The sequence below is a fragment of the Thamnophis sirtalis genome, unplaced genomic scaffold (genome assembly GCF_051295495.1).
Source record: "Thamnophis sirtalis isolate CommonGarterSnake01/CBP01778 unplaced genomic scaffold, rThaSir2_p1.2 scaffold_2, whole genome shotgun sequence".
Lineage (NCBI taxonomy): Eukaryota > Metazoa > Chordata > Lepidosauria > Squamata > Natricidae > Thamnophis > Thamnophis sirtalis.
In genome coordinates this window covers 87,966,347-88,069,278 of record NW_028261382.1, presented here as the reverse complement: position 1 = coordinate 88,069,278, position 102,932 = coordinate 87,966,347, and the positions used below count along the sequence as shown (strand labels likewise).

Here is a 102,932-nt window from a genome sequence, read left to right as displayed (position 1 = left end):
TGGCAGCTCCAATGACTCCTGCTGGGCCACAACAGGGTTCCAAATAACATTCAAAAGGAAATCAGAATCCAAAGCAAAGTATTGCTCAAAGTTCCAATTTATTAACAGAGCCATGTTGGCACATCTGGGAAAATCCGAATCTGAAAGCTTCCAGGTTTTCCTCACCTACATGAAAGTTCAAGATCTTGCCCCCCCCCCCCACTCACAACTCCATCACATGGTCCAATCTCCCATTGCCATGCTGGCAGTTCCACCCATCCAGTTCCAGTCAGGTGCAGAAGTGTAAAGACAAAGGATGACCTTGGCTTTCTAGAAAGAATTTTGTTTTGGCTACACAGTAGGTAATTTCATACAATCCCCCCTTCTATTTTTCCCACAATAGAAAAAGGAATAGTAGAATAATAGAAAGTGTAGCAGGCCAAAGATCCAAAAGAAAACTGCAGGCCTGACAAACAGCCTGTTTCCTTCTCTTCTCCAGCACCTTCAAATCCACAGATTCCCAAGGGATGGGCAGCTGTCACGTAAATTGGAGAAGATAATTTATGGATGCGACTTGTGATCTTGAGGAGCTACCAGGCGAAGAGGGCATCTACAGATCTACATTTTAGAACTGTTCACAGCCCAGAGTCATGTTGGTTGAGACGTACTGCTATAAAAGCGAAGCGAAGCGAAGCAAAGTTTCATTCCCAAAGCCCACGACCTGTTATTGCTGGGAATTTGGGAGGGGTGGATGAAGCTGATATAGCAGTATATGGGAAATGACATGGGGGAATCAGGGGAAGACGTGTTTCCTAGCTTAGGGTCAAATAAAAGCAAGGGGAAGCCCGTAGCTGAATAACAGAGAAAGAAACTTACAGGAGATTTTGCCCTAAATTATCAGCTGGTTAAAATGAGCCAGTGGAAGATTTGTACTTTTAGACTTGCAAGATTCTCTTAATGTAGCTTTAGAAAAAAAAAAAGTAGAATAAACTCTCTTATCTGATTTACTTGGGGGTATCAGCCCAGAATCAAAGTCACAAGATTTCAAGGCAGGGGGCAAGCCACATAGAATCTTCTTAAATAGAAGCAGCCCTGGTTTTGCTTATTTGGAAGAATGAGGTTCCTTTTTTGCAAGGAGCCTTGCGAAATGATCCTGCTCTGCTCTGCTCTGCCACCGATGAGCCCTTGCTCCAACTCCTCATCTTCAGAGAGCAACACTAGCACCAGCTGAGTCTCCTGGTTGTTGGGCAGCATAACCTACTCCTCCTGCAGCAGCTCATGCAGCCTTTCACCCAGCTACTCTGGAACGGGGCACATTGTTAGTTCTCCTCATAAGAGGTTGGGCTGGCTATGAGACTTGGTAAAACATGTATTAAATATGGGATGATGCATGTTTAAAAATTAACCCTATTGAAATGCTGGTAGAAAGATGGATGGTAGTTTGTCCTTGACTGTATGGCACGAAGTAAGGAAAAAAATGGTTGTATAAGAGCGGCAGCTGGTGCAGAATCAGGCTAGCTCTGTCCTTTCATATCTTTCCTCGTTCCTTCAATTTAATTCGGGTACAATTTGTTACTCATTTGCTACACTCTATATGGATGATTGGGGGAACTGTACTCAGGGTCCCTAGGTATGACCTCCTTGTTCCAACTACATGAATGCCCACGTCTACTTCCCTACTGGACACTATAAAATGGCTCAACTCAAAATTGGATTATTCCTTTCGGGACATTGAAGAATTCGAAAAGCATGCTCCTCACTTTTGGATTGCTCATGTTCTACTTTCAGGATGTCTCTTCTAAAGGTAGGTGGATAAGACCTGTCTTTTCTCTCCAAACATGACAGGAATATTTGCTTGACCTTCCTCTCTCACACGCAACTCTTTTGAGATAGCTATTGTTGAAGGATAGTGGGTTGTGAGTAGAGGTGACTGAGCAAACAATTGGAACGAGAGGTCCAGAGATGCTACATCAGTGGCTGTGAGTCAAAAGACGACAAGCACTCAAGGGGAAAGGGACAGAGGAAGCTAAACTCTTGCAGTCCTTCTGGGGGTAGCATTACAAGTGGGGGCTCATCCAGGATAGATGTGACTGTCTCTGGTGAGGTCCTTTGTTCTGCAGTTCTGGCTGTTGCATGGAATGCTTACTGGTCTACCTTACTGGTTCCCTGAGGGTGTTTTCTACAGGAATGGAGTTTTAGCTGTTTGGCCAGTGCTTGTGCAGCCTGGTTCTCAATGGTTGGGGACTCCTACTATAGTGTGTATAAAAAGTGGCTTGACTGAGCACCAGACCCTTGTTTTCAACACCAGTATTTTACTGCATGCTCATTTGGAGTTCTTCACTTTATGATTTTAGGTTGCCTCCAAACAAAATTTGGGTACCTTTTCCAACCAGTTGTGCATAGGTAGTCCGCTACTTACAACAGTTTGCTTAGTGACCGTCCAAAGTTACAATGGCACTGAAAAAAGTGACTCATGACATCCTTTCAGACTTACGATCTCATGGTCACGACTTACACTCGGATGCTTGACCACTGACTCACATTTATGACCATTGCAGTTTTCCAGGGTCATGGGATCACCTTTTGTAACCTTCTGACAAGCAAAGTCAATGGGGAAAGCAGATTCATTAACAACTTGGTTGTTAATTTAACCGCAGGGATTCACTTAACAAACGTGGCAAGAAAAGTCATAAAATGGGGCAAATTCACTTAACAAATTTCTCACTTAGCAACATAAATTTGGGGCTCAATTGTAGGTTGTGGATACCTGTGTATCCACAATCTTGCCTCCCTCCACACCAACGAATGATGACATTGAACAGAATAGATGGTGGAAAGTTCCCTTCCCATATGTTAGATTGACTTTAGAAAACTATTCACCGGAATGGATACCCAGAGATGCATTATTCCCAGTCATCTCTTACTTTGGGATAAGCATAAAGGACAGTATGAACAATGCTTGTATGATTGTTCCATTTTCAAGGAAGGCGTTTAGTAAGATGAGGAGGGAGACGTTGGGGATGATGGCATAACTCAGACCAAATCTATGGACAAACCCACCCTCCCTCCCTCCCACATTATTATAACAGAAGGGACAGGTAATGTTCAACCTGCAGATCCACTGTAATTCTACTTTCTTATTTCTAACTGAAATAAAGATGTTTCTCAAATTAGTTCAAAAATCAAACATTTAAGAACAACTTAAAAACTGAAATTTTTTAAAGGAATAAAATTACATGGCGAAATGGTAGAGGTGGGATAAGTACATAAAAGACATAAAAACAAAGGGAACACATCTTTGGGAATGTCCTTGCAGATCTTTTCAACAAATGTGTGACATGTAATGCTCGGGGAAGCAGGAATAGATGTGAACACTCCATAATTGGTGTGATGTTTCCAAGGCCTAGTAAGGGAGAGTGCATCTGCTCCTTCCACAGCAGGCATAAAAGATGTGAGTGTGAACCAGATTCCCGAGGGAGGGGCAGCTTTCACGTAAATGGGAGGAGATAATTGAGGGACGCCACTAGTTATCTTGAGAATTTATGGTGGGGGAGGAGGAGAGGACAGTTCATACGGGTTTTCTGGAATGCTCATTGTTGGTCTCTTTATCAGAGGGCAAGCTGGACGTGGCACATTGTAAAATGTGTATGAAAGATGGGATAACAAATTTTAACACATTCAAATGCTGGTAGAAAGTTGGACAGAAGTTTGGGCTTGCCGGTCTGTCACAAAATAAGAAAAAATAACTGTAATAAGAGTTTGCCATATCCTATATAGAGCTGCTTATGGATGATAGGTAGAACTGTACTCAGGATTGCTACTTATGACCTCTTTGTTCCAGCTACATGAACAATCAATAAACTTCTAAAAAGTCAACTCCTCGTTCTAATAAAACTTATCGACTCCTAATAAAACTATCTGTTCTGTGGCATTCCAAATCGGTCCTTGGAGTAACTATTTTCAACTGTGAAATATTATTCAGATTTTGGGGAACTGGACCTTGGTGTTCCAACCCCATGAATGCCCAGGTGTACTTCACTGTTGCATAATTAATAAAATGGCTCAACTCCGCATCAGACACTTGTTTTCATCACCACGGTTCATTTGAACTGCACGCTGCTGACTTTTGGACTGCTAATTTTCTGCTTTCAGGATGCCTGTTCTGTAGGTAGGTAAATAAAGACTTTTTTCCCCCTCCATACCTACATGCAATCTGCATGAAAATGTCCCTTTTTCTTCCAACATTAACAAAAGAGTTGGATGTTGGAAGGACTCTTAACAAATGGGATTTATTTTACGAAGCCAGTTTCTGGACTGGATCATCTGAAACAAACAGAATAAAAGTTCCTTTTCTGCAGTATTTCAGTCGGTCCTTAATTGAGGGGTAACCAGCCAAGGTGGCGCAGTGGTTAAATGCAGCACTGCAGGCTACTGCTAGATCAGCAGTTCAGCGGTTCAAATCTCACCGGCTCAGGGTTGACTCAGCCTTCCATCCTTCCGAGGTGGGTAAAATGAGGACCCAGATTGTTGGGGGCAATATGCTGACTCTCTGTAAACCGCTTAGAGAGGGCTGAAAGCCCTATGAAGCGGTATATAAGTCTACTGCTATTGCTATTGCTATTGCTATTGTGGGATGTCACCATTATTCAAATTTTGGGGAAATGGACATTCTGACAAAGTTTTAAAAAGTTAAAATATTTTTTTGTTTTATTTCCTTTCATTAGCTTTCCTATGAATAATACATTCTTTGGAAAACCTACACCTACTGTTTTTTTATACATCAACAAGGAACAATGTATTTGGGAGCTGATATATAAACAACAAATGATTTTTTCAACCCTAAGCAATCTGGTTGAAGAGAAAGTATATGTGAAGTCTTTGGAAGAGGAGAAAAGAGAATGGCCCCACTAACTCTCCACTTCCAGATGCCCTTCCTTCCAGTGTTGAATGCTCAGCTCCAGAAAGGGTTTCTCCTCTATCTGCCGAAATACCGGTCCTAACCTTCAAGGAAAAGGGATGAAAGTGCTCCCTAATGACTTCAATCCTTCCCAGAAGTCTGGGGTCTCAGAAATGGAGGAGGAAGGGGGGGGGGTCTGGTGATTCTACTTAGGGGTAGATGAGCTTGTGTCTGCCAGGCTGAACTTCAGTTCCTTGCAGGGCTTCTAATGGCAATTGGGAATGACTCATCTTTGAGTGTTCTCACTATGTTAGGGGACACAAAGTGTTTTCACTTTTTCTGATATTTGGAGCAGATTGCTCAGGATTTACTTTTCCAGCAAATGCTCAAATATTCACGTTGCCCTGGACTCTGGAGTTAGAATACAGTATATTTTCATGAGACGATATTCTGGATTTCCTTAAAAGGGACAGTCTGTCTTATTTTCTTGTTTTCACTTTCAGATGTATATCCCAGGAAATGTACACATACCCCTAAAATAGGACTATGTGTAGACCAGCTACCTCGCTACTTTTTCAACACAAGAATCAAGACTTGTATGATGTTCCTTTATAGCGGATGTGGAGGCAATGACAACAACTTCATATCTTTAAACGAATGCATAACAGAATGTCAAAGTCATGGTAAGGAAGAAAGTGAAATCTTTCCAATGGTCCGCTAATATGCAAAAAAAAAAAAAAGCTTTCCTATTAATAATATAGTCTTCCTAAAACCTTCGCTACTCTTTTTTGTACATCAATAAGCAGCAGATGAATCAGAACCAGAATAGATCTGTAAGGGACCTAGGAGGTCTTCTAGTCCAGCCCCCCTGCTCAAGCAGGATACTTTATACCATTTCAAACAAGTGACTGTCTAGTCTCTTCTTAACAACCTACAGTGATGAAGCACCCAGAACCTATGAAGGCAAGCTGCTCCACTGGTTAATTGACATCACTGCTAGGAAGTTTCTCCTTAATTTCAGGTTCTTTCTCTCCTTGAATGTTTGCTTCTTGTCCTGCCGTCTGGTGCTTTGGAAAATAAATTGACCCCCTCCTCTTTATGGCAGCCTCTCAAATACTGAAATACTGCCACCCCTAGTCCTTCTTTTCTCTAGACTATCCAAACCCAAATCTTTCTTTGTATCTTTTCCAAAGTCTCAGTATATTTTTTGTAATGTGGTGGTCAAAGATTCCTCTCACTATCGTTGAGTCCCTATGGTTTTTGAGCCATACCAACATGCAGAGCAATGTATTTGGGAACTGGAAAGTGAACAATATATGAATTTTCCACAAGTACTTAAACCTAGTTGAAGAGAAGGTCCATGTGATATCTTTACAAGATGAGGAAAGGGAATGGACGCCTACCTACCAATTCCAGATGCCCCTCCTTCAAGTGTTGAATGCCAGCTCTGGAAGAGGTTTGTCCCTCTGTCTATTGCAATACAAGCCCTAACCTTCAAGTAAATGGGAGGAAACCTCTCTTTGATGACCCTTTCAGTTCATGCCAAAAGTCTAGAATTTCAGGATTTGGGACCTGGTTCCTCCTTAGGGGTACAGCAGCTTCAGTACAAGCTGGTCTTCTGTTATTTGAGGGATTCTAATGGCAATTGGCAATGACTCAAATTTGAGTATTATCACTATATTAGGTTTAACTTTTTCTGACCTTTGGAGCTGATTGCTTAGGATCTACTTTTCCAGTAAATGCTCAAATATTCATTTTGCCCCGTAGTCTGGAGTCAGAATACAATATATATTCATGCAATGATCTTCCGGGTTTTCTTAAGGGGGACAGTCCATCTTATTTTCCTCTTTACATTTTCAGGTACATATCCACAGCTATGTAATCTTCCTGCAAAAGTAGGACGGTGCAAAGCTCGGTTTCCTAGTTTTTATTTTAATGCAGCAACTGGGCACTGTGAGGCATTCACTTATGGCGGATGTCGAGGAAATAAAAACAACTTTGTATATTGGTATCAATGCAGAGCTACATGTCAAAATTCTGGTAAGGTAGAAACGTTCATCTTTGCCTTGTCATAACCATTAAAACAAATAACATATCACTCTTGTCTACAATCATTGATCTCAAATCTCTTCAATATCTTTATAAATGACCAAGATGAGGGAAAAGAAGGAGAACTCATCAAATTTTCAGATGATACTAAATTGGTGGGAATAGCCAATACCCCAGAAGATAAATTCCAGTTCCAAAAAGATATTGACAGACTGGAACAATGGGCCCCATGCAACAAAATGAATTTTAATATGGAGAAAAGCAAAGCTTTACATTTAGGCAGGAAAAATCAAAGGTATAAGTATAGATTAAGTGAGACATGACTCAAAAACAGAGGGACCTTGGAGTCCTAGCGGATGACCATTTGAATATGAGCTAGCAATGTGCAGCAGCAGCCAAAAAAAAGCTAATATAATCCTGAGTTATATAAACAGAGGCATAGAATCAAGATCACGTAAATTATTAGTGATGCTTTACAAACCCTAGTAAGACCACACCTTGCATACTACAACCAATACTACATTATTGGTCACCATACTACAAAAAGATGTTGAGACTTTGGGAAAAAAAGATGATCAAAATCCTGGAGACTAAAACATCTGAAAAACTGTTGAAGGTTTTGGGTCTGGCTAGTCTAAAGAAAAGAATAATTAGGGGTGACATGCAGAAATAAAAAATAGTAATTCCTAAAGAACTACCAGAAAGGCGGCTTTCTTGTTTTTTCTTGCAGCATTCTGTGAGGATTTCTGCACTTAATTAATAAAGCAAAATACTGGAAAATGAAAGGAAGTTATATATATCCTTCACAGGAAATGTCAGTTCTAACATGTGATATAATGCCTGGAAATGCTTTTATCCATATTGCTTTGCAATGCTTCATGAAGGAAAATGTATTATATTCTATTTAAAGCATGAAAATGTTTTCTGCCAATATCCTGCTATTCTGCATTCAAGTGCCAATGAATTTTCTTGCAGCATTTGGAGTGAGACTTCTATCTCTGCGGACCTACCCATAGACTGGGCCTTTTTTTCTATAGTTATTCACTTTTGAGAATTTGTCTGGCTCACTCTCTCTCATAGACCTGGCATTTTTTGACTATACTGGCATTTGTCCTATCTCATCCTATTTCCTCCACCACCGCTGTCCCCCTTTGTATGCGAGGGTTCATAATTCCTGCTATTGAGCAAAATTATAGAGACCTACTTGGTTTAAATTGTTGGAAAAAATGTCCATCTGAGTTCAGTTCCAAGTGGGGAGAAAGACACTGGAAACATGGAGGCTGTTTGGAAAGATGGTTTAATGGTGGATGGGACCACATGGTTTGAGGTCCTGGCACTTGAGGAGGGAGGGAGGGAGGGAGGGAGAGAGGGGGGAGGGAGGACCTTGCCTTGCAGCTTCCTGTTCCTGTGTAAGGGCAGGTATTCTGATTGGTTGTCAGACTCCCATGGAACCATGCAGGGGTAACTTTACAGATTGACTTGAGTCCCAGGCTTTGTTGAATCTTGCTGGGTGATGATGTAATGAAGAGGGCTGTGCTCTGAAAGGGTGTTGGGCAATTAATATTGGGCTTAATGGCTTTGTCCCAGTTTGGATCTTGAGTGAGGGCTAATCCTAGCATGTCCTGAGGGTGAAGGTCTTTTGTCTTGTAGATAAGCTGGCCCAGCCTTTTGTCTTGTAGATAGGTTGGCACCAGTCTTTCTGGGGCTATCAACAAAGGCGGGGACTGCTTTCCAAGAGCATGTTTCTCCTTTTCTCATCCAGGGAGGTATAATATTCTGCCTTTTTAACATTTCCTATAATATTTCATTCTTCTAGGAGAAGGGTGAGTGCTAATTTTTTACACAATCTTTATAGAAAGACAATAAAAATTCAGTTTTGGAAACCCACCCTAAGTAGACTGTATAAATACTTAAATCTGGGCGAAGGGAAGGTCCATGTGAAGTGGTTGGAAGAGGGGGAAAGGGAATGGACACTCCCCCCCTTCCAGGTGCCCCCTCCAAGCGTTGAATGCCCAGCTCCAGAAAGGCTTACTCCTTCTGTCTCTTGGAATACAAGCTCTAACCTTCAAGCCAATGGGAGGAAACCTCTCCCTGATGATATTCTCAGTCCATCCCAGCAGGCTGATTTCAGGAATGGGGGCCTGCTGCCTCTTCTTAGGGGTACAGAAACTTGTGTCTGCCCAGCTGGTCTTCAGTTGTTTGAGGGCTATCTGCCAGGCTGCACTTACATGGCTTCTAATGGCAATTGGCAATGACGCAAATTTGGGTGTTCTCACTATGTTAAGGCAGGGAAATTGTTTTCGCTTTTTCTGACATTTGGAGCAGATTTCACAGGATCTAGTTTCCCAGTAGATCACGGGTGTCAAATTCCTGCATCACATTGTCATTATGTGATGTATTGTGACGTCTTCCCTTTGCGAAGCTGTGATGGGCATGGCCTGCACATGATGTATCTGGCCCGTGGGCCGCCAATTTGACACCCTTGAAGATAAACACGTTACCCTGTACTCTGGAGTCTGAACACAATATATTTTTATGTGATGATCTTCTAGACTTCCTTAAAAAGGACAGTCTGTCTTATTTACCTCTTTTCAATTTCAGTACTATTTCCCGAGAAATGCACATTTCTCCCCAAACTAGGATCATGCGCAACACCTACTATTCGCTTTTTTTTCGACACAGTAACTGGGACCTGTACAATGTTTCTTTATAGTGGATGTGGAGGGAATGAAAACAACTTCTTAACTAAAGAAGAATGCCTAAAAGAATGTAAAATCACTGGTAAGTACTTTGCAATCTAGGTTCTGTACTAGCAATAGGAGAAACTGGAGCTCGTTATTGGGATCAATCAGTAAACATTTAGAATGTTAAAAACACTCAAAAAGAACTTTCATAAAGACGTGCCCTAAAAGTTGTTTTTTGTTTTTAGAGTTGTTCTTGAAAATGGTTATGTGAGCATTGCCACACTCAATTGTCAAAGAAGATCACATAGCGATTACACACACTACTGAAAAATCTACTGTTGATAACTTCTTTTCATTGTTTCCTTTCCAGGGCAACACTGACTCCAATTCCTGATTGGGTTGATAGATGGAGTGGATTCAGCAGCTGGGGAAGGAATCCAAATTTCCATGGACTTTCCCACTGAAACACTTTGCATACATGGAATTCTAAGCATTCTGTTAAATAAACATACAAATGATTTGAACCCTAATAGTCTGTCTCTAAAATACTGTTTCTATTGCTCTCTTTATTCTGTCAGACCATCAACAACATTGCAAACAGGACACCACAATTTATTTAGCACTTAACCAGTATGGAGGTAGGTAGTTAAAGCAGAACTGTACTTTAGATCCTTACATATCAACTCATGATTCCAACTCCATGAAAGTTCAGCTGCATTTCATATTGTGCATATAAAAAGTGGCTTGAGAGAGCACCAGACATTTGTTTGAACACCAGGATGTATTTCACTTTGTGATTATTCCGGCTGGTTTACTTTTTGGTTTTAGGTTGCCAGTAACCCAAATTTAGGTTTTTAGGTTGAAATATCAACCGAAGGCAGAATTTTATATGTCCACATACAAGATGGCCTCCCTCCACACTAAACAATGACTTAAATAGATGGTGGAAAGCTCTCCCCATTTTAGATTGACTTTAGAAAACTGTTCCCTTACCAGAGACACATGAAATAAGACTCTCTTTTCTTCATTATTCCCTGTCACCCCTTAGTTTTAGAATAACCATATGAACAATGTTTGGGGGACTGTTCCATTTTCATAAAAGGTACACGAGGACAGGCACATTTTGGGATGAGGGCAGAATTCAAATTTTGGGGGAGATGGTGTTTCTGAAAGAAAATGTCTAAACGAAATCTATGGACTAACCCTTCCTTCCTTCCCACCTGACGTTATTATAATGGGAAGGACTAGTTATCTAGAGAATTTATGGGAGTGGGGGTGGGTGGGAAGGGCAACAACACACATATGTTTTAGAAGATTCACAGCCCAGAATCAATTAGAGATGGATTGCTATAGATATTAAACAAATAAATTAAAAAATAATAATAAAATTTTATGTTTTCGGCCTACAGCCTGTTTCCCCTTAGAATTTGGGGAAAGAGTTATGTAATGGTAAATGGGAGATTCAGGTGACGAAAATGAGATGGTGGGAGACTTGTACTTTCAGACTTGCCTGTTTCTCTCAATGCAGCCTTACAACAGAAGCAGCAGCTGTCAGCCTTTGACAGCTCCTTATGTACTGGTGCTGGTTTCTCCTCAGCCAATTAGAGCTCAGCGACTTCTATGTCAGGCACAGACCAGAGAGAAACCAGGACACAGTAGACAGGCAATGTTCAACCTGCAGATCCACTGTAATCCTACTTTCTTATTTCTAACTGAAATAAAGATGTTACTTAAATTAATTAAAAAAACATTTAAGAACAACTTAAACACTGAAATTTTCAAAGGAACAAAATTGCATGCAGAAATGGTAGAAGGTGGGATAAGTACATAAAAGACATAAAAACAAAGGGAACACATCTTTGGGAAGGTCCTTGCAGATCATTTCAACAAATTTGGGACATGTAATGCTCTGGGAAGCAGGAATAGATGTGAACACTCCATAATCCGTGTGATGTTTCCAATATATATGAATCCATATGACTTTGGCAACTGCCGGCCTTGCAGGAGTTAGGTGACAATCAAGATGAGCAGGAAGAGTTCATCTCTGGGATGGAGGGAGCCTTACGAGGAGAAAGAGGCCGAGTAAAGGGAAATGCATCTGCTCCTTCCACACCAGGCATAGAAGATGTGAGTGTGAACCAGATTCTCGAGGGAGGGGCAGCTTTCATGTAAATGGGAGGAGATAATTGAGGGAAGCCACTAGTCACTAGTTATCTTGAGAATTTATGATGGGGGTGGTGGTGGAGGGGAACAACACACATGCATTTTAGAAGAGTTCTCTGCCCAGAATCAATTAGCTGAGACGGACTGCTATAGAAATTAAACAAACAAATAAAGAAAAATGAAATTTCATGCTCGCAGCCCACAACCTGTTTCCCTTTAGAACTTGGGAAAAGCTGATGAAAGTTATGTAATTGTAAGTGGGAATGAGATTGGCCCTAACTTATCAGGTGGTGAAAATGAGATGGTGGGAGACTTGTACTTTTAGACAGAAGCAGCCCCAGTGGTGCTTATTTGGGAGAATGAGGCTTCTTTCTTGAGAAGAGCCTTTCAGAATGTCCTTGCTCAGGCTCCTTAGAGTACCAGCACCAGCTTGGATCTCTTATTTTCTGGGCATCACAACATCCTAATCCTTCAGCAACTCAGGCAGCAGTTCAACCGGGTTTTCTGGGATGTTCATTCTTGGTCTCCTTATCAGAGGCCGAGCTGGCCATGGCACCTGGTAAAATGTACAAAAGACGGGATGACACATTTTAACATATTCAAATGCTGATAGAAAGTTAGACAAGAAGTTTGGGCTCCCTTATATGTCATGAAAAGAGAAAGTGAGTGTAATAAGAGTAGGATTTTGCCTATTTTGCTCTACGGAACTGAAAGTTGGGACACCTGGCTGGGACACCCCAGGAAGCTAAACAGATGGGAAAGGCGTGGGTAAACTCTTTGTGTGATAGAACAACAAGGGATAAGGTCAAGAGTTTGTATTGTGGAATGAATACAGAAGTAAATTAAGGCGATTCAGTGAAGTAGAGGAAATAAATTGCAAAAGAAGTAAATGATAAAAAAGCAAATGGTTCATGAGAAAGGCATAGAGTTAAGAGTCATGGTTGGATTAGACAAAACCATGGAAAGAAAAAGATGAGAACTTTTGTTGTGTAAATGTACAGAAGAGTATAGAGCTGATAAAAACAAATGTGGTTTGCAAGGACAGAAAGATATCTCTTTCCTTTGCATCCCTTTCCTCATGACTTCATTTAATTAGGGTACAATTGCTTACTTATTTGCCATGCTCTATGTAGACCTGTTTATGGATGACAAGTGGAACTGTACTCATGATTGCTACGTATGACCTCTTTGTTCCAGCTACATCAACAGTCAACAAACTTATAAAAAGTCGATCTCTCATTCTAAAGACGTTTATCGACTCCTAATAAAATCATTGTTCTGTAGCATTCCCAGTCGGTCCTGGGAAGCAGCCCCAGTGGTGCTTATTTGGGAGAATGAGGCTTCTTTCTTGAGAAGAGCCTTTCAGAATGTCCTTGCTCAGACTCCTTACAGTACTCATTCATTCTCTTGCCAAGACAGAATTGCTCCGAGTATTATGTTTAAAATAATGTTTGAAATGCAACCGAAATCATGTTTCAGTTTAGAGGTACTATGCCACTTTCTAGAAAATGTTTATTTTAACTTTACTGAAACCCTGTCATAAATGCCGGTGTTATTGCCCCAATTCCCAGAATAGAAGTATCTGGTTCTGAGAAAAATCATATATTAACTAAATTTACTGCACAACCTTGTAGGTGCAGCTAAGCCTGAAAAAATAACTTCATGACTGATAGTTTCTAGTAGGCTTCTAAACAATGTACTAGACTCCTTTTGATAAGATTAACTCAGATTATTCTTTGATGTGCTGCAACAGACCATCTCTCTGGCATCTGAACTACTTGCTAATAGTGTCTATTTGCTTGCTGAAGGAGAAGGAAACTTCTTCAAATGGGAGTGCCTTAAAATGTTATAAACAAACATTTCTCTACAGGGTGGGGAGAGATTCAAAGTAATGGACGAAACAGAAAAAAGAGAAGGGAAAAGCTTCAACTCCAAAAAGTTTTGGGGTGCAGCAGTGCGAGATTGCAAAGCAGTGCAGCTCAAATTTAAGGATTTGGGTGTAATATGAAGAAGGGAGGAAAAGGGCATGGGTAGAAGAAATGGAGACTCCAATACAGGTAATCCTTGACTTATGACCACAATTGAGCCCAACATACCTGTTGCTAAGTGAGACATTTGTTAAGTGAGTTTAGCCCCAAGCTTTCTTGCCACACTTCTTAAGCGAATCACTGCAGTTGTTAAGTTTGGCTCACAGTTGTTAAGTGAATCTGACTTCCCCATTGACTTTGCTTGTTAGAAGGTCGCAAAGGGAGATCACAGGACCCCATGACACCGCAACGGTCGTAAATACGAATCAGTGGCCATGCGTCAGAATTTTGATCTACAATGGTTGTGAGAAAAATGGTCATAACTCATTTTTTTCAGTGCCATTGTAACTTCTAACCGCCACTAAACGAACTGTTGTAAGTCAAGGATTACCTGCAGCAGAGAGTCTCAATAACTAAGGGCTGAACTGCAGACAATGTTGTTGTTGTTACCTAGTTGAGTAATGAAATATCTTCAAGTAAACAACCAAGCTGAGAGCTTGAGAGAGCACCAAGGAAATAGAAAGACTGTGGGTGATGTTGTTATTATTAATCAGAAGGTGGAAGTCTGTGAGGCCGCTGCTTTCTTTTAGCCCAACCTACCTCACAGGGTTGTTGTTGTTGTGGGGGAAACAGGAAGCAGGAGCATTAAATAACACTGCCTTGAATTGCACAAAATAAAAACGAGATATTGTTATTGTTATTCCCTCCAAACACAGCCTTAGACCTAAGCATCGATGAAAAGTGTTTAAGGCGGGGTGGAGGGTCCCCGTCCAGGTGGCTCAAAAGGACTACAACCCCCATCATCCCCATGCACTACACCTTGCTGGCCAAGGATCGAGAAAGATGCGGCCCGGTTTCCCCGGACAAGGACCCGCCTCAGACCCGGCAATGGCAGAAAGGGAAGATACACTCGGCCGGAGAGACCACGGCAACCGCGGGGAACGACTGGAAAGGCGGGCAAGCAGTGGGAGATGGGCTTTGTAGTCAGGCCCGCCGGGGACGACGCGAAGTAACCAAAAAAAAGGGGGGGGGAGGAAGCGAAGCGGGAAAACCCGCAATCCGGGGAAGCCCGAGACAGATCCCACAGGAGAAAAGCGGGAGGCCGCCTCCCTCCTCCAGCCAGCCAGCCCAGACGGCCGTCGATACTTGCCAGCCCAGGCCTCCCGGGGTCCGCGACGGACAGGCCGCCGCGGCCGTCAGCCTTTCACTCCTCGGGCAGCACTGGGCGGGACGCCACTGCGCACGCGCGACTCACCTCACACCATTCTTCCCCCACCCCCCTCCTTCCTCCTCAAGCCTCGCCAGGAGGCATTGGCCGCGCCAGGGAGCATCCCGGGCTTCGACCGCGGTGATGCGCATGCGCCCCCCCCTCGCCAGGAAAGACATGCGCAGTTCAGAAGCCTCGAGGCGGCCGCACGGGCTAACCCTTATTCTCCTCACCACAGTAATTTGCGCGTGAGGGAGTTTCGTGTATTTATTTATTTTTTTATCTATCCCAGTTCCCGTGTACAAGCAGTCCTCAACTTACCACCACACTTCAGCTCAAAATGTAAGAGAGAAATTTTTTAAGTGAGTTTGCCCCGTTTTACGGCTTTTTTTGGCCACGTTTGTTAAGTGAATCCTGGCGTTTGTTAAATTAATAACACGGTTATTAAGCGAATCTGGCTTCCCCGTTGACTTTGCTTGTCAGAAGGTTGTAAAATGTGACAAGGGCACTGTAACAGTCATAAACGTGAGTCAGTGGTCAAGCATCCAAATGTAAATCACAGTGACCGTGAGGATGCTGCATTGGTCATAAGTCTGAATAATGGTCCTAAATCACTTTTTTCAGTGCCCTTGTAACTTTGAATGGTCACTAAGTGAACTGTTGTAAGTCGACGGCTACCTGTACATTGCTCTGCATCTGTTCCTCTTTGCGGACGTACAAAAAACAGTGGCTGTAGGTTTTAGGAAGAATATATTCATAGGAAAGCTTATACCCGAAATTGTATGAAAGATTCTACTCGGATTTAGTTTTATACTGTGTCAGAATCTCCCGTTTCCCCCAACATTCGAATAATGCTCCCATCCCAAAATGGTTCCCTCAGAACTAAGGACTAACTGGGAATACTGCAGAAAAGGAAGTTTCATTCTGTGTGTTTTGGATGATTCATTCCGGAAAATGGCAAAAATAGTGAATGACATATTCTGGTGGCCTCTCCAACACCAAGAGTGTTGTTAAGGTGATCATATCTTGGAAGGGGAAGGGTGCATTTGCAAGCAGATTGCACATAGGTATGGAGCAGTGGTGGGTTCCGGATCCCGGTGAAACCTGGACGGTGTAACGGGGCCGGGCGTCCACCACATGAACATGCACACACATGCGCAGCGTACACATGCATATTTACCACCCACGACACTCTGCGACGCCTCCGCGATGCTCAAGCTGCTCGGCGGAGCGTCGCACAGGTGCCATACACGCCGTGTGCGGAAGCCCCGAAAACCTCAAATACTGGTAAAGAGCATGGGCAGGCGGGTGGGCCCTCCGGAACACCATACCGGAACAGTACCTGGTGCTCCCGGCAGGTACCGGTATGCCCATACTGGGGCGTACCGGTCGTAACCCACCACTGGTGTGGAGGAAAAAGAAAGGTCTTATCTCCCTATCTCTAGAAGAGACATCCTGAAAGCAGCAAATGTCCAAAAGTGAGGAGCATGCAGTTTGAGTGCTCAAAGCAAGAATCTGATTTCGAGTTCAGCCATATTATAGATTGCACATGTTGACAGAAATATCCATCTGGTTCAGTTTCAGGCCAGGAGAAAGACACTGGAAACATGGAGGCTGATTGGAAAGATGGTTTAATAATGAAGCGGAACGATCAACCACATGGTCCTGGTGCAGCTGACCACCTGGAGTTGAGAGAGCGGGGTATGTATGCCCTCTCTTGGGCTTTGAACTTGAACTTCCTGTTCTTGTGCAAGAACGTGTGTCCTATTGGTTGTTGTAGGGGTCATAGCTAACTGTAACTTGGCTGAGTCGCAGGTTTGGTTGAAGTTTGCTGGTTGATGCAATGTTCCCAGGTGATTGTGTCATGTGGTGAGCTCTGCTGCTAGATGGGTTAATCCTATTATGTCCTTGAGGGTCATATCTTAATCCCATCACCTTGGAGTTGGAGGTCTTTTGTCTTGTAGATAGGCTGCTCCAGTCTTTCTTAATGGTCACCAAGTACCTGCTGGGGCCAGGGAGTTGCTTTCTGTCTTTAAAACATGTTTCTCCTTTAGGGAAATATAATATTCTGCCTTTTTAATATTTCTCAAAATATTATATTCTTCTAGGAGAGGAGTTCTTCCCTCACGCAATAGGGAAGTAGACCTGGGCAGTCATGTAATTGAAACAAGGAAGTCATACCTAGTAGGGACCCTGAGTACAAGTCCATCAATCATACATAAACAGTGCTATATAGAGTGTAGCAAATGAGTTAGGAATTGTACCTGAATTAAATTGAAGGAATGAGGAAAGTGATAAAAAGGAAAGAGCTAGAATGACTCTTCACCACCTCCCCTCACGGTCTGTATCTTTCTATTCCTGCAAACCAATGTTCTTTTTACCACCTCCATATTCCGATCTCATCTTTCTTTCCAGAGTCTCATGTAACCATAACTAACTCTTTGCCTGCCTCATTATTAACAATTCGCTTTTTCTTCATGCATTTGCTTAACAATGTGTTTGCCATAAATTAACTCTACTAGACTTTTGGTATTTTGTATTCATTATGCCCTACGCATTCTCCCCACTATGTCTTTTCTTGGTTTACCATACAAATGATTTAGCCACCTCTTTTCCAATTGTTGGAAGAAATAACTACCTTGTTAAGTTCCAAGCTGGGAGAAAGACAGGAAACATGGAGGCTGATTGGAAAGATGGTTTATTCATGAAGCAGAACCACATGTGATTCTGGGCAGCTGACAAAATGGAGTTGAGAGTGGGTAGGTTTTTATACCTTCTTTGGGCTTTGTATTTGAGCTTCCTGTTTCTGTGCAAGAACACATCTTTTAATATTCTATTGGCCATTGTCAGATTCCTATGGGGTCATGTAGGGGTGATATAGGGGTCATAGCTGGCTCAATAGGCAAAAGAGGAAAAAGAAATCCTAGGTGCTTGTCTGAGCGAATCTGGTCAACCTCTGGCTAATTGTTCATCTGAGTTACCAGGTGAAGTTTGGACTGCTCTGGGGGTGGTGCAAACAAGTGGTTGTGTTCTGAAAGCGTGTTGGATAATTTCTATTGTGCCTAATGGTTTTCATCCTTTATTGAATCTTGGGTGAGGGGCTGCTTCTAATCCTATCATTTTGTTTTGCTGAAGGAGTTTCAAAATTTCCTGAACTTTTCCCCTCCATTCACAGTGGAGCTGCTTCTGCCTGTCCCTTTAAGGTAATCCCTGGGAGTGAAGGGCCAGAAGGGATGATAAAGAGAGCAGCAGCTCCACTGTGATGGAATGAGAAACGTTTGGATTCTGTCTGCTTCATATGACCGTTGAATTCTGTGGCAGAGAGAATCCAAATGTTTCTCCCTCCATTCACAGTGGAGCTACTGGTACTCATCCCAAAATGTGCCTGTCCTCATGTACCTATATACCTTTTATGAAAATAGAACAGTCCTCCAAGCATTGTTCATATGGTTATCCCAAAATTAAGGGGTGACAGGGAATAATGCAGAAAAGAGAGTCTTATTTCATGTGTCTCTGGTAAGGGAACAGTTTTCTAAAGTCAATCTAAAATGGGGAGAGCTTTCCACCATCTATTTAAGTCATTGTTTAGTGTGGAGGGAGACTATCTTGTATGTGGATGTACAAAACTCTGCCTTCAGTTGGAAAAGGTACCTAAATTTGGGTTAGAGGCAACCCAAAAGTGAACCAGTCCGAATAACCACGAAGTGATGTTGAAAACAAATGTCTGGTGCTCAGTCAAGCCACTTTTTATATGCACAATATGAAATGGAGCTGAACTTTTATGCAATTACAATCATGAGTTGATATGTAGGGATTTAAATTAAAGTTCTGCTATAATTACATACCTCCATACTGGTTAAATAGTGCTAAATAAAACAAGGACTAAGAAATGTTGCATTTACTAAATTGAAGGCATAGGGAAAAAGTTAGAAACTCTTCTACATCCTTTGCAACCTTAGACATACGCCAACCATTCTCACTATCCTTCAACCATAGGATAGAGTTCCTGACTGACATATCTCAAAAGGGCTGACTGAGAGAGGAAGGCCAACCAAATATTCCTACCGGATCAGACGGTCAACATTCTCTGTAATCAAGATGAATGTCTTGCCAAAAATACTCTATTTATTTCAAACGGCACCAGTCAAATTAGGAGAAAAATGTTATAACGATTTGGATAAAATGGTACGAAATTTTGTGTGGAATGGCAAAAAGCCTAGAATAAAATATAAGCATCTTCAAGATAAAAGAGCGCAAGGTGGAATGGGCCTACCGGAATGGAAAGCATATCATCAAGCAGCAACAACAATGTGGATAAAAGAGTGGGTAATGTTAACCAACAAAAGAATCCTAACGATAGAGGGCCACGACTTGCAATGGGGGTGGCACAATTACTTATGGTGTGAGGGAAATAAAGTCCACAATTATTTTAGAAGACACCATTTAAGAGGGGTACTGATTAAGGATTGGCTGGAAATTAGAAGGAAATTCTATATCCAACTACCCAAATGGATATCCCCGACGGAAGCCCTGATATACCCAAATTTGATAAATTTTGATAAAAATGTTATTTACAAACAGCTGTTAGATGAGCAAAATAGACTAAATTCCAGGGAAAATTTGGCTGAAATGGGAATAAATATTGATTGGTGGCCATACTTTCAAATACAAAATAAATACAAATCAGATCTAGCACAATTTGGCTTTCAGGACAAGGACCAGGAATTGGATAAAATCTTAACAGGACCAGACGAGAAATTAATCTCGAAAATATATAACTGCTTGCTGATCCGAAAAATGGAAGCAGAAAGAGTAAAAGAAGTCATGGTAACCTGGGCCCAGAATATCGGCCACACAATTGACCTGGATGACTGGGAAAGGGTATGGGAGTGGAACCTGAAATTAACGAAATCGCCGGCCGATAAAGAAAATATATACAAAATGTTCTACCGCTGGCATCTCCCTCCGACAAGACTGGCAAAAATTTCCTCAAAATTATCGGCCAAATGCTGGAAATGCAAAACAACACTGGGCACGTACTACCACATGTGGTGGACGTGTCCGGTGGCTAAGACATATTGGAAGCGAACGCTAAGATGGCTGAATGAAATCATGTCAATTAAATTAAGTCTTAAGCCGGAAATGTTTCTTTTAGGGATAACAGATCAAAAAATATGTAAAACCAATCAATACCTTCTCGTCCACATCTTGACGGCGGCAAGGATTGCTTACGTGCCGTGCTGGAAGAGTGAAAATGCCCCCACTAGCACAATGGTGATGAACAAAATCTTAGAATTAGCAGAAATGAACAGATTGACAATGCGGATTAACGATAAAGAAGACACAGACTTTTACAAAGTCTGGGAGAAATTGTACAAATGGCTTGATGAGACAGTGAGGATTCAGATATAAAAGGAGATAGCTGACTAACTTAAAATGATCTAAGCAACAACTCAAATAAACAATACACAAAGACAGAGGGACAAATGAGAGTAGAAATGTATTAGAGGTGAGAATTCACCGTTGAGTAATACCATTAGACCACAACGTTGGAAAAACTTGAAAAGCTGATAGGTAATCCGTTATAACTACCTGCATGGAATTAGCAACCTAGTCTCATACTAGGTACGGCGAGATGAGCTATGGGAGATGAGAATATGTAAAGAGCTTTATCTATTTTTGTATCTTGTATTTTGTAAATCTTGCCTTTTTTTTATATAACTTTCAAATAAGGGGGAAAAAAAGAGAGAGAACCAGGTCATCCCCTGAAGAGGAGAATATGTAAACACAACAACAGATAGAGTGGATGGAGGGAGGAGTAGAAGGAAAGATAGGAAGGAGAGGAGAAAGGAGAGGAATAGGAGAAAGGGAAAGGCAGAGGAAGAATGGGAGGGAATGTAAGAGTAGGAAAGAGGGGAGGAATGGGAAGAAGAGGGGAAGGGTAAAGGGGAGGAAGGGGAAGGAGAGAAGGGAAAGGAGAGGAGGAAGGAAGGAAGGAGAGAAGAAAGAGAAGAAAGGGGGGTAGGAAGGAGGGAGAGAAGAAAGGAGGGAAGGAAGGAGAGAAGGAAGGAGGGAATGTAGGAGAGAAGGAAGGGGGGAAGGAAGGAGGAAAGGAAGGGGGAAGGAAGAGAAGGAGAAAAGAAAGGAGGGAAGGAGAGAAGGAGGGAAGGGGGAGGAGGGAGGGAAGGAAGGGGAGTAGGAGAGAAGAAACGAGGGAAGGAAAGAGGGAGGGAGGGAAGAAGAAGTAGGACCGCTGTAAGATAAGATGGATCTATAGGATGTTAAAAAAGCAATCTTCAAGTATATTGTCAACAGTAGGGAAAAATTGTTATAAATACATATTATTAATAACAGTTATGAGATCATATAATTGTGAATGTATATATGAAATTGATAAAATTAAAATAATAAAACAAAAAAAAACATTCTCTGTTACTGCAAAATGTATTTTAATATTCCCCGGTATCTCATAAATTCACTGAATATTCTGTATTTGGGTGTCCTGATTGCAATCTTGTCAATGGCCTAAAAGAGTGAAAGGAGCAATGGAAACAGTACTTTAGAGACAGACTATTGTGGGGGTCAAAGCATTTGTATGTTTATTTAAGAGAATGCTTAGAATTTAATGCATGCAAAGTGTTTCAGTGGGAGAGTCCATGGAAGTTTAGATTCCTTCCCCAGCTGTTGAATCCACTCCATCTATCAATCCAATTAGGAATTGGGGTAGGGGATGACCTGGAAAGGAGACAATGAAAAGAAGTTGTCAACAGTAGATTTTTCAGTAGTGTGTGTAATCGCTATATGATCCTCTTTGACAATTGAGTGTGGAAATGCTCACATAACCATTTTCAAGGAAAATTGTAAAAACAAAAAGCTACTTTTAGGGCATTTCTTTATGAAAGTTCTTTTCATGTTTTTAACTTTCTAAATGTTTACTGATTGAGCCCAATAATGTGCTCCAGTTTCACCTATTACTAGTAGAGAACCTAGATTGCAAAACTTCCTTACCTTCCTTTTACAATCTTTTAGGCATTCTTCTTCAGTTAAATAGTTGTTTTCATTCCCTCCACATCCACTAAAAACGAAATCCATGCATTTCCCAGTTATGATGTTAAAAAAAAAGCGTGTAGTAGGGGTTGAACATCCTCCTATTTGGGGGTGAAGTTTACATTTCGCAGGAAGGTGAACTGAAAGTGGAAAGAAGAAAATAAGGCATACTGTCTATTTTAAGGAAATCCAGAATATCATTGCATAAAAATATATTATGTTCTGACTCCAGAGTACAGGGCAATGTGAATATTTGACCATTTATTGGAAAGATAGACCCTGAGCAATCTGCTCCAACCATCAGAAAAAATGAAAACAATTTGCCTGCCATTACATATTGAAAACACCCAAATTTCTATCATCACCAATTTCCATTAGAAGCCCTGCAAGTAATTGAAGTACAGCCTGGCAGATACAAGCCGCTGTACACCTAAGAAGAGGCAGCACCCTACTCCTGATATCAGCCTGCTCAGTCGGACTGAGAAGATCATCAGGGAGATGTTTCCTGTCATTTGCTTGAAGGTTGGGGCTTGTACTCCAGCAGACAGGAGGAGAAACCCCTTCTGGAGCTGGGCATTCAACACTTGGAGGAGGGGCACCTGGAAGTTGGGGAATGGGTGTCCATTTCCTTTCCTCCTTTTCAAACACTTCACTTGGACCTTCTCTTCAACCAGGTTTAAGGATTTGCAGAGTCTAGGGTGGGTTTCCAAAACCGACTTTTTATTTATTTATTTATTATAATTTGTCAAGCAAAAACAAGAACAAGAATAAAATGAATAAAAATACAATGACAAGGACGATAGGCACATTTTATTGTCTTTCTATAAAGATTGGAACCAGTTTAACTAATTTAACTCATTAGTTATTATGGACCCCTCACAAACAAAGGGTAATAGCAGACGCTGTGGAAATAGGATAATTAAGGAGAGTTGCCAGGATAGTCAAAAAATGCCAGGCCTATTAGAGACAGTGAGCCAGACAAATTCTCAAAAGTGAATAATTAGGGGGGGTGGGTGGGTTGTCCCAGTCTATGACCAGATCCACAGACATGGAAGTCTCATTCCCACACTGTAAGAAAATTCATTGGCACTTGAATGCAGAATAGCAGGATCTTGACAAAAAACATTTTCATGCTTTAATAGTATTTAATTCATTTTCTTTCATGAAGCATTGCAAAGCAATATGGACAAACAAAAACATCTCCAGTCATTACATTACATGTTAGAGCTGACATTTCCTGTGAGGAATATATAATTTCCTTTCATTTTCCAGTATTTAGCTTAATCCTCTTTATCAATTGAGTGCAGAAATCATCACGGAACTCTTTGCAAGAAAAAACAAGGAAGCTGCTTTTATGTATTAATTTATTTTTTAGCATTTTAAAATATCTTACAATTTTGTTGAATGTGTTCCCTAATAAGCTCCTGTCCCCAGTCCAGAGCCTGGATTGCATTACTGAGATCAAAGTAACTTTAGGACTAAAAAAAATTCAGATCAACGATTGACGGACAAGACTAAAATGCACTTTGTTTTAATGTTGTGCCAAGGAAAAGATTAAAATTTCTTCCTTACTAGAATTTTGACATGTAGCTCTGCAATCATACCAATTTGCAAAGTTGTTTTGATTTGCTCCACATCCACGAAAAGTGAATTGTTCACAGTCCTCATTTGCTGTGTTGTAATAAAAACGAGGAATTGAAGATGTGCACCGTCCTAGTTCTATGGGAAGTTTACAAAACTCTGGAGTGTCACCTTAAAATGGAAAGAAAAAAAGAAAACAGACAAGGAAACCCATAAGATCACTGCGTGAAAATACTGAAAAACTAGATCCTGAGCAATCTGCTTCAAATGTCAGAAAAAGTGAAAACTAACATGCTGAGAACACTAAAATTTGAGTCATTGCCAATTGCCATTAGAAGCCCACAAATAACTGAAGCTTGACAGCGCGGCTATTGTAACCCTAAAAAGAGGCATCAGGCTCCCAATCCTGAAATTCCAGGCTTCTGGGGTGGACTGAGAGGTTTCCTCCCATTTGCTTGAAGGTTAGGGCTTGTATTCCAGACAGAACGACAAAACCATTCTGGAGCTGGCATTCAACACTTGAAGGAGGGGCATCTGAAAGAGGAGGGGTGGATGTCCATTTCCTTTCCTCCTCTTCCAAAGACATCACATGGACCTTCTCTTCATCCAGGTTTAAATATTTATGGCATCCGCTTAGTTTTTGAAAATTCATATATTATTCATTTTCCAGTTCCCAAGTACATTGCGCTGCATGTTAGTATGGGACCTTGGAGTCTTAGTGGACGATCACTTAAGCATGAGCCAGCAGTGTTTGGCAGCAGCCAAAAAAGCTAATACAATCCTTGGTTGTATAAACAGAGGCATAGAATCAAAATCATGTGAAGTATTAGTATCGCTTTATATAAGCCTTAGTAAGACCACATCTGGAATACTGCAGCCAGTTTTGGTCACCACATTACAAAAAAGATGTTGAGACTTTGGAAAAAAAAGTACTAAGAAGAGCAACTAAGATGATAAAAGGCCTGGAGACTGAAAACATATGAAGAATGGTTGCAGGATTTGGGTTTGGCTAGTTACAGAAAAGAAGGACTAGGGGTAGCAGTATACCAGTATTTGAGAAGCCGCCAAAAAGAGAAGGGGGTCAATTTATTTTCAAAAGCACCAGAGGGCAGGACAAGGATGGAAAGTAATCAAGGAGAGAAGCAACCTCGAATTAAAGAGAAACTTCCTAACAGTGAGGACAATTAACCAGTGGCACAGAAGTTCAGAATGTTGCAGGGGCTTCATCACCAGAGGTTTTTAAGAAGAGACTGGACAGTCACTTTTCTGAAATTGTATAAGATCTCCTGCTTGAACAGGGGGCTGGACTAGAAGACCACCAAGGTCCCTTACAGCTCTATTGTGATTGTGACTCATGTGTTACTCCTTATTGATGTAGAAAAAATAGTAGCTGCAGGTTTTAGAAAGACTATATTTTTATATACTTGTGCACCAAGGGAAAGATTTTAATTTCTTCCTTACCATAACTTTGACATTCTCTTACACATTCTTCAAAAGTTAAGAAGTTATTGCCATTGCCCATACATCCACTATAAGTGAACATCATACAGTGACCACGTACGTGGTGGAAAAAGTAGCGAAGAACAGGACTGAAGCACCATCCTATTTTAGGTTCATAGTAACATTTCGTAGGATAATTACCTGAAAGTGAAAACAAGAAAATAAGACAGATTGTCTCTTTTAAGGAAATCCAGAAATTCATATCATAAAAATGTACTGTATTCTGACTCCAGACCCCAGGCAACATGGATATTTGAACATCTACTGGAAAAGTAGATCCTGAGCAATCCACTCCAAACCTCAGAAAAAGTGAAAACACTTTGTCTGTCTAACATAGTGAGAACACTCAAATATGAATCATTGTCAACTGCCATTAGAAGCCCTGCAAGGAACTGAAGTTCAGCGTAATAGATGAAAGCTCATCTACCCCTAAGAAGAGTCATCAGACCCTCCCCTCCCGCCCCCCATTTCTGAGATTCCAGACTTCTGGAAAGGATTGAGAAAGTGATTAGGGAGAGCTTTCATCCCACTTGCTTGAAAGTTAGGGCTTGTATTCCGGCAGATAGAGGAGAAACCCTTTCTGGAGCTGAGCATTCATCACTGGAAAGAGGGGCATCTGGAAATGGAGAGTTGGTGGGGCCATTCTTTTTTCTCCTCTTCCAAAGACTTCTCATGTACCTTCTCTTCAACCAGATTTAAGCATTTTTGATGCCTGCTTAGAATTGGAAAATTAATATGCTGTTTGTTAACTCCTAAAGTTGTCAAGGTGAGGGAAGGGGGTACAGTGCATTTCACACATACGTTCGATTAGAGTCAGGTCTCAGATTACTGCAGCAGGCTTGGGATGGGTGCATCACATTGGGGAATGTGATTTATGACACAGACTGAGGGGAGTGGAGGAACAGTAGTAAAGTTCAGCTATAATTCAAACAAAACTCAGGTCTGACTGCAAAAAGGCCTTGCCTAACGGTGCTCCTAATAAATGAGTGCTCCTAGTTTTGTATTGAAACTTGTCTCGATACTCATGAGTCAATTAGGGCATTTTTAGGAAAACTGACAGTCAGCTTTTAAAATCTATTAAGATCACCAGGTCTCCTGAATCCTGGACTCTCCAATTGCTCCCCGATATGGGGGCTGCCTGGAGGGAAACTCAGGCAACCATGGCAGAGGGCAGCTATCCAAAGAGAGCCTGATTGCAGCTGGAGTGCAGCCTGACCTCAGACATCAAAGCAGAGATCGCGCACGAATGACATGAAAAAGCCACTGGACACGAAAGAGAGAAGTCAACCCGGCCTGAAACCACCGAGCCAATGGGGACCCACAGCAACACAGCGGGCCCTGAAACCACCCCCCCCTCAAAGTCCACTGAAACTGGTGGTTTAAATCAATTGGTTCACATTACAAGCAGGAAAGTTAAGAGATCTCAGTGGCTGAGCTGTCAGGCAGCCCCCCCTTTAAAAGAGAGAGCTGCCAGACAGCCAAAAAACTCCTTATACAGGTCTACCAAATAAAGAGCTGTTGTATTAGCAGAGTGTCCTGCCTCTTCACTCGACCCACATCTAATATTATTCCTTGTTGACGTATAAAAAAAGAGCAGCTGTACGTTTTAGGAATAACATATTATTCATAGGAAAACTTATAAAAGGAAATGAAACAAAAATTCTACTCAGATTTAGTTTAACCTTTTTAAACTTTGTAGAATGTCCATTTCCCCAAAATTTGAATAATCCTGACATCCCACAATGGTTACTAAGGACTGACCAAAATACTGCAGAAAAGGGACTTTTATTCTTTTTGTTTCGGATGATCCAGTCCAGAAACTGGCTTCCTAAAGTAAATCCCGTATATTAGGGGTCCCTCCAATATCAACTCTTGTTAATGTGATTGTATCTTGGAAGAGAAAGGAGCATTTTCAAACAGATTGCATGTAGGTATGAAGGGAAAAGAAACGTTTTATTTACCTACCTACAGAACAGGCATCCTGAAAGCAGAAAATGAGCAGTCCAAGAGCCAGCAGCATGCAGTTCGAATGTATCATAGTGGTGAAAGCAAATATCTGATGCAGAGTAGAGCCGTTTTATAAATTATCCAACAGTGAAGTACACGTAGTCATATGATTGGAACACCAAGGTGCACTTCCCTAAAATCTGAATAATGTTCAGATACGAAAATGGTTACTCCGAGGACCGACTGGGAATGCTACAGAACAAGTGGTTCCGCCCCAAGCGACTTATGGACCCCTTGAGGTTCCAGACGGAGCTTGGGGTTATTCCTGACACACTCGCCCACAATCCGGTAGAAACTCTGGTTGCTGCCTGGCACTCGGCAGCATCGGAGTCCCTTGACCGGATTGCGCCACTACGGCCACTCCGAGGTGGTGGATCCCGGAGGCCTCCTTGGTTCACCGAGGAGCTCCGGGAGAGGAAACGCCGAAGGAGACGCCTAGAGCACCTGTGGAGGTCCGATAGATCCGAATCGAACCGAGCACTTTTAACAACCTGCACCAAGGAATACATCAGGGCACTTAGGGCAACAAAAAGAACATACATTGCCTCCTTGGTTGCCTCCGCCGAGTCCCGTCCAGCCGCCCTGTTTAGGGTAACCCGTTCCCTCTTAAATAAGAGGGATACGGGGGACCCCTTGCAGGGTAGGGCTGAAGACTATGCCCAGTTCTTGGCGGACAAAGTTGCTCGGTTTCGGTCGGATCTGGACTCCACCCTTGCAGACCCAGCTGAGGCACGAGTGGACGACTTGGTAGACCAGCGCTGGGTTGAGTTTCAGGACGTTACCCCCGGGGACGTGGACAAGGCCATGAGGGCTGTGAGTGCCTCCACCTGTGTACTGGACCCGTGTCCCTCCTGGCTGGTAGCTAACAGCAGGGAGGTGACACGGAGCTGGATCCAAGCGGTTATTACCGCCTCGCTTCGGGAGGGGCACTTCCCCGCTGCACTTAAAACGGCGGTGGTGAGACCCCTCCTGAAGAAACCATCCCTGGATCCAGCTGTACTTAACAACTATCGTCCAGTCTCCAACCTCCCCTTTATTGGGAAGGTTGTTGAGAAGGTGGTGGCCTACCAGCTTCAGCGGTCCTTGGAGGAAGCCGATTACCTGGACCCCTTCCAGTCCGGCTTCAGACCTGGTTGCAGCACAGAAACCGCTTTGGTCGCATTGACCGATGATCTCTGGAGAGCCAGGGATGGAGGTCATCACTCCATCTTGGTTCTTCTTGACCTCTCAGCGGCTTTCGATACCATCGACCATGGTATCCTTCTGCGACGACTGCGGGAGGTGGGGGTGGGAGGCACTGTTCTGCAGTGGTTCTCCTCCTACCTCTCGGACAGGTCGCAGTCGGTGTTGGTCGGGGGACAGAGATCGACCATGAGGCCCCTAACATATGGGGTGCCTCAGGGGTCGGTCCTGTCCCCCGTACTATTTAACATCTACATGAAACCGCTGGGCGAGATCATTCGGAGGCACGGGATAAGATACCATCAATATGCGGACGATACACAGCTGTATCTGTCCGCCCCGTGCCAACTCAATGAAGCGGTGGACGTGATGAACCAGGGTCTCGAGGCCGTTAGAGACTGGATGCGGGCTAACAAGCTTGTACTCAACCCAGAAAAGACCAAGTGGCTGTTGTGTTTCCCTCCCAATAATTTGGCTAGCATTCCATCACTCAGGCTGGGGGACCAAATTTTACACCCCTCAGACAGGGTTCGCAACTTGGGAGTCCTCCTGGATCCACAGCTGACCTTTGATCACCACCTGTCGGCTGTGACCAGGGGGGCATTCGCCCAGGTTCGCCTGGTGCGCCAGTTGCGACCCTACCTGAATCGGGAGGCCCTCACAACAGTCACTCGCGCCCTCGTGACCTCTAGGCTGGAATACTGCAACGTGCTCTACATGGGGCTGCCCTTGAAGAGCATCCGGCGTCTTCAGCTAGTCCAGAACGCGGCCGCGCGAGTGATTGTGGGTGCACCTCGGTTCACCCACATAACACCTATCCTCCGCGAGCTGCACTGGCTACCTGTTGATCTCCGTGTGCGCTTCAAGGTGCTTCTTACCACCTATAAAGCCCTCCATGGTAGTGGATCTGGGTACTTGGGAGACCGCCTCCTGCCGATTACCTCCTCGAGACCGATTAGATCTCATAGATTGGGCCTCCTCCGAGTGCCATCTGCCAGCCAGTGCCGGCTGGTCACTACGCGGAGGAGAGCCTTTTCAGTGGCAGCTCCGACCCTCTGGAACGAGCTCCCCGTGGGGATCCGTACCCTCACCACCCTTCAGACCTTCCGCGCAGCCCTTAAGAACTGGCTATCCTGCCAGGCCTGGGGGTAGAGATTGATCTTCCCCCACCCGAATGTTGGATGAATGTTGTTTACTTTTTAATTATATGTAATGTTATATGTTATTGTCTGTATCCCCCTCCCTATGAGTTGTTAGCCGCCCTGAGTCCCCTCAGGGAAAAGGGCAGCCTATAAATAAACCAATTCAATTCAATTCAACAATGATTTTATTAGGAGTCGATAAACGTCCAAGAGCCAGCAGCATGCAGTTCGAATGTATCATAGTGGTGAAAGCAAATATCTGATGCAGAGTAGAGCCGTTTTATAAATTATCCAACAGTGAAGTACACGTAGTCATATGATTGGAACACCAAGGTGCACTTCCCTAAAATCTGAATAATGTTCAGATACGAAAATGGTTACTCCGAGGACCGACTGGGAATGCTACAGAACAATGATTTTATTAGGAGTCGATAAACGTCTTTAGAATGAGAGATCGACTTTTTATAAGTTTGTTGACTGTTGATGTAGCTGGAACAAAGAGGTCATACGTAGCAATCATGAGTACAGTTCCACTTGTCATCCATAAACAGGTCTACATAGAGCATGGCAAATAAGTAAGCAATTGTACCCTAATTAAATGAAGTCATGAGGAAAGGGATGCAAAGGAAAGAGATATCTTTCTGTCCTTGCAAACCACATTTGTTTTTATCAGCTCTATACTCTTCTGTACATTTACACAACAAAAGTTCTCATCTTTTTCTTTCCATGGTTTTGTCTAATCCAACCATGACTCTTAACTCTATGCCTTTCTCATGAACCATTTGCTTTTTTATCATTTACTTCTTTTGCAATTTATTTCCTCTACTTCACTGAATCGCCTTAATTTACTTCTGTATTCATTCCACAATACAAACTCTTGACCTTATCCCTTGTTGTTCTATCACACAAAGAGTTTACCCACGCCTTTCCCATCTGTTTAGCTTCCTGGGGTGTCCCAGCCAGGTGTCCCAACTTTCAGTTCCGTAGAGCAAAAGAGGCAAAATCCTACTCTTATTACACTCACTTTCTCTTTTCATGACATATAAGGGAGCCCAAACTTCTTGTCTAACTTTCTATCAGCATTTGAATATGTTAAAATGTGTCATCCCGTCTTTTGTACATTTTACCAGGTGCCATGGCCAGCTCGGCCTCTGATAAGGAGACCAAGAATGAACATCCCAGAAAACCCGGTTGAACTGCTGCCTGAGTTGCTGAAGGATTAGGATGTTGTGATGCCCAGAAAATAAGAGATCCAAGCTGGTGCTGGTACTCTAAGGAGCCTGAGCAAGGACATTCTGAAAGGCTCTTCTCAAGAAAGAAGCCTCATTCTCCCAAATAAGCACCACTGGGGCTGCTTCTGTCTAAAAGTACAAGTCTCCCACCATCTCATTTTCACCACCTGATAAGTTAGGGCCAATCTCATTCCCACTTACAATTACATAACTTTCATCAGCTTTTCCCAAGTTCTAAAGGGAAACAGGTTGTGGGCTGCGAGCATGAAATTTCATTTTTCTTTATTTGTTTGTTTAATTTCTATAGCAGTCCGTCTCAGCTAATTGATTCTGGGCAGAGAACTCTTCTAAAATGCATGTGTGTTGTTCCCCTCCACCACCACCCCCATCATAAATTCTCAAGATAACTAGTGACTAGTGGCTTCCCTCAATTATCTCCTCCCATTTACATGAAAGCTGCCCCTCCCTCGAGAATCTGGTTCACACTCACATCTTCTATGCCTGGTGTGGAAGGAGCAGATGCATTTCCCTTTACTCGGCCTCTTTCTCCTCGTAAGGCTCCCTCCATCCCAGAGATGAACTCTTCCTGCTCATCTTGATTGTCACCTAACTCCTGCAAGGCCGGCAGTTGCCAAAGTCATATGGATTCATATATATTGGAAACATCACACGGATTATGGAGTGTTCACATCTATTCCTGCTTCCCAGAGCATTACATGTCCCAAATTTGTTGAAATGATCTGCAAGGACCTTCCCAAAGATGTGTTCCCTTTGTTTTTATGTCTTTTATGTACTTATCCCACCTTCTACCATTTCTGCATGCAATTTTGTTCCTTTGAAAATTTCAGTGTTTAAGTTGTTCTTAAATGTTTTTTTAATTAATTTAAGTAACATCTTTATTTCAGTTAGAAATAAGAAAGTAGGATTACAGTGGATCTGCAGGTTGAACATTACCTGTCTACTGTGTCCTGGTTTCTCTCTGGTCTGTGCCTGACATAGAAGTCGCTGAGCTCTAATTGGCTGAGGAGAAACCAGCACCAGTACATAAGGAGCTGTCAAAGGCTGACAGCTGCTGCTTCTGTTGTAAGGCTGCATTGAGAGAAACAGGCAAGTCTGAAAGTACAAGTCTCCCACCATCTCATTTTCGTCACCTGAATCTCCCATTTACCATTACATAACTCTTTCCCCAAATTCTAAGGGGAAACAGGCTGTAGGCCGAAAACATAAAATTTTATTATTATTTTTTAATTTATTTGTTTAATATCTATAGCAATCCATCTCTAATTGATTCTGGGCTGTGAATCTTCTAAAACATATGTGTGTTGTTGCCCTTCCCACCCACCCCCACTCCCATAAATTCTCTAGATAACTAGTCCTTCCCATTATAATAACGTCAGGTGGGAAGGAAGGAAGGGTTTGTCCATAGATTTTGTTTAGACATTTTCTTTCAGAAACACCATCTCCCCCAAAATTTGAATTCTGCCCTCATCCCAAAATGTGCCTGTCCTCATGTACCTTTTATGAAAATGGAACAGTCCCCCAAACATTGTTCATATGGTTATTCTAAAACTAAGGGGTGACAGGGAATAATGAAGAAAAGAGAGTCTTATTTCATGTGTCTCTGGTAAGGGAACAGTTTTCTAAAGTCAATCTAAAATGGGGAGAGCTTTCCACCATCTATTTAAGTCATTGTTTAGTGTGGAGGGAGGCCATCTTGTATGTGGACATATAAAATTCTGCCTTCGGTTGATATTTCAACCTAAAAACCTAAATTTGGGTTACTGGCAACCTAAAACCAAAAAGTAAACCAGCCGGAATAATCACAAAGTGAAATACATCCTGGTGTTCAAACAAATGTCTGGTGCTCTCTCAAGCCACTTTTTATATGCACAATATGAAATGCAGCTGAACTTTCATGGAGTTGGAATCATGAGTTGATATGTAAGGATCTGAAGTACAGTTCTGCTTTAACTACCTACCTCCATACTGGTTAAGTGCTAAATAAATTGTGGTGTCCTGTTTGCAATGTTGTTGATGGTCTGACAGAATAAAGAGAGCAATAGAAACAGTATTTTAGAGACAGACTATTAGGGTTCAAATCATTTGTATGTTTATTTAACAGAATGCTTAGAATTCCATGTATGCAAAGTGTTTCAGTGGGAAAGTCCATGGAAATTTGGATTCCTTCCCCAGCTGCTGAATCCACTCCATCTATCAACCCAATCAGGAATTGGAGTCAGTGTTGCCCTGGAAAGGAAACAATGAAAAGAAGTTATCAACAGTAGATTTTTCAGTAGTGTGTGTAATCGCTATGTGATCTTCTTTGACAATTGAGTGTGGCAATGCTCACATAACCATTTTCAAGAACAACTCTAAAAACAAAAAACAACTTTTAGGGCACGTCTTTATGAAAGTTCTTTTTGAGTGTTTTTAACATTCTAAATGTTTACTGATTGATCCCAATAACGAGCTCCAGTTTCTCCTATTGCTAGTACAGAACCTAGATTGCAAAGTACTTACCAGTGATTTTACATTCTTTTAGGCATTCTTCTTCAGTTAAGAAGTTGTTTTCATTCCCTCCACATCCACTATAAACAAACATTGTACAGGTCCCAGTTACTGTGTCGAAAAAAAAGCGAATAGTAGGTGTTGCGCATGATCCTAGTTGGGGGCGAAATGTGCATTTCTCGGGAAATAGTACTGAAATTGAAAAGAGGTAAATAAGACAGACTGTCCTTTTTAAGGAAGTCTAGAAGATCATCACATAAAAATATATTGTGTTCAGACGCCAGAGTACAGGGTAACATGTTTATCTTCAAGGGTGTCAAATTGGCGGCCCACGGGCCAGATACATCATGTACAGGCCATGCCCATCACAGCTTCGCAAAGGGAAGATGTCACAATACATCACATAATGACAATGTGATGCAGGAATTTGACACCCGTGATCTACTGGGAAACTAGATCCTGTGAAATCTGCTCCAAATGTCAGAAAAAGCGAAAACAATTTGCCTGCCTTAACATAGTGAGAACACCCAAATTTGCGTCATTGCCAATTGCCATTAGAAGCCATGTAAGTGCAGCCTGGCAGATAGCCCTCAAACAACTGAAGACCAGCTTGGCAGACACAAGTTTCTGTACCCCTAAGAAGAGGCAGCAGGCCCCCATTCCTGAAATCAGCCTGCTGGGATAGACTGAGAATATCATCAGGGAGAGGTTTCCTCCCATTGGCTTGAAGGTTAGAGCTTGTATTCCAAGAGACAGAAGGAGTAAGCCTTTCTGGAGCTGGGCATTCAACGCTTGGAGGGGGCACCTGGAAGGGGGGGAGTGTCCATTCCCTTTCCCCCTCTTCCAACCACTTCACATGGACCTTCCCTTCGCCCAGATTTAAGTATTTATACAGTCTACTTAGGGTGGGTTTCCAAAACTGAATTTTTATTGTCTTTCTATAGTGTAAAAAATTAGCACTCACCCTTCTCCTAGAAGAATGAAATATAGGAAATGTTAAAAAGGCAGAATATTATACCTCCCTGGATGAGAAAAGGAGAAACATGCTCTTGGAAAGCAGTCCCCGCCTTTGTTGATAGCCCCAGAAAGACTGGCGCCAACCTATCTACAAGACAAAAGGCTGGGCCAACTTATCTACAAGACAAAAGACCTTCACCCTCAGGACATGCTAGGATTAGCCCTCACTCAAGATCCAAACTGGGACAAAGCCATTAAGCCCAATATTAATTGCCCAACACCCTTTCAGAGCACAGCCCTCTTCATTACATCATCACCCAGCAAGATTCAACAAAGCCTGGGACTCAAGTCAATCTGTAAAGTTACCCCTGCATGGTTCCATGGGAGTCTGACAACCAATCAGAATACCTGCCCTTACACAGGAACAGGAAGCTGCAAGGCAAGGTCCTCCCTCCCCCCTCTCTCCCTCCCTCCCTCCCTCCCTCCTCAAGTGCCAGGACCTCAAACCATGTGGTCCCATCCACCATTAAGCCATCTTTCCAAACAGCCTCCATGTTTCCAGTGTCTTTCTCCCCACTTGGAACTGGAACTGAACTCAGATGGACATTTCTTCCAACAATTTAAACCAAGTAGGTCTCTATAATTTTGCTCAATAGCAGGAATTATGAACCCTCGCATACAAAGGGGGACAGCGGTGGTGGAGGAAATAGGATGAGATAGGACAGATGCCAGTATAGTCAAAAAATGCCAGGTCTATGAGAGAGAGTGAGCCAGACAAATTCTCAAAAGTGAATAACTATAGAAAAAAAGGCCCAGTCTATGGGTAGGTCCGCAGAGATAGAAGTTTCACTCCAAATACTGCAAGAAAATTCATTGGCACTTGAATGCAGAATAGCAGGATATTGGCAGAAAACATTTTCATGCTTTAAATAGAATATAATACATTTTCCTTCATGAAGCATTGCAAAGCAATATGGATAAAAGCATTTCCAGGCATTATATCACATGTTAGAACTGACATTTCCTGTGAGGGATATATATAACTTCCTTTCATTTTCCAGTATTTTGCTTTATTAATTAAGTGCAGAAATCCTCACAGAATGCTGCAAGAAAAAACAAGAAAGCCGCCTTTCTGGTAGTTCTTTAGGAATTACTATTTTTTATTTCTGCATGTCACCCCTAATTATTCTTTTCTTTAGACTAGCCAGACCCAAAACCTTCAACAGTTTTTCATATGTTTTAGTCTCCAGGCATTTTGATCATCTTTTTTTCCCAAAGTCTCAACATCTTTTTGTAGTATGGTGACCAATAATGTAGTATTGGTTGTAGTATGCAAGGTGTGGTCTTACTAGGGTTTGTAAAGCATCACTAATAATTTACGTGATCTTGATTCTATGCCTCTGTTTATATAACTCAGGATTATATTAGCTTTTTTTTGGCTGCTGCTGCACATTGCTAGCTCATATTCAAATGGTCATCCGCTAGGACTCCAAGGTCCCTCTGTTTTTGAGTCATGTCTCACTTAATCTATACTTATACCTTTGATTTTTCCTGCCTAAATGTAAAGCTTTGCTTTTCTCCATATTAAAATTCATTTTGTTGCATGGGGCCCATTGTTCCAGTCTGTCAATATCTTTTTGGAACTGGAATTTATCTTCTGGGGTATTGGCTATTCCCACCAATTTAGAATCATCTGAAAACTTGATGAGTTCCCCTTCTTTTCCCTCATCTTGGTCATTTATAAAGATATTGAAGAGATTTGAGATCAATGATTGTAGACAAGAGTGATATGTTATTTGTTTTAATGGTTATGACAAGGCAAAGATGAACGTTTCTACCTTACCAGAATTTTGACATGTAGCTCTGCATTGAGGCCAATATACAAAGTTGTTTTCATTTCCTCGACATCCACCATAAGTGAATGCCTCACAGTTCCCAGTTGCTGCATTAAAATAAAAACGAGGAAACGCAGCTTTGCACCGTCCTACTTTTGCAGGAAGATTACATAGCTGTGGATATGTACCTGAAAATGTAAAGAGGAAAATAAGATGGACTGTCCCCCTTAGAAAACCCGGAAGATCATTGCATGAATATATATTGTATTCTGACTCCAGACTACGGGGCAAAATGAATATTTGAGCATTTACTGGAAAAGTAGATCCTAAGCAATCAGCTCCAAAGGTCAGAAAAAGTTAAACCTAATATAGTGATAATACTCAAATTTGAGTCATTGCCAATTGCCATTAGAATCCCTCAAATAACAGAAGACCAGCTTGTACTGAAGCTGCTGTACCCCTAAGGAGGAACCAAGTCCCAAATCCTGAAATTCTAGACTTCTGGCATGAACTGAGAGGGTCATCAAAGAGAGGTTTCCTCCCATTTACTTGAAGGTTAGGGCTTGTATTCCAATAGACAGAGGGACAAACCTCTTCCAGAGCTGGCATTCAACACTTGAAGGAGGGGCATCTGGAATTGGTAGGTAGGCGTCCATTCCCTTTCCTCATCTTGTAAAGATATCACATGGACCTTCTCTTCAACTAGGTTTAAGTACTTGTGGTGTCTGCTTAGTGTTGGAAAATTCATATATTGTTCACTTTCCAGTTCCCAAATACATTGCTCTGCATGTTGGTATGGCTCAAAAACCATAGGGACTCAACGATAGTGAGAGGAATCTTTGACCACCACATTACAAAAAATATACTGAGACTTTGGAAAAGATACAAAGAAAGATTTGGGTTTGGATAGTCTAGAGAAAAGAAGGACTAGGGGTGGCAGTATTTCAGTATTTGAGAGGCTGCCATAAAGAGGAGGGGGTCAATTTATTTTCCAAAGCACCAGACGGCAGGACAAGAAGCAAACATTCAAGGAGAGAAAGAACCTGAAATTAAGGAGAAACTTCCTAGCAGTGATGTCAATTAACCAGTGGAGCAGCTTGCCTTCATAGGTTCTGGGTGCTTTATCACTGTAGGTTGTTAAGAAGAGACTAGACAGTCACTTGTTTGAAATGGTATAAAGTATCCTGCTTGAGCAGGGGGGCTGGACTAGAAGACCTCCTAGGTCCCTTACAGATCTATTCTGGTTCTGATTCATCTGCTGCTTATTAATGTACAAAAAAGAGTAGCGAAGGTTTTAGGAAGACTATATTATTAATAGGAAAGCTTTTTTTTTTTTTTTGCATATTAGCGGACCATTGGAAAGATTTCACTTTCTTCCTTACCATGACTTTGACATTCTGTTATGCATTCGTTTAAAGAGTTGAAGTTGTTGTCATTGCCTCCACATCCGCTATAAAGGAACATCATACAAATCTTCATTTTTGTGTTGAAAAAGTAGCGAGGTAGCTGCAGTACACATAGTCCTATTGTAGGGGTATGTGTACATTTCCTGGGATATACATCTGAAAGTGAAAACAAGAAAATAAGACAGACTGTCCCTTTTAAGGAAATCCAGAATATCGTCTCATGAAAATATACTGTATTCTAACTCCAGAGTCCAGGGCAACGTGAATATTTGAGCATTTGCTGGAAAAGTAAATCCTGAGCAATCTGCTCCAAATATCAGAAAAAGTGAAAACACTTTGTGTCCCCTAACATAGTGAGAACACTCAAAGATGAGTCATTCCCAATTGCCATTAGAAGCCCTGCAAGGAACTGAAGTTCAGCCTGGCAGACACAAGCTCATCTACCCCTAAGTAGAATCACCAGACCCCCCCCCCTTCCTCCTCCATTTCTGAGACCCCAGACTTCTGGGAAGGATTGAAGTCATTAGGGAGCACTTTCATCCCTTTTCCTTGAAGGTTAGGACCGGTATTTCGGCAGATAGAGGAGAAACCCTTTCTGGAGCTGAGCATTCAACACTGGAAGGAAGGGCATCTGGAAGTGGAGAGTTAGTGGGGCCATTCTCTTTTCTCCTCTTCCAAAGACTTCACATATACTTTCTCTTCAACCAGATTGCTTAGGGTTGAAAAAATCATTTGTTGTTTATATATCAGCTCCCAAATACATTGTTCCTTGTTGATGTATAAAAAAACAGTAGGTGTAGGTTTTCCAAAGAATGTATTATTCATAGGAAAGCTAATGAAAGGAAATAAAACAAAAAAATATTTTAATTTTTTAAAACTTTGTCAGAATGTCCATTTCCCCAAAATTTGAATAATGGTGACATCCCACAATAGCAATAGCAGTAGACTTATATAGCGCTTCATAGGGCTTTCAGCCCTCTCTAAGCGGTTTACAGAGAGTCAGCATATTGCCCCCAACAATCTGGGTCCTCATTTTACCCACCTCGGAAGGATGGAAGGCTGAGTCAACCCTGAGCCGGTGAGATTTGAACCGCTGACCTGCTGATCTAGCAGTAGCCTGCAGTGCTGCATTTAACCACTGCGCCACCTTGGCTGGTTACCCCTCAATTAAGGACCGACTGAAATACTGCAGAAAAGGAACTTTTATTCTGTTTGTTTCAGATGATCCAGTCCAGAAACTGGCTTCGTAAAATAAATCCCATTTGTTAAGAGTCCTTCCAACATCCAACTCTTTTGTTAATGTTGGAAGAAAAAGGGACATTTTCATGCAGATTGCATGTAGGTATGGAGGGGGAAAAAGTCTTTATTTACCTACCTACAGAACAGGCATCCTGAAAGCAGAAAATTAGCAGTCCAAAAGTCAGCAGCGTGCAGTTCAAATGAACCGTGGTGATGAAAACAAGTGTCTGATGCGGAGTTGAGCCATTTTATTAATTATGCAACAGTGAAGTACACCTGGGCATTCATGGGGTTGGAACACCAAGGTCCAGTTCCCCAAAATCTGAATAATATTTCACAGTTGAAAATAGTTACTCCAAGGACCGATTTGGAATGCCACAGAACAGATAGTTTTATTAGGAGTCGATAAGTTTTATTAGAACGAGGAGTTGACTTTTTAGAAGTTTATTGATTGTTCATGTAGCTGGAACAAAGAGGTCATAAGTAGCAATCCTGAGTACAGTTCTACCTATCATCCATAAGCAGCTCTATATAGGATATGGCAAACTCTTATTACAGTTATTTTTTCTTATTTTGTGACAGACCGGCAAGCCCAAACTTCTGTCCAACTTTCTACCAGCATTTGAATGTGTTAAAATTTGTTATCCCATCTTTCATACACATTTTACAATGTGCCACGTCCAGCTTGCCCTCTGATAAAGAGACCAACAATGAGCATTCCAGAAACCCCGTATGAACTGTCCTCTCCCCCTCCCCCACCATAAATTCTCAAGATAACTAGTGGCGTCCCTCAATTATCTCCTCCCATTTACGTGAAAGCTGCCCCTCCCTCGGGAATCTGGTTCACACTCACATCTTTTATGCCTGCTGTGGAAGGAGCAGATGCACTCTCCCTTACTAGGCCTTGGAAACATCACACCAATTATGGAGTGTTCACATCTATTCCTGCTTCCCCGAGCATTACATGTCACACATTTGTTGAAAAGATCTGCAAGGACATTCCCAAAGATGTGTTCCCTTTGTTTTTATGTCTTTTATGTACTTATCCCACCTCTACCATTTCGCCATGTAATTTTATTCCTTTAAAAAATTTCAGTTTTTAAGTTGTTCTTAAATGTTTGATTTTTGAACTAATTTGAGAAACATCTTTATTTCAGTTAGAAATAAGAAAGTAGAATTACAGTGGATCTGCAGGTTGAACATTACCTGTCCCTTCTGTTATAATAATGTGGGAGGGAGGGAGGGTGGGTTTGTCCATAGATTTGGTCTGAGTTATGCCATCATCCCCAACGTCTCCCTCCTCATCTTACTAAACGCCTTCCTTGAAAATGGAACAATCATACAAGCATTGTTCATACTGTCCTTTATGCTTATCCCAAAGTAAGAGATGACTGGGAATAATGCATCTCTGGGTATCCATTCCGGTGAATAGTTTTCTAAAGTCAATCTAACATATGGGAAGGGAACTTTCCACCATCTATTCTGTTCAATGTCATCATTCGTTGGTGTGGAGGGAGGCAAGATTGTGGATACACAGGTATCCACAACCTACAATTGAGCCCCAAATTTATGTTGCTAAGTGAGAAATTTGTTAAGTGAATTTGCCCCATTTTATGACTTTTCTTGCCACGTTTGTTAAGTGAATCCCTGCGGTTAAATTAACAACCAAGTTGTTAATGAATCTGCTTTCCCCATTGACTTTGCTTGTCAGAAGGTTACAAAAGGTGATCCCATGACCCTGGAAAACTGCAATGGTCATAAATGTGAGTCAGTGGTCAAGCATCCGAGTGTAAGTCGTGACCATGAGATCGTAAGTCTGAAAGGATGTCATGAGTCACTTTTTTCAGTGCCATTGTAACTTTGGACGGTCACTAAGCAAACTGTTGTAAGTAGCGGACTACCTATGCACAACTGGTTGGAAAAGGTACCCAAATTTTGTTTGGAGGCAACCTAAAATCATAAAGTGAAGAACTCCAAATGAGCATGCAGTAAAATACTGGTGTTGAAAACAAGGGTCTGGTGCTCAGTCAAGCCACTTTTTATACACACTATAGTAGGAGTCCCCAACCATTGAGAACCAGGCTGCACAAGCACTGGCCAAACAGCTAAAACTCCATTCCTGTAGAAAACACCCTCAGGGAACCAGTAAGGTAGACCAGTAAGCATTCCATGCAACAGCCAGAACTGCAGAACAAAGGACCTCACCAGAGACAGTCACATCTATCCTGGATGAGCCCCCACTTGTAATGCTACCCCCAGAAGGACTGCAAGAGTTTAGCTTCCTCTGTCCCTTTCCCCTTGAGTGCTTGTCGTCTTTTGACTCACAGCCACTGATGTAGCATCTCTGGACCTCTCGTTCCAATTGTTTGCTCAGTCACCTCTACTCACAACCCACTATCCTTCAACAATAGCTATCTCAAAAGAGTTGCGTGTGAGAGAGGAAGGTCAAGCAAATATTCCTGTCATGTTTGGAGAGAAAAGACAGGTCTTATCCACCTACCTTTAGAAGAGACATCCTGAAAGTAGAACATGAGCAATCCAAAAGTGAGGAGCATGCTTTTCGAATTCTTCAATGTCCCGAAAGGAATAATCCAATTTTGAGTTGAGCCATTTTATAGTGTCCAGTAGGGAAGTAGACGTGGGCATTCATGTAGTTGGAACAAGGAGGTCATACCTAGGGACCCTGAGTACAGTTCCCCCAATCATCCATATAGAGTGTAGCAAATGAGTAACAAATTGTACCCGAATTAAATTGAAGGAACGAGGAAAGATATGAAAGGACAGAGCTAGCCTGATTCTGCACCAGCTGCCGCTCTTATACAACCATTTTTTTCCTTACTTCGTGCCATACAGTCAAGGACAAACTACCATCCATCTTTCTACCAGCATTTCAATAGGGTTAATTTTTAAACATGCATCATCCCATATTTAATACATGTTTTACCAAGTCTCATAGCCAGCCCAACCTCTTATGAGGAGAACTAACAATGTGCCCCGTTCCAGAGTAGCTGGGTGAAAGGCGGCATGAGCTGCTGCAGGAGGAGTAGGTTATGCTGCCCAACAACCAGGAGACTCAGCTGGTGCTAGTGTTGCTCTCTGAAGATGAGGAGTTGGAGCAAGGGCTCATCGGTGGCAGAGCAGAGCAGAGCAAGATCATTTCGCAAGGCTCCTTGCAAAAAAGGAACCTCATTCTTCCAAATAAGCAAAACCAGGGCTGCTTCTATTTAAGAAGATTCTATGTGGCTTGCCCCCTGCCTTGAAATCTTGTGACTTTGATTCTGGGCTGATACCCCCAAGTAAATCAGATAAGAGAGTTTATTCTACTTTTTTTTTTCTAAAGCTACATTAAGAGAATCTTGCAAGTCTAAAAGTACAAATCTTCCACTGGCTCATTTTAACCAGCTGATAATTTAGGGCAAAATCTCCTGTAAGTTTCTTTCTCTGTTATTCAGCTACGGGCTTCCCCTTGCTTTTATTTGACCCTAAGCTAGGAAACACGTCTTCCCCTGATTCCCCCATGTCATTTCCCATATACTGCTATATCAGCTTCATCCACCCCTCCCAAATTCCCAGCAATAACAGGTCGTGGGCTTTGGGAATGAAACTTTGCTTCGCTTCGCTTCGCTTTTATAGCAGTACGTCTCAACCAACATGACTCTGGGCTGTGAACAGTTCTAAAATGTAGATCTGTAGATGCCCTCTTCGCCTGGTAGCTCCTCAAGATCACAAGTCGCATCCATAAATTATCTTCTCCAATTTACGTGACAGCTGCCCATCCCTTGGGAATCTGTGGATTTGAAGGTGCTGGAGAAGAGAAGGAAACAGGCTGTTTGTCAGGCCTGCAGTTTTCTTTTGGATCTTTGGCCTGCTACACTTTCTATTATTCTACTATTCCTTTTTCTATTGTGGGAAAAATAGAAGGGGGGATTGTATGGAATTACCTACTGTGTAGCCAAAACAAAATTCTTTCTAGAAAGCCAAGGTCATCCTTTGTCTTTACACCTCTGCACCTGACTGGAACTGGATGGGTGGAACTGCCAGCATGGCAATGGGAGATTGGACCATGTGATGGAGTTGTGAGTGGGGGGGCAAGATCTTGAACTTTCATGTAGGTGAGGAAAACCTGGAAGCTTTCAGATTCGGATTTTCCCAGATGTGCCAACATGGCTCTGTTAATAAATTGGAACTTTGAGCAATACTTTGCTTTGGATTCTGATTTACTTTTGAATGTTATTTGGAACCCTGTTGTGGCCCAGCAGGAGTCATTGGAGCTGCCACCAGACTCCGACAGCGAGGGGCCCTATGAGTCAGCTTTGGAGGGTGTGGAGGACCCTGGACAAGGTTCCGACTCTGAGCAGGACGCAGAGAGGCTGGTTGGCCACCAGGAGGCGCCTGAACCTTGGACCAGTGGGGAGGAGACAAGGGAGTGTGATCCAGACATCAGCAATGGGGAGGAGCCAAGGGAATTGTTCCTAGATGCCTGGCATCGGAGAGCTAATAGGCATAAGGAACAGTTGCGCAGTTACAGGAGGTAATTGCACTCAGCTGGTGGTCATTAGGCTCCTCTCCAGACTATAAAAGCAATGCTTGTGCACACGCCCCTTTTGCAGAAGTCAACGCATTAACTAATGTTGGAGAACAGTATTGTGAGCTTGGCAGGCTGGATTGCTGCCAAGGCTGATCTGTGCTTGGATTGCTGCCAAGGTTTGTCTGTGCCGGTTTGCTGCCAAGGACTTTTCTGTCTATTAATAAATTCCGTAAAGTATCTTTGGCTTGGAGTGCTTTGGTGTGGAATGAGGGGGGTCAGAACAAACCCTGACACTGTTATTCTTAAGATAACCAAGAAGAAGAATCCCAGCATTAAAATATAGTGTGCTTTGGCTCCAAACTGCAAAGCAAGAGGAATATCTGAGCATTTATTGAAAAAGTAGATCCTGAGAAATCCTCCCCAAGTATCAGAGAAAGTGAAAACACTTTCCCTGCTCTGCCATGTTGAGAGTGCCCCACTGGAAGCCCTCCAAGGAACAAGTTCAGTCTGGCCAATGCAAGCTGTTCCACTAATAACAAGAGCCCAGGGCTTCCAGACACCCCCAGTCCTCATTTCTGAGATCCCAGACTTCTGGGGACTGGCTGAGAAAGTCATCAGGGAGAGCTTTCCTCCCATTTGCTTGAGGTTTAGGGATTGTATTCCAGTAGACTGAAGGAGAAACCCCTTCTGGAGCTGGGCATTCAAAAGTGGCAGGAGGGACGCCTGGAAGTGCGTCCCTCACCACCCTTCAGACCTTCCGCGCAGCCCTCAAGAGCTGGCTATCCCGTCAGGCCTGGGGGTAAAGATTTGATCTGCCCCCACCCGAATATTGAATGAATGTTGTTTATTTTTAATTATGTGTTATGTTATATGTTACTGTTTGTATCCCCTCCCTATAAGTTGTTAGCCGCCCTGAGTCCCCTCAGGGAAAAGGGCGGCCTATAAATAAACTTATATCCAATTATATCCAATATCCAAGTGTCCCTTTTCTATTCTCTTCCTTTCTCTTCCAAAGACTTTACACGTACCTTTTCTCCATCCATGTTTAAATATTTGTGGCATCTGTTTGGTTGGGAAATTCATATGTTATTTATATCCCAGTTCCGAAATGCATTGCTTTGCATCTGTTGTCCTTATTGATTCACCAGTGATGGTGAACCTTTTTTTGGCTCAGGTGCCAAAAACACACATTCACATGCTATTGCGAGCACTCGCATACCCACCCTCATAACTTAATGCACCTCCCCTGCGCCATGGCCCCTGTGCATGTGCATCTGACCCACCCACCCAGCAGCCCTGTGCATGCGTGCATGGCTTTTTTGGAGCCTGGGGAGGGCAAAAATGGCCTTCCTTCCCCCCCCCAAGGCCCTCTGGAGGCCAGAAACAGCCCATTTTCTGACAGTAGGTCCGTTTTTTCCCCTCCCCAGGCTCCAGAGGCTTTCTAGGCACCTGGAGAGGGTGAATAACAGCCCAAACCGGAAGTTAGGGAATGGACTTCCAGGTTGCCCGTTGGGCCGTTTTGCTCCCTCCGGAGGCTTCGGGAGGCTTCCCTGAAACCTCCAGAGAGCAAAAAACAGCCCAACACCCAAACCAGAAGTCCGTTCCCGAACTTCCGGTTTGCACATTGGGCAGTTTTTCACTGGAAGTTTGGGAATGGACTTCCGGGTCACCGTTGGGCCATTTTGCTTCAGGGAAGCCTCCAGAGGGCAAAAATCATCCCAACACCCAAACTGGAAGTCCGTTCCCAAAACTTCTGGTTTGGACATTGGTCAGGTTTTCACTGGAAGTTTGGGAACGAACTTCCGGTTTGCGTGTTGGGCGGTTTTCCACCCTTCAGAGGCTTTAGGGAAGCCTACAGAGGGCAAAAAATGGCAGAAAATCAGCTGGCCAGTATGCGCATGCACGCTGGAGCTGACAGGGCAACGCCTCACGTGCCCTCAGAAATGGTTCATCGTGCCACCTGTGGCACATGTGCCATAGATTTGCCATCACAGCCTTAGGCAGTTCTTTCGCTTTCTCGGGTGTTCCTGCCAGACTTCCCAAGTTTTAGTTCCTATAAGAAAACACACTCTAACAGTCATTTCCTCTAATTTTGTGACATACAGTCCAGCACAAACGACCGTCCTTCTTTCTCCCAGCCTCCGAAGCTGTTAAAATTTCAACATGTGTTATCCCATCTTTAGTACGCATTTTACCCAGTTTTCATAGCCAGCTCGGCCTCTTTGGAGGAAATCAATAAGGAGCACCATTTCTAGAGTGCCTGGATGAGCTGCTGCCCGAGTTGCTGCAGGATGAGGAAGTTGTGCTGTCCAGCAACCAGGAGACCCAGCTGGTGCTGGTGCTGCTCTCTGAAGATGAGGAGTCTCAGCAAGGACTCACCACTGGGACAGCAGAGCAAATACATTCTGCAAGGCTCCTTGCAAATAAGCAAACCTGGAGTTGCTTCTATTTAAATGTGCGCATTTTTCCGCTCTTATCGCATCCGCAGAATTGCGCCCAGCCGCCCTGTTTAGGATAGCCCGTTCCCTCTTGAAAGGGAGGGATGTGGACGAACCTCTACAGGGTAGAGGTGAGGAATTTTCCCAGTTTCTATCAGATAAAATCACTCAGATTCGGACGGACCTGGACTCCACTTGGACGGTACCAGCCGAGGTGCCGGGGGAAGGTCCTGATCGGATTTTATGGAGCAAGTTTCAACTTGTCACCCCTGAGGAAGTGGACAAGGCCATGGGAGCGGTGAGTGCCTCCACCTGTTTACTGGATCCGTGTTTCTCCTGGCTGGTCTCGACCAGCAGGGAGGTGACGTGTGGTTGGCTCCAGGGGATTATTAACACCTCTCTTCGGGAGGGATCCTTCCTGCACCCCTTAAAGGATGCGGTGGTGAGACCCCTCCTCAAGAAACCTTCCCTGGATCCAGCCATTTTGAACAACTATCGTCCAGTCTCCAACCTCCCATTCGTGGGGAAGGTTGTTGAGAAGGTGGTGGCCTTTCAACTCCGACAGACCTTGGATGAAACGGATTATCTAGATCCCTTTCAGTCGGGTTTCAGGCCTGGTTACGGCACCAAAACTGCTTTGGTCGCCCTGACCGATGATCTCTGGCAGGCCAGGGATAGAGGTCATTCCCCTATCCTAGTGCTTCTTGACCTCTTAGCAGCCTTTGATACCATCGACCATGGTATCCTTCTGTGATGGTTACAGGAGGTGGGAGTGGGAGGCACTGTTCTACGGTGGTTCTCCTCCTACCTCTCAGACAGATCACAGTCGGTGTTGGTCGGGGGACAGAGATTGACCCCTAGGCCCCTCAAATATGGGGTGCCGCAGGGCTCGGTCCTGTCCCCGCTCCTGTTCAATATCTACATGAAGCCGCTGGGTGAGATCATACGGCAGCATGGGATTAAATATCAATATGCGGACGATACACAATTGTATCTGTCTGCCCCATGCCAACTCAGTGAAGCAGTTGAAGTGATGTGCCAGTGCCTGGAGGCTGTCAGGGTCTGGATGGGAGCGAACAAGCTTGCACTCAACCCAGACAAGACCGAGTGGCTATTGATGTTGCCTCCCAAGGACGGTCCTGATATTCCACCTCTGAGTCTGGGGGATGAAATTATCTACCCCTCGGAGAGGGCTCGCAATCTGGGTGTCCTCCTGGACCCACAGCTGATGTTAGAACACCATTTGTCGGCTGTGACCAGGGGGGGCCTGTGCCCAGGTTCGCCTGGTGCACCAGTTGCAACCCTATCTGCACCGGGAGGCACTTCGAATGGTCACTCACGTCCTCGTCACCTCAAGATTGGATTACTGTAACGCGGTCTACATGGGGCTGCCCCTGAAGAGTGTCTGAAGACTACAGCTGGTCCAGAATGCAGCTGCGTGAGCGATAATGGGTGTACCGAGGTACACCCATGTTACACCTATCCTCTGTGAGCTGCACTGGCTTCCTATCGGTCTCCGGACTCGCTTCAAGGTACTAGTCGTTACTTTTAAAGCCCTACATGGTATCGGACATGGCTACCTGAGAGACCGCCTCCTGCCATCTACCTCCCAACGACCAATAAGATCACACAGGTTGGGCCTCCACTGGGTGCCGTCGACAATGCCGTTGGCAGCTCCCCGAGGGAGGGCCTTCTCTGTAGCTGCACCAGCCTTGTGGAACAAGCTTCCTGCTGAGATCCGGACCCTCACCACCTTCCCGGCCTTCTGTAAAGTGACTAAGACCTAGCTATTCCAGCAGGCCTGGGGCTGTTGAGTATTCCAGCCCCATTTGATGAAATGGATGTTGTGTTGATTTTAATTTTGTAATTTTAAATGTTTAAATGTTTTTATTTGCTCTTTTTATTTGCTGTGAGCCGCCCAGAGTCTCTAGGAAGTGGGCGGCATACAAATACCATTAAAGTTTGAAAGTTTGAAAGTTTAAGAAGAGACAGCCTGGATGCATTTCAGGAAGTGGCTGAAAGGAAGCACTTTATACCTATAAACCGTACCTTTCCGCAAAGAGCCAGGTATGTTAAGTTCCAGGAGAATGATAAGACAGACGGTGCCCCAATTCTGCATGGCAAGTGCCCCACAAGAGTGCTTGCTTTCAAGTATCTCCTTATATATTGCATATAAGAGAAAAGAACCGATTAATTTTCAATGGTCAGGGAAGTTTTGAACCTGTTCTATTTTAGTTCACGGTATCCTGCATTTAAACTGCTCTTCAGTTAAGGTTGATTGCATTTTAGTCCAGGACACCATGGAACCTTGAAGTCAACCAGGTGACTACCAGGTTTCCAGCCCACAACTGATGAACAGAACATCCTGTTCTTTCAAAAGATGAGGCTACTCCTCAATAAAATCATACCCACACTCCCAATGGCGTCCACATTCTGAGCCGCAGTGTTCTTCAACCTCCTCTATGTTGATATGCAAAAACAGTTCTGCATATCTTTGCCGTCTTTAAAGTCAAGATCTTCATCATTCTCCATTGTCCTTCATGCTCCTGCATGAATTCATCTTGTTGTTTATCTAAGACCCGCACTGACGCAATGATTAGAATGCAGTATTGCAGGTTACTTCTGCTGGCTGCCGACTGCCAGCAGTTCGAGTCTCACCGGCTCAAGGTTGACTCAGCCTTTCATCCTTCCGAGGTGGGTCAAATGAGGACCCAGATTGTTGCGGGCAAAATGCTGAGTCTGCAAACCCACTTAGAGTGGACTGTAAAGCACTGTGAAGTGGTATATAAGTCTAGGTGCTATTGCTATGTGGCAACTGAGCCCATTGATTGGCAGTTTAGGAACAGTAAAATAATTGCCACTAACACTACCTTCAACGCTTAGCTGAATAACCACAGTAATAGCAAAGATTAAGAGCTGGTTGCAATCAGGGTTCCTAAAATCTGTTGGAAGGGATCTTAGAAATCAGGGATCCCCAACCCCTGGGTCATGGCCCATTACAGCCAGGACTTAGTGGCTTTGCGGAATGCTGGGAGAGTAGTAAGGGTCCGGATCTCCATGGGGAGCCCGTTCTAGAGGGCTGGAGCTGCAACAGAGAAGGCTCTCCCCCGGGGGGTCGCCAGCCGACATTGGCTGGCAGATGGGATCCGGAGAAGGCCTAGTCTGTGCGATCTGATTGGTGTTTGGGAGGTAATTGGCAGGAGGCGGTCTCTCAGTTATCCAGGTCCGATGCCATGTAGGGCTTTATAAGTAACGACTAGCACCTTGAAGCGAGTCCGGAGACTAATGGGTAGCCAGTGCAGCTCACGGAGGATAGGTGTAACATGGGTGTACCTGGGTAAACCCACAATCACTCACGCAGCTGCGTTCTGGACTAGCTGAAGTCTTCGAACACTCTTCAAGGGCAGCCCCATGAAGAGCGCGTTACAGTAATCCAGTCTTGAGGTCACGAGGGCATGAGTGACTATCTGTATAGCAAGGATTAAGAGCTGGTTGCAATCAGGGTTCCCTAAAATCTGTTGGAAGGGATCTTAGAAATCAGGGATCCCCAACCTCTGGGCCATGGCCCACTACCGCCAGGCTGCGGCCCATTCGGAACCAAGCCACAAAAGCATTGGGTGAGTGTATAGCCATGCAAAGCTCCATTTGCGTGAGTGGCAGCTGCTTGATGCATGGTGCATGGTGAGTAATTGTGAGTGGCAGGCGGGCTCATTCACATGCAAAGCTCCATTTATGCGTGTGGCGGTTTGTGCAAATGGAGTTGTGTGTGCCTGCTGCCTGCATGGAACCATTCCCTCTCTGCTCCCCACCAGTCCCCCCAAGCTGAAAAGGTCATAAATCATGGTCCATCCCCATTCAGTTGTCCTCTAACCTCCAGCTGGAAAGCTAATGGTAGTGTGGAGTCCATGTCATTTCTAAGACTATTCTACCTCTTAACGTCTCTTCCTGTCTGAAGTTGTTCTTCCATATTTAGCTTACTTTTCTATTTTTCAAATCTGGTGTCAGGTGCCACGTGTCCAATGTTGATCATTTTTCTGCGGGAATGCTGCAACGGTCGTAAGAGCAAGGGCAGGTCATAAGGCACAGTTTTCAGTGTCGTTGTACTTCAAATGGTCAGCATATGAATGGTTATAAGTCAAACACTTCAAGGTTTCTCCTGTCCAGTCGTGTCCGATTCTAGGGGGAGGTGACAATACTTTGTCATTAAAAAAAACCCAAAAATTTACCTATGACAAAATGTTCATGATAGAAGTCCATGCTTTCTTGATAATAGTAGCAATTACTTCTAACTAGGCACAAGCATGCTGTTTAACAAACATTTCTGGTTTTCTTGCCCAGTATAAATATTAAACTAAGTGATCTGTAGATTATGCCCTCCTTCCCTTTTTGAACATTGGGACATTGTGTTCCTCTATCAACGTCTGCATCTCATCATTTCTCTAAGAGATTTCGGAAATTACAGGATGACTCTGCAGCTGCTTTCTTTTACCAAAAAGTACCTTCCGTGCTTAAATTTAAAAAAACAACAACAACCACCACCACTGTCTTTCAGTTATGGATCCAGTGAAACAATAAAACTGATTTTATTGTTTAACCTTTGGGGTTGCCGAGTGTACAGCCTTTCAACCACAAACTGAGCAATATGTCCATTTGAAAATGAACATTAAATTTACCAAAATTATTTGGAAATGCAGCCACACAGACCGAGATAGAATAGATAGCATGGAATGAAGATGCTTTTATTCAAAACTTCTCCCGCAAAACAGATCGGAGAGTCTGTGCTTTGAAGAGTTCAGGAATTCCTCTTTTCTTTTTATGGTATGGGTCTAAAATGGTAGAAGGGAAGGGAAGGGAAGGGGGGAGAGATGAAGGAGGGAGGGAAGGAGAAAAAGACAGGAAGGAAGGAAGGAAGGAAGGAAGGAAGGAAGAAAGAAAGAAAGAAAGAAAGACGGAAAGAACAGATGTTATGAATCCACCAAAAGTAATACTTCCATTATTACTATATTTACTGTATCTACACCATAGGCCAGATTGGATGCAGTAATATAACCACACAGGACAGGTTTAGATATCATATGCAGCCTGACAATATTTCAGAAGCTTGAAGCTCCAGCTTTTAAAGGCTTTGAGAAACCATGTGATGGTGCTATCAGATATGCAGACATTTTAACTCCTTTCTTTTATCGACTGTTAGATTTTAAAACACACAAAAGATAACTGCTTTGGCCCCAATGCCACGACCCCTTGATTCTTTTATTTCTTTTTTGCCTTTTTAAATCTTTCTAAGTAGGGCCTCTCTCAAATATCTGGGTACCCCTGATAACAGACAACTACTCCTTACTCCATGGCTCAATCTATCTTCAGTACTAGCATGGAAGCATCTTCTCTAGGCTGCCCTTGAAAGTTGCAAGATAGCTTGGAGAAGCTAGGATGGCCCTACCTTCCTATAATCTCTCTTCCCCTCTCTACCTGGACCACCTGGGCAATCTACTATGATAACTGACCTTCTGCCTAGTATTATAGATCATACCTTTAACATTTCCTAAGCGTGTTTCTTTTTCCAACCCAAAATCCCAGCAAAGCATTTCGAACTCCGTATAATGTTCTTCACTCCAGCCAATTTTAGAACATGGAAGGTCACTCATGGCCCCTAACCATGGCACAAAGATAACTTGTCAATGGTTCATGTTGCCTTTGTCCCATGCCAGCCCCATAGCAGAGGCAAAGGCACCCTTAGCTGCTCCAGTTTAAAGGAGTTTCCTCTCTGGTTGTGGTACCCATTTTGCCATCAACATGAGGGAGGGAACTTCAGTGATAATGTGTTTGATAAAGTGGCCAGGCATTTGGGTCCGCAAGCTCCTTTTGCACTTTAGGCTGCTTTGGGCTCATCCTTCTCCCATGGCTGAGGGACAACTTTTTTCCTGGGGCCATTCAGTTTTGAGCAGCGGGAGACTTTGATCTTTTTCATCTGGGCTTCAAATTGTTGTCCAACGTCATGGAAGTTTTACTTCAATGCATGAATTACACGAGAGGTTTTAAACTCAAGGCCTGGGGTTCGGATCTGGCCAGGGATGGGTTTCAAATCCCGTTCCAACTGGTACGGTTGGAATGGGGCCGGCGGCGTCCTCATGGAGGTGTACAGCATGTGCATGCAACTTAGGGCCTCTGTGACACTCCACAACGCTACAGCTGCTCCGTGGAGCGTCGCATAGGCGCTGTATGTGCCATGTGCCTGCGCAGCTGCGCAGAAGCTTTAAAACACAGGTAAGGAGATCAGACAGGCGGGTGGGCCCTCCAGAGCACCGTACCGGAACGGTATCCAGTGCTCCGTGCTCTCCCCGGTACACCCGTACCGGGGCGTACCCCTGCAACCCACCACTGGATCTGACCCACAGGACTGCCCTGGAAATAGCAAAGGACCAAGACGCGATGCCTCGGCCAGAAAAAATGGAGCTTACAAGAGCTACACAAGGCCCTCCCGAGCTCCATTTTCAGTGGCAGAGGGTTGCAGGAGGCCATCCCAGCCAAAAATGGAGCTCGGGAGCCCGTTGTCACTGGCAGAGCACTCGGGCCATCTCAGGCACCCCAACACAAGTGACGTTGAGCTGGCCACGCTCACCTCAGAATTTCAATGAAACCGAGTTTGACTCCCCTGAATTACGTTAAGACAGACGTGAAGGTGTGGTGTTGGTGGGTAAATTCGTAAAATGACTGGAACGTACCAAACACATCACACGCCTCAACACAAGTAAGATAGTGCATAAAATTGTTTTCGTTGCCTCCGCAGCCTTGGTAAACAAAACTTCTGCACCGATGGAGTTTAAAATCATAATAATATCGAATAGCATACTTTTTGCACCATCCTTTTTTGGGTTTTAATCTGCATCTCTTGTCTGTAACTGAAAGATAAGAAAATAGGGTGAAGGACAACCCCTCCCCATAATTCTCCCCTGTGTCATCTGTGGAGATTCTCAAGTCATTCAGCTCATAATTATTTCAAAGGCGCTTTTTCAAAAGGCCACAAGGCTCTTTTCTTTTTCCCTTCAGGAAGAAGAAGAAAACATTTTGCTTCTCACCCAAGAAGCTACATGAGTTGGGATAGCAGGGGTGGTGGGGGATGGAAGTTACTGTCTTAACTGCTAGTACCTATCCTTCTATCCCTTGTCTTCTTCCTCAAGGAAAAAAAACACACAGCCCACTTGTCTTTTGAAAAAGCTCCTTTGAGAATAGAATAGAATAGAAATCTTTATTGCCAAGTGTGATTGGGCACACAAGGGATTTGTCTTTGGTGCATATGCTCTCAGTGGACATAAGGAGAATAAAATACATGCATCAAAAATGAAAAGATACAACACTTAGTGATCTTCAAGGTTACTAATAAGCTATCAAATCGTACTAGAAAACAAATAAAAAACAATATAAATTGAAAGATACAAGCAACATGGTTATAGTCAGAAGTGGGAAGAGATAGATACTAGGAAGGAAGAAGAAGAATAGTGATTGAGTCTTCGATACGCCATATCTTACAGAATCATTCTTGAAAGAGGAGGCAGAAAAAACTTGTTCATCTATGCTTTGCCTTCCCTACCTCCCAAGACAGTGCCATCAAATGTCCAGCAAGAAACACTTTCATATATGAACCTGTTCTCCAGGATCCGAGATTCAATGTATTCATGGATTGCAGTCGTGGGATTCAAAAAATTTTACTACCGGTTTTGTAGGCATGGCTTTGTGGGGGTGGCTTTGTGGGGGTGACAGGGGAAGGTTACTGCAAAATCCCCATTCCCTCCCCACCGCACTAACCTGCTTCCAGCTCCCTTCTTCTGTTCAGGGCAACAAAAGAAGATCAGCTGGGAGGCTGCAAGGGCGGGGCCAGCCTATTTGCTGGTTCTCCAAACTACTCAAAATTTCCACTACTGGTTCTCCAGAACAAGTCACATTCTGCAGTGCCATCATAACTTTGAACCACTAAATGAACTGATGTAAGTCAAGAACTATCTGTATTTAGCATACTGCCAGTTAAAGGCATTATATTAACTGCTCTGGGGCTTCCCTCTTTCTGTGTACAGAGATTATTTTGTTCTTCTCCAATATTCTGCCATTCCAGCTTTTCCCCAGAATTAGGGTCAAGGTTTCTCAGATCACCCAGGCCTGTTCAGCACCTTTAGCACAAGGAAATATTGCAGCTACGTTTATTCACTTACAAATCCCAAGGAGGAAATCTAAATTATCCTGCGATGATCCTGTGGCTAAACTAAGGACGTCTGTGGTGTGATGAAACTACATAGAAAGACCAGTTGGTATAATTATCTGATTTTTGGTGGGCTCTGAGTAGGGAGGGAGTATAATGTCTTTGTTGTGGACCCACCAGCAGCTGAATGAGATGAGGAGGAGGAGGAGGAGGCGTGGGGGTTGTTAGCCTGTATTGGGAGAGAAACTTTTTGCCGGGGCTCCTGGCGCTCCTAATAAAGGAATATATTGATTTAAATACAGAGGGTTAGTTGTGTTTAGGAAGCTGGGTCAGAACAGTCTTGCCTATTCTGGGTTGTTGTAAGGGTGAATCTCATGTGGTCTGTTTTTCCTGTATGTTTTTCCAAATTGCTTTCATGCCACATGCTTTGATGATCTGCAGGTTTAAACATCATATAAACATAAACTGTAAATTGGGTGCCAGAGAAAGGAAATGCTAGAAATACAGGTAGTCTTCAACCAGTGGTGCATTTCAAAAATTTTTAGAACCTCTTCTGTAGGTGTGGCCTGCTTTGTGGGAGTGGCTTGCCAGTCATGTGACTGGGTGGGCGTGGCCGACTTGTAAAATGTGGTGAAACACACTTAATGCTCTTGCTTAGCAACCAAAATGTTGGCTCAGAAACTCTGGCATTTGAAGCACGCAAGTCTTAAAGCTGTCAAGTTACAAGACCCTTGCACCCCCTAACCCTTTAGAAAAAAAAGCCCTCAGGAGTGTTCAAACCTGACAGCTTTAAGACTTGTGGACTTCAACTCCCAGAATTCCTCCTCCAGTCATGTTGGCTCAGGAACTCTGGCATTGAAGTGTGCGAGTCTTAAAGCTGTCAAGTTACAAGACCCTCGCACCCCTAACCCTTTAGAACAAAAATCCAGGGGTGTTTAAACTTGACAGCTTTAAGACTTGTGGACTTCAGCTCCCAGAATTCCCCCTCTCACTCTTCATCTTGCTGATTTGTGGACGGGCGGGGGGAGGGAGCTGGAACCGGTTTTAAACGGCACTGTAGATTTGTGGAACCTCTTCTGTAGTAGAGGTTAGAACTGGCAGGAACCCACCCCTGTCTTCAACTTACAACATTTAGGGACCGTTCAAAGTTACAACAGCATTGAAGAAAGGGATTCGATTGACAGCTGGATTCACTTGGCAGCCAGGTTAATAATCTTACCAACGGCAGTGATTCATTTAACAACTGTGGCAAGAAAGGTCGTAAAATGGGCCAAAACTCACTTAACAATGGTCTCGCTTAACAACAGAAATGTGGGGCTGAATTGTGACTGTGAGTCAAGGGCTGCCTGGAAACAGGATGAGAGGTCCATCCACCCATTATTTCAGTCCTACCCAATTTTAGTGCATTCCAACCAACTTGAAAAACCAAAGTTTACCCATCCCTGCTGTTCTGATGGCCATGACTGTCCCTTGCGATGCGATTCTGTTGCATACGAGCACATAGACATGCTTTTATTGTGAGTCCCTGTAAGATATTGTGCAGACAACAGCATACATACGTTTCTTCCAGTCAATGTTTCCAACTATGTTTTCCACGGGTAAACTAAGATCTAAGAATAAGAGACAGCCGAGTGAATATTAGATGCAAATATCCTGCTTGGAAATAATAATATACAAGAAGTCCTCAACTTACACCACTTCACTTACTGACCATTCAAAGTTCCAATGGCGCTGAAAAAAAGTGATTTATGACCATTTCTCACATGTACCACCGATGCAGCAACCCCATGGTCACATGATCAACATTGAGATGCTTGGCAATGGGTTCAATGTCCCAAGCAGAGGTGGGGTCCTACTGGTTCGGACAGGTTCGGCTGAACCGATAGTGGTTTGCCAGCCTGGGTCGCCGGAAAACAGCAACGACCCAGACCCACCATGCCTCCAAACCGGCACAGCATGTTTCCCCCCATTTTTTAATGTTTTGCGCATGCACAGACCTATTTATGGGCAACTGCCCATGCACACGAAGCAAGGTAAATTTGCTTAACAATTGTTTCACTTAGCAACATAAATTTTGGGCTCAGTTGTGGTCGTAACTCGAGGACTACCTGCACTTTATATCATTTTTAATAAAGATCAAAGACAGGAAAACATTAACCAGCCCAAATACATTTGCCTAAAGTTTCATTCTGGAAAAATTCCTCATTAGAATAACCTTGTTGAATAAAAGGGTTGCTTTTTATATCATATCATATGGGGATTAATGAGGAGCTTCAAAGTAAAACAGCATAATTTTAATATAGCCATGAGAAAGCCTAAGCATTAGACAAAAAAGAAAAACAGGAATATCCATAAATTAAACAGAATGGTAGTAACAAACAAAATAAACAAAATTAGGTGATAATGCTTAGAACATCACCTGATATACAGGTGGTTTTGAACTTACAACGGTTCACTTGTTGTTGTGACCATTTAAAGTTACAAAGGCACTGGAAAAAGTGACTTATGACAGTTATTCACACTTACGACCATGGCAGAATCCTCATAGTGACGTGATCAAAATTCAGATACTTAGCATCTGGTTCATATTTATAACGGTTACAGTGTCACCTTTTGCAACCTTCTGACAAGTCAATGGGCGAGTCAGATTCACTTAATAACCACATTACTAACTTAACAACTACAATGATTCCCTTAACAACTATGGCAAGAAAGGATGTAAAATGGGGCAAAAGTCACTTTTGTTTCACTTGGCAACAGAAATGTTGGTCTCAGTTGTGGTGGTAAGTTGAGGATTATCCGTATAGTATTAAAACAAATGCACAAACACAGATACAGTACATCTGCCAGAGAAACGCAATAACAATAATTACAAATTTTGCAAGAAGGACCGAATGATATAGCTTGAAGCATGAAAATAAATCTTCAGGCACCTTTAAAAAAAACAAATCAAGAGTTCAAACATTTGCAAGTTTTGGCAGCTCCTTACCAAATTGTTTACACTTGTAAAGGCAATCCTGTAGAGTGACAAAGTTATTGTTATTGCCACCACAACCTCCATAAATGAAGTTCAGGCACATTTTTTTATTGTGGTCATAGTAAACCCTTTCCAATAATTTATTGCATCTTCCTTTCTTTGGTGGTAATTTGCATTTATGTGGTAGTCCTGGAAAGTATTTGAAAAATAGAAGAACAAAGATTTCAGAGACTTTAATCTTAACTTGAAAAACATCAAGTCCCTGAACTGAAAATGTACTTTATGCACTTTAAACTTTAATTTTGAAAAGAGAAACAAAATTATTTGAAGTCTTCGTTGTGAAATTACAGCAAAATAGCTGATCTACGCTACCTTTGTTACCAATTAGCAAAGGGCATGCTTCATTCAATTCCTGAATTTATTTACTTAGTTTTTTCATTGAACTATAAACTTACCAACTGCTCCGGTTTTACACAATGCACTAAACAACAGACTGTGTAACACAGCACTGAATAAATGACCTGGTTAAAGATGTTTAATTTGTCACTGCCTTACTTAAACATGTGAGACAGGTTCTCACCAGCCTCCCCTTGGCTTCCCAAGTAGATCCTCAGTGCCCTAAAATGAATAATAAATGAAACATAAAATGAAGTCACTGTGCAATGTTAGTTCAATTCTCCTACCTCTGCAACTTTTCCTTTTTGCAGCTGCTGCCTAACATCCAAGATACAGAAAGGAGTTGCACCGAGGATGACAGGTGGCCAAGAGGAAAAACAGTCTTACCTTTCTTCTTGCAGCCAGATGTGTCAAATCGTAGAATCAGCAGAAGGCAGATGGAGCCCCAGAGCTGCATGGCAATTTGCCTCTAGAAAATATTTATTTCTAAGTAAACCCAGTTTTGTCAGTGTTTAAGGGAGAGAAAACGAATCGCTTGGAGAAGTTGATAAGGTTTTGATAGATTAGTTTTCTGAGCCTGCTCTGCTTTAACTGAAGTTCTTTTCCTGTATTTAAATGAAATATGATTGCTTTTCAGGCAGGGATATGGGGAAATCATAATGGTAACCTTGGGTGATCAAACATTCACTCCTTGAGCATATCATTTTATTGATGGATGGATTTGATTTATATGCCACCCATCCAGTGGTGGGTTTCAAAATTTTTTAGAACGTCTTCTGTAGGTGTGGCCTGCTTTGTGGGAGTGGCTTGCTGGCCATGTGACTGGGTGGGTGTGGCCAACTTGTAAAATGTGGTGAAACTCACTTAACAACGCTCTTGCTTAGCAACCAAAATGTTGGCTCAGAAACTGGCATTTGAAGCACGCAAGTCTTGTCCAGTTACAAGACCCTTGCACCCCTAACCCTTTAGAAAAAAAACCCCAGGGGTGTTCAAACTTGACAGCTTTAAGACTTGTGGACTTCAACTCCCAGAATTCCTCTTCTCACTCTTCATCTTGATGATGTGCGGACGGGCGTGGGGAGGGAGCTGGAACCGGTTCTAAATGGCACTGTAGATTTGTGGAACCTCTTCTCTAGAAGAGGTTAGAACTGGCAGGAACCCACCCCTGCACCCATCTCATCCTATAAAACAATTAGGGGCTTCCTTGGTTAGAGGCAGGGAGAATTTTGGGATCCTTTGGGAAGCTTGAAGAACAATAGAGAGATGCTATCACAAGGTAGTGGTCATGGAAGATCCTGGCCATAATCTGCTCAGCTTTGGGTAGCCTTTTTTCTGCAGATCCATCTGAATCAAGACATTGGTTTTTCTGTCCTCACTTTTATTGGAATGCCAATGAAACCTCTCTGCTGTTAGTAACCAGCCATGAGGGACACGGGTCCAGTACGCAGGTGGAGGCACTTACAGCCCTCATGGCCTTGTCCACATCCCCGGGGGTAACATCCTGAAACTCAACCCAGAGATGTTCTACTTGATCCTCCTGTGCCTCAGCTGGAACTGCGGGGATGGAGTCCAAGTCCGACCGAAACCGAGCAATTTTGTCCGCTAAGAATTGGGCATAGTCCTCAGCTCTGCCCTGCAAGGGTTCCCCCGCTTCCCTTTTATTCAATAGGGAGCGGGTTATCTTAAACAGGGCGGCTGGGCGGGACTCAGCGGACGCAACCAAGGTGGCTATGTGAGATCTTTTCGCTGCCCTAAGTGCCCTGGTGTATTCCTTGGTGCAGGTGGTTACCATTGCTCGGTTCGATTCGGACTTATCGGACCTCCATCGGTGCTCTAGGCATCTCCTCCGGCGCTTCATCTCCCGGAGTTCCTCGGTGAACCAAGGAGGTCTCCGGGATCCGCCGCCTCGGAGGGGCCGTAGTGGCGCAATCTGGTCGAGGGCCTCCGATGCTGCCGAGTGCCAAGCAGCAACCAGAGTCTCTACCGGACTGTGGGCGAAAGTATCAGGAATGACCCCAAGCTCCGTCTGGAACCTTAACGGTTCCATAAGTCACCTGGGGCGGAACCACCTGGTCGGTTCCTCCTCCCTACAGTGGGGGTTTGGTCTCCGGAAGTCGAGCCTCAGGAGGCAGTGGTCTGACCACGACAGGGGTATGATGTCGTTACCCCTCAGACCAAGATCACAAATCCACTGCTCCGAGAGGAATACGAGGTCGAGCATGTGACCCGCTGAATGGGTTGGGCCCCGAATTACTTGGGTCAAGCCCATGGCTGTCATGGAAGCCATGAACTCCTGCGCCCCATCAGAGTTTTCACCGAGCGACGGCAAATTAAAGTCCCCCAGGACCATCAACCTAGGGAACTCAATTGCCAGCTCGGCTACCGACTCGAGGAGCGAGGGGAGGGCTGCTGCAACGCTGTTGGGAGGCAGGTACGTTAACAGCAGACCCACTTGACCCTTGAGGTCCAACTTTATCAGCAGAGACTCACACCCGACAAGCTCCGGAGCAGAGACCCTACGAGGAACTAACGACTCCCGGATAACAATGGCCACACCCCCACCCCTTCCCTGGGCTCTCGGCTGGTGTAGCACCTGAAATCCTTCTGGGCACAGCTCTACAAGGGGGACTCCTCCCTCTGGGCCCAGCCAGGTTTCAGTAATACATGCCAGGTCTGCCCTCTCGTCTAAAATTAAGTCCCGGACGAGAGGAGCTTTGTGTACAACAGACCTGGCATTTAGCGACAACAGCCTGAGACCAGGGTCCTGATTACTTGCGCCATCTGGTCTCGGAGTGGGACTCATAGGGCCGGAAGGAGGGATCTCTGTAATGTAGCGAACCCTCCTTCCCCGGTAATGGCCTGCCCTAAAGTCCCCGCCGTATCTGCCCCTCCCTGTTACGACCGTAATACCCCGACCCTCTCCCGTGTCTCTGGTCCCCTCAACCACCCCCATGGCCCCCGCATCTCCCGGCAGGTCCTCCGAATCACACATACTCATGCACTCCCCCAAACAGTCCCCACGTAAGAGTTAAAAACACAAAAATTTACAACAATATGATAATAAAAAGTGGGACATTCATTCATCTCATACGTATCTCATGCATATCCCATACAAAGAGAGAAGAGAAAGATGAAAGAAAAGAAAGAAACTAAAATAGTTGCGCAGTTGATTAAAATTTAAGATGCGAGTTCAGATGGCAAAATTGGCTCTTAATGTTCGGAGTTAAAGTGGCTAGGGACCAGTTATAGTTCAGATGTAATATACGGGGGAGTGTCTTGTTGCCCCTCTCTTCTTTTGCAAATTTGTTGGTCAAAAGGTCCTGCGGGGGTTCAGTGCGAACACACAATACTGCCGTCGTCTGTCCACCCGCAGCCCAGGTCCAAAATTTCCTTCTGGGGGTAAACCAGTATAATAGTGATGGTAACAGTCAGGGCTAAGAAAGACAGGATCACAGGCCCTAAATATATGGGTGAGGGAAGTCAGACAGTCAAAGTCCAGAGTGGCAGGAAACCAATGTTGGTAAAAAAGGTAGCGTTGAAACCAATGTTGATGGAAAAGGCAGCGTTGGAGAAGATGGTAAAGATGGTATAGATGGTATTGGGATAGAAGCTCCAAAGGGGCTAAGATGGAGTCTCTTAACAACAACGGGCGGCAATGATCGTACCAACCAGGACTAGATCGTGAGTCCAATGTCCAATGTCCAGTAGCCGTGAGTAAGGAACCATATGGTAAAGTCCCGTATAAGTAAGAGCAAACTGAAGGCCAGGGAGAAAAGGAGAGGCCGTGCTGTAAAAAAGGCCTAGGGGGTAGATTAAGGGGTTGTGGTAATGGCCGCAAGGCCAGCTGCCAGGTCTTATACCGCCCCATATCAAACCAACTACCCCTCTATAAAGTCAGCAACAGAGTCTAAAGAGATTCCAAGGAAAACAGGGCCAAAGATGTCGAAAAACGCCAAAAACATCCAGTAATATAATCCACCAGAGTAGAAAGGGAGGGGGGGGCGCCTTCTCCCCTTACTCCCAGCACGCCCTCCTTACATTCCCCTTACTCCTTCCTTACTCCTCCCTCTTCTTTCCCTCTACCTCCCCCCTTGGTGTATTCCTTTATTCAACTGTTGTTTATTAATAAACCAAGGAAAAAAAATATAAAGAAAGAAAAGAAAAAAAAAAAAGAACAACCGTATACAAGTGCATTCTTTTTCTTATTGAGACTATATTAACACCCACCCACCCACCCCCCATAAATCCCCATCCCTAATCCTCCCGACTTCCCAGGGCCCACATGTTTGGATATTAGTAGTCAAATTAGAATTAGCCTCCTCCAAGCTTACCAATTTATTCTCCATTTCAGCGGTATAATCTGTCAGGGCAGACACGGCTACAAACGTATTCTCCTTCATTTGGGCAATTTTAGACTTTAAATTACCATATAGCTCCAATACAAATTCTTTAATTTCTTGTTTAAAATCATTAAACATTTGAAAGAAAAATTCCTGTGTTAAGAATTCTCCAGTAGAGGGCGTAGGAGACAAGGGCTGCGATTCCATAGTAGATTCTTTAAATTCATTCGTAGATTCTTTAAGCACATTCGTAGAGAGATGCTTCGATTTTGACCTGGGTGCCATTATAAATAAACAAATAAACAGTGCTCTCGCTCCCCTCTGTTTCCCAAAAAAAATTATTTTGTTAAGGAGCAGTCTGCAGGAAGGTAAAGCCGGCTAAGTACATCCCCTATCAGTCACCAACGGAGAGAAATCGCCATTTTGAAGTCCGTTTAAACAAAGAAGCCTCTAGGACAAATGAGGCTGGTGTTTAAGATAGTAATAAAAGCATAAATCTCACAGGGGTGGGACCCGCCCGTATTAATCCTAGCTTCAAACAACTTTGCTTTGTCCTGGGGGGGGGGGGTCGCCTGTCTAGGGCTGCAAAAAAAAAGCAGCTGAGAAGAACTGGCTGGAGATAAAGGCTCCGCTTACGCTGGATCTAATCTCTGTCCACAGCCAAAGAAAAGAAAAAGGCTGTGAATTACGAATAGACCCTAGCCACAGAGCTACTCCCTGCCCCTTTCTAGCCAAAAAGGGGTGATATCTATGATCTTATTTAGATATACAGACCAGATCTCTGAGAGGAGCTCCGTTGAGCCCTCTTCGGCGACAGGCTCCGCCCCCAGGAAGTCATACCTCGCTACTTTTTCAACACAAGAACCAAGACTTGTATGATGTTCCTTTATAGCGGATGTGGAGGCAATGACAACAACTTCAAATCTTTAAACAAATGCATAACAGAATGTCAAAGTCATGGTAAGGAAGAAAGTGAAATCTTTCCAATGGTCCGCTAATATGCAAAAAAAAAAAAAAAAGCTTTCCTATTAATAATATAGTCTTCCTAAAACCTTCGCTACTCTTTTTTGTACATTAATAAGCAGCAGATGAATCAGAACCAGAATAGATCTGTAAGGGACCTAGGAGGTCTTCTAGTCCAGCCCCCCTGCTCAAGCAGGATACTTTATACCATTTCAAACAAGTGACTGTCTAGTCTCTTCTTAACAACCTACAGTGATAAAGCACCCAGAACCTATGAAGGCAAGCTGCTCCACTGGTTAATTGACATCACTGCTAGGAAGTTTCTCCTTAATTTCAGGTTCTTTCTCTCCTTGAATGTTTGCTTCTTGTCCTGCCGTCTGGTGCTTTGGAAAATAAATTGACCCCCTCCTCTTTATGGCAGCCTCTCAAATACTGAAATACTGCCACCCCTAGTCCTTCTTTTCTCTAGACTATCCAAACCCAAATCTTTCTTTGTATCTTTTCCAAAGTCTCAGTATATTTTTTGTAATGTGGTGGTCAAAGATTCCTCTCACTATCGTTGAGTCCCTATGGTTTTTGAGCCATACCAACATGCAGAGCAATGTATTTGGGAACTGGAAAGTGAACAATATATGAATTTGCCAACACTAAGCAGACACCACAAGTACTTAAACCTAGTTGAAGAGAAGGTCCATGTGATATCTTTACAAGATGAGGAAAGGGAATGGACGCCTACCTACCAATTCCAGATGCCCCTCCTTCAAGTGTTGAATGCCAGCTCTGGAAGAGGTTTGTCCCTCTGTCTATTGGAATACAAGCCCTAACCTTCAAGTAAATGGGAGGAAACCTCTCTTTGATGACCCTCTCAGTTCATGCCAGAAGTCTAGAATTTCAGGATTTGGGACTTGGTTCCTCCTTAGGGGTACAGCAGCTTCAGTACAAGCTGGTCTTCTGTTATTTGAGGGATTCTAATGGCAATTGGCAATGACTCAAATTTGAGTATTATCACTATATTAGGTTTAACTTTTTCTGACCTTTGGAGCTGATTGCTTAGGATCTACTTTTCCAGTAAATGCTCAAATATTCATTTTGCCCCGTAGTCTGGAGTCAGAATACAATATATATTCATGCAATGATCTTCCGGGTTTTCTAAGGGGGACAGTCCATCTTATTTTCCTCTTTACATTTTCAGGTACATATCCACAGCTATGTAATCTTCCTGCAAAAGTAGGACGGTGCAAAGCTGCGTTTCCTAGTTTTTATTTTAATGCAGCAACTGGGAACTGTGAGGCATTCACTTATGGCGGATGTCGAGGAAATAAAAACAACTTTGTATATTGGTCTCAATGCAGAGCTACATGTCAAAATTCTGGTAAGGTAGAAACGTTCATCTTTGCCTTGTCATAACCATTAAAACAAATAATGTATTACTCTTGATCTGAAAACTCTTCAATATCTTTATAAATGACCAAGATGAGGGAAAAGAAGGGGAACTCATCAAATTTTCAGATGATACTAAACTGGTGGGAATAGCCAATACCCCAGAAGATAAATTCAAGTTCCAAAAAGATATTGACAGACTGGAACAATGGGCCCCATGCAACAAAATGAATTTTAATATGGAGAAAAGCAAAGCTTTACATTTAGGCAGGAAAAATCAAAGTTATAAGTATAGATTAAGTGAGACATGACTCAAAAACAGAGGGACCTTGGAGTCCTAGCGGATGACCATTTGAATATGAGCTAGCAATGTGCAGCAGCAGCCAAAAAAAAGCTAATATAATCCTGAGTTATATAAACAGAGGCATAGAATCAAGATCACGTAAATTATTAGTGATGCTTTACAAACCCTAGTAAGACCACACCTTGCATACTACAACCAATACTACATTATTGGTCACCATACTACAAAAAGATGTTGAGACTTTGGGAAAAAAAGATGATCAAAATGCCTGGAGACTAAAACATCTGAAAAACTGTTGAAGGTTTTGAGTCTGGCTAGTCTAAAGAAAAGAATAATTAGGGGTGACATGCAGAAATAAAAAATAGTAATTCCTAAAGAACTACCAGAAAGGCGGCTTTCTTGTTTTTTCTTGCAGCATTCTGTGAGGATTTCTGCACTTAATTAATAAAGCAAAATACTGGAAAATGAAAGGAAGTTATATATATCCCTCACAGGAAATGTCAGTTCTAACATGTGATATAATGCCTGGAAATGCTTTTATCCATATTGCTTTGCAATGCTTCATGAAGGAAAATGTATTATATTCTATTTAAAGCATGAAAATGTTTTCTGCCAATATCCTGCTATTCTGCATTCAAGTGCCAATGAATTTTCTTGCAGCATTTGGAGTGAGACTTCTATCTCTGAGGACCTACCCATAGACTGGGCCTTTTTTTCTATAGTTATTCACTTTTGAGAATTTGTCTGGCTCACTCTCTCTCATAGACCTGGCATTTTTTGACTATACTGGCATCTGTCCTATCTCATCCTATTTCCTCCACCACCGCTGTCCCCCTTTGTATGCGAGGGTTCATAATTCCTGCTATTGAGCAAAATTATAGAGACCTACTTGGTTTAAATTGTTGGAAGAAATGTCCATCTGAGTTCAGTTCCAAGTGGGGAGAAAGACACTGGAAACATGGAGGCTGTTTGGAAAGATGGTTTAATGGTGGATGGGACCACATGGTTTGAGGTCCTGGCACTTGAGGAGGGAGGGAGGGAGAGAGGGGGGAGGGAGGACCTTGCCTTGCAGCTTCCTGTTCCTGTGTAAGGGCAGGTATTCTGATTGGTTGTCAGACTCCCATGGAACCATGCAGGGGTAACTTTACAGATTGACTTGTGTCCCAGGCTTTGTTGAATCTTGCTGGGTGATGATGTAATGAAGAGGGCTGTGCTCTGAAAGGGTGTTGGGCAATTAATATTGGGCTTAATGGCTTTGTCCCAGTTTGGATCTTGAGTGAGGGCTAATCCTAGCATGTCCTGAGGGTGAAGGTCTTTTGTTTTGTAGATAAGTTGGCCCAGCCTTTTGTCTTGTAGATAGGTTGGCGCCAGTCTTTCTGGGGCTATCAACAAAGGCGGGGGCTGCTTTCCAAGAGCATGTTTCTCCTTTTCTCATCCAGGGAGGTATAATATTCTGCCTTTTTAACATTTCCTATAATATTTCATTCTTCTAGGAGAAGGGTGAGTGCTAATTTTTTACACTATAGAAAGACAATAAAAATTCAGTTTTGGAAACCCACCCTAAGTAGACTGTATAAATACTTAAATCTGGGCGAAGGGAAGGTCCATGTGAAGTGGTTGGAAGAGGGGGAAAGGGAATGGACACTCCCCCCCTTCCAGGTGCCCCCTCCAAGCGTTGAATGCCCAGCTCCAGAAAGGCTTACTCCTTCTGTCTCTTGGAATACAAGCTCTAACCTTCAAGCCAATGGGAGGAAACCTCTCCCTGATGATATTCTCAGTCCATCCCAGCAGGCTGATTTCAGGAATGGGGGCCTGCTGCCTCTTCTTAGGGGTACAGAAACTTGTGTCTGCCCAGCTGGTCTTCAGTTGTTTGAGGGCTATCTGCCAGGCTGCACTTACATGGCTTCTAATGGCAATTGGCAATGACGCAAATTTGGGTGTTCTCACTATGTTAAGGCAGGGAAATTGTTTTCGCTTTTTCTGACATTTGGAGCAGATTTCACAGGATCTAGTTTCCCAGTAGATCACGGGTGTCAAATTCCTGCATCACATTGTCATTATGTGATGTATTGTGACGTCTTCCCTTTGCGAAGCTGTGATGGGCATGGCCTGCACATGATGTATCTGGCCCGTGGGCCGCCAATTTGACACCCTTGAAGATAAACACGTTACCCTGTACTCTGGAGTCTGAACACAATATATTTTTATGTGATGATCTTCTAGACTTCCTTAAAAAGGACAGTCTGTCTTATTTACCTCTTTTCAATTTCAGTACTATTTCCCGAGAAATGCACATTTCGCCCCAAACTAGGATCATGCGCAACACCTACTATTCGCTTTTTTTTCGACACAGTAACTGGGACCTGTACAATGTTTCTTTATAGTGGATGTGGAGGGAATGAAAACAACTTCTTAACTAAAGAAGAATGCCTAAAAGAATGTAAAATCACTGGTAAGTACTTTGCAATCTAGGTTCTGTACTAGCAATAGGAGAAACTGGAGCTCGTTATTGGGATCAATCAGTAAACATTTAGAATGTTAAAAACACTCAAAAAGAACTTTCATAAAGACGTGCCCTAAAAGTTGTTTTTTGTTTTTAGAGTTGTTCTTGAAAATGGTTATGTGAGCATTGCCACACTCAATTGTCAAAGAAGATCACATAGCGATTACACACACTACTGAAAAATCTACTGTTGATAACTTCTTTTCATTGTTTCCTTTCCAGGGCAACACTGACTCCAATTCCTGATTGGGTTGATAGATGGAGTGGATTCAGCAGCTGGGGAAGGAATCCAAATTTCCATGGACTTTCCCACTGAAACACTTTGCATACATGGAATTCTAAGCATTCTGTTAAATAAACATACAAATGATTTGAACCCTAATAGTCTGTCTCTAAAATACTGTTTCTATTGCTCTCTTTATTCTGTCAGACCATCAACAACATTGCAAACAGGACACCACAATTTATTTAGCACTTAACCAGTATGGAGGTAGGTAGTTAAAGCAGAACTGTACTTCAGATCCTTACATATCAACTCATGATTCCAACTCCATGAAAGTTCAGCTGCATTTCATATTGTGCATATAAAAAGTGGCTTGAGAGAGCACCAGACATTTGTTTGAACACCAGGATGTATTTCACTTTGTGATTATTCCGGCTGGTTTACTTTTTGGTTTTAGGTTGCCAGTAACCCAAATTTAGGTTTTTAGGTTGAAATATCAACCGAAGGCAGAATTTTATATGTCCACATACAAGATGGCCTCCCTCCACACTAAACAATGACTTAAATAGATGGTGGAAAGCTCTCCCCATTTTAGATTGACTTTAGAAAACTGTTCCCTTACCAGAGACACATGAAATAAGACTCTCTTTTCTTCATTATTCCCTGTCACCCCTTAGTTTTAGAATAACCATATGAACAATGTTTGGGGGACTGTTCCATTTTCATAAAAGGTACATGAGGACAGGCACATTTTGGGATGAGGGCAGAATTCAAATTTTGGGGGAGATGGTGTTTCTGAAAGAAAATGTCTAAACGAAATCTATGGACTAACCCTTCCTTCCTTCCCACCTGACGTTATTATAATGGGAAGGACTAGTTATCTAGAGAATTTATGGGAGTGGGGGTGGGTGGGAAGGGCAACAACACACATATGTTTTAGAAGAGTTCACAGCCCAGAATCAATTAGAGATGGATTGCTATAGATATTAAACAAATAAATTAAAAAATAATAATAAAATTTTATGTTTTCGGCCTACAGCCTGTTTCCCCTTAGAATTTGGGGAAAGAGTTATGTAATGGTAAATGGGAGATTCAGGTGACGAAAATGAGATGGTGGGAGACTTGTACTTTCAGACTTGCCTGTTTCTCTCAATGCAGCCTTACAACAGAAGCAGCAGCTGTCAGCCTTTGACAGCTCCTTATGTACTGGTGCTGGTTTCTCCTCAGCCAATTAGAGCTCAGCGACTTCTATGTCAGGCACAGACCAGAGAGAAACCAGGACACAGTAGACAGGCAATGTTCAACCTGCAGATCCACTGTAATCCTACTTTCTTATTTCTAACTGAAATAAAGATGTTACTTAAATTAATTAAAAAAACATTTAAGAACAACTTAAACACTGAAATTTTCAAAGGAACAAAATTACATGCAGAAATGGTAGAAGGTGGGATAAGTACATAAAAGACATAAAAACAAAGGGAACACATCTTTGGGAAGGTCCTTGCAGATCATTTCAACAAATTTGGGACATGTAATGCTCTGGGAAGCAGGAATAGATGTGAACACTCCATAATCCGCGTGATGTTTCCAATATATATGAATCCATATGACTTTGGCAACTGCCGGCCTTGCAGGAGTTAGGTGACAATCAAGATGAGCAGGAAGAGTTCATCTCTGGGATGGAGGGAGCCTTACGAGGAGAAAGAGGCCGAGTAAAGGGAAATGCATCTGCTCCTTCCACACCAGGCATAGAAGATGTGAGTGTGAACCAGATTATCGAGGGAGGGGCAGCTTTCATGTAAATGGGAGGAGATAATTGAGGGAAGCCACTAGTCACTAGTTATCTTGAGAATTTATGATGGGGGTGGTGGTGGAGGGGAACAACACACATGCATTTTAGAAGAGTTCTCTGCCCAGAATCAATTAGCTGAGACGGACTGCTATAGAAATTAAACAAACAAATAAAGAAAAATGAAATTTCATGCTCGCAGCCCACAACCTGTTTCCCTTTAGAACTTGGGAAAAGCTGATGAAAGTTATGTAATTGTAAGTGGGAATGAGATTGGCCCTAACTTATCAGGTGGTGAAAATGAGATGGTGGGAGACTTGTACTTTTAGACAGAAGCAGCCCCAGTGGTGCTTATTTGGGAGAATGAGGCTTCTTTCTTGAGAAGAGCCTTTCAGAATGTCCTTGCTCAGGCTCCTTAGAGTACCAGCACCAGCTTGGATCTCTTATTTTCTGGGCATCACAACGTCCTAATCCTTCAGCAACTCAGGCAGCAGTTCAACCAGGTTTTCTGGGATGTTCATTCTTGGTCTCCTTATCAGAGGCCGAGCTGGCCATGGCACCTGGTAAAATGTACAAAAGACGGGATGACACATTTTAACCTATTCAAATGCTGATAGAAAGTTAGACAAGAAGTTTGGGCTCCCTTATATGTCATGAAAAGAGAAAGTGAGTGTAATAAGAGTAGGATTTTGCCTATTTTGCTCTATGGAACTGAAAGTTGGGACACCTGACTGGGACACCCCAGGAAGCTAAACAGATGGGAAAGGCGTGGGTAAACACTTTGTGTGATAGAACAACAAGGGATAAGGTCAAGAGTTTGTATTGTGGAATGAATACAGAAGTAAATTAAGGCGATTCAGTGAAGTAGAGGAAATAAATTGCAAAAGAAGTAAATGATAAAAAAGCAAATGGTTCATGAGAAAGGCATAGAGTTAAGAGTCATGGTTGGATTAGACAAAACCATGGAAAGAAAAAGATGAGAACTTTTGTTGTGTAAATGTACAGAAGAGTATAGAGCTGATAAAAACAAATGTGGTTTGCAAGGACAGAAAGATATCTCTTTCCTTTGCATCCCTTTCCTCATGACTTCATTTAATTAGGGTACAATTGCTTACTTATTTGCCATGCTCTATGTAGACCTGTTTATGGATGACAAGTGGAACTGTACTCATGATTGCTACGTATGACCTCTTTGTTCCAGCTACATCAACAGTCAACAAACTTATAAAAAGTCGATCTCTCATTCTAAAGACGTTTATCGACTCCTAATAAAATCATTGTTCTGTAGCATTCCCAGTCGGTCCTCGGAGTAACCATTTTCGTATCTGAACATTATTCAGATTTTAGGGAAGTGCACCTTGGTGTTCCAATCATATGACTACGTGTACTTCACTGTTGGATAATTTATAAAACGGCTCTACTCTGCATCAGATATTTGCTTTCACCACTATGATACATTCGAACTGCATGCTGCTGGCTCTTGGACGTTTATCGACTCCTAATAAAATCATTGTTGAATTGAATTGAATTGGTTTATTTATAGGCTGCCCTTTTCCCTGAGGGGACTCAGGGCGGCTAACAACTCATAGGGAGGGGGATACAGACAATAACATATAACATTACATATAATTAAAAAGTAAACAACATTCATCCAACATTCGGGTGGGGGCAGATCAATCTCTACCCCCAGGCCTGGCAGGATAGCCAGTTCTTAAGGGCTGCGCGGAAGGTCTGAAGGGTGGTGAGGGTACGGATCCCCACGGGGAGCTCGTTCCAGAGGGTCGGAGCTGCCACTGAAAAGGCTCTCCTCCGCGTAGTGACCAGCCGGCACTGGCTGGCAGATGGCACTCGGAGGAGGCCCAATCTATGAGATCTAATCGGTCTCGAGGAGGTAATCGGCAGGAGGCGGTCTCCCAAGTACCCAGATCCACTACCATGGAGGGCTTTATAGGTGGTAAGAAGCACCTTGAAGCGCACACGGAGATCAACAGGTAGCCAGTGCAGCTCGCGGAGGATAAGTGTTATGTGGGTGAACCGAGGTGCACCCACAATCACTCGCGCGGCCGCGTTCTGGACTAGCTGAAGACGCCGGATGCTCTTCAAGGGCAGCCCCATGTAGAGCACGTTGCAGTATTCCAGCCTAGAGGTCACGAGGGCGCGAGTGACTGTTGTGAGGGCCTCCCGATTCAGGTAGGGTCGCAACTGGCGCACCAGGCGAACCTGGGCGAATGCCCCCCTGGTCACAGCCGACAGGTGGTGATCAAAGGTCAGCTGTGGATCCAGGAGGACTCCCAAGTTGCGAACCCTGTCTGAGGGGTGTAAAATTTGGCCCCCCAGCCTGAGTGATGGAATGCTAGCCAAATTATTGGGAGGGAAACACAACAGCCACTTGGTCTTTTCTGGGTTGAGTACAAGCTTGTTAGCCCGCATCCAGTCTCTAACGGCCTCGAGACCCTGGTTCATCACGTCCACCGCTTCATTGAGTTGGCACGGGGCGGACAGATACAGCTGTGTATCGTCCGCATATTGATGGTATCTTATCCCGTGCCTCCGAATGATCTCGCCCAGCGGTTTCATGTAGATGTTAAATAGTACGGGGGACAGGACCGACCCCTGAGGCACCCCATATGTTAGGGGCCTCATGGTCGATCTCTGTCCCCCGACCAACACCGACTGCGACCTGTCCGAGAGGTAGGAGGAGAACCACTGCAGAACAGTGCCTCCCACCCCCACCTCCCGCAGTCGTCGCAGAAGGATACCATGGTCGATGGTATCGAAAGCCGCTGAGAGGTCAAGAAGAACCAAGATGGAGTGATGACCTCCATCCCTGGCTCTCCAGAGATCATCGGTGAATGCGACCAAAGCGGTTTCTGTGCTGCAACCAGGTCTGAAGCCGGACTGGAAGGGGTCCAGGTAATCGGCTTCCTCCAAGGACCGCTGAAGCTGGTAGGCCACCACCTTCTCAACAACCTTCCCAATAAAGGGGAGGTTGGAGACTGGACGATAGTTGTTAAGTACAGCTGGATCCAGGGATGGTTTCTTCAGGAGGGGTCTCACCACCGCCGTTTTAAGTGCGGCGGGGAAGTGCCCCTCCCGAAGCGAGGCGGTAATAACCGCTTGGATCCAGCTCCGTGTCACCTCCCTGCTGTTAGCTACCAGCCAGGAGGGACACGGGTCCAGTACACAGGTGGAGGCACTCACAGCCCTCATGGCCTTGTCCACGTCCCCGGGGGTAACGTCCTGAAACTCAACCCAGCGCTGGTCTACCAAGTCGTCCACTCGTGCCTCGGCTGGGTCTGCAAGGGTGGAGTCCAGATCCGACCGAAACCGAGCAACTTTGTCCGCCAAGAACTGGGCATAGTCTTCAGCCCTACCCTGCAAGGGGTCCCCCGTATCCCTCTTATTTAAGAGGGAACGGGTTACCCTAAACAGGGCGGCTGGACGGGACTCGGCGGACGCAACCAAGGAGGCAATGTATGTTCTTTTTGTTGCCCTAAGTGCCCTGATGTATTCCTTGGTGCAGGTTGTTAAAAGTGCTCGGTTCGATTCGGATCTATCGGACCTCCACAGGTGCTCTAGGCGTCTCCTTCGGCGTTTCCTCTCCCGGAGCTCCTCGGTGAACCAAGGAGGCCTCAGGGATCCACCACCTCGGAGTGGCCGTAGTGGCGCAATCCGGTCAAGGGACTCCGATGCTGCCGAGTGCCAGGCAGCAACCAGAGTTTCTACCGGATTGTGGGCGAGAGTGTCAGGAATAACCCCAAGCTCCGTCTGGAACCTCAAGGGGTCCATAAGTCGCTTGGGGCGGAACCACTTGTTCTGTAGCATTCCCAGTCGGTCCTCGGAGTAACCATTTTCGTATCTGAACATTATTCAGATTTTAGGGAAGTGCACCTTGGTGTTCCAATCATATGACTACGTGTACTTCACTGTTGGATAATTTATAAAACGCCTCTACTCTGCATCAGATATTTGCTTTCACCACTATGATACATTCAAACTGCATGCTGCTGGCTCTTGGACGTTTATCGACTATTAATAAAATCATTGTTCTGTAGCATTCCCAGTCGGTCCTCGGAGTAACCATTTTCGTATCTGAACATTATTCAGATTTTAGGGAAGTGCACCTTGGTGTTCCAATCATATGACTACGTGTACTTCACTGTTGGATAATTTATAAAACGGCTCTACTTTGCATCAGATATTTGCTTTCACCACTATGATACATTCGAACTGCATGCTGCTGGCTCTTGGACGTTTATCGACTCCTAATAAAATCATTGTTCTGTAGCATTCCCAGTCGGTCCTCGGAGTAACCATTTTCGTATCTGAACATTATTCAGATTTTAGGGAAGTGCACCTTGGTGTTCCAATCATATGACTACGTGTACTTCACTGTTGGATAATTTATAAAACGGCTCTACTCTGCATCAGATATTTGCTTTCACCACTATGATACATTCGAACTGCATGCTGCTGGCTCTTGGACTGCTCATTTTCTGCTTTCAGGATGCCTGTTCTGTAGGTAGGTAAATAAAACGTTTCTTTTCCCTTCATACCTACATGCAATCTGTTTGAAAATGCTCCTTTCTCTTCCAAGATACAATCACATTAACAAGAGTTGATATTGGAGGGACCCCTAATATACGGGATTTACTTTAGGAAGCCAGTTTCTGGACTGGATCATCCGAAACAAAAAGAATGAAAGTCCCTTTTCTGCAGTATTTTGGTCAGTCCTTAGTAACCATTGTGGGATGTCAGGATTATTCAAATTTTGGGGAAATGGACATTCTACAAAGTTTAAAAAGGTTAAACTAAATCTGAGTAGAATTTTTGTTTCATTTCCTTTTATAAGGTTTCCTATGAATAATATGTTATTCCTAAAACGTACAGCTGCTCTTTTTTTATACGTCAACAAGGAATAATATTAGATGTGGGTCGAGTGAAGAGGCAGGACACTCCGCTAATACAACAGCTCTTTATTTGGTAGACCTGTATAAGGAGTTTTTTGGCTGTCTGGCAGCTCTCTCTTTTAAAGGGGGGGCTGCCTGACAGCTCAGCCACTGAGATCTCTTAACTTTCCTGCTTGTAATGTGAACCAATTGATTTAAACCACCAGTTTCAGTGGACTTTGAGGGGGGGGTGGTTTCAGGGCCCGCTGTGTTGCTGTGGGTCCCCATTGGCTCGGTGGTTTCAGGCCGGGTTGACTTCTCTCTTTCGTGTCCAGTGGCTTTTTCATGTCATTCGTGCGCGATCTCTGCTTTGATGTCTGAGGTCAGGCTGCACTCCAGCTGCAATCAGGCTCTCTTTGGATAGCTGCCCTCTGCCATGGTTGCCTGAGTTTCCCTCCAGGCAGCCCCCATATCGGGGAGCAATTGGAGAGTCCAGGATTCAGGAGACCTGGTGATCTTAATAGATTTTAAAAGCTGACTGTCAGTTTTCCTAAAAATGCCCTAATTGACTCATGAGTATCGAGACAAGTTTCAATACAAAACTAGGAGCACTCATTTATTAGGAGCACCGTTAGGCAAGGCCTTTTTGCAGTCAGACCTGAGTTTTGTTTGAATTATAGCTGAACTTTACTACTGTTCCTCCACTCCCCTCAGTCTGTGTCATAAATCACATTCCCCAATGTGATGCACCCATCCCAAGCCTGCTGCAGTAATCTGAGACCTGACTCTAATCGAACGTATGTGTGAAATGCACTGTACCCCCTTCCCTCACCTTGACAACTTTAGGAGTTAACAAACAGCATATTAATTTTCCAATTCTAAGCAGGCATCAAAAATGCTTAAATCTGGTTGAAGAGAAGGTACATGAGAAGTCTTTGGAAGAGGAGAAAAAAGAATGGCCCCACCAACTCTCCATTTCCAGATGCCCCTCTTTCCAGTGATGAATGCTCAGCTCCAGAAAGGGTTTCTCCTCTATCTGCCGGAATACAAGCCCTAACTTTCAAGCAAGTGGGATGAAAGCTCTCCCTAATCACTTTCTCAATCCTTTCCAGAAGTCTGGAATCTCAGAAATGGGGGGCGGGAGGGGAGGGTCTGATGACTCTTCTTAGGGGTAGATGAGCTTTCATCTATTACGCTGAACTTCAGTTCCTTGCAGGGCTTCTAATGGCAGTTGACAATGATTCATATTTGAGTGTTCTCACTATGTTAGACAGACAAAGTGTTTTCACTTTTTCTGAGGTTTGGAGTGGATTGCTCAGGATCTACTTTTCCAGTAGATGTTCAAATATCCATGTTGCCTGGGGTCTGGAGTCAGAATACAGTACATTTTTATGATATGAATTTCTGGATTTCCTTAAAAGAGACAATCTGTCTTATTTTCTTGTTTTCACTTTCAGGTAATTATCCTACGAAATGTTACTATGAACCTACAATAGGATGGTGCTTCAGTCCTGTTCTTCGCTACTTTTTCCACCACGTACGTGGTCACTGTATGATGTTCACTTATAGTGGATGTATGGGCAATGGCAATAACTTCTTAACTTTTGAAGAATGTGTAAGAGAATGTCAAAGTTATGGTAAGGAAGAAATTAAAATCTTTCCCTTGGTGCACAAGTATATAAAAATATAGTCTTTCTAAAACTTGCAGCTACTATTTTTTCTACATCAATGAGTAACACATGAGTCACAATCACAATAGAGCTGTAAGGGACCTTGGTGGTCTTCTAGTCCAGCCCCCTGTTCAAGCAGGAGATCTTATACAATTTCAGAAAAGTGACTGTCCAGTCTCTTCTTAAAAACCTCTGGTGATGAAGCCCCTGCAACATTCTGAACTTCTGTGCCACTGGTTAATTGTCCTCACTGTTAGGAAGTTTCTCTTTAATTCGAGGTTGCTTCTCTCCTTGATTACTTTCCATCCTTGTCCTGCCCTCTGGTGCTTTTGAAAATAAATTGACCCCCTTCTCTTTTTGGCGGCTTCTCAAATACTGGTATACTGCTACCCCTAGTCCTTCTTTTCTGTAACTAGCCAAACCCAAATCCTGCAACCATTCTTCATATGTTTTCAGTCTCCAGGCCTTTTATCATCTTAGTTGCTCTTCTTAGTACTTTTTTTTCCAAAGTCTCAACATCTTTTTTGTAATGTGGTGACCAAAACTGGCTGCAGTATTCCAGATGTGGTCTTACTAAGGCTTATATAAAGCGATACTAATACTTCACATGATTTTGATTCTATGCCTCTGTTTATACAACCAAGGATTGTATTAGCTTTTTTGGCTGCTGCCAAACACTGCTGGCTCATGCTTAAGTGATCGTCCACTAAGACTCCAAGGTCCCATACTAACATGCAGCGCAATGTACTTGGGAACTGGAAAATGAATAATATATGAATTTTCAAAAACTAAGCGGATGCCATAAATATTTAAACCTGGATGAAGAGAAGGTCCATGTGATGTCTTTGGAAGAGGAGGAAAGGAAATGGACATCCACCCCTCCTCTTTCAGATGCCCCTCCTTCAAGTGTTGAATGCCAGCTCCAGAATGGTTTTGTCGTTCTGTCTGGAATACAAGCCCTAACCTTCAAGCAAATGGGAGGAAACCTCTCAGTCCATCCCAGAAGCCTGGAATTTCAGGATTGGGAGCCTGATGCCTCTTTTTAGGGTTACAATAGCCGCGCTGTCAAGCTTCAGTTATTTGTGGGCTTCTAATGGCAATTGGCAATGACTCAAATTTTAGTGTTCTCAGCATGTTAGTTTTCACTTTTTCTGACATTTGAAGCAGATTGCTCAGGATCTAGTTTTTCAGTATTTTCACGCAGTGATCTTATGGGTTTCCTTGTCTGTTTTCTTTTTTTCTTTCCATTTTAAGGTGACACTCCAGAGTTTTGTAAACTTCCCATAGAACTAGGACGGTGCACATCTTCAATTCCTCGTTTTTATTACAACACAGCAAATGAGGACTGTGAAAAATTCACTTTTGGTGGATGTGGAGCAAATCAAAACAACTTTGCAAATTGGTATGATTGCAGAGCTACATGTCAAAATTCTAGTAAGGAAGAAATTTTAATCTTTTCCTTGGCACAACATTAAAACAAAGTGCATTTTAGTCTTGTCCGTCAATCGTTGATCTGAATTTTTTTTTAGTCCTAAAGTTACTTTGATCTCAGTAATGCAATCCAGGCTCTGGACTGGGGACAGGAGCTTATTAGGGAACACATTCAACAAAATTGTAAGATATTTTAAAATGCTAAAAAATAAATTAATACATAAAAGCAGCTTCCTTGTTTTTTCTTGCAAAGAGTTCCGTGATGATTTCTGCACTCAATTGATAAAGAGGATTAAGCTAAATACTGGAAAATGAAAGGAAATTATATATTCCTCACAGGAAATGTCAGCTCTAACATGTAATGTAATGACTGGAGATGTTTTTGTTTGTCCATATTGCTTTGCAATGCTTCATGAAAGAAAATGAATTAAATACTATTAAAGCATGAAAATGTTTTTTGTCAAGATCCTGCTATTCTGCATTCAAGTGCCAATGAATTTTCTTACAGTGTGGGAATGAGACTTCCATGTCTGTGGATCTGGTCATAGACTGGGACACCCCCCCCCTCCTAATTATTCACTTTTGAGAATTTGTCTGGCTCACTGTCTCTAATAGGCCTGGCATTTTTTGACTATCCTGGCAACTCTCCTTAATTATCCTATTTCCACAGCGTCTGCTATTACCCTTTGTTTGTGAGGGGTCCATAATAACTAATGAGTTAAATTAGTTAAACTGGTTCCAATCTTTATAGAAAGACAATAAAATGTGCCTATCGTCCTTGTCATTGTATTTTTATTCATTTTATTCTTGTTCTTGTTTTTGCTTGACAAATTATAATAAATAAATAAATAAAAAGTCGGTTTTGGAAACCCACCCTAGACTCTGCAAATCCTTAAACCTGGTTGAAGAGAAGGTCCAAGTGAAGTGTTTGAAAAGGAGGAAAGGAAATGGACACCCATTCCCCAACTTCCAGGTGCCCCTCCTCCAAGTGTTGAATGCCCAGCTCCAGAAGGGGTTTCTCCTCCTGTCTGCTGGAGTACAAGCCTCAACCTTCAAGCAAATGACAGGAAACATCTCCCTGATGATCTTCTCAGTCCGACTGAGCAGGCTGATATCAGGAGTAGGGTGCTGCCTCTTCTTAGGTGTACAGCGGCTTGTATCTGCCAGGCTGTACTTCAATTACTTGCAGGGCTTCTAATGGAAATTGGTGATGATAGAAATTTGGGTGTTTTCAATATGTAATGGCAGGCAAATTGTTTTCATTTTTTCTGATGGTTGGAGCAGATTGCTCAGGGTCTATCTTTCCAATAAATGGTCAAATATTCACATTGCCCTGTACTCTGGAGTCAGAACATAATATATTTTTATGCAATGATATTCTGGATTTCCTTAAAATAGACAGTATGCCTTATTTTCTTCTTTCCACTTTCAGTTCACCTTCCTGCGAAATGTAAACTTCACCCCCAAATAGGAGGATGTTCAACCCCTACTACACGCTTTTTTTTTGACATCATAACTGGGACATGCATGGATTTCGTTTTTAGTGGATGTGGAGGGAATGAAAACAACTATTTAAGTGAAGAAGAATGCCTAAAAGATTGTAAAAGGAAGGTAAGGAAGTTTTGCAATCTAGGTTCTCTACTAGTAATAGGTGAAACTGGAGCTCATTATTGGGCTCAATCAGTAAACATTTAGAAAGTTAAAAACATGAAAAGAACTTTCATAAAGAAATGCCCTAAAAGTAGCTTTTTGTTTTTACAATTTTCCTTGAAAATGGTTATGTGAGCATTTCCACACTCAATTGTCAAAGAGGATCATATAGCGATTACACACACTACTGAAAAATCTACTGTTGACAACTTCTTTTCATTGTCTCCTTTCCAGGTCATCCCCTACCCCAATTCCTAATTGGATTGATAGATGGAGTGGATTCAACAGCTGGGGAAGGAATCTAAACTTCCATGGGCTCTCCCACTGAAACACTTTGCATGCATTAAATTCTAAGCATTCTCTTAAATAAACATACAAATGCTTTGACCCCCACAATAGTCTGTCTCTAAAGTACTGTTTCCATTGCTCCTTTCACTCTTTTAGGCCATTGACAAGATTGCAATCAGGACACCCAAATACAGAATATTCAGTGAATTTATGAGATACCGGGGAATATTAAAATACATTTTGCAGTAACAGAGAATGTTTTTTTTTGTTTTATTATTTTAATTTTATCAATTTCATATATACATTCACAATTATATGATCTCATAACTGTTATTAATAATATGTATTTATAACAATTTTTCCCTACTGTTGACAATATACTTGAAGATTGCTTTTTTAACATCCTATAGATCCATCTTATCTTACAGCGGTCCTACTTCTTCTTCCCTCCCTCCCTCTTTCCTTCCCTCGTTTCTTCTCTCCTACTCCCCTTCCTTCCCTCCCTCCTCCCCCTTCCCTCCTTCTCTCCTTCCCTCCTTTCTTTTCTCCTTCTCTTCCTTTCCCCCTTCCTTTCCTCCTTCCTTCCCCCCTTCCTTCTCTCCTACATTCCCTCCTTCCTTCTCTCCTTCTCTCCTTCCTTCCCTCCTTTCTTCTCTCCCTCCTTCCTACCCCCCTTTCTTCTCTTTCTTCTCTCCTTCCTTCCTTCCTCCTCTCCTTTCCCTTCTCTCCTTCCCCTTCCTCCCCTTTACCCTTCCCCTCTTCTTCCCATTCCTCCCCTCTTTCCTACTCTTACATTCCCTCCCATTCTTCCTCTGCCTTTCCCTTTCTCCTATTCCTCTCCTTTCTCCTCTCCTTCCTATCTTTCCTTCTGCTCCTCCCTCCATCCACTCTATCTGTTGTTGTGTTTACATATTCTCCTCTTCAGGGGATGACCTGGTTCTCTCTTTTTTTTCCCCCCTTATTTGAAAGTTATATAAAAAAGGCAAGATTTACAAAATACAAGATACAAAAATAGATAAAGCTCTTTACATATTTTCATCTCCCATAGCTCATCTCGCCGTACCTAGTATGAGACTAGGTTGCTAATTCCATGCAGGTAGTTATAACGGATTACCTATCAGCTTTTCAAGTTTTTCCAACGTTGTGGTCTAATGGTATTACTCAACGGTGAATTCTCACCTCTAATACATTTCTACTCTCATTTGTCCCTCTGTCTTTGTGTATTGTTTATTTGAGTTGTTGCTTAGATCATTTTAAGTTAGTCAGCTATCTCCTTTTATATCTGAATCCTCACTCTCATCAAGCCATTTGTACAATTTCTCCCAGACTTTGTAAAAGTCTGTGTCTTCTTTATCGTTAATCCGCATTGTCAATCTGTTCATTTCTGCTAATTCTAAGATTTTGTTCATCACCATTGTGCTAGTGGGGGCATTTTCACTCTTCCAGCACGGCACGTAAGCAATCCTTGCCGCCGTCAAGATGTGGACGAGAAGGTATTGATTGGTTTTACATATTTTTTTATCTGTTATCCCTAAAAGAAACATTTCCGGCTTAAGACTTAATTTAATTGACATGATTTCATTCAGCCATCTTAGCGTTCGCTTCCAATATGTCTTAGCCACCGGACACGTCCACCACATGTGGTAGTACGTGCCCAGTGTTGTTTTGCATTTCCAGCATTTGTCCGATAATTTTGAGGAAATTTTTGCCAGTCTTGTCGGAGGGAGATGCCAGCGGTAGAACATTTTGTATATATTTTCTTTATCGGCCGGCGATTTCGTTATTTTCAGGTTCCACTCGCATACCCTTTCCCAGTCATCCAGGTCAATTGTGTGGCCGATATTCTGGGCCCAGGTTACCATGACTTCTTTTACTCTTTCTGCTTCCATTTTTCGGATCAGCAAGCAGTTATATATTTTCGAGATTAATTTCTCGTCTGGTCCTGTTAAGATTTTATCCAATTCCTGGTCCTTGTCCTGAAAGCCAAATTGTGCTAGATCTGATTTGTATTTATTTTGTATTTGAAAGTATGGCCACCAATCAATATTTATTCCCATTTCAGCCAAATTTTCCCTGGAATTTAGTCTATTTTGCTCATCTAACAGCTGTTTGTAAATAACATTTTTATCAAAATTTATCAAATTTGGGTATATCAGGGCTTCCGTCGGGGATATCCATTTGGGTAGTTGGATATAGAATTTCCTTCTAATTTCCAGCCAATCCTTAATCAGTACCCCTCTTAAATGGTGTCTTCTAAAATAATTGTGGACTTTATTTCCCTCACACCATAAGTAATTGTGCCACCCCCATTGCAAGTCGTGGCCCTCTATCGTTAGGATTCTTTTGTTGGTTAACATTACCCACTCTTTTATCCACATTGTTGTTGCTGCTTGATGATATGCTTTCCATTCCGGTAGGCCCATTCCACCTTGCGCTCTTTTATCTTGAAGATGCTTATATTTTATTCTAGGCTTTTTGCCATTCCACACAAAATTTCGTACCATTTTATCCAAATCGTTATAACATTTTTCTCCTAATTTGACTGGTGCCGTTTGAAATAAATAGAGTATTTTTGGCAAGACATTCATCTTGATTACAGAGAATGTTGACCGTCTGATCCGGTAGGAATATTTGGTTGGCCTTCCTCTCTCAGTCAGCCCTTTTGAGATATGTCAGTCAGGAACTCTATCCTATGGTTGAAGGATAGTGAGAATGGTTGGCGTATGTCTAAGGTTGCAAAGGATGTAGAAGAGTTTCTAACTTTTTCCTTATGCCTTCAATTTAGTAAATGCAACATTTCTTAGTCCTTGTTTTATTTAGCACTATTTAACCAGTATGGAGGTATGTAATTATAGCAGAACTTTAATTTAAATCCCTACATATCAACTCATGATTGTAATTGCATAAAAGTTCAGCTCCATTTCATATTGTGCATATAAAAAGTGGCTTGACTGAGCACCAGACATTTGTTTTCAACATCACTTCGTGGTTATTCGGACTGGTTCACTTTTGGGTTGCCTCTAACCCAAATTTAGGTACCTTTTCCAACTGAAGGCAGAGTTTTGTACATCCACATACAAGATAGTCTCCCTCCACACTAAACAATGACTTAAATAGATGGTGGAAAGCTCTCCCCATTTTAGATTGACTTTAGAAAACTGTTCCCTTACCAGAGACACATGAAATAAGACTCTCTTTTCTGCATTATTCCCTGTGACCCCTTAATTTTGGGATAACCATATGAACAATGCTTGGAGGACTGTTCTATTTTCATAAAAGGTATATAGGTACATGAGGACAGGCACATTTTGGGATGAGTACCAGTAGCTCCACTGTGAATGGAGGGAGAAACATTTGTATTCTCTCTGCCACAGAATTCAACGGTCATATGAAGCAGACAGAATCCAAACGTTTCTCATTCCATCACAGTGGAGCTGCTGCTCTCTTTATCATCCCTTCTGGCCCTTCACTCCCAGGGATTACCTTAAAGGGACAGGCAGAAGCAGCTCCACTGTGAATGGAGGGGAAAAGTTCAGGAAATTTTGAAACTCCTTCAGCAAAACAAAATGATAGGATTAGAAGCAGCCCCTCACCCAAGATTCAATAAAGGATGAAAACCATTAGGCACAATAGAAATTATCCAACACGCTTTCAGAACACAACCACTTGTTTGCACCACCCCCAGAGCAGTCCAAACTTCACCTGGTAACTCAGATGAACAATTAGCCAGAGGTTGACCAGATTCGCTCAGACAAGCACCTAGGATTTCTTTTTCCTCTTTTGCCTATTGAGCCAGCTATGACCCCTATATCACCCCTACATGACCCCATAGGAATCTGACAATGGCCAATAGAATATTAAAAGATGTGTTCTTGCACAGAAACAGGAAGCTCAAATACAAAGCCCAAAGAAGGTATAAAAACCTACCCACTCTCAACTCCATTTTGTCAGCTGCCCAGAATCACATGTGGTTCTGCTTCATGAATAAACCATCTTTCCAATCAGTCTCCATGTTTCCTGTCTTTCTCCCAGCTTGGAACTTAACAAGGTAGTTATTTCTTCCAACAATTGGAAAAGAGGTGGCTAAATCATTTGTATGGTAAACCAAGAAAAGACATAGTGGGGAGAGTGCGTAGGGCATAATGAATACAAAATACCAAAAGTCTAGTAGAGTTAATTTATGGCAAACACATTGTTAAGCAAATGCATGAAGAAAAAGCGAATTGTTAATAATGAGGCAGGCAAAGAGTTAGTTATGGTTACATGAGACTCTGGAAAGAAAGATGAGATCGGAATATGGAGGTGGTAAAAAGAACATTGGTTTGCAGGAATAGAAAGATACAGACCGTGAGGGGAGGTGGTGAAGAGTCATTCTAGCTCTTTCCTTTTTATCACTTTCCTCATTCCTTCAATTTAATTCAGGTACAATTCCTAACTCATTTGCTACACTCTATATAGCACTGTTTATGTATGATTGATGGACTTGTACTCGGGGTCCCTACTAGGTATGACTTCCTTGTTTCAATTACATGACTGCCCAGGTCTACTTCCCTATTGCGTGAGGGAAGAACTCCTCTCCTAGAAGAATATAATATTTTGAGAAATATTAAAAAGGCAGAATATTATATTTCCCTAAAGGAGAAACATGTTTTAAAGACAGAAAGCAACTCCCTGGCCCCAGCAGGTACTTGGTGACCATTAAGAAAGACTGGAGCAGCCTATCTACAAGACAAAAGACCTCCAACTCCAAGGTGATGGGATTAAGACATGACCCTCAAGGACATAATAGGATTAACCCATCTAGCAGCAGAGCTCACCACATGACACAATCACCTGGGAACATTGCATCAACCAGCAAACTTCAACCAAACCTGCGACTCAGCCAAGTTACAGTTAGCTATGACCCCTACAACAACCAATAGGACACACGTTCTTGCACAAGAACAGGAAGTTCAAGTTCAAAGCCCAAGAGAGGGCATACATACCCCGCTCTCTCAACTCCAGGTGGTCAGCTGCACCAGGACCATGTGGTTGATCGTTCCGCTTCATTATTAAACCATCTTTCCAATCAGCCTCCATGTTTCCAGTGTCTTTCTCCTGGCCTGAAACTGAACCAGATGGATATTTCTGTCAACATGTGCAATCTATAATATGGCTCAACTCGAAATCAGATTCTTGCTTTGAGCACTCAAACTGCATGCTCCTCACTTTTGGACATTTGCTGCTTTCAGGATGTCTCTTCTAGAGATAGGGAGATAAGACCTTTCTTTTTCCTCCACACCAGTGGTGGGTTACGACCGGTACGCCCCAGTATGGGCATACCGGTACCTGCCGGGAGCACCAGGTACTGTTCCGGTATGGTGTTCCGGAGGGCCCACCCGCCTGCCCATGCTCTTTACCGGTATTTGAGGTTTTGGGGGCTTCCGCACACGGCGTGTATGGCACCTGTGCGACGCTCCGCCGAGCAGCTTGAGCATCGCGGAGGCGTCGCAGAGTGTCGTGGGTGGTAAGTATGCATGTGTACGCTGCGCATGTGTGTGCATGTTCATGTGGTGGACGCCCGGCCCCGTTACACCGTCCAGGTTGCACCGGGATCCGGAACCCACCACTGCTCCATACCTATGTGCAATCTGCTTGCAAATGTACCCTTCCCCTTCCAAGATATGATCACCTTAACAACACTCTTGGTGTTGGAGAGGCCACCAGAATATGTCATTCACTATTTTTGCCATTTTCCGGAATGAATCATCCAAAACACACAGAATGAAACTTCCTTTTCTGCAGTATTCCCAGTTAGTCCTTAGTTCTGAGGGAACCATTTTGGGATGGGAGCATTATTCGAATGTTGGGGGAAACGGGAGATTCTGACACAGTATAAAACTAAATCCGAGTAGAATCTTTCATACAATTTCGGGTATAAGCTTTCCTATGAATATATTCTTCCTAAAACCTACAGCCACTGTTTTTTGTACGTCCGCAAAGAGGAACAGATGCAGAGCAATGTACAGGTAGCCGTCGACTTACAACAGTTCACTTAGTGACCATTCAAAGTTACAAGGGCACTGAAAAAAGTGATTTAGGACCATTATTCAGACTTATGACCAATGCAGCATCCTCACGGTCACTGTGATTTACATTTGGATGCTTGACCACTGACTCACGTTTATGACTGTTACAGTGCCCTTGTCACATTTTACAACCTTCTGACAAGCAAAGTCAACGGGGAAGCCAGATTCGCTTAATAACCGTGTTATTAATTTAACAAACGCCAGGATTCACTTAACAAACGTGGCCAAAAAAAGCCGTAAAACGGGGCAAACTCACTTAAAAAATTTCTCTCTTACATTTTGAGCTGAAGTGTGGTGGTAAGTTGAGGACTGCTTGTACACGGGGACTGGGATAGATAAAAAAATAAATAAATACACGAAACTCCCTCACGCGCAAATTACTGTGGTGAGGAGAATAAGGGTTAGCCCGTGCGGCCGCCTCGAGGCTTCTGAACTGCGCATGTCTTTCCTGGCGAGGGGGGGGCGCATGCGCATCACCGCGGTCGAAGCCCGGGATGCTCCCTGGCGCGGCCAATGCCTCCTGGCGAGGCTTGAGGAGGAAGGAGGGGGGTGGGGGAAGAATGGTGTGAGGTGAGTCGCGCGTGCGCAGTGGCGTCCCGCCCAGTGCTGCCCGAGGAGTGAAAGGCTGACGGCCGCGGCGGCCTGTCCGTCGCGGACCCCGGGAGGCCTGGGCTGGCAAGTATCGACGGCCGTCTGGGCTGGCTGGCTGGAGGAGGGAGGCGGCCTCCCGCTTTTCTCCTGTGGGATCTGTCTCGGGCTTCCCCGGATTGCGGATTTTCCCGCTTCGCTTCCTCCCCCCCCTTTTTTTTTTTGGTTACTTCGCGTCGTCCCCGGCGGGCCTGACTACAAAGCCCATCTCCCACTGCTTGCCCGCCTTTCCAGTCGTTCCCCGCGGTTGCCGTTGTCTCTCCGGCCGAGTGTATCTTCCCTTTCTGCCATTGCCGGGTCTGAGGCGGGTCCTTGTCCGGGGAAACCGGGCCGCATCTTTCTCGATCCTTGGCCAGCAAGGTGTAGTGCATGGGGATGATGGGGGTTGTAGTCCTTTTGAGCCACCTGGACGGGGACCCTCCACCCCGCCTTAAACACTTTTCATCGATGCTTAGGTCTAAGGCTGTGTTTGGAGGGAATAACAATAACAATATCTCGTTTTTATTTTGTGCAATTCAAGGCAGTGTTATTTAATGCTCCTGCTTCCTGTTTCCCCCACAACAACAACAACCCTGTGAGGTAGGTTGGGCTAAAAGAAAGCAGCGGCCTCACAGACTTCCACCTTCTGATTAATAATAACAACATCACCCACAGTCTTTCTATTTCCTTGGTGCTCTCTCAAGCTCTCAGCTTGGTTGTTTACTTGAAGATATTTCATTACTCAACTAGGTAACAACAACAACATTGTCTGCAGTTCAGCCCTTAGTTATTGAGACTCTCTGCTGCAGGTAATCCTTGACTTACAACAGTTCGTTTAGTGGCGGTTAGAAGTTACAATGGCACTGAAAAAAATGAGTTATGACCATTTTTCTCACAACCATTGTAGATCAAAATTCTGACGCATGGCCACTGATTCATATTTACGACCGTTGCGGTGTCATGGGGTCCTGTGATCTCCCTTTGCGACCTTCTAACAAGCAAAGTCAATGGGGAAGTCAGATTCACTTAACAACTGTGAGCCAAACTTAACAACTGCAGTGATTCACTTAAGAAGTGTGGCAAGAAAGCTTGGGGCTAAACTCACTTAACAAATGTCTCACTTAGCAACAGGTATGTTGGGCTCAATTGTGGTCATAAGTCAAGGATTACTTGTATTGGAGTCTCCATTTCTTCTACCCATGCCCTTTTCCTCCCTTCTTCATATTACACCCAAATCCTTAAATTTGAGCTGCACTGCTTTGCAATCTCGCACTGCTGCACCCCAATACTTTTTGGAGTTGAAGCTTTTCCCTTCTCTTTTTTCTGTTTTGTCCATTACTTTGAATCTTTCCCTGCCCTGTAGGGAAATGTTTGTTTATAACATTTTAAGGCACTCCCATTTGAAGAAGTTTCCTTCTTCAGCAAGCAAATAGACACTATTAGCAAGTAGTTCAGATGCCAGAGAGATGGTCTGTTGCAGCACATCAAAGAATAATCTGAGTTAATCTTATCAAAAGGAGTCTAGTACATTGTTTAGAAGCCTACTAGAAACTATCAGTCATGAAGTTATTTTTTCAGGCTTAGCTGCACCTACAAGGTTGTGCAGTAAACTTAGTTAATATATGATTTTTCTCAGAACCAGATACTTCTATTCTGGGAATTGGGGCAATAACACAGGCATTTGTTCTAGAAAGTGGCATAGTACCTCTAAACTGAAACATGATTTCGGTTGCATTTCAAACATTATTTTAAACATAGTACTCGGAGCAATTCTGTCTTGGCAAGAGAATGAATGAGTACTGTACAGCATGCAGTAATAGTTCTGTTCCCAAATGACATGATTTAGTGAGAGGTTCCTACAAATTGTAATGGTTAAGGTTGTATCTTAAAGTAATAGAGTTGAACAGTTCTTCAAGACTGAAAGTTTTCCTTACAAATAATCTCAGACTTTTGAAAGTTTGTACTTTCCATCTAAGTCTTATTACTGCAACTGCAGATAAAATAGTTCTGGTTTGAAATATGAACCATTTGAGAGTTAATTTGGAAGAGGTTTAGATTCAAATTCAGTACATGTATTGATTTATATTTTCTGTAATGTATATATAATTCTTGTGGAGATCTGAATTGATCTATGACAAAATAGGTTTCTTCATATTGTTAAATTTTATGCCAAGTGATCTTGGTATTTATAGGAGAGGTCACAGCCTAATGTTCTAGAGACCTATATTACTTTCCCTTGGCATCCATATCCTTTGAGAGAATATTATGAGTAATCATACTACCTTTAATTGAATTTAGTAATTAAATTAATTTTTATCCTGGCATCAACCCCTTCACTAACCCTTCCATCTTGCTTCAGGTAATAATTATTTTAGTCTCTAGAAGCAGTTTTGTTAGGGTTGTATTTTAAGTTCACAGATAAAAAAAAGAAATTATCCAGTTAATTAATTGTTAATAAAAGATCCCTATTTTTATTTCATTGGCATCCAGCCTGATTTCTTTGGAGAATTCTTCTCACAGTATATCACCATTTGTTTTGCCATTGCTTGCATTCTAAATTATTTTTTTTCTTTGGTTTACTTTGGTCAGTGGTATTTTGGTGACTTTGAAGCATTGTTCTAGTTGAAAGAACTTTGAAAAATATAAGAAAAGACAGAAGTTTGAAAGATAAAATTCTAGTTGTGAATACTTTGTATTTTGTGATTTTTAAAAATTAAAAATGTTTGAATGCTAAGTAAAATATACATGCATATTTATTAATTTATAGAAACTGAAATGAATAATATAAAATATATCAGAAAATGACAGCAAGTAAAGTAGAGAACCAGAATAGTTTGGGCTGGCATCTCATTGGGGCTGAGAATGGGTTTGGCATGTTTGTGGGTGGGTGTTGGTCTCACTTGTGTTTAATGGAAACCATCTCTGCTAAACTGCTGTGACATCTTAAACATTTTTTGCCAAGAATATATATATATATATATATATATATATATATATATATATGTATGTATGTATGTATGTATGTATGTATGTACGTACGTACGTACGTACGTACGTACGTACGTACGTACGTACATACATACATACATACATACATACATACATATATATATATATATATATATATATATATATATATATACTTAAAGTATATACCTCCCACCCTGGCTGGCTGATAAGGAGTCGTTCTCTGTAGCTCAAATGGTTAACTCCCTGCCTGGGAGGCAATAGAGCACAGGTTCGTCATGTTCAGGCTGCTGCTGACTACTTCAGGTTTGGTGTTTCCAGGACTAGTCACTACTCCTGGAAACACCAAACCTGAAGTAGTCAGCAGCAGCCTGAAGATGACGAATGTGACTTCGTCGAAACGTCGGCAAGACATCTCCAATTCTACGCGGGAGAAAACCCGAACAACTAGAGACCTACATGCTAACACCCGCGAAAACCTCAGAAAACATATATATATATATATATATATATATAGATAGATAGATAGATAGATAGATAGATAGATAGATAGATAGATAGATATAGATATAGATATAGATATAGATATAGATATAGATATAGATATATTTTCACATTTTTCTTTTATGTCTTGTTTTGCACTCCCTTCCCCCATTGTTGTAAGCCGCCCTGAGTCCCCTCAGGGAAAAGGGCGGCCTATAAATGTTCAATAAATCTAAATCTAAATCTAATTATCCACACCCCAAACATGAGACTTGAATATTTGGAACATTGTATTATTTGTTGCTGCTTCTTCTTGGAATATATTAAGCAGTGATGTTTATTGTGGTCTGGAAGAAGCATGTTTAAAATGATTTAATATGGTCTTGGAAAGTAAACCTTTTCATGATCTATATGAATTAAAGGATGATTAAGGACAAATACACACCATTTATAATCATAACATCAATTTCATTGCTTCACTTACAGCTATCTTTTTTGTTCTTTTGTCAGATTATCAATTTCTCATATTTTCACAATGAGACAGGCCTGGGGTCATTTCTTCCCTACACCTTGTAGTTGATAGCTTTAAATGTCGAGACAATGCTGGCGTAGATATGGCAGATAGCGTCAAGATCTTCCTTAATGATCTTATCAGGGTAAGTACTTTCTTTTATTCTTGTTGTTATACATGACAGTGTATGTAAGATAAGAGTGGATTTTAGATTGTTTCAGCCACTAACATTTATTTAGCTCCCATAAATTTCTCTGATGGTATGAAGAAGGGAAGTTTTAGGAACTTCCAGGACTTCATTCACAAACTATGGATAATTATCAAGTAAAATCCATATCAGCACCAATTCTAACTCTGGTAGTTTCTCAGCATTTAGGTTAAGCTCAAGTGTAATATCCTTGTGTCTAACTCTATGATTCTTAGTAATTGAAGAGTTTCTGAACTGTGATGCCATTATATTCATGATCAGATAATAAATATTAGAATAGCAGAACAGAATAACAGAATTGGAAGGGATCTTGTAGGTCTTCTAGCCCAACCCCTTGTTCAAGGAGGATACCCTATGCCATTTCGGACAAGTGGTTTTTCCAGTCTTGTTTTAAAGGGTTAGATATAGCTAGAAAATCACTGGGCAGTTGCTTAGATATCTGATTTAGAAAAAAAACAGGAGAAACAAGATGTCGGTGAAGATTCTCAGTCACCCAGGTAGAATTGTTTGAAAGTTGAATCATGACAACTGGTCAGCAGAAACAAGAAAATCTAGAGCAAGTATCCAACTTATCTCAGACATTTGAAGTATCTAACTGGATTGCATTTCGACATTCAGAAGAAAATATACAGGCAATAGATGTTTAAATTTGGATTTGCAGCAGGGGTGCCCAATCTGTCTTGAATTAGGGACCACATTTTGTTTTTGAATCAAATGCCAGGGTAAACATATACTTCATTTAGTTTCTGGTTTTCACTTTCTAATTAAATTAATGAAATATGAACAAACTTTTATTAGTGCAGTAGTCACGAACAGGCTTTCTGAAGGCTTTCAGATCTTGCTGCTCTGACATACAGATAGTCCTCACTTACCAACCACAGTGGGACTGGTGGGTCTGTCATTAAGTAGTGGGGTCATTAAGTGAAACATTACATGGCTGTGCCAACTTGCAACATCAGTACTGACTGTCGCCAATAAGTAGATCACTGTAGGCCATTAAGTTTAATGCAATGTGACTGGTGACTTCCTGATGGCTTCTCCATTCGACTGTTGGAAGCCTGCTGAAAAAGTTGAAAATTGTGATTGTGTCCCTGGGGAGTGGGGGTGGGATTGTGACAACTGCAACTTCAAGGAACAGCTTTAAATATTTTTCAGTACTGCCATAACGTCAGTCACTGAACGAGTAGTTGGTAAGCCTGCACGGTCTGTAGTCCCAATACTGAAACATCTAACTCTTTATCATTTGCATTTAATAATTTTCAAAAAAAATTCAAAATCTGGATTTTTCACACATGTTAGGGATTTGGAACTATATGCAGAATTTGAGTTTTGCTTGTCAGAAGCCAGCTGGCAAGGTTACAAATGGTAGATCCATGATTCTGAGGCTCTGCAGCTATAGTAAATAGCTGCTGATTACCAAATTCTGATCATGTGACTCTGGAGTTGCTACAATAGTCATAAGTAGAAAGACTGGTTATAAGTCGCTTTTTTTTTAGTGCTGTTGGAATTTTGAATGGTCACTAAGCAAACAGCTGTTGGTCAAGAACTACCTGCATACACTCTGTTGAAGTGTATACTGTATGTTGAATTTAGATGTTTATGTTCTCCAGGGAATTAAAGATTCCATATGGGGGATCTGCACAATCTCCAAGCTGGATGCTCGGATCCAGCAGAAAAGGGAAGAGCAGCGGAAAAGAAGAGCAACTAGTGTGCTTGCCCAGCGAAGAGCACAAAGCGAAGAGAGGAAGCAAGAGAAGTAAGTTCCAAACTTGGGAATTGTGTCGTACCATCAGTAATCATCTATCAGTGTTTTATCATCAATTCAGTGCTTTTTACAGTCCCCTCTAAGAGCTTTACATAGTCAGCATTTTGCCCCCAACAATCTGGGTCCTCATTTTATCCATCTCGGAAAGATGGAAAGCTAAATCAACCTTGAGTCAGTGAGAATCGAACTGCTGGCAGCTGGCAGTCAACAGAAGTAGCCTGTAAATACTGCATTCTAACCACTGTACCACCACCAAGATGGCACTGAATCCCTAGAAATCACTTCTGCTAGCATAGTCTGTGTACAAACTGGATCCCGCAAACTTTGGTAGGGATCTTTATTTTATATTGGCCAAATTAAATCAGGTTTTTGAAATATTCTATTATGTGGAGCTCTCAGTCAGTGTCATTTGAGGGACTGACTATGTTCTATATAGCTGTTTAATTTCATCATGGAAGCCACTGGATTCTTTGTATGAAGAGACTTGGAATGAAAATTTTAAGACACTAATTTCAGTCTCCAGCCCAGTGGCTTCTATAGTTGTAATTCATGTTTTTTAAAAAGTTGACTTGATGAAAAAGAAAATTAATAAGGCTGCAAATTATTCTTAGGTGCTAAGGAACATACATATATCTGTATGGTGTTGTGTGTATGTCTACATATATCTATGATATTGAATAGTTGAAATGATGAATGTCTAGATAGGGTTACCTAACAACATAGAAAAACAAGGAAAACTGGAAACTTTTACCAAATGCTTTTTTTTAACAAATGGGGCTCCCAACAATTTGAAATTTAATGAGAATAATGGAAATGTATACTGCATTTTTATGGTTGCAAATAGATTTTATGGTTGCAAATAGATTGAAACTACCAAGCTGAAAGAATCTGCTTCCATATCAAGCATTCCTATTTGTTTCTGTGTTTAAACAGATGTGCTTTTTGAAAATACATGTAGATTTGATTTTTGCACTTTCTTTTATTTTTCTTTAGTGAACCCCGGATAGTAAGCCGAATACTTCAATGTTGTGCATGGAATGGAGGTGTATTTTGGGTAGGAATATTTTCACTTCTTTTTTTTAATAACAGCAACATAATTGAATCAATTTCTTCTTTTTGCAAATATGCTTACTTGCTTGAACTTTTTAATTGGATAAAGCTGTAACCTGAAAAGCAAATTGAATAGTGATTAAAATTGTTACTATTTCCCAGATGAGGGATAGTTAACTTTTATTTAGCCTTGGTAGATGCAGTGTTACCCAATCAGTTTTTTAATATAAATAAAAATAAAAATAGCCACGCAATCCCAAGGAAATACATGTTTGAGTTAAGAAATGTTGGCAGCCCCTCATCAGTTTTCGTTATCTCAAATACATCTTTTACTGGGATTGTGGAACCATAGCACTGTGCAAATCCTAGAAAAGCTACAGTTTGTTTAAGGGGGTGCTTACGGATATGGGATGTAGCCTTACATTTTTCTAAAGCACCTTTTTTGATTTTGGATCCAAAGAACATTATGTCCTTAATTTAAGTTTAGGGAAAGTTTGTAGCTTTGTATTTATAGCATTTTAGTGTTTCTTTTTGCTGTGTTTTCCCCTGTTATGATTTCCCCTAGAACTATGGATGTGTGTGCTGGAGTTGTCATATTTGTAAAGATAAATTATTCATATATTTACTTGTGTATGTACTTGGGGAAAACCATGAAGTATGTGCTAAGCTATCCAAGATTGAAGGTCAGTTGTAGAAAACAAAATTGCATCTTCTGGGTCTTGGACAACATTCTTTTCCCATAATAGCATGCACATTTAAAAAATAGTAGTTAAAATTGAATTATTTATTCATTTATTTATTTATTCATTCATTCATTTATTTATTAGCTTAGCCTCCTCTTGTTCTACCGGGTATTCATCCCTCTGCTTCAGTCAGCAACAGCACATGTAATTGGTAAGTATGTTATTGTTTAAGGCATTTGCCAAGTAAATAATTCTTTGTGCCGTGCCTAGCCAATTATAATAGACAAGGGTACAATTGGCTGTATTGAACATATCCTACTCTTCTCTTCCTTTGCCCTCAAATTTTCAAACTTGGAACATAGAATTCACCGGCAAAAGGGCGAACGACAAAACCGCGCCCGACTAAAACGCAGTGACAAAACCGCAAGTTCTAAAGCGTTCCGATGAATGAGCGCTGAATCGCGCCGACAACAACGCAGCGACAGAAGCGCGCTGTAAAACTAAACCTAACCCTAAACCTAACCCTAAACGTAACCCTAACCCTAAACCTAACCCTAAACGTAACGCTAACCCTAAACGTAACGCTAAACCTAACCCTAAACCTAACCCTTACCCTTACCTTAAGTTAAATCGGCTTCCTGTCGAAGCGCTGTTGTAAAGCGCCCTTCTGTCTCCGCGCTGTTGTCGCCGCCCTGTTGTCAGCGCGTTGATGACGTCACGGTTTTAGCGATGCGGTTTTGTCCGCGTGCTTTTGTCGTGCATGCTTTTCTTGGGTCACGGGAACATAGTACTATCTTTGTAGAGATGAAATAACGCTCTTGAATTAAAGGAACATATGATTATGGTCCTGTCTACATTTACCAATCTGTTTTCTACTTGTGACCAGTAGATGAGATTTATAGAGGGAAGATACATTTTCTTTTTCTGGTATAGCAGTTAACGTGAAGCCCCTAAATTGTAATGAATCATTTTTTTTCTTACTACTGTTGAAAACGCTGTTTCTGTTTTGGAAGGTGACCCATCATTACATGGTGATGTCTGGTCTTGGCTGGAATTTATTCTCACCTCCATCTTCGGTGCCCTTTGGGTCCTCCCCCTCTTTGTGCTCAGTAAAGTGGTCAATGCCATTTGGTTTCAGGTAAGTAGTTTTTTTGAGGAAATTGATAACTTAGCCTAGCTCTTCTTGGTTATCTACATAAACCATTCCATAACATACAGATAGTCCTTGTCTTACAACCATTTGTAGTGACCATTCGAAGCTACAATAGCACTGGAAAAAGTGACTTGCAATTGTTCCTCTCTCTTAGGACTGTCACAGCATTCCCACAGTCATGTGATCAAAATTTGGGTGCTTGGCAACAGGCATATATTTATGATGGTTGCCATGTCCTGGGGTTAGGTGCTGCCATTTGCAACCTTCCCAGCTGGTAAAATCAAAGGGGGGGGGGGGGAGGAAAGCGAGATTCACTTAATGATGGCATAGTTCACTTAACAGTTGTAGTGATTTGCTTAATATCCATGGTCATTTTTTCCAGCCATTGGTAAAATAAATTCCATGTTTCATAATATTCTATGTCCTCTTTCTGCTTAATTTTTAGTTCCAATGTATCCATTTCTGCACAATCTAATTTCTTCTTAAGTATTTCTTCATCTTGGGGTATATCTTCATTTTTCCACTATTGTGTGAAAATAATCCTTGCTGCTGTTAAGACATGTAATATTAAATACATACTTTTCTTAACAGATTTTTCTGATATTATACCTCATAGAAAAACAATTCAGGTTTATAATCTATATGTTTCCCTATCACCTTTTCTAACCACCTGTGTATCTTTGCCCATTTTTTTTGCTTTGGGACACGTCCACCACATATGATAACATGTGCCCATATATTTATGATAGTTACCATGTCCTGGGGTTAGGTGCCTACCATTTGCAACCTTCCCAGCCAGCTTCCAACAAGTAAAGTCAAAGGGGGAAAGCCACAGTCACTTAATGACTGCATAGTTCACTTAACAATTGCAGTGATTCGCTTAACATCCATGGCCAAAAAGCTCTTAAAATTGGTGTGACTCGATATGCTTACCAATGGAAGTTCTGTTCCTAATAGTGGTCATAAGTCAAGGACTACCTGTATTGTACTGTGTTTTTTGAGTGCTATTCAGGACAACGATCTTCTTCCATTTTGTTCAGAAGTAAGTGTGATTATTCTGTTTCAGGACATTGCTGACCTGGCATTTGAAGTGTCAGGAAGGAAGCCGCAGCCTTTCCCCAGTGTCAGTAAAATCATTGCAGACATGTTGTTTAACCTCTTACTGCAAGCTCTCTTTCTCATCCAGGTAAGAATGGGCATAAAGCACTCAATCCAGATTATCCAGACATTAAGAGTAGCAGGAATTGGTATTTGAAGGACATCCAAATGCAGAACCATACATTTGGCAGACCTTACAAGAAATAAACCACAAGGTAGAGAAAAGCAGAGAGGGCTGGGAAAGAAAAAGGAATGAATGATGCCATATTTTTATAAATAGGTTGCTAGCCAGTTTGACCTATGTGGTAGTTCTCTCCTAGTCACAGTGCTTAACACTACTACTTCTTCAAAGCTGTTTATAATGGAGAGTTCTTGGAATCATGTCTTCCTGCCATGCAAGAGAGAACTTCAGGCCAGATTTGTTGCTCAAATGTGCACAGTTGGACTTCTAGCCAAGAATGATGGTCATGGACTGTGTTGCTTTTGGACCTGGGATCCAATGCTCTAATATTGGGAGTGGAGCAGAGGGTATCAAGGAAGAAGAGAATTGAGTGTACAGTTAACCCTTGATTTATGACCACAATTGGACCGGGATTTCAGTCATAAATTGAGGCCCCATGTGACCAGACTCAATAATATGATTGTTTTTACAGAGGTGGTTAAGCAAGTGCAGCCATTAAGCAAATCGTGTGGTTATAGGTGCAAAGTCATTTTATCCAATGGATCGCTCTTGCCAGGAAAATGCAAAAAACGTCACAAAGAGCAGTGATACGATGCTGCCACTGGCCATTCATGTGAGCCAGTTGCCAAAGGCCAGAAATACTATTGAGGGTCGTGTTGCAGTCATAACTTGGGGGATGGGTTGTGTGTAATTTGAGTCCATTGTAACTGCAAATGGTTGTTAAGCGATTGGTTGTAAGTCGAGGACTTACCTGTATTGTCTCTTGGGCTTTTCATAATGACTAAAGAATTGCGCTTTCTAACGAAGTACAGAATTGAGTTTTCTGTGGAAGGGAGCAGTTTTTAAAATTGATTTCTTGCTTTTCCCAGGGGATGATTGTGAGCCTGTTTCCTATTGATATCGTTGGGCAGTTAATTAGTCTCCTTCATATGTCGCTGCTTTACTCACTGTATTGCTTTGAATACCGTTGGTTTAATAAAGGTGAGTCCTGTTGGCTTTCCACTGTGTAATTAATTTTTTAAAAATCTTCTCATTTTGTTCTTAAGCATTGGGGTTATTTTGTGCAAATGTATGCAAATCCCATCAAACCCTCTTCCAGTAGAATATTTGGAGATTCTCCAGTGGCAGAAGCAGAACTGAAAAATTAAAGAGTACATTTTATTCTCTGCCTGCTGGTGGTGGTGGCGGCTGGAGGTCTCTGTTATCAACAGTGATGAGTAAAATACTGATACCTGGGTTGGAGGTGCATTCACATAAATATTTCCTAGAATGTGAAGTAGGAAATATTGGGATCGTAATTCCTGAAATATGAAACCCAGTATTATATCACAGCATTAATTCTTTGAACCATGTGTTTCGGGCTTTTCTCTTGCCAGGAATTGAAATGCATCAACGATTATCCAACATTGAAAGGAACTGGCCTTATTACTTTGGATTTGGTTTACCACTGGCCTTTCTCACCGCAATGCAGTCTTCTTACATTATCAGGTGACCTACTGAGAAACTGGAGACATGCCTGCCTTTTTCTTATCTGTGAGAAGGATAGGAGGAAACGTAGGTAGGGAATTACTGGAAAGAGACCTGGTGTAAATGATAATGGGGTAGGAAAACAAGGACATCTCTCAGAGCAATGCTAGAAGCAAAGCCTTTGAAAAGCTGGTCTTGGTGTATTGTTGTGAGCCCCTGAAGATTTAATTGAAATGTGTGGCTTTTTCTTCTTCTGGACATCCATGAAATGTTGTTCTATTTTATTGTGTCCACCTTTTAAAAGTGTAAGCCGCCAGAGTCATCCATACTGTGTTTTCCCGAAAATTTGACAGGGTCTTATTTTCTTTTGATCCCCCCCCCCCGAAATAAGCGCTTGGCCTTATTTTCGGGGAGGTCTTATTATTTTTGAGGTGCAGGAGGCAGCAAGCGTGTCACCTCATGTCTGCGGCTATGTTACAATATTTTCAGGGAGGTCTTGTTTTAGCACACGTGCTCAAAAGCCGATGGGGCTTATTATCCGGGGAGATCTTATTTTTCAGAGAAACAGGGTAGTCGGACAACCTCTAAATCATGAGTGAATGAATGAATATTTCATGATAAAGTGCAGGAAAACCAAGACATTTTCTTATAAGTACAGTACTATTTTCTATTTCCAGTTATGCCAGAATATTAATCTGGGCAGAACTTGGATGCTGGCCTTTCTGCTGCGGATTTGCTGAGCACTCATTCTATGTGTCAGCTATAGGGGACAAGAGGGAGCCTACTATATAAAAACTTAGGTGGTACATAAATTTAATAGATTATTATGATATAGGATTGGGGTGTCAAGCTTGCAGCCCGTAGGTTGGATGCGTCACGCACTGGCCCTGCCCGCCTCTGGTTTAGCAAAGGTGGGTGGGGGACCACGTGATGATAACGTGACGATGCGAGTTTGACACCCCTGATATAGGGGAAGCTATGTTACATTAAGTGGCAAGCTGCATGACAAAAGATGTGGATACAGCATTTGGATGCTGGATATTTGGATTGTTCTTTGTTATTTTGTATTTATTCAATTTATACATTGCCCATTATTAAATTTATATGTTGCCCATCTCCTCAGTAAGGTGACTTTGGGCAGCTTATAAAACAGTAAAAGATAAATATGAAAACAATTAAAATTAAGAAGAGGTACATAAAAACTAAGCCCAAGGTTGCTTTCAAAACGTCATAATGTATGAGCAATTTTTTCAGTGATTGAAGGAGCATGCAAGTTAATAAATGCAGTCTGAAATCTCGTACATTTAAGGCACAGCATTTGGAAAAACAGATTCATTTACTATACTGTCGTCTTCATTTTCTCTCCCCGCCTCCTTTCCCCACAGTGGCTGCTTGTTCTCCATCCTTTTCCCTCTATTTATTATCAGCGCCAATGAATCCAAGACACCAGGAAGAGCATAGTAAGTACCCATTACCTTTTTCAACAGATGTTTTTGTGAGTAAGGAGAGAATTACAGTCTACCTAAAATTACTGATTTCTTTTTTCTTAATGGTCTCACTAGATATTTTTTTCTTGGTGTTGAAAATGATTTCGTCTAGATTAGTGGTTCTAAACCTGTGGTTTGTGGACCCCTGGGGGCGGGGGCTGCGATGGTATCACAAGGGGTCCATGAAGATTTGAAGAAATGTTATGATTTAAATCTTGAGTTAAGTCATGGGGGTCCGTGGGCATAATCCATGGGTACAAAAGGTATTTAAACCTGCATAGGGGTTATTCTTTTATACTATTTATGTTGTTTGTATTTTTTGTCATGGATTTGCACCAATGAGGCTAAAACCAATTTTGTAGTATACATGATATACAATGACAATAAAGGCTACACTATACTAAAGATAATAGTGGTGAAGAAAAGGTTGCGAATGATAGAAATGTTGACAGGGATTTAATACAGTAAATTCTTGATTTTACAAACTGATGGGGGAGAACACATATAGTTATGTATGCAGCATTTGCATGCATATATTATTTGATAAATGCTCGAGTATATCAGTGATCTAGACCAGTGTTTCTCAACCTTGGCAACTTGAAGATGTCCGGACTTCAACTCCCAGAATTCCCCAGCCAGCGAATGCAGGGTGGGGAATTCTGGAAGTTGAAGTCCAGGCATCTTCAAGTTGCCAAGGTTGAGAAACACTGATCTAGACAGCTTTGGAAATAGCTGACTTTGTTATTTTAAGGTGTTCAAATTTGAATTTTGTCTTCCACATCCAAGGTTTGCTGTATTAGGTCTATAAAATTAGGATTTTTCTATTTATGATTATTTTACTTATAATTATTATTTATATATTTTATTATTTATGATTGGTGGGGAGTTGTCATATGCTTGCTGTTCACAGTCTTGATTGGGAAGAATGCCAGTGTCTTTTTTTCACATGAACAGTGCTTGGCAAGCACGTTTTAACTGATAAGGGTCCTATTCAATATTCATGTCAAAAATGGCAAAACATTGATAACCCAGCAGTTGTGAAAAAAGGAGATATTGAAGGTTGCAAAATGCAAGATTTTACGTGAATCCCAAGACCCCAGGCTGCTCATTTCCTTGTTAGAGTAACTGAGTGCCTTTCACCTAGAGTGAGAAATAAAAGAATATTTTGCTATCAGGAAAAGATGCAGATAATACTAAACTTATGACAGTTCGCTTAATGATAGTTCAGATTAACAATGGACTCACAAAAGGGCCATAAAGCATATGTGTTGCTTAATGACTACCTCACTCAAGTAGTCTCAACTGAGATTCCATTTTGGTTGTAAGTCAAGGATTGTCTGTATAGGTAAAGACTTCTGCCCAGTGAAGTAGATTATACTGTGTACCATTTTTTGTCCTGACAGCTATGGCTGATTTCGCTAAGCAGAAAAGATTCTACTACTTATAAACCTGTACTGCTCATAAACTTTTACGCCTAGGTCTAAAAGTTTTATTTTTTATTTATTAATTAAATTTGTTTGCCCCCCCCCCCCCATCTTGCCACATATCTGCATAATTGACAAAGATTTCAGCAGTAGAGAAAAATGGTAAGAACTGTTCTGACATCATTAATTGGTGTTAGGCAGATCTGGTATGTTGAAAGGCCCTAATGCAGAATACAGGGAGTTTTCGACTTAGGACCACAATTGTGCCCCAGATTTCCCTTGCTACGCAAGATAGTTGTGTACATTTTGCCCGATCTTATGTTCTTTCTTGCCACAGTTGTTAAGTGGGTCACGTCAGTTGTTAAATTAGTAACACAGTTGTAAAGCAATACAGGTGGTCACAAAAGATAATTGCGTGACCCTGCGGCACTGCCATTGTCAGAAATAACATGCCAGTTGCCAAATGTCTGGATTTTGATCACATGACCACAATGGCCATGTGAAAAACTGCCAAAGGTCGTAAGTCAAGGACCACTCATACGTCCACAAATTAAAGGGATCTCGATAAGAGTTTAAGAAACTAATAGAGGTTGTCTTCTATTCCAGCCACTTCCAGCTACGCCTCTTTTCCTTGGTCGTCTTCCTTAGCAACAAGCTATTTCATAAGACGGTTTATTTTCAGTCCAGCCAGAGCAGCTCTTCGTCCGCCGATCGACTGCCCTCGCCACGCTCCTCACCTGCTCGACTGGCACACTGAACCCCAGAGCAGGGAGGGGGGGGATGAGAATCGTCGTTTCTGTGATTCTGAGGAGGGCAGGGAACAGTCTGCCGGGGGCTGGGGTGAGGGGCTTGTGCATTTTCCCATGTGATCTCTCTCCTTTAAGCCCCCCCCCCTTGGATGTTGGTTTGCATCTCCCTGAGTGGTAGATTGGAATACTTTGGGTGGGCGGGTGGGCGAGTGGGTGGGTGGGTGGGGAAGGAGCCTGGGTTTTTAACACTTTTGTGAGTTTATTTTGGAAGCCAGGTTCTTTGCTTGTTTTTATAGTGTGTAATGGGACTGTTTCTGTGCACTTTTTTGTACATTTCCTTACCTCCCCCCATTTCCCAGGATGAATGGTTTTTTGTAACGCATATTGTCGTAGCTTTCTGATGCTGATGGGGTCTTTACCACAAGTGTTGGATTTTTCTCAATGGTCGCAGTTCTTTATATGGTTACCTCAGGTCAGGATTTTGTAATTCCCGTTGTGTGCTGAAATGAAAAGTGGATCATGTAACACTTGGGCAAGGTTAAGATTTCGGGGGCGGGGGGGTGAGGGGTGAGAGGGCTCTGCCTCTTCCTGGCATCTGATGTCAGAAAGAGGCATCTTAAACTTTATTTGGTTTTTTATTTTGAAGGAATCTGCTTTTGATGGATGCAACAAATTCCTAATCTTAAGGACAGAATGTATTGTTTTGTTTTTTTACTTACATCCTTGGAGCTTTTGAAAAGCACCTTCTGAACATTGAAAGGGAACTTTGAAAAGTGTACGGGTAAAGTCAGGCACTGAACCGAAAACTTGTTAATTCTTGTGTCTGGGGTTGTAAGGTTGACAATATACTGTTAAAATCTTGCAAGAAACAATGCTTCTAAGGAACATATTTACGGATCCTGGGGATGGCTTATCGGGGCGGAGGACTTGTACACAAGAGAGATTCCAAAAGGTATCTATGGAGAAACAGGTGGTGGTGGTGATGGTTTCAACAGGGCTCTTGCACAAGTCTACACAGGAGCCACTGGTGCTAAGCCCAATATGCAGAAGAGAGAATTTGCTAATGTCAATTCCAAAGGTCTCCAAGTCAAATACTGATAGGAAGCCTGACCTGGAGTTATTGTCCCAGATGGGGGAGAACGATGTACACCAAAATGCTCCTGTGTGATTGTAGCTGCAATTGAAATTAAGGACTCCTCAGCTCAGGATATGTGAACTTCATATGTATTCATTTGTCTGTGTGTGTACATATGTAATTGTGTATGCACAAAGAAGTATAATGTGGTCCTGATCTTAGGCAGTATTCCTTATGCATGTCAGTTTGTGTATGGCTAAACATTACAAGATTTTTTTAAAAAAAGAAACAAGCCCTCGGGGTTTTTTGTAGAACTGAAGTCAGTCTACAGATAAATGTTTTCTCTTGTATTTTCACACTGAACCATTAAATGAAAATGGGGTAATTAAATTGTGTGACTGAATCATGAAACTCATTTTGATGGGGGATGGGAGACGGGCAGAATAAAAACTTAAAATTTTCTGCAAACTGCTTCAAAGAATTTCTGTTCCTGATTCAAACTTTTTGGCTTGGGAAATGATTCAAAATGGTATTTATGGCCAAAAGCAGAAGATAGGAGCAGGGTGGGTTAAAATTATGGTTTCCAGGGAATGAGGGAGAATTGTATAAATGCTGAAAAAGAACTGTGTATAAAGGATGTGTATAAAGATTTTTTTAAAAGAATGGCATAGAATTATCTGCTTTGAATTTATTAATTTTTGCCTTTAACTGCAGCATTTTCAGATGCTTCCCAATAGACATCATGAGAGCAATGCAAGAAATTCATTTTCCAAAAAGGGGGGGGGGAGAGGCAGAAACAAGGGAGGAAGAGAATGCTACTGTTGTTGATATAGTGCCTAAAATCATGTTATTTATTACAGTTGTTTATAACTTGCTTTCAAAAAACTAACAGCTGTCATTAGGGAAGAACTGAGGCAGAAGGAGCAAGAAAAGGTCAGAGTGCTCAGGGTTAAGGTAGAGCATTTGGAAATTACGCATATTATACTGTAAAGAATACCTTTGAAAGAGATGTCTGAGGCTGCCCTTCAGGCCTGGAAGAAGCAGGGTGAGAACTGGATGGGTGAAAGGCCAAGTTTTAATTTTGATAACATTTGATAACTGTTGGGGCTGGGTGGTAAACTAAACAGGGTAAATACAATTAATGCATTTGCACATAATATTTATTATCCAAACAAATCCCATGCATTTGGGGGGGGGGTGTCTTATAACATATAGAATTATCAGCTTTCCACAGCCTATCTAGCGCGTAGCGCAACCACAGCTTCCCCCTTGGGACCTTGCTTATTACCATCTTATCTTAAAGACTTTGATCTTTAAAATGCAGACTCATCACT

At 42.4% G+C, this 102,932-nt stretch overlaps 3 protein-coding genes and 2 long non-coding RNA genes across 6 annotated transcripts; 3 read left to right on the top strand and 2 right to left on the bottom strand.

Moving 5' to 3' along the window:
• Window positions 1-10,141: 10,141 nt before the first annotated feature.
• LOC148048986 (uncharacterized) lies at window positions 10,142-85,810 on the bottom strand. 2 transcript variants are annotated; one of them, XR_015695572.1, is made up of 3 exons: window positions 85,755-85,810; window positions 14,400-14,523; window positions 10,142-12,328 (listed from the first exon to the last, which is right to left on the bottom strand). It is a non-coding gene; the product is annotated as an uncharacterized LOC148048986 (long non-coding RNA). The 2 variants fall into 2 exon arrangements; XR_015695571.1 differs by lacking the exon at window positions 85,755-85,810 and adding an exon at window positions 14,946-15,044 and having other exon boundaries at window positions 14,400-14,454.
• Window positions 15,222-32,782, top strand: LOC148048989 (uncharacterized). Its single transcript, XR_015695573.1, has 3 exons — window positions 15,222-15,348; window positions 16,585-16,707; window positions 30,596-32,782. It is a non-coding gene; the product is annotated as an uncharacterized LOC148048989 (long non-coding RNA).
• LOC148048987 (actinia tenebrosa protease inhibitors-like) lies at window positions 50,337-85,080 on the bottom strand. The gene is made up of 7 exons (XM_087706334.1): window positions 84,947-85,080; window positions 83,588-83,710; window positions 57,332-57,394; window positions 56,789-56,965; window positions 55,359-55,409; window positions 52,331-52,507; window positions 50,337-50,434 (listed from the first exon to the last, which is right to left on the bottom strand). The coding sequence occupies exons 4-7, from the start codon at window positions 56,877-56,879 to the stop codon at window positions 50,352-50,354; spliced, it is 402 nt and encodes a 133-aa protein (XP_087562460.1). The 5' UTR covers window positions 56,880-56,965; window positions 57,332-57,394; window positions 83,588-83,710; window positions 84,947-85,080; the 3' UTR covers window positions 50,337-50,351.
• Window positions 63,776-77,295, top strand: LOC148048988 (carboxypeptidase inhibitor SmCI-like). Its single transcript, XM_087706238.1, has 7 exons — window positions 63,776-63,847; window positions 65,653-65,659; window positions 66,432-66,622; window positions 68,044-68,203; window positions 75,021-75,200; window positions 76,488-76,635; window positions 77,280-77,295. The coding sequence occupies exons 1-7, from the start codon at window positions 63,776-63,778 to the stop codon at window positions 77,293-77,295; spliced, it is 774 nt and encodes a 257-aa protein (XP_087562364.1).
• Window positions 85,253-100,662, top strand: EI24 (EI24 autophagy associated transmembrane protein). The gene is made up of 12 exons (XM_087706333.1): window positions 85,253-85,349; window positions 85,843-85,897; window positions 89,258-89,403; window positions 91,077-91,222; window positions 92,225-92,285; window positions 93,109-93,175; window positions 93,978-94,102; window positions 95,184-95,303; window positions 96,266-96,377; window positions 96,773-96,884; window positions 98,249-98,323; window positions 100,381-100,662. Exons 3-12 carry the CDS (start codon window positions 89,362-89,364, stop codon window positions 100,529-100,531), a joined length of 1,011 nt encoding a protein of 336 aa, XP_087562459.1. The 5' UTR covers window positions 85,253-85,349; window positions 85,843-85,897; window positions 89,258-89,361; the 3' UTR covers window positions 100,532-100,662.
• The last annotated feature ends 2,270 nt before the right edge of the window (window positions 100,663-102,932 follow it).

What these genes read in the sequence shown, in the direction of transcription:
- LOC148048988 (XM_087706238.1), top strand. Translation starts at nt 63,776, where the DNA reads ATGGCGGATGTCGAGGAAATAAAAACAACTTTGTATATTGGTCTCAAT. An exon ending in AAATCACTGGTAAGTACTTT is followed by an intron (nt 66,623 to 68,043) that starts GCAATCTAGGTT and finishes CTCTCAATGCAG; the next exon opens with CCTTACAACAGAAGCAGCAG. An exon ending in GTTCAACCTGCAGATCCACT is followed by an intron (nt 68,204 to 75,020) that starts GTAATCCTACTT and finishes TTTCACTTTCAG; the next exon opens with GTAATTATCCTACGAAATGT.
- LOC148048987 (XM_087706334.1), bottom strand. Translation starts at nt 56,879, where the DNA reads ATGTGCCTGAACTTCATTTATGGAGGTTGTGGTGGCAATAACAATAAC. An exon ending in AAACATTGACTGGAAGAAAC is followed by an intron (nt 52,508 to 55,358) that starts GTATGTATGCTG and finishes CTTATCTTTCAG; the next exon opens with TTACAGACAAGAGATGCAGA. An exon ending in TGAGGCGTGTGATGTGTTTG is followed by an intron (nt 50,435 to 52,330) that starts GTACGTTCCAGT and finishes CTACCATTTTAG; the next exon opens with ACCCATACCATAAAAAGAAA.
- EI24 (XM_087706333.1), top strand. Translation starts at nt 89,362, where the DNA reads ATGGCAGATAGCGTCAAGATCTTCCTTAATGATCTTATCAGG. An exon ending in GAAGAGAGGAAGCAAGAGAA is followed by an intron (nt 91,223 to 92,224) that starts GTAAGTTCCAAA and finishes ATTTTTCTTTAG; the next exon opens with TGAACCCCGGATAGTAAGCC. An exon ending in AAGCTCTCTTTCTCATCCAG is followed by an intron (nt 95,304 to 96,265) that starts GTAAGAATGGGC and finishes TGCTTTTCCCAG; the next exon opens with GGGATGATTGTGAGCCTGTT.